Source organism: Mesoplodon mirus (genome assembly GCF_964341445.2).
Source record: "Mesoplodon mirus genome assembly, chromosome: 15".
Classification (NCBI taxonomy): domain Eukaryota; kingdom Metazoa; phylum Chordata; class Mammalia; order Artiodactyla; family Ziphiidae; genus Mesoplodon; species Mesoplodon mirus.
The window spans coordinates 61097386-61241564 of record NC_138991.1 but is presented as its reverse complement, the minus strand read 5'-3'; positions in this window follow the sequence as shown (position 1 = coordinate 61241564).

Sequence of the window (144179 nt, the reverse complement as noted above, 5' to 3'; positions counted from 1 at the left end):
AAAAGGGAAATGAGAGGTAGTGTCTGTCTTCTGCTTGCAAGCTCAGAACTATTTACAGAAGTGGCGCTCTCAGGACGGTGTGGGGGGGTGTGAACAACCGTGGCTGGTCCATTCCTTCTCTCTGTCTCTCTCTCTGTTTCTTTTGATCTCTGTGTCTCAGTCTATATTTTGATCTCTTTCATGCATGAACACACATGCACACACACACGCACACCCACAGATACACACGCTCCTCTCTCTGCCCAGGAGGTTTAAGGCATGACTTGAGGTAAAACCCCGATGACTTAAATGAAAATTTGGAGCTTCAGGCACTGCTGGCATCTTCTGGGCGGCCCGCTCCCCAGACTTGGATGGTGACTGGCTATGGCAGGCTCCCATTTGGTGAGCATCATGGAGAAGTGGATAAAGGCATCAGGGGGAGAATGTGACCACAGTGATTAAATCAACACCCAACCATTAACACCCTGGTTCAAGCCCTGGCTCCGCGGCATCCCTACTGAGTTACTTTGGATGAGTTCTCAGCTTCTCTGTGCTTCTCCACCTGTAAAATGGGGCTGAGATCAAAACCTCCTTCTTATATCCTTGTGAGGCTTAAAGAAGAAAATGCTTGAAAATCACTAAGCACACAGCATCCCAGGTTCTCCATAAACATGAGCTGTCACCGGCATGAAAGAGTGGGAAGGAACAGAGCAACTGGGTGTGGGTCTCGCAGAACCACCTGTATCCTCAGGCTAGGATGGAGTGTCCACACTCAGAAAAATCTAGACCAGCACTGCCTAATAGAGATGTCATGAGAGCCACGTATGCAATTTAAATGTTTCTGGTAGCCACATTAAAAAGTAAAAAGAAACAGATGAAATTAATTGTAACAATATATTTTATTTTAAATATTCATAATATATTTATATATTTAAATATACTAATGTGCTTTATTTTATGTATTATTAAATATTATCATTCTAACATGTAATTGATATAAAAATATTAATGAGATATTAATATTAATAGGATATTTTACATTTCTTTTTTTTTCTCATTGGTGTCTCAAAATCCAGTGTGTAATTTGTACTTCCAGCACATTTCAGTTCAGAATAATCATATGTGGCTAGTGGCTGCTGTATGGGGCAGTTTGGGTCTAGACCCCCTCCAGGAGAGGGGGGACAGAGGGGGCGGGGCAAGTGCACTCACTGGCTCAGTGTGGTGAGAGACTCAGGTGTCATGCTAAACTGGGTTACTCCAAATCAGAATTCTGTTCCTCAGCCTGGCCCCCCAACCTGTTTTTGTCTCTGTTTTTGACAGGACTACACATCTGAAAATTCAGCCCACCTCTCCAGTGCCAAGGACAGTCCACAAGACTCAGTAAGTAGAAACACTTTGCTGAACAGATTAGAGTTTGAAACTGCTTTTGCATCCTTTTCAGCCTCCTTGGCCACCGTCATCAATCACCGGGAGTGGTTTTTACCTGAAACTGATCTTGCTGGAGAAGTAACTGGGTTTGAGGGAATAAAGGTTCCCAGGCACTCGCAGAATTTCTATTAGGAAACACCTGGGGCCAGAGTCTCAGCTGTGGTTCATGATGTGAAAGATGAGGACCTCCCTCTGAGGAGGGCCACGTCCACTGGGGAGCATCTAGAGGAGCAGCGACTGGGGGAGGGGCCACAGGCTAATCTCTTTACTTCTTGATGTGAGGATGGACCCCCACGGTGCTGGGAAAGTAGGAAGGAAGTTTAACGTCATTTGATTGTCCCCACGGTAAAGATAGGGATGCTAACTGAGTGCTTTGGGGCCCCACATGGTGACGGTGGACTTGGGTCTTTGGGGCATGTGACTGTGGATGGTGCCAGATGTGGATCCTGCGCACCCCCCAGCTGACATCCAGGTGTACAGTGGCAGAGATGCGCCCTGTGCTTGCAGTTCCAAAATCACTCCTGCCCAGACTCTCCAGGATGTTTAACTGTGTGGTGCATTCCCCAGGTGCGGTCTGCTTGTGTACTGGTGGGGACCCTGAGATTATTTCAAGGGTCACACGGACTTTTGTTGTTGTTGTTTTGTATTGATCATTATTATTTGGTTTTATGATGATCTTCTCTTTATAGCAAGTGATACTGGCTTTCTATTTATGGTAGTGATCTGAAATATCTTTTGAAAATATTTAAGTGAAAAAAAGGTGAGTTGACTTAAAGAAAAAAATAGTATGGGAAATAAGAGTATGGAAGGAATAACAATGCAGATTATGGCAAGACATTATGGTAGTGTTAAGTGAATGGCTGAGAATAGATTCTTTTATCAGAGATGTTCGCATGGCCCTGGGCAGTGTCCGTGTGTGTGCTCTGATTTGGAATGCTTCCCTCTTATGCCCCAATCATGCTGATGCTTTGTGCAAAGCTGGACTCTCCAAGGTCCCACCTTTTGGCCTTTGTCTATTCCCCCTAAAAGACTTTTGAGGTTGGTTTTTTTATAATAAACCTCATTGCTGGATCACCTGAAAGAAGAATTTATCTGAGATGCTGAGAGGAAGAGGAAGAGGAGGAAAGATGATGAGAAATGACAACCACACAACCGACTTTCTTGTCCCATATTGCAGTTGACCAGACATTTCTTCTTTGTTCTCACTAAGTCCCCTCAACAACCCCGTAAGGTAAGTGCTGTCTCTGTCTTCATTGTACAGATGAGGAAACCAAAACTCAAGTGCAGTAAATGTACCCCAGAGCACAGAGCCTGGATCCACCCTCTGACCCACTCCATCACTGGGGCACAGTCTTCTGGCTTCACCCCAAGTCTGTGAAATTGTCTCCCCATCTTGTGGATGCGAAGATGGTTAATGGAGCAGGAAAGTGTGTTAGTTACCTCTTGCCACATAAAAAATAACCCTGGGCCTCAGTCCAGGTACAAGGACAAACATTTATGATCTCACAGTACCTGTGGGTCAGGAATCTGGCTTTGATGGGTGGTTCTGGCTCATGGTTTCTCATGAGCTGGGGCTGCCATCATCCGAAGGCCTGACTGAGGCTAGAGGATCCACTTCCAAGATGGCTTAGATCATTATTGTCAGCTGGCCTCAGTTCCCCCGTGTGGACATCTCCATAACGCTGCTTGGGTGTCCTTATCATGTGGCTGGTGGATTCCCCCAGGGTGAGAAATCTGAGAGAGAGCAAGGCAGAAGCCACGATGCCTTTTGTGACCTGTCCTTTGGAGTCACATGCTGTCACCTCTGCTGTATTAATGGGGGCCACTTTGGAGGTTGGCTACCACACTTTTCATAATATTAAAATAACCACGTCTTATGGTTCCACACAGGATTCTTGTAACCTCACACCAAGTCTATGAAAAGAAAACATAAAGATCCTAAACACATTTAGCAGATGGGAAAATGAAGCCTGAAGCAGGAAGGTGACTCACCAAAGAGTCTTGCAGTTGGGGGTGCAGTGCAGGAGCTTTTAAGGAGAAAGTAGTTGGAAAAGAGTGGAGAAAACTCTCCACCTCCTATGCTCACTGTTCACAGTAAGACCAGTGGTGGCTGAGATCTCCATTTTCCATGAGCTTAGAAGAGCACCTCCTGGATTTTCTGCTTTCTTGGGTTGGGTTAGGGATTGTCCAACCACCAACCTCACCTCATGAAGTCTGACGGGTTCTTTTTACTGGAAGCAAAGATACTATTCTGCTTGTTTCCCCCTGGAGGCTGCAGACTTTTAGAGGTTTCCTGAGATTCAAGCTGTGAAGATCAGAAGACCCTAACCCTCCCGTCCTTCCCCACATTTGACCTTCACAGTACCCTGGTCTGGGTCCTTCTGGCTGGAATCCACAGGTCAGCCTCCCAACCCAACATGTCATAGGTAGCAGCAGTCATTTGTGCGACCTCCATTGGTGGCAGCATATGGTGAACCAACCATTCTGGGTGGCAGTTTATCTCACATGTCTCAGTGTTCAAAATGTGTTCACTCTTTGATCCAAGTAATCACATTTCTAGGAATTTACACCTTGGGGATGATTATACGAGTGTGAGAAGCTGTGTTTGTGTATTTGTTGAGGGATGATTGTATTAGCAAAAATAACAATAAAAAGATACACCTTCAATATCCACCAATAAGGAATTACTTAAGTAAATTATGTGCATCCATAAAGTCTAATTCTCAGCTGCTGCTAGGATTTCATGGTGAGGATTTATATTTATTGACTTGGAAAGATGCTCATGACATATTGTGGAGTGAGAAATACAGCATATATCATATGATTCCAATTATGTGCAATTATATTCACATATTAATTTTCTCTGAAAAGCAGAGAGAGATGTCAGAAAGGCAGACGGGAAATTCAACTAAACGGTGGTTTTTGCACTTTTTTTGACTCTTCAGATTTTATGTCTTTTTTTTTACATTAAGCAATTGTTTTCCTTGATAGTAGAAATAATAATATAATATTGATAATGACTATTTTTGAAATTAAGCAGTGAGTTCTGGGCTGTTAAGGGAGATTTCCAGGACAGCTGATGGCATTTTAGTAAAGTTTCATTCTCAGTTGTCATAGAAATGCTGCAATCCCCTTGGAGGGGTGAAAATGAGGTTTACCAGACTGAACCAGGGCCCAAAAACAGACTTTTTGGTCCTTGGCTGCCCCAGGAGGCAGGATGCCTCCAGCCCTGGCACCTTTCCACTCACTGCCCTGTGGTGCTAGCCAGCTCTGCAATTTCTGACCCCAGCTTTCCACTTTAGTGCTGTCTTCCAGAAAGGGCCTTTCCTGGACACATTAGATGCCACTCACTTGCACCCAGAATAAGTAAGGAAATAATAATGATTGCTAGCATTATTAGGCACCTAGGAAGTATCTGGCATTGTGCTCAGTATTTCAAATGTATTATCTCATCTATCCCTGGAGCAGCCCAGTGAGGGAGGAACTATCCCTAACCCCATTTCACAGGTGAGGAAACTGAAGCTCAGCAGAGAGTGACTTACTGAGTCTTACAGCTAATGGGTATTGGATCTGGAATTTGAACCTAGATTGGGCTGTTTCCTGAACTGAGGATAAGGCCACCCGGTTTTGTTTGGTGGTTCAGGGAGCATTTCTGGGAACATCTTAGATGTGGGGTTGAGTCCAGAGTCAGCAAGTAAGGCAAAAATCACACCTGGTCAAAGTTACCTGCTAAAGATCCCATAGGAGGATGCCAGGCTGAGACCAGCCTTTCTGCCCCTCCACACGTCTGAGACAGCCATGCTTTCCTCGAACAGTAGAAGAGACCGGAGTCTTTGCTTAGGCACTAGGTGAAGTGCCTGTGTTGAGGTCGTCACACTGGATGCCTGGCATATGCCTGTCTTTAAACATTGGGGTCACTGCAGTCAAATGGTCATGTGGTGAGAGTCGCTTAGGAAATGAGACAGATCCACACTCAATTTGGGGGTTCGCTCTGGAGTGAATGCCTCCTAAAGCAGATGGAGGTGACACTGCTGAGCACAAATAAAATTCTGCTTGCGTTTTTCTCTCTTTCTTAATTATCCTGGAGACATAATGCAGTTAACTAGCAGAATCCAAATTTCTACTTTGTTTTGCCTCATTCCAGAGCCATATTTCACAACCCCTATACATTTCTGTAACAGATATATACTGTATTCACTTTCTTTTGTTACATAAAAAATCACCAGAAACTTAACAGCTTAAAATACTTGTTTATTATCTCACAATTAACATGTGTCCAAGGCCCAGGCCTGGCGTGGCTGGGTCCTCTGCTTAGGGTCTCATGAGGCTGCAATCAAGGTGTCAGCCAGGGCTGGGGTCTCACCTGGAGCTCACTGTTGTTGGGAGAATTCTGTCCCTTGTGGATGGAGGGCGGTGGACCTCTGCTCCTAGAGGCAGCCCTCAGTTCCCTGCCACCTCTCATGGGCAGCTCCCTGCTCATGGCAAGTGGGAGAGTCTCTGTAGGGCACACTAGCAAATCGGAGCCTTAGATCTATAAATCCTAACGGAATCATGCGAGTGGTATCCCATCACCTTTGCTGTTGATTAGAAGCAAGTCACAGGTCCTGCCCACACTCTAGTGGAGGGGATTATAAGTGGTGTGAACAGGGGGCAACCCTGGCATCTGACCACCACTGGTTCTGTGCTGTGAGAGTCCTAAGATGAGTCTAAAGTTCTCCTTGTCTTGGGGTGCAGGGTCTTTCCATCCAGTGTCCTCCCTTCCTCCCCCAGGAGAGGGCACAGAGCCCCCCCATCGGTGCTGGACCCTCCAGTCATCCTGACCTCTGCCGTCTAGCCATCTGGGTGTCTTAACTTCCTCCCCATGTTACTTATGTGGGAGGCTCCCTGCTGCAGCCTCAGCAGCAAATGAATATTTAATGGAATGCTGCCACCTTTTGGAATTTAGCGAAAGTGATCTGTGTGGTTTAGAGGGATGGATGTAAAGCTCTGGGAAGAAAACGTGACCCCATTCCCTTTTACACCCATACCCGCTTGCCCAGCCTTTATTCTGCTGGGAGTTGACCAAGCTTTGACGCCAGATTCTAGAAGAAAGAAAGAAAAGGAGCCAGTTTCTTCGTGAGGCAGGTTAGTTGGTCATTTCTCCTCTGGTTCATACTTGCTGTGAGTGCTAACAGGCCTGTGCCCTGTTTTACATTCCAAGAGGCAGCAGGACATACGAGAAAGAGCTTTGGTGGTGGATTGCATCCCCGCTTCTGCCACCAGCTCATCTGTCAAGTGTGGCTCCACAAGGCTCTTTCAGCTCTCCACCCCCTGATCCCCCGTTGTGGTGCCTGTGACCAGGTATGGGAGACATGTAACACCCCATTTATAGATGCCCGTCAGTGGGCGTGGAGCTAAGGCCACTCCTGTCCTCAGCAGGAAGGAGTGGCACCTTCGATTATAATGATTGGTAATTAGGGGGCAGTGGCAGCACAGGCGCCATGCCAATGCCAGGTGGCTCCTGGAGACTCCCAGCAGCCGACTCGGAGCTGCCTGGCTGCCCGCCTCCCCTGTTCGTTCTCTTCCTGTACATTCAAGGCATTGCCACCCTCCTGTCCCCTGGCATCCTTGGCGTTTCCCTCTCTTACTCCCCATCTGAAGTCAGCAAAGCTTATCCACTCTCCCCTCGGTACACCCCTAGTGGACCCACTGCTCTGGACCATGTCTTCCTTACGTTGCGTCTGGATTTTATAACCAGCTATACCCAGTCCTCCACTTCCAGCTCTTCCCTCTCCAACTGGTCAGCCTCACTCGTTTGACCAGGATTCTCTCCTTTTCATCATGTTTCAGTAGCTCCATGGGATGTGTGAATACAGTACAAACTCCTCCGATTCCAAGCTGGGCTTGGGCCCCATCCTGCCACTCCTCCAGCCTGGGTCCTCCCGTCTCCATGCGCCGTCTTCCCTGACTATGGACCCTGGCTCAGTTTATCCCCTCTGCTCGAGGTCACCCCCACCGCCAAATATAACTGTCCGGATTCCTCACCGTCCATCAAGATCCATCAGAAAAACCTTGCCCCCAAATTCTTCCTAAGTCTCTCTGGCTGCGTTGAGTTTCTCCACCCACTAGATGCCCTCCACCCTCCACTCCCCCTTCCTTCCTCACCTGCTCTCTTGCTTACCTCCCCTTCTCATCACCTATCCCTTCCTCCACTCCCCTCCCCTTAAACAAACTCTGTTGCAGTCAGTGCTAAGAGTCCGAAGGTACAAAGGTGAAAGAGGCCCAGACCCTGCCCTCCAAGGGCTTGCAGTCTATGAGGGAAGGCAACAAGGGATACAAAGAAACCCATAATCGAGGCACGATCTGATTGCTCCTCAGTGGAGGCAGTACAAAATTCGGTAGTGGCACAAATAGACAGTCAGATAAGGCTTCCTGGCAGAGGTGACACAGAGGGGCAGCATGGGCATGGGCTTCAGTCTGGCTTAGGTTCTGGAGGAGGGGCTGTTGGAGATGAACAGGAGGGGCGAGCACACCCCCGTGCTCCACGGCAGGCAAGGAGCTGGGTTTTTGATGTGGTCGTTGTGGGGTCACTGGAGAGTTTTAAGCTCATGATTGTCTTGAGTCGATTTGCATCTTAGAAAGAGCTCCCTGGGACCTGGCTTGGGAGCCGCGGACCTGGAGGAAGCCTTGGTCTTCCTCAGGCATTCTTCGCTCCTGCACCCACCGGAGCTGGCCTCCAGAGCAGAGGTGTCACCGGCTTGACACCCAGGCTTCCAGGCACGCTCTGCTTCTCATAGCTTATATGCCTTTCCATAGCGTCTGCTCGGCAGAACACCAAGTGTGAGGACGAGATAACAGCATTAAGAGCGGAAGGACAAAGCTGATGCTCGGGGCAGTGAGACATGGAGGCTTAAATTCTTTCCCTTCAGAATGTCGCACATGATTTTGGCCACGTGATTCTGATGAAAGCAAGCCAGGCTTGCCAGGATGAAATGCTAAGTGGTGCTCACGACCTCGGGCACAGCAAGTGCAGAGGTCTGCTGCTCTGATGAGCAGCCATGCCATTTCTCCCCACCGCTTGCTGCCAGATAAAAGGGGGGAATCTCTTTGGCGATGTTCCCAAATCCCTGAGGATGGCTGTGCCCCCTGGAGACACAGGGATCCTGATAGGTTTCCAATGGGAGCATCGCACTTCTGGTTGGGAAGGAGCTTTCTCCCCGCCTCCTGAGGGAGTGTCTAAAATACAGTGGGCGCTCAATAAATGCTTGCTGCTGAAATGAATGAGTGAGTGGCAGAGTCAGTTTTACTGATTCGGGACACCCCCAAAGGCTCCCTCGTGCCTCGTCCAAGTCAGGACTACCTCTCACCAACTATCCTCCTGATTTTTATCACCAAAGGTTGATTTTGCTCATTTGTGAACTTTGTATAAATGGACCCCTGCAGTATATATGCATATACCTTCTTTCCTTCAGCATCATCCCTGGGAGATTCAGCGACGTTATTGCATGTATCAGTAGTTGTTCTCTGTAAAATTGTTGAGTAGTATTTCATCATTTGCTTATACCATAATTATTTCATTCATTCTCCCACTGGTGAGCAGTTGTTCTCAGTTTGGGGCTATGCACACTCGTGCACCTGCTGTTTGATGGACATATACACCCATTTCTCTTGGGAATCCACCACGGGGTATATTTGGTCACAGAATAGATACATGTTTAGTTTTAGTGGATACTACCCCAAACTTTCCCGAAGCAGTTGTACAAATTACCATTTCCACTATCAATGAATATGAATCCACTTGCCTGCTAAGCCCTTTGAAAGAGTATGTTGTGATTCGTCATAATGCCCCAGAGTGGCAGATGTGGTTATTATCACCCTCGATTCACAGAAGGACACACTGAGTCTCTGCTAACTTGATGAAGGCCATTCAGGGGGTCAGTTATGGTGGGGGGCTTAAAGCAAGGACTCTGCTTCCAGAACAGCAGGAGCTCTTAAACTAGCATCGTCTACTATGGATTCTGGGCAACTGGGCTCTGCCATGGAGATGCTGGGGTCCAGGAATGGCTGCGAGACAGAGGGCAGGGTGGTGGAATGGTTACATGCACAGACTCGGGAGCCAGGCTGCAGGCACTGACTTCCAGCTCTGCCACTAACTCCAGATGTAAGACTGGGCAAGCGGCTGGACCTCTCTGCACCACACTCCTTGTCTGGAGTTGATAAATCAGGTTGTTGTGAGGATTAAGTGAATTAATATAGGTAAAGCCTTAGGGGTGGACACCAGGGGAGGGTTAACTCATATTATTATTGTTGTTGCTGTTGCTGTCATTTTCAGCTCTGCCCACTTTAATTGCTGGACTTAGCTTTTGGGGAAGAGGGCTGCAATCTCAGCCAGCTCTAATAGTTGTCAGGCAGGCTGCATAATTCTCAACCCCTTCCCCTACCCTCTGAAGGTAGCTGACCTTCTGGATGCAATCTGGAATCTAATTTTGAGCCCTGATCATTGGTGTCACGAAGCCTGCTGGGGTGTAGTCCGGCTGGTCGCTTCTAAAATGAGTCTCTCCTCTTTAGTGCCCCTGATAAGAAATGCAGTCTGTTTGCTCAAGGTTTTCCCCTTTATAGAAATGGTCAGATTCCTTTCTTTCCACCATCTCCATCCAGCAAATCCATGCCAAATATTGATGTTTGGTAACTACAAATATCACACATAGCTTTTAATCAAGAGAGACAGAGGGAAGATAAGGGAAGTAAATATGTCTCTGTAAGGTAGTTCAATATTCTCAGTAATGATTTTGCTAAGAAATAAAATGACTGGAGGGAAGGGAGAGGCTCTGTGATGTGCATTGTAAAATGGGCTGGACCACCTGGAACAGGCTGGACCATGTCTGGGCCCTTGCTTCCAGCCCCAGGCTTGGATTTCAGTTAGATGGTTCATTACCCAAATCGGTAGATATGATCTCATTTACAGAAGGGACAGCTGTATTTTAAATGTGAATTTCCAATATGCCAGCAGTCTCTCCCATTCCCAGCAAAACACATCGAGCCAACTTCTGTCCTCTGTTGTCACTTGTCTGAGACGGGAGTGGAATGGGAATGTCGGGTGCCCCACTCTGGAGAGAAGTCAGCCTGCTGGAGGCTGAGGGGAGGTCAGCCTCCAGGCTTTTGCCCACCAGGGTTATACTTCCTTCATGTGGGGACAAAGGGCAGTACCTCCTGGAAGGTTGGCAGGTGTCACACATCAGGAGATGTTTGGTCAAGGTTGACCCAGGGCTACCCCAGGCCAGTGGGTGACCAAACCAGGTGAGACCCCATGACTTGGAACCAAACCCTGGTCCACAAGGTGGGCCCCAGTAGCTCACTGCAACCCAGCATCATCCCAGTGCCTGCATGTTGGAGGAGCCTAGCACATTCTGAGTGAGTGAATGAGTGAATGAATGAATGAATGAATTGGTGGGCTTGCCTCCCCACCGGCATTATTGCTGTTGTCTTCTTTGGCTCCTACTTTGGCTTTTCTCACCTTTCAGTAGCCTTTGCTTTGGATTTTGATGTCTTCAACTTCTTTTAGCTGATAAAAACGACAAATCTCAGAAACCACTGTCAACAAAAACCAGTGATCCATCCATCCACCCATTCATCCATCCATTCACCCACCCAGTTTTGGGCACCACCATGTGTCAGGCCCTGTGTAGCTGCTCAGGCTATAGTCATCAGCCAAGACATGCCAAGGCCTACGCTCCTGGAGCATACAGTCTAGTTGGAGAGACAGAGTAAGCAGATAAACAGTAAAGGATGTCTACAGATGGAGGATGTTGCCCTGGGAGGGCCTGTTACAATGAAACCCGGCCCAGACAGTGGGCATATCTGGGGTCCCCCCAGGAGGTAACTCATGAGTTGAACTCTCATGGAGGAGAACAGGATCAGGGCAAAGGCAGGGAGTAGAGCCTTTCAGACAGAGGGGGCAGTATGTGCAAAGGCCCTGTGGCCAGAGGGGCATGGTTATTTCCAGGAACTGTCAGAGGTCTGCCAGGGTGGCTGTCTCCCAGATGAGGCCAAAGGGATGGACAGGACAGGGGTCAGCCCACACAGGGCTCCCCAGCCATGTGGAGACACTGGTCTTTATCCCAAAGCAATGGAAGGCCTTGAAAGGTTTTGTGGGAGGTGATCCAATTTGCATTTTGTGATGATCCCTCTGGCTCCTTTGAGGGGCCTCACTTGGAGTAGGGGGCAGAACTGCAGAGGCTACAGAAGGAAAAACAGCTGTTGGCATGGCAGTGGTCATCTCCTCAGGCCCCAGGAGGACGGCTACCTGCCATCCAGGTGGACTTCCTTCAAAAGTCTTGACGCATATGCCCGCACTACACTTGCAGTCGCACAGTTGAAGATGGATTTTCCCCAACATAACCTTCTGGATTTTTGGCAGAGGAGGAGTAAGTAGATATTTCTGTACTTGGGCTGCAGCATTACCCCCACCCCACCCAATGCATACAGGATCTTCTGCTTGCTTTTATGCTTTTATGTCTGCCCAGCTGCTGATGGAGCCTGGTGACAGCCCAGAATAGGACTCCCAGAAGCTGAGGTTAAGTTGTCTAAAAATAGGGGGCAGGGAGAGAAGGAGGGAGGCATGTCCCAATCAGGAATTTTCATTCCTAGATGTCTGTGAGCTGATAGTGACCCAAGAATATCAGGTCCAGCTCACGGGACTGGTTCAGACTATCATTTTGTGGGAGGAAGCCTTCCAGTGCTGGGGCCAGGCTGGGGTCGTGTTAGTGGGGCCGGGGCCCGTCACTGAGTGGAGGGGTTGTAAGAGTACTTGATACGCACGTGCTTCTATGCCTTATCCTTATTTTATTACTCGAATCAAAGAGGGTGGCATTTTTTTTTCCCGGCTGTCATATGATGGGTAGATTCACTGGTGGGCCTCAGAAGTCCCTCTCTCTGATCTTTCTCATCTCCCATTCTCCTCATCTGGGGTCCCCTTGGACTTTTTATCTCGCCGCCACCCTCTAGGGTCCCAGTCACTGATCAGTTTTCCCCTCGTGGGGATGTGGGAGGGAGTGTCACATCCCTTGGGAGCCCTGAGAAGAAAGTCCAGCCTTTTCCTTGCTAAGACTGGCCACCTCTCTTGAAACACTCTTGTGTATTCTCACACTCCCCAGGTGTCTTTTCTATCTTATCAAACACCCCTCTTGGTTGGGAAGTGGGGTCAGGTGGGGACCCTGTTCTGTAACACACAGCCTGGGACTTGCATTTTTCTTTCAACAACTGGGACTGCAGACATTTTTAAACTAGAAGGAAAAAGCCAGTTTGGGCACAGATTAGAAACAAGCTCCATCACCCTCCAGGTCCCCCGGGGACTGTTCAGGAGGGCTCCAGACAGGTGGGGGTATTTTCAATGCAACTTTCATCTTTCTGGTTTTCCTCCCTGAGACCACGGGGATTTCATAAACATTATGTTGCTCAATTTCAGTTCAATGGCACGGAGTCATTCCAATGTGTTCTAATTACTCAGACATAAATGATTTCTGGTGCACTTTAAATGATTTTGGATGCACTTTTGTCTCTCAGGCTGCTGATTTATACCTCCCTGGGACTTTGATGTTGTGCTTCATTGATTTCTTTTAAGGCTCTTCAGAGGTATATTGATTATAGATGAGACATTTCCCTGTTCATTTGCTCTGTAATTCTGAAACACTCTCATTTTCCAGTCATCAACACTCCACCCTTACCCCCTGCACTTATGCTGTACCAACAGCAAGAAGACACATTTATTGAGTGCTTACTGAATGCAGATCCGGGTACTAGAGGCTATGGGTGACTGGAAATACACAAATTACATTAAACACACATTCCTTCCAAGGCATCCTTATCATTTAGACAAAGGGAGAACACACACATGGACTCATGGGACACGACAGGGAGGCCATGGGGGTTTGGTCCACAAGCTGCAAAGGATGCTTGGCAGAGAAGGGGAATGAGAGATGGGTGGGGCCAGATCTCTGTAGTGATGGTCTGTTGGCGTGGTGCTTTAACAAGGCAGCTGGGTGTGGTCCTGAGGACGTGGTAGGAGTCCCAGCTCATTCCCATGCTCATGGTCTTGAGCTTACCACTCGATGTTCTTGAGCCTTAGTTTTTTCATCTGTAAAATGGAACACATCCATCTTGTCAGTTAGCCACTGTGGGTTGAGCACTTAGTATGTGCCGGGCAGGGGCAGAGCCATGTTTTGTGGGACCTGAAGCTAAATTTTGGGGGGCCCTTTAAGAAAAGAACCCCTAGTTATGAATGTCTGACTGGGTTTCTGCCCTATGGTGGAGCCCACTAGGGTTAGCACCAGGGTCTTCAATGCTTTTTAAGCCCTGGACTTGTTTTCCTCCCAAATTATTTGTTGCATGGATGTCCGGTGTGTAAAACAAATAATAGCGGAGCTTCTGTGTTTGGGAACCCTTCCCTTCCTCGAGACTGGGCTCTGAGGTGCCTCCAGGAAACGTGTTCTGTGACTGCTCTGGGGGTGGAGTCAGGATCAGGACTCAGCCCTCCTCCCCCCTCCCCACTCAGGATGTTTCTTGGGGAGCATCTGTAAGGCAAGCCCCGTCTTGAGAGGGACAGCATGGACCCACTTAATGGGCAGAAGGGGAGACGATCTGGCCACCACAGGCTGCTCTGCCATCCCCCCGGGGCTGCCTGCAGGCGTCCATCAGTGGCCCTTTCCTGAGGTGCCAGCCTCAGGATCCCACAGCTGAGACCTGCAGAAGGGAAGATGCTGAGCACCCGCCACCTAGTGACCGTTTGCAGAGCTGCCACTCCCAGCACCACCTGGGAGGAATCTTCTCTCTGGGCAAGAATGAGGCGGCAGAGGTTGGTCAGCAAGGTCCCCAGGCTGCTCTTTGAGAGGACATGGCTCAGATTAGCATCTTGCTTCTGCCTTAGAGCAGGAGTGACTCATGTCAGATTGCCCCGATTCTCCCATGGAGCCTCTGCCGCTGTGAACATGGGCTCCCAGTAGTGACACCTCCCTGCCTCTTCTCCACTCCATCATCACTGTCCCCCCTGTCCTCCCTCGCTTCTCCTGCCCTCCCCTCCACCCCTTCCTCCCTTCCTCCCCCCTCCTCTTCCTTCCCAGCCCCTCCTGGCCCTCCTCCTCCCTCACTCCCCGTCCTGTCCTCTTGCTCCCAACCCTTCCCATCCTCTGCCTCCTTCCTCCCCTCCCATCTCCTTCCTCCCTCTTCCCGTGGCTCAGCCAGCCTTCCTTTAACGAAATAGATATTTTTGGTAGTTCTGTTATTTGGTCTAGGTGGAACGCAGGTCAGTTGTTGAGTTAGAGGCTAAGCTATGAGCCCTAGCTGTGGATGCTGAGGGGTTAAGATTTCCCTCATTCATTCATTCATTCGTGCAGGTGTGCACACATGCACTCACTCACTCATTCACGGAGGCATGCACAGATTCAATAAGGACATTTTTGAGGCTAACTGTATGTCAAGTATCATGCTGGGCACAGACCCCATTTCTGGCTTTGACCCTGGACATACAGCACAAGGTTTTTCCTCTCTCTTCTCTGCCTGGAAAGCTCCTACTCACCTTCAAGTTCAGGTACAGACTAGGCTGTGAGAACTCACTCCTCCCACCCATTAGCCCTGGGGTTTTTTGAAGAGTTTACTGCTTCTGTCTCCTCCAAACCCAGTCAGTCCAAGGTTGCCTAGCAGTCAAAGCCAGCCTTACACTGAGTCACCTCACCGCCAGCCCCGCTCCCGAAGCTGGTTTTTGTCTGCCTGGCACTCTGCGCTCTGCAGTGGTTACTCTTGTTTCTCTCCCTAAGGGCACTCTGTACACAATAGCACCCCTAGAAATCCAGAAATTGGAGCACCAACAACGTGGGAAGGGCAGATGAAAAGTTTTCTGCATCCTTGGGTTTTACCAATCCCATTCGAATAGAGTTCTGTTTATTCCTAGGGATTTCATGGAAAGGCGTGCTTTCTGAGGACTGACTCCTGGATGTCTTGTGTTCTATTTAGGTTTTGCTCTCTTCCCCTGTTTTCCCAGGTTAGTGGTGGGAACAGGTAAAGTAGGCTTGCAGTTACGTTTGTCATTACAGAGTGCAGCCAATTATAAGTTGAGAAGGAAGGACGGTGAAGGTGTCTACACTTGGCAGCATCTCCCAGCGTTCTCTGTGGAAGACACCACTCTCATCTGAGGATAATGTCCAAATGCCGGTGTCTAAGTTCTGGTACAGTAGGTGCTAAATAAATGATTGGCAATTTAAACAATCAGGGTATAACTTATAGGTCATAAAGTACATATCTTAAGTGGCAGCTCCATGAATTTTCACATGTGTGTACCCCTGGGATACCACCATCCAGCTCAAGATCTAAAACATTTTCATGCTTGGAAGGTTCCCTGGTGTCCCTCGGAGTCAGAGCCACCCCGCGCAGAGCCTCCACTACTGGCTCACTCCCTCTTTAGATCAATTTTGTCTGCTTTTGAACTTCACATAGATGGAATCCTGACTTCTTTCACTCTACATTATCTGGGAGCGTTATCCGTATAGCAGATGGTTGATGAATCTGAACTTGCTTGTTGAATTTATTGTCCATGCTTTGGACTTCTCATCCTGGGTTGAGTGGAAGCCATCTCAGGAGGGTGAGTCAGGTTACTTTCAGCTCAAGTTTGCTTCTCCTTATCTTTAACATGGACTTTACTGAGCCCGGCACCAGCGAGTGTTGGATCTGTCACCCAGCCTCCCATTGCTGCTGGGTGGGATCATGGGATCCTAAGAACCCGGTGTGGGCAGGGGACATTGGGTCACTGATGGGCTCTAATTCCTCCCAGATACTCACTCCCTGTGGTTTCAGGGAGTCTGGGCTCTTTAGGTGTCCTGGACCGGACACGACGCCTCATGTATCTATCGTCGCTGTAGCTCATGCCCGATTTGCGGCAGTGCAGGAGCCTCAGGAGGACATTGACTGGTTTACAAGCCACCCCGAGGGGTCACCTGTGAGGCCATAGCTCTGAGGCTGTGTTTATTCTTGGAAAATAGCATAGGCCCCATTCTCTCCCCACTGAGAAGTCTGTAGGATGCCCAGTGACTGGCCTTTCAGGCTCCCGCTGGACACCAGGGCGGACAGACAGCCTGGGATGGATGGCCTGAGTCCCTGGACAGGAAGTGCCACGGAGGGACATTTGAACATGAGATTAACGGGCTCTGGAGGGAGGCTTGGGGACCTGGGGCTCAGACTAGATTGCTTTGCGAAGTAAGCTCTTGATGTCATGACCTCGTCTCTCGCCCCAACCTCGAGACTTCACTCACAATCCAGGTTGTTAACACGGAGAGATCTTATCCTGTTAGCCTTTTGCTCAAGAGAAATTGGATTGAAAATCTTGCCAGACTGCCTCTGGACAGAGCTTTTCCATCAGCTGTGAATGACCCTCTGGCATGGAGAGTTGTTTTCCTTTATACACCATTAGCAGGCGACAGAGGGGAGGGCGTCCCTCTGTCCTGCTGCCGTCAGAAACTCTTGGAGACAAGTTCCTGCAGGGAGCTGCTGCATGACCCATGGCAAGATGTGGGGAAATCACCTCCCCCCTCTGTGCTGGAATCACCCCACTACATGTGTTCATCCCTCAACAGTCTCAAATGAAGACAGTGACACCTGGGTAAGTCACCTGGGGACATGGGAGTCAAACCCTTCTCCAGGTGCCCCAGGGGCCTCCCAGGGGCCTTAGGGAGGGGCACATCTGCTCTGCTACACCCACTACTTTTACTGTGCCCATCCTGCTTTGTATTAAATCTCTGTGTGGTATGGTAGATTCCTGGGCTACATTAAAAAATTCTTAAAGTTCCCCAGGATATGAACTCATGATGCCCCCTGTGTTGGTGCCCCCTGTCTCATTGGCTTGGAATACGCTCCTGGTCCAGGAAAAAGTAGCAGTGGCTCAAGCTGGAAAATGATGCTCCAGCTCTGCCTCTCTGGATATCCCAGACTTGGAAAAATCAAGTCAGATTTTATCCAGCCAGGTGGCCTGACAATGGCTTGGGTTGGCCGCCATGCTTCCAGAATCCTGCAGAGCAGCTGCATTTTCTGAGCAGTTACTGTAGCTCAGGCGCTGGACTGGGTGCTTTGTGCTCATTTTTGTGCGATGCTCACATTATCCTTGCATTATCAGCATTTTGTGGATGAGGAAACTGAGCCCCAGAGGGATCTGACACACCCAGTCTGAGCTCAGGTCTGTCTGATTTCTAAACGTGTTCCCTTACCTACTTCACTGCATTGCCTCTCTGCAGGGTGGCAACAGCTAACATCTACTGAGGCTTTTTCTTCCAAGTGCTATATTAGCTTGCTCAGGTTGCTGTAACGAAGTTCCACAGACCGAGTGGCTTAAACAACAGAAATACATTTTCTTACAGTTCTGGAGGATTGCAGTCTGAGATGAAGATGTCGGTAGGGCTGCTTTCTTCCGAGGCCTCTCTCCTTGTTGTGCAGATGGCTGTCTTCTCCCTGTATCTTCATAAGGTCGTCCCCCTGTGCGTGCCTGTGGCCTAATCTCCTCTCTCTTTTTTTTTTTTTTGGCCGTGACCCATGGCTTGTGGGATCTCAGTTCCCTGACCAGGGATCAAGCCTGCGCCCCCTGCAATGGAAGCGTGGAGTCCTAATCCCTGGACCACCAGGGAAGTCCGAATCTCCTCTTCTTATAAGAACATCAATCGTGTTGGATTAGGGCCCACCCTAAAGACTCATTTTAACTTAATTACCTCTTTAAAGAGCATACCTCCAGATAACAGTCACATTCTGAGGTCCTGGAGGTTAGAATCACCTAAGCAGTTGCTTAAAATGCATCTTTCTAGGCCCTTCTGGTGATTATGGGACAGGCCCAGGAATTCATTCAGTCATTAATTCAGCAGATATATACTGAGCACCTACTATATGCCAGGAGCTATTCTAGGGGCCGGGTATACCCAGTGAACACAACAGGCAAGGTCCCTGCTTGTACGGGCTTACACCCTAGTGAGAGAGCACTAGGAATCATCACATACACGTACATTCCTGTGCAGGGGGAGTGGTGATAAGGTCTCTGAAGAAGGGAGAGCAAGGCTGGGATTACAGACAATGACAAGGGGTGGCAGAGAAGGCCCTGCTGCTGTGGCAGCATCTGAGTGGAGACCTGAGGGAGGCAAGGCAGAGAGACTGCATGGAAAGAAAGTCAGGGAATGGAACCTGCATCCTTACACACTCCCTGGATGATGCCGTGCAGGTGGCCATGGAGGACCACACTGTGACGGCTGCTTTCTTATATTTTCTGAGAAGTTATTCTCAGGGGCTTCTTCCTGTGTCCCTGTCAGTAAGCTGGCAACTGCCCACGCCCCCCAGCTACTTGTAGTGTCTTTCTCTATCCCGCCACCTCTCCCTCTCCCCCAGCTCCCCACTGAATCCGGTTAAGAGCTGACTTGAAGTCCTAGGATGGCAATACTCCTTTATAGTTTATAAAGGCTTTTCTTTTATTTTTAATAACAGCTTTATTGTGATATAATTCACATACTGTACAATTCACCCATTTAGACTGTACAATTCAATGGTTTTTAGTATATTTATGGAGTTGTGTAACTATCACCACAGCCGACTCTAGAATATTTTCATTACCCCAAGAAGAAATCCCATACACAGTCTTTTGCAGACTATTTTATTTTATCCTTGCAGAACCCCATAGAAAGAGCAGGACAGTGCCACCCCCATTTTACAGAAGGGCAAACAAAAGTCTTGGGGAGTTTAATGATTGGCAGAAGAAGCTTAGGGGAAAATTTTAGGTCCTTTTTAATACTAGAAGGTGTCAGGGAGTCCCTAAAAACAAGCATGTGGAATCTCTGAGCTCCCAGGGTTTCTTAAGCTCAGGCTCCGGTCCCTCACCCCCCACCTGATAGGCACAAGGACAGTGGTGGTGATGGGCTGAGTAATGGATCCAGGCTGCCAGCCACTCTCTGAAGGGCTGGCTCTGCCCCATCTTGCATATGCATCAGGCCGGCTGGCCTGAACACAGCCACCAATGAGGGGTGACAGGGCCCCAGGGCTCGCCTCAGGGACCCTTCAGGGATCTCATACGTTGAGTGCTGGGTGGCACCATAGAGCTCTTATTGTGGGACAGGGAGACAGAGGGGGTCGCTTGCTGAGTGGCTCTGGGAGAGGAGACAGGCCTTTTGAGACCATCAGGTAGGTTTATCTGGAGCCAAATGGCAAAATGCACAGACATGTGCAAGGCCTTTGCCCTGATTTGGAGAACTGTGATTGAGGGTGACTGTGGTGCCAGAGAGCCTGGCAGGAGAGAATATTAATGTCACCCGTCTTGGGCTATTCCAGATTATATTTATAATGGGTTTCAGGATCACTCCATATAGTGCACTGAAATGGACCAAGCATTAGAATTTTGCATTTAAGCCGTCCTTCCCTTTCTTACTCAAGGGCCCTTATTATAATTATTAGCTAACCTCCACCAGAAGATCAGCACTGTAAGGTAGGATGTTTTGTCAGTATCCTCATATCTAGAGCAGTTACTGGACACCGTGTGGGCTCAGGATGTATTTGTGGAATGAATGAAGCAGTGCATTTGCTGAGTGGTCCCCCTGGGTCAGGTGTCACTCTACTTGGATCCTGATTGCAGCTCTCAGAGAGGTCAAGGAACTGGCCACGGGTCACACAGCTCCTCAGTGGTCTGGTTGGGATTTGAACTTGGGCATTCCCTCCCAGGCTGGTATGCCTAACCATTGTGAGGTCCTTCCTAAGCAGCCAAGTCATAAGGACTAGTTTGGGTTTACTTTGTAATTTCTCAAGTCTTCCAATTTATCGTCTGAGGGAAGAATGATTCAGTTAATAAATCTGCTTAATTCACCACTGGTACAGCGATGCTGAACTAAACACAGACTCTGCTCTCAGTGGAGTCGCAGTGTAACTGGAAGAGAAGAGACAGATTTTGTAGGCTAGCCAGGATACCCAAGACCCTGTATTAGTCAGCTAGGGCTGACATAGCAAAGAACCACAGACTGGGTGGGTTAAACAACAGAAATTTTGTTTCTCACAATTCTGGAGGCTGGAAGTCCGAGATCAAGGTGTCAGCAGGGTCACTTTTTTTCTGAGGCCTCTCTCCTTGGCTTGTAGATGGCCATCTTCTCCCTGTGTCTCCATTTGGTCTTCCCTCTGTTTGTGTCTGTGTCCTTGACTCTTCTTATAAGGACACCAGTCACACTGAGTGAGAGCCCACCCTAATGACCTCATTTTACCTTAATCACCTCTTTAAAGCCTTATCTCCAAATACAGTTAACATTCTGAGGTAATGGAGGCTAGGACTTCAACATATGAACTTTAGGGGGTTACTGCTCAGCCCATAATAGACCCTAATCACAAAGGGTCAGGAATCCTACTTCTAAATTCCTGCAATAGCATTTCTACCCTCAGCCCCCCTGCCTCTCCCATGGGAATCAGATGTCAAATGTTAACATGATGCCCATATTTGCCAATTCTAAATGGCTGGTTATACTCAAATGTTTAGGTGGAAATGAGTTCCCTTATTTTCTTGTGATGGATCTTACTTGTGACTTGAGTGGAGGTTTCAACCAGAGGTTAAAAAAACCCTTCAACTCTCCTACTTTCTTCAGCTCCCTTCTGAGTACATTTAAGCAATCTTTTTTTTTTTTTTTGCGGTACACGGGCCTCTCACTGTTGTGGCCTCTCCCGCTGCGGAGCACAGGCTCCGGACGCGCAGGCTCAGAGGCCATGGCTCACGAGCGCAGCCGCTCCGCGGCATGTGGGATCCTCCCGGACTGGAGCACGAACCCGTGTCCCCTGCATAGGCAAGTGGACTCCCAACCACTGCGCCACCAGGGAAGCCCTAAGCAATCATTTTATCTGTCATTTTTTTTCCGTAAGAAAGAATTTTGCTTAATTGGGTCTCATTTCTGTTCTCCCCATAACAACCAAGTGTCTACATTTCTGTTAGGATTGAAAGCCTCAATCAGTTCAGATAAATCAGCTTCCTTTTAAATTATGATCTTGGAGGAAATAATGATCTAACTTACTTTTTGTTAATTACTTTTAGGTGAATTAGACATCCCGACTTTGCAGTACCTTATTTCCTCAGAAGTATTTAAGCCCTCAAATCTATTTAAACCTTTCTTTTACTCAAATTAAGATGCTGAAAAATTCTGCCATTAGAAATAATTTAGTTTTTTTTTTTAACGTTCAGCTTCATGGCTCTGTAGTTTTAAATAATTTGAACTGAAAATGCTTCTATTACATCCCATGTAGTGGCACCAAATTACTATTTTTCCCTTCAAAATTGTCTCATGTTATTGATGTGTCAGACTCAGGAAAAAAATATCAATAAATAGAACAGAGAGGTAATGAATAATGCAATTCATCAGGTAGAATTGCAAAACATAAACCAAATTGTGTACCCCACAGATAAGAACTATGACTTTAACCATAGTAATCATGGGGTGTGTGTTTCTGTGTATTCCCAAGAAAATAATCAATAGTAAAGGACAGAAAATGCAGTAGGTTTAAGCACAAAACAATAGATCTAAAAATGAATGATTCCGCTTTATTATACAAAAAATTCTAAACCTTTGGAAGTAAAGCAGTAAGCTCATTAATAACAAAGATGTTAAGAAGGGAATTAATATTTCACAAGAGAAGAAGCAGATAATTAAAACATAGTGAGAAGTGGCCAAAGAAGTACTTAGAGTCATTCTCATAGCCTTAGGTTTTACCATCTCTTCTGTCATCCAAGAGAGGAATTTCTTATATTTTGAGTACTAAGTTAATTAGTGTAAACATGGTGGTCTTTCTGCCTCTGCCACCTCCTTCCCAATCAGTATGAACTTTGTACAGAGTTTCAGTCCTTGGAACAGTTTAGTGTTTGGCACTGGGTAGCTGCCTTCATATCAGATAGTTTATTGATAAGTATAATGCAGTCTAGTGTCTGAATTAAGGATTTGGGGATGAAGGAACCCAAGAATTGAAGTCTCCCTCTACCATGCAAAATGGTGGTCTTATCTGTGATGCCAATTTTCATAAGCAGCATTCTTCTTTCTCTCTTTTATTTCTGCTCTTTATTGCCCTCTCTGGATCCTGGGAACATTCCCCATTGGGAACCAAATCAGAAGGAACTCCTGAGTTCTGGGGACAAGGAGCCATTGATATAGTTTAGGTTCCCAGGACCTGGGCTGAAAAAGGAATGCTTTAAGCCAGTTTTCTAGTATTTAACTCTAGAAAAGATCCCAGATCCGAGGACTGAAGTCTCCTGGTATTACTGCTCTGTCTTTATCCCCAGTGAGAGGGGAGACACTCCAAGAACTTTCAACTGACTGGGATAAATGATGGAGGAAACCTTGCTATTATGGTCCTTGATAGCCAGCCAGGGCCTGCAGAGCTGTCTCCCATTTCTCACCTGCCAAGTTCCGACTAGAGCATTTCACATCCCCATGAAATGCCAAATCTGAGCAGTTTCATGGCTGAAGTGAGATTCCATGGGGCCTATGTTCATCCTTTGTCAGAATGCCTCTTCTCTATGTGCTGTAATGAGTCCTACCGCATCTGACCAGTTAGTCCTCACCTTCGTCAGATCAGGCACAAAGGAATCTTGTACCTTTGTGTGGCTAGCATGATGTGCTGATGCCAGATGTCATCAGAGTAAACTGTGAGTGTGATCAAATGCCTTCCCAATGATGCTGTCCAGGCCCTAAGCACCCATCATAGAGCAAGCAAATGCTCTGGAGCTGCAGTAGACACTAAAGAGAAAAGACAAGCTCATGATCCAAAGGGAACAAGCTACTGTACTCTACATTCTTCGAGAATGCAAGGCTAGAAGACGCCGTGGTGACAGGGGTGCCACCAGGACCTGAATTCAATCCAAAATGATCCTGGAAGGCCTTCCTTCTATCCCCACTCTTCGATATTTTAAGGAGATACCAAGGTAATATTCAATGTTTAACAACCCACAGGGCTCAGATACCAATCAATACGGATAGATGCAGTAACTAAACAGAGAAGATTCAGCTATAAAGCCTGTACAGTCGTGCCAGGTGAACCAGCTGACTAACAGTGGTGTACCATGCCCTCTGTTGTATCTTTAGGACTTTGTCTACAAATTCTCAGACACTCCCCAGAGACTCAAAGCCACTACCCAAAGAGGAATGCATAGGCTGCATAAGCACTGGAAAACTCAGTAACAAGAGAAGAGAGTGGATAGTGTCTGAATAAAGACTAAGAAGCCAGTCCAGCTGAGGGCCGATGCCACAGCTGCCTCCTTTTTCACACAAACGATCTCAGCCTTGGCACCTGCTTAGGTCCTGGAATGACAGTGGTTCCCTGAGCCTTAGTTTTTCTGTCCTCACCTGCCTTCCTTCTGGCTTAAGGTTATATTTAGCCAGCTGTCCATTTCAACAGGAGCACCTGGGCTCAGTGGTTAGTGCTGTGCATTCGGTTGGAGGCAATAGAGCAGATAGGTTGAGAGGGCAGGTTTTGGAGTCTATTAGAACTAGGGTCAAATCCTGACTTCTTACAAACTTAGTTTCAAGTCTCATTTTCTAAATCTTAGTGATCATGAAAGTACCCATCTTATGGCATGGTATGATTCAGTGAGCAAATGCTTATGAAGCACTTAACTCTTAGCAGCACTCAGCACCTGGTAACTCTTCTTATTTGGTTGGGGATAGGATCTCTCTCTGTCCTGGGGCTGTTCCTTGCAAGAGGTCAATGCAGATGCATCCCAGGACCCTCTGTTTTCCCTTCTCTATCTTCGTCCATCCCTCAGAGGTCATTTGAGGCTCAGAGCTCAGGGATATCGTGCCTTCTGCAGGAGGAGCAGGCATCCGGACTAGACATTGCTCCCCATCATCTGATTAATAATCAACGTGTCTACAAAACTTTTTCAGGCTCTGTTTATGGATTCCCCTTAAGACCTTTAGAGCATTATTGGGCAACTTGCATGGCACTCTCCATGGACAGGACTTGGGTCTCTCATTATTGGTACCAGTGCCCTCATCAGCCAGCAGTTCCCAGAGACGAACCCACTCCTTACTGCCTTTTCCATCCTGATGAGGGACAAGGGCTTGTCATTCAAACCTAGGCAGGATCTAGGGGGCTGACCTTTAACTCTCATGTTGTTAAAGCAAGTTGTCAATTGTTGGAGGAAAGCCTGTGTGGATGAGGAAGTCATTCCAAAGAGGAGCAACCTGAGCTTTACATTTTTTGGTTGCTGATGTTTAACGAACAAATATGGTTTTTAGATGGATTCTGATGTTATTTTCTCCATTTATTGCAAAACAGCTGTAGAATGGCAACAGTTGACATTTAAGAGGGGGAAAGTAGGGCAGTGAAGTTATTTCCCTTGGAAAGGTCACACTTGCATCTGGAGGTTGTCCACAATAAATGGCCAAACCAGTTTCCCAAACTGTGAGTGTAGACACTTGGAGGTGCTGAACCTGTGCTTAAAAAACAAAGGAAAGAGAACAAAACTCTTCTGATTGTTAACTGTGTGTCAGAATTTTCTCTGATGAAGTTGATGATTGTGATGACGTTGATGACCCATGTTACTGGTTAGGCTCTCTGAAGCTCTTCCTAATTCCCCTATATGCGTTTTAAAGTGTCTCTTCTATGTACCCATTTGCAGCTTTTGCTTTACTTCTATTACATATAATTTATCACATGAGCTTTTCTCTTGAGGAGCCAGAGTTTTGCCAAAGGCATCTCCCAGTGTGGAATCATTTCCTGGAGTGGATACTGGGGTGACAGACAGGTGAAATGGCATCCCTGCATTGCAAAGAAGGGCTAAGCCTCCACCTGTTTGCTCTCTGTAAGCTTGTATCCAGAGATCTCAAGAGAAGATTGGGCACCTGAGATTTCTTTTCCAAGGCTACTTATGTTAGGGAGCCAGGGAGGGCATGGAGTCGCCAGAGGTCTCTTCGCAAAGGACACAGAATGCAGATCAGCCACCTATCATGACACCTGTCACATGTACACAGTCAATACATTATTATTATTACATTATAATTAATATTATTTCATAGCACAGAAGATGTGAGATAACTCAACTAGCCATGATCTAATGTTTGAGAACAGGATGGATTTCTGATGGGTTCAAATTCCACATCACTAACTGTGTTCCTTGGGCAAGTCATTGTACCTGAGTTGTCCTGGCCAATGTTTCTCCCCTGTGAGATGGAGACAATTATACCTACCCTGTATTTTGTGGTGAAGATCAAAGTAAGTAGACGAAACGTGCCTAACATAGTAACGACTCGGTGAGTGAGAGCCATCATTTTTGTTATTGTTGTTATTTTATTGTTCAGAGAGGCAAGGGCTTTGGTGTCTTTTAGGAATAGTTGAATTTTGACATTACACATATCAGTGGTGATTCATCCAGAAATAACATCCAGAAATAACAATCACCTCCAGTCTCTGCCCACAAGGTACCTAACCCCACCTGTGTTTATTTTGTCTTCTGCTTTCAGAGCCTCTGAGGGGACAGTGGGAGGGGTGACTATAGTAAGCACTATAACTGTGCTTTAGTGGGCACTTACTCTATGGCAGATACTGTGCTAACACTCGACAAAGATGGTCTTGACTTAGTCCTTTCTTCATTCCTGTGAGGTAGGTACTATTACCATTCTTCTTTAACCAGGGAGAAAATTGAAGCACATAGAAGTTAAGTAACTTTCTCAAATATATCCAGGAAAATGCAGAGCTGGGAAACTACTCACTTATGGTTGCTTTTCTCAACCCAAAGCATAGATAGATGAACATTTTACAGCCAGTTCCTTACCATTAGCAAACCCGCCATGAATATAATGGTGTATAAAGAATTCCCTCTGCTGCCACCTTTGCGCTTGAACTTAAGTGATAAGTGGTGTGTTGTTGCACAGTTTCTGATGTTGTCCAACTTTCAAATGACCCTCATTCTTTATCTGTTAATGAATTAACATTTTGGGTTATTGCATGCTGGTGCTGCCTGCTAGCTACTGGTTCAGGTTTGGCAAAGTCTGCAATTTCGTCCTTAATGCAGTGTTAGTGCAACCATTTGACTATTTCCTTCCGCTTTCATCCTTAATATTTTACAAAGAGTGGAAAACAGGCAAATTAAAATGCTCATACGAGTGATAAAAAGCAGGGACCTCAAGGACAATTGAGACAAAAATAGAGACTATTTAGCTCTAATTGGATACTTACTAGATTTAAACTAATTAATCATTTTAAATTGCAAAGGAGGAAAAACAAAATCAAAGCACTTGCACAAAATGCTAAGTATTCATTATCAGATACCTAAGTGTGATTAAAGATACATATCCATCCTTTCTGTAATTGAGTACAAGTCAGGATGTTTTCAGTGGCAAACACTACTTCAAATTGTTTAAGCCAAAGGAAATTTATTGACTTACATAGTTGGGAAGGATCCTAGGTCCAGAGAGTTAAGGAAGAATTGTAGGACACAGGGAGTTGGGATGGAGACCCAGGAGTCAGGGCCACCATGCTCTTTCCATCTATCTTTCATTTCTGCTCATTTCTGATGGGTTTCATTCTGCAGACAGACTCTGTCCAGATAGCATAGATGGCGGGGAATGTATCCACAGCTCCTTGGCTTTGTAACCTCATATTTAGCAACACCAGAGGAAAAAGAATCTTCTACTCAAAGCATTTATATATCAATCCCAGGACAGATTCTGATTGGCTCTCCTTGGAGGCTGCATCCACCCCTACACCAATCATGTGTCCAGGAGAAAAGAGTTACTATGATTGGTCGGGAGTGGGTCACATGATCATTCATGTGATATGGAAAGCCCAGAGTCTGTTACTGGAAGAAGGAAAATGGAGGAAAAATATGCCAAACAGCTACCATTACAGTCCATCACTGAACCACACTCTCTCCCTATCTTTCTTTAATATTTCACTTTTGACTTTTGTGCAGTTTCATCACATTTAAAAGAAAGGGACTGATTGTATTGGTGGTCAGCCATCTGACAGAGTCCCAAGCTATTCAGCTGTATCAACCTCACTGCATAAATTGAATAAATAATTTACATTCTGTACAAAGATCATACAAATAGTTTTGGCATAGTGGGAATTTGCATCTTCTCCACCCATCCCTCTCTCTGAATGTGGTTCCCTAGGCAGCAAAGTAGCGACATCTGTTTTGAACACCTGGTGGCCTCCATCCTTCAAGGAGGTAAGCTGAAAGTTAAAGAGAATGGAAATGGGGCCAGGGACTGGAGGGATTTTGTTGAGTAGAGCCTTCTGGCTTTGAGTGACAAATGTGTTGAGATGTGAAGGAGAGAAATACATATCCCATACAGATGCATTTTTCATGTAAATAAGTGTTTTAGCCTCAAACTTTCTGGCATTTCATTATGCAGGTGACTTAGTCATTGACATGCATGCAATTTGCATTTCCCCACTTCTTTGCCAAAAGGGCAGGGACTGTAACTTGGCCAAATTACACATACTGGGTGCACAAACAGACCGCCATCTTGGCTGCATTTGTAAATACGGAGGGATAGACCCAGCCAGAACAGGACTCAGATCCTGTTGATTTGTAGTAATAGGCTTTTCTAGAGGATTTTATCCTATTTGATTGCTAACATGTAGCCCTTTCTCGTGTTAAGGATGTTGCTACCAGACATGTCTGGGGCTGGGTATGGAGGGATGATATTAAAAATATTTAACAACCAATCAGGTGTGGATACCAGCAGATCAGAATGGATTCTGGCCAGAGTGCTGGAATGGGATCTGAGGACCTTCAAGATGCCAGACATTAACCCTCTAGTTGCTGGGTCATAGAGAGGTCAGGAGGGTGATCCTGGGCCATTTTGCAATGTCAGGGCAACCATTATTTACAAACTGGTATGGCAAGATGACAGTGATTTACCAACTGGTATGGCCACTCTGGTGCATACGGGCTGACAACCTACTCTTGTAAGTGTGCAGGCTTATGGACTGGTAGACTTGAGATCAAACCCTGGGAGAGCTGCCTGAGGAGACCTGGGCAGCAGACCAGGCAGGATCGCGGGGCTGCCTTCTAGACCTGTTCCTGCTTGTTCTCATTTTCAATGGGAATTTGATTTAGGACCGGCCTTTGGTTTCTCCCAGACCTAGGAAGTAAACATTTCTCATTCTCAAAACCCACAAATTAATCATTTTTGCAAATCAGAGCTGAGCTCTGAGCCTCTGACCAGGAGGCCTGAGCCTGCTGGCCTCAGGAGCCTGGATTTGCCAGCGTGTGCTGCTAATACATATGCATTTGTTCTTCTTGTGGGAGCTCGGGCCCGCAGGCTTCAAGGGGTGAAGCTCTGCTCACTAATCATAATGCAATATCAGTGTTTTCTGCAAATCCCCTTATTATCTCTGCATCATTAGCAGTTTCTGAGCTTGTCTACAACTAATTTCACAGTGAATCTTATTTCTACCCGGTATTTTAAATAAGCTATCATGCCGGGCAGCAGCTGACACACCACTGAGAAAGAAGCAAATCAACCTAAAGTGAGCTTTCAAACTGCCTCGAACAATTGAGCATTGGGTCATCATCCAGGGTGGGAGAGGGTAGCAAGTTTCTTAGAACCCCTGTCTCTGACTGCAATATATTTAGTCATACCTTACTCATTAGAGAGGTGATCTCCAGAGCCTGGTTTCCAGGGGTCTCATTTCTGCTCTGCTGCTTCCTTCAGGTGACTCTTAATATGGAATTTAATGTCTCTGAGCCTCAGATGATAAAATAATATCTACTCATAGGTCGTGTGGGCTTAATGAGCAAATGTTTATAACATGTTTAATGTAATGTACCTGGTATATTGAGCACCTTGTGTGATCCATAAATGTGGCTTTTATTATTTTTCATTCCTTTATGAACTATTTAATGAGGGATCACTTTGCGCCTTGCGCTGTACAAGGTGCTGACACCACTTGTCCACTCTCCACTTCTGGTCAATCCAATAGGTCACTGAGGAAGCTGATGGGGGAGAATCCCCTGAGGGTCGAGACAGGTTTGTACATCCAGGCTGCAGTAAGAGAGAACTTGTGTTCCGTGTTGAAGACCTTCTGTCCCTGGGTGAATGGTGAGGAAGGAGGGCAGCTAGGTTTATACCCACTCTGGGTTCCAGGGACCTCTCCCACCTGCTAAGCTATGGACGGCTGCTGTGCCCTGGAGGAAACACCACCTTTTCCTTGGCTGAGCACCAAGACTCTGTAGGAAAGTACCAAGAAATCCAGTTTTCTGAGATGTTTCCTCTCTGAAGGTATAGGAAGTCCATGGCTATTCTGTCCTTTAGGTAAAATGGGCTACGCTCCCCCATCCCTCTGCCACCCATATTGGAGCTCCTTTTCTAAATAACTGAAAACAACGAGGAATTAATCATAGCAAATGTTACAGAGAATTCACTGTTCCTGTATACAGTGCTGAGCATGGTACATACGATTATTTAATACCCTCTATAGCCCCATGGAGAGGGTACAATTATTACTGCCACCTTATAGCTGAGGAGAGGGGGCTTGGTAGGGTAGTGTAATATGCCTCCAACCACCCAGATAGTAGATGGAATAGCCTAGAGCCCAACCCAGACATTCTGATTCTGTCACCACCATCCTACCCAACCTGTGGCATGGCTTTAACTGAAGATGCTAAAGGCTGTTTGGTCAAGGTGGTTTGTGAGCAAACAGCCTGGGCACAGGCTCGGCTGCTGATTTTGGAGGCTGGAGTTTACAGGGGCTTCCATTCTATCTACCTTCACCTCTGCCTATTGCTGCCTGGAATAATCCCCCTGCCACACCCCTGCTCCTCTCAATAAACATACTGCTCCCCTGCAAATGATCTAGTCTGATGTCTTTGGGGTCTGAAGGAGATATGAGAAAGTGGGATTGTAGGACTGGGATTGTGTCTTCACCTCCCCCTCTTCTCACCATTAACATCTGCGACTAATACTTTTTTTACTCCCTGTAGTTTCTAGATGGGGAAGATTAGAATGGAAGAAGGAAGGGAATAAATTTTCCATTCACTCTCCCCATGGATACTATGTCATAAAGCTTCAGTAGGACACTGTGCTGGTTTCAGAGGCATCCAAGGAGGGGAAAAAAACAGAGTTAGATTCTGGGCTGAGTGGGCTCAGAGAAGGCAGGAAGAGAAGATGCTTTGGCACTTGTGGTTCCTCTGCACCATATCCTTCCTCTGAGTAAACTCCTACACATCCTGTAAAACCCAACCCAAATAGCTCCTCCATTATAGCCTCCTTGATTCTTACAGAAAATGCCATTCCCTTCTACAGCAGGTTGGAGGAAGGAATAGCACACTTGCTCAGGAGAACTGGGCCTCCTAAGAATGCTGAGACCCATTCTGATTGCCTACACTCACCTCCCTCTACCCCATCCTCTACTCATCTCTATCTGTGAGATCCCTACATTCCTCTAGGCTAGAGACTGAGCTCTGTTTGTATCTAATCCTGAGGCAGAACAGGCTTTCACTACCCGCTTGGTCCTTTCCTTGGCTTCCTATCACAGAAGATGTTCTAGAATTGTGTGTGCACATTCATGCATGTGTATACAGGAAGTGCCCTCATTAAATGCTCAATTGTGCTGATGAAGAACTACATAAAGGCTGGAACTTCAAATATCTAAGCTCTTATTCTCACGAGTATGACCTATGGGTATGTCTCATCCACAGATGTACTTTATTTGCTTGCAGAGTTGTCAAAATTTTGGATTTACGTGTCAGTGTTTCAAAACGAGGAGGTTTAATAAGAGTCTTGATAAATCAGAGGATCTGGTAACGTTGGGTCCATATCCCAAAATGATGCTAGTCAACCAATCAACAGCTGCCCCCTTTAGGAGGAGCATGAACTGTTTGCCACAGTCTCCACCACTCTCTATTTCCCCCCAACACCAAGGATCTGGGTGAGTTTCCATCATCATCACTCTGATGCTGCCACCTTTATCTGTCCTGCTTCACTCATGTATATGTCCTGTCAGGCTGTAGGTCCTGAGGCAGGGGCTTGATTGACGTGTGAGTGGAACCAGATGACTGTGTTTACTTGGGTGTTTGGCAGACTGTAGGCATGGTCTCTAGTCCCCTGGGTTGGTGGCACTTTGGTCTCCTTGTTATGATTGTTGATTCATTCACCTTGTGCCTTTGAAGCCACACAATGTTTGATTATGAGCTGTTTTCTGCTAAAGCAAGAACCGTTATGTTAACCAGACATACTAAGCGTCTCTTTGACCCCTCCCTGCAGAGAGCCTTGCTTTCCAATCAGTGGGGTTCACCGCGCATTTGACTGTTTCTTGCCATGGTGCTGGGTGCTGCATTTGATGGCAACTAAGTGGGTCACCTTTGCTTTATGCACAGCTGAGGGAAATTTGAAGAATATAAAGGGGCTTCTGTAGCAGCTGAGGAACAGAAGTGGCCTCTTGCCTAGGTGTGGGGACCCTTTCCTTGGCATTGAGCTGGACTACATCACTCTCTGAAAACTGCAGAAATGAAAGAGGTTGATTTGCATGGAAGTGCAGTTTATCCATCAGTCCCAAGTTATTGTGAATCAGGGGAGAGAGAATCTTTAACCTTATACATGCACACACGTGTGCACATACATTGTCACGCATGCACACATGCAAGCACACATTGTGTACTAGTTATTAGATAGGCTCTGTTCTAGGTGCTGAAATTTCAGTGTGTACGTGTATGTGAGGGGGTGTGGTGGCAGATACAAAGTCCCTGATTTCATGGAGAATGAATTCTACTAGAGAAAGACAGGCAATAAACTACCTAAGGAAACAGATATATGATGTGATGTCAGGTAGTGATGAGTGCTATGAAGACCAATAAAGTGGGGTGGGGAGGAAAGAGTCACAGAGGTTTTTTTAGCTAATGGTGAGCAGGGAGTCTTCTCTGAAGGGAGGGCACTTACCCAGATCCTTGCACAGGGCAGCCATGCCACCCAACACCTGGGGACACTGCTCATATTGTAGACTGGAGTTGGGCCACAGGCGGTGCCATTTATGTCCACGGCCACGTGAATGGAACCCCCTGGAGGTGTTCCCAGTTGTGGCTTGAGGAAGCACACCTGGGCAGAGAGCACAGTCAGAGCGAATGTTTTGAGACTGGAGAATGTATGCTGAGTTTGACAACAGCAAGGAGGCCAGTGAAATAGGGTGAGGAGATGGGTCCCATGTCCAAGAGGTGGTCAGGGGTCAGTTCATGAAGGGCTTTAAAGACCAGAGCATCTCAAATTTTAACGTGCACACAGATAATGTGGAGATTTGGCTAAAATGCAGATTCTGGCCCAGTAGTTCTGAGGTGGGGCTCCCAATTCTGCGTTTCTAATGAGCTCCCAGTGATGCTGCCTAGTCCACACTTTGATGTGCAAAGCTGGGGGTTGTGGCCTGGACTTAAGAAAGCCACTGAAGGGTCTCAGGCTGGTAGTTTATTCTGCTTGGCTGAAGAATCATTCACTTTAGAGTCCGAGCATTCATCGACGGACGGCAAGGGAGCGTTTTTGATCCCTTCACTGCCCAAGCGGGCACAGAGAGGCTGCCGGGAGAGATAAGGAAAGGTTTATTTATGTAGCTACTTGAACTTGGGGCTGTTTATAGTCGATGAATATCTGTCTTTAAGCAGCTGTGTGAATTATCCAAAATACATGAAAGCAATCCATTCGAGATCAAAATCCTTAATTCCAGACTTTTCCAGGTTGATACGTCTTAAAAGAGGGAGGTTTGGTAACATTGTTGAACATTAATTAGGTAACACTTGTGCGGGACTTGGAGGATGAAAAGCCTTCTGTGTGTAAGTGCTTGGGAGCATTGCTGTGAAATGGTGCAATCTAAGGCTGGGATTGAAAAGAAAATTTCACATAAGCAAGTGCTCATCCCTGTCAGGTGCGGTGATTGGAGATTGTGCGAGTTTGAATGTGCCTGGCCGCCCCCGCCCCCCCAGCAGCACAGCCTTAAGTCCTCCCTGAATAGAAACCCGCATGCAGATGAATGTGAAATTTACTAGAGGTAATTACAGATGGAGGGAGGGAGGCCCCATGTGCTCCGGGGAGGGGAGGGGTCTTTCTTTTTCTTTGTCACAAAGGACTGTTTCCTGAGATCGTGTTCTTGTAGCCTGTGTTCTACCCATGACTTGGTTAAGAGAAGGTATCAGAGGGAAGGAGCTCTTTGGTGCCACCTGTGGCCCCCTGGAAGGGGTCTGTATTCAAAAGCACACACTCCATGCCCATTTCGCCGTCCCTGCCTGTGTGGCCAGCTGGTCTTCCTTTTCAGTTCCACCCGGGGCTTCCAATCCCAAGGGCAACATGAATGGAACTCCAGGGATGCGGTTCCTCTGCTGCCCTATGTACCCACTCCTTATCCAGCAAAGCCCACTTCAGTGCCATCCCCCGACCTGAACTCTCCATTGATGCCCAAGGCAGGGCGCCCACTGCCTCCTCAAGGAAGGACTTCTCGGAGCCCTGGAGGGAAGCAAAAGGATTATGTTCTCATGTTGGTGCCTGATCTGTTCCCTCTCCTGCAGGTCATGTGACACGGGGAGTTGCTCTGTGTTACTTCTGAAAAGGCCTCAGCAACAACCCCACCCTGTGGGAGATCACCATCTCCACTGTAGATATGAAAACAAAACAAAATGACATCCGGATAGGGATAGTGAGGAAACTTGATTCACCTTCTTTGGCACTGAGTGGCGTGCCTCGCCGTTAGCCCAAGACTGCCTCTCATTAAGATGTCTGTGCCTTCTTGGCCACCCTTGGTCCTCCTTTTGCTGGGGCATGTTGGCCTCTGCTCATTTCCTTGGGCACTTGGGAAGGTAGCTGAGCCTCTGGCAACAACATTTCCTTCTCAGTTCTTCTGTGCATGTGGACTTGGCCCCGTGCCCCCCCCGCAAAAAAAAGCACCAGAAGGCTTCCTAAAAGCACCATGTAGTGTTGCTCTGCCCCGAGGTATAGAGATGCTGTGTACCTGATGTCACAAACCCAACCTAGGGATATCCAGAAATACACCCCTCATCAACTGGGGTGGTGAATAATTCTCGATTTATTGTTGTCAGACACTGTTGAATCACAGCAAGATAATTTTAAATACAGGATCCCCTGGCAACACTTAAATAATAATTTGATGTCCCCATGCCTGCTTTACCCGAATCCTGAGTCTACTCAGATGTGGATGATGGCATCCTCTGTTTTATTTATTCTTTTGTTGATTCGAGACTCCCCATTCCACCAATGCTTGTGGCAGAACCTTTCCAGTCACTGGTGTCCCAGAATCATAAGTTCAGCCTATAATGTGTCAGATGCAAGAAGGGATTCATATGGAACCGAGCTCACCCTGCACGCATGTAAACAATATGAATAAAAATTAACTTAAAAATCTTTTCTCCCTCCTTCACAATGACATTATACCAATGGGGCCACTTAATTTCTTACATTTGTACCTTTTCAAAAGGGCCCGCTGTTTTACGATGTCAAATGTGACCTTTACAACAAAACGTGCAAACTGCGTTGTACACAGAGGACTCTTCAAAGCTAGTAATTTTCATGATGCAAATTTCAGAGCAGAATGAGCCCATTAACCAAATTAGCAATTCATAAAAGCAAAAGTTCATGGTCAGGGAACAATCACGTCTTTTTGTAAGGTATAATTTTAGCCCATTGTAGAGTTAAAGTGGATTTTCCCCCCCTTAAAAAAAGTTAATTAGGACTCTAATTAAATAGGTTAAAGCTATATATGAAAGAGAATGCAATTTATTTTTCTTTGTTCTTTTTAACATCTTTATTGGAGAATAATTGCTTTACAATGGTGTGTTAGTTTCTGCTTTATAACAAAGTGAATCAGCTATACATATACATATATCCCCATATATCCTACCTCTTGTGTCACCCTCCCACCCTCCATATCCCACCACTCTAGGTGGTCACAAAACACTGAGCTAATCTCCCTGTGCTATGTGGCTGCTTCCCACTAGCTATCTATTTTACATTTGGTAGCATATATATGTCCATGCCACTCTCTCACTTTGTCCCAGCTTACCCTCCCCCCTCTCCCTGTCCTCAAGTCAATTCTCCACATCTGCATCCTTATTCCTGTCCTGCCCCTAGGTTTTTCAGAGCCTTTTTTTTTTTTTTAGATTCCATATATATGTGTTAGCATACAGTATTTGTTTTTTTCTTTCTGACTTACTTCACTCTGTATGACAGACTCTAGGTCCATCCACCTCACTACAAATAACTAAATTTTGTTCTTTTTAAGGCTGAGTAATATTCCATTTTGTATATGTGCCACATCTTCTTTATCCATTCATCTGCAGATGGACACTTAGGTTGCTTCCATGTCCTGGCTGTTGTAAATAGAGCTGCAATGAACATTGTGGTACATGACTCTTTTTGAATGATGGTTTTCTCAGGGTAGATGCCCAGTAGTGAGATTGCTGGGTCATATGGTAGTTCTATTTTTAGTTTTTTAAAGAACCTCCATACTGTTCTCCATAGTGGCTGTATCAGTTTACATTCCCACCAACAGTGTATGAGGGTTCCCTTTTCTCCACACCCTCTCCAGCATTTATTGTTTCTAGATTTTTTTGCTGATGGCCATTCTGACCGGTGTGAGATTATATCTTATTGTAGTTTTGATTTGCATTTCTCTAATGATTAATGATGTTGAGCATTCTTTCATGTGTTTGTTGGTAATCTGTATATCTTCTTTGAAGAAATGTCTATTTAGATTTTCTGCCCATTTTTGGATTGGGTTTTTTGTTTTTTTGATATTGAGCTGCATGAACTGCTTGTATATATGGGAGATGAATCCTTTGTCATTTGCTTTGTTAGCAAATATTTTCTCGCATTCTGAGGGTTGTCTTTTCATCTTGTTTATAGTTTCCTTTGCTGTGCAAAAGCTTTGAAGTTTCATTAGGTCCCATGTGTTTATTTTTGTTTTTATTTCCATTTCTCTAGGAGGTGGGTCAAAAAGGATCTTGCTGTGATTTATGTCATAGAGTGTTCTGCTTTGGTTTCCTCTAAGAGTTTGATAGTGTCTGGCCTTACATTTAGGTCTTTAATCCATTTTGAGTTTATTTTTGTGTATGGTGTTAAGGAGTGTTCTAATTTCATACTTTTACATGTAGCTGTCCAGTTTGCCCAGCACCACTTATTGAAGAGGCTGTCTTTTCTCCATTATATATTCTTGACTCCTTTACCAAAGATAACCTGACCATAGGTGCATGGGTTTATTTTTGGGCTTTCTATCCTGTTCCATTGATCTATATTTCTGTTTTTGTGCCAGTACCATACTGTCTTGATTACTGTAGCTTTGTAGTATAGTCTGAAATCAGGGAGCCTGATTCATCCAGTTCCATTTTTCTTTCTCAAGATTGCTTTGGCTATTCAGGGTCTTTTGTGTTTCCATACAAATTGTGAAATTTTTTGTTCTAGTTCTGTGAAAAATGTCATCAGTAGTGTGATAGGGAATGCACTGAATCTGTAGATTGCTTTGAATAGTATAGTCATTTTCACAATGTTGATTCTTCCTGTACAAGAACATGGTATATCTCTCCATCTGTTTGTATCATGTTTAATTTCTTTCATCAGTGTCATAGTTTGCTGCATACAGGTCTTTTGTCTCCTTAGGTAGGTTTATTCCTAGGTGTTTTATTCTTTTTCTTGCAATGGTAAATGGGAGTGTTTCCTTAATTTCTCTCTCAGATTTTTCATCATTAGTGTATACGAATGCAAGAGATTTCTGTGCATTAATTTTGTATCCTGCTACTTTACCAAATTCCTTGATTAGCTCTAGGAGTTTTCTGGTAGCATCTTTAGGATTCTCTATGTATAGCATCATGTCATCTGCAAACAGTGACAGCTTTATTTCTTGTTTTCTGATTTGGATTCCTTTTATTTCTTTTTCTTCTCTGATTGCTGTGGCTAAAACTTCCAAAAGTATGTTGAATAATAGTGGTGAGAGTGGACAACCTTGTCTTGTTCCTGATCTTAGAGGAAATGGTTTCAGTTTTTCACCATGGAGAATGATGTTGGCTGGGAGTTTGTCATATATGGCCTTTATTATGTTGAGGTAAGTTCCCTCTGTGCTTACTTTCTGGAAGGTTTTTATCCTAAATCGGTGTTGAATTTTGTCAAAAGCTTTTCCTGCATGTATTGAGATGATCATATGGTTTATCACATTGATTGATTTGCATGTACTGAAGAATCCTTGCATTCCTGGGATAACCCCACTTGATCATGGTGTGTGATCCTTTTAATAGGCTGTTGGATTCTGTTTGCTAGTATTTTGTTGAGGATTTTTGCATCTATGTTCATCAGTGATATTGGCCTGTAGTTTTCTTTCTTTGTGACACCTTTGTCTGGTTTTGGTATCAGGGTGATGGTGGTCTCGTGGAATGAGTTTGGGAGTGTTCCTCCCTCTGCTATATTTTGGAAGAGTTTGAGAATGGATGGGTGTTAGCTCTTCTCTAAAGGTTTGATAGGATTTCCTTGGGAAGCCATCTGGTCCGGGGCTTTTGTTTGTTGGAAGACTTTTAATCAGAGTTTCAATTTCAGTGCTTGTGATTGATCTGTTTATATTTTCTATTTCTTCCTGGTTGTGCTTTTCTAAGAATTTGTCCATTTCTTCCAAGTTGTCCATTTTATTGGCATATAGTTGCTTGTAGTAATCTCTCGTGATCCTTTGTATTTTTGCAGTGTCAGTTGTTACTTCTCCTTTTTCATTTCTGATTCTATTGATTTGAGTGTTCTCCCTTTTTTTCTTGATGAGTGTGGCTAATGGTTTATCAATTTTTTTATCTTCTCAAAGAACCAATTTTTAGTTTTATTGATCTTTGCTATTGTTTCCTTCATTTCTTTTTCAATTATTTCTGATCTGATCTTTATGATTTCTTTCCTTCTAACTTTGGGTTTTTTTTTTTTTTTTTTTTTTTTAAGATTTAAATCAGGTATTTGCTCAGATTTTGGAACTATTTTAGGCTAAGCTTTTTTTTTTTTTTTAAGATGTTGGGGGTAGGAGTTTTAGTAATTTATTTATTATTTATTTTTGCTGTGTTGGGTCTTCGTTTCTGTACGAGGGCTTTCTCTAGTTGTGGCAAGCGGGGGCCACTCTTCATCGCGGTGCGCGGGCCTCCCACCATCGCGGCCCCTCTTGTTGTGGAGCACAGGCTCCAGATGCACAGGCTCAGCAGCTGTGGCCCACGGGTCCAGTTGCTCCACGGCATGTGGGATCCTCCCAGAGCAGGGCTCGAACCCGTGTCCCCTGCATTCGCAGGCAGACTCTCAACCACTGCGCCACCAGGGAAGCCCCTTTGGGTTTTTTTTAATTCTTCTTTCTCTAATTGCTTTAGGTGTAAGGTTAGGTTGTTTATTTGAGATGTTTCTTGAGGTAGGATTGTATTGCTATAAACTTCCCTCTTAGAACTGCTTTTGCTGCATCCCATAGGTTCTGTGTCATTGTGTTTTCATTGTCATTTGTTTCTTGTTATTTTTTTTTATTTCTTCAGTGATCTCTTGGTTATTTAGTAGTGTATTGTTTAGCCTCCATGTGTCTGTATTTTTTTTTTACCGATTTTTCTCCTGTAAATGATTTCTAGTCTCATAGCGTTGTGGTCGGAAAAGATACTTGATATGATTTCAATTTTCTTAAGTTTACCAAGGCTTGATTTGTGACCCAAGGTATGATCTATCTTGGAGAATGTTCCTTGAGCACTTGAGAAGAAAGTGTATTCTGTTGTTTTTGGATCAAATGTCCTATAAATATCAATTAAGTGCATCTTGTTTAATGTATCATTTAGATCTGTGTTTCCTTATTTATTTGCATTTTGGACAGTCGGTTGATTGGTGAAAGTGGGGTGTTAAGTTCACTACTATGATTGTGTTACTGTTGATTTCCCCTTTTATGGCTGTTAGCATTTGCCTTATGCATTGAGGTGCTTCTATGTTGGGTGCATAAATATTTACAATTGTTATATCTTCTTCTTGGATTGATTCCTTGATCATTATGTAGTGTCCTTCTTTGTCTCTTTGTCTCTTTTCCATCCCCTCACTTTCAGTCTGTATGTGTCCCTAGGTCTGAAGTGGGTCTCTTGTAGACATCATATATATGGGTCTTGTTTTTGTATCCTTTCAGCCATTCGATGTCTTTTGTTTGGAGCATTTAATCCATTTACATTTAAGGTAGTTATCAATATGTATGTTCTTATTACCATTTTTGTAATTGTTTGGCGTTTGTTATTGTAGGTGTTTTCCTTGTCTTGTGTTTCCTGCCTAGAGAAGTTCATTTAGCATTTCTTGTAAAGCTGGTTTGGTGGTGCTGAATTCTCTTAGCCTTTGCTTGTCTGTAAAGGTTTTAATTTCTCTGTCGAATCTGAATGAGATCCTTGCTCGGTAGAGTAATCTTGGTTGTAGGTTTTTCCCTTTCATTCCTTTAACTATGTCCTGCCACTCCCTTCTGGATTGCAGAGTTTCTGCTGAAAGATCAGCTGTTAACCTTATGGGGATTCCCCTGTATGTTATTTGTTGTTTTTCCCTTGCTGCTTTTCATATTTTTTCTTTGTATTTAATTTTTGATAGTTTGATTAGTATGTGTCTTGGCATGTTTCTCCTTGGATTTATGCTGTATGGGACTCTCTGTGCTTCCTGGACTTGATTGTCTCTTTCCTTTCCCTTATTAGGAAATTTTCAACTATAATCTCTTCAAATATTTTCTCAGTCCCTTTCTTTTTCTCTTCTTCTTCTGGGACCCCTATAATTCGAATGTTGGTGCATTTAATGTTGTCCCAGAGATCTCTGAGAGTGTCCTCAATTCTTTTCATTCTTTTTTCTTTATTCTGCTCTGTCATAGTTATTTCCACTATTTTATCTTTCAGGTCACTTATCCATTCTTCTGCCTCAGTTTTTCTATTGATTCTTTCTAGAGAATTTTTAATTTCATTTATTGTGTTGTTCATCATTGTTTGTTTGCTCATTATTTCTTCTAGGTCCTTGTTAAACGTTTCTTGTATTTTCTCCATTCTATTTCTAAGATTTTGGACCAACTTTACTATCATTACTCTGAATTCTTTTTCAGGTAGACTACCTATTTCCTCTTCATTTGTTTCATGTGGTGGGTTTTTACCTTGCTCCTTCATCTGCTGTGTGTTTCTCTGTCTTCTTATTTTGCTTAACTTACTGTGTTTGGGGTCTCCTTTTCACAGGCTGCAGGTTTGTAGCTCCCATTGTTTTTGTGTCAGCCCCTAGTGGCTAAGGTTGGTTCAGTGGGTTGTGTAGACTTCCTGGTGGAGGGGACTGGTGCCTGTTTTCTGGTGGATGAGGCTGGATCTTATCTTTCTGGTGGGTAGGACTGCATCCGGTTGTGTGTTTTGGGGTGTCTGTGACCTTATTATGACTTTAGGCAGCCTGTCTGCTAATGGGTGTGGTTGTGTTCCTGTCTTGCTAGTTGTTTTACATAGGGTGTCCAGCACTGTAGCTTGCTGGTTGTTGAGTGGAGCTGGGTGGTATCATTGAGATGGAGGACTCTGGGAGAGCTTTTGCCATTTGATATTATGTGGAGCTGAGAGGTCTCTGGTGGACCAATGTCCTGAACTTGCCTCTGCCACCTCAGAGGCATAGGCCTGACATCCGGCCAGAGCACCAAGACTCTGTCAGGCACTCGGCTCCAAAGAAAAGGGAGGAAAAAAAGAAAGAAAGAAAGAAGGAAAAAATAATAATAAAATAAAGTTATTAAAATAAAAAAATCATTAAAAATAAAAAAATTATGGGCTTCCCTGGTGGTGCAGTGGTTGAGAATCTGCCTGCTAATGCAGAGGACACGGGTTTGAGCCCTGGTCTGGGAGGATCCCACATGCCGCGGAGCAACTAGGCCCGTGAGCCACAACTACTGAGGCTGTGCGTCTGGAGCCTGTGCTCCGCAACAAGAGAGGCCACGATAGTGAGAGGCCCGTGCACCGCGATGAAGAGTGGCCCCCGCTTGCCACAACTAGAGAAAGCCCTCACACAGAAACGAAGACCCAACACAGCAGAAATAAATAAATTAATTAATAAACTCCTACCCCCAACTTAAAAAAAAAAAAAAAGGCTCTTGGGTTAGGTGCAGGTTGAGGTTGGACTGTATGGAGTGGAGGCAAAGTTCCATCCTATACTCCGTAAGTACCTGCGCAGGCCCACTCGGGGATGAGCGCCTGGGAGTAGGCCCAAGATACTCATGTTTTCAGGGACTCAGCTGACTTTGAAGCAGGTAGGGCTGGGCGACCTGAGACTGGCAATGTTGCTGATAGTCTATATTTTCCTCCAACAACTGGGGCGATAAAACCTGATGCATCCTACAGTCTCTTTCTGATGATTCACTGAAATCATATACATGAAAAGCCTCATGTATGGATGAATAATATTCTGTTGTTTGTTTATGCCATCTTTTGATTATCTGTTCATCAGTTGGTAGACATTTGGGTTGTTTCTACCTTTTGACTATTGTGAATAGTGCTGCTGTGAACAAGTTTTTGTTTGAATCCTTGTTTTCAACTGTTTTGGGTATATACCTGGGAAGCATGAGGTACCGATACATGTCACAGCGTGAATGAACCTTGGACACGTGATGCTCAGTGAAAGAGCCCGGACACAGAAGGCCGCATAGTGTATGATTCCATTTCTATGAAATGTCCAGAATAGGCAAATCCATAGAGACAGAAGTTAAATTAGTGGTTTCCAGGCACTGGGCGGTTGGAGCTGTGGGGAGTGAGTGCTTAATGGGTTCAGGATTTCTTTTCAGGATAGTGACTGTTTTGGAATAAGAGGTAATGTTTGTATAACACTGATTGTACTAAATTCCACTGAACTGTTCACTTTAAAATGGTTAATTTTATGTGTAGGTAGATTTTTATGTTGTGTGATTTTTGTCTCATTTTTTAAAAAAAGCCCCATGTAAATTGGAACAGGCTGTACAAGTTGGCCTGTTTGTGTATTGTGAGCTTCCCTGGGACGGAAGCCATGTTTGCTTTATTTTGAAATCCTGGTCTCCAGCAATGTTTGGCAACTCATAGGCTCTTGGTGAGTGACACCAACTACGGCAATAGTTACCTTGCATTAAGAACATGTGACATGCTGGATACTGGACCAGGCCCTTTAGAAGAGTGAGGAGATGAAGAGTTCGTTCTCCTAGTTTCTGGAGGTTTTATTCAGGAAGAGAGAAACGTGCAGAGGGGGGCCTGCTCTGCTGGTAGGTGGCATGGCATGGGGGAGGGGAGGGGCATGCCAGGGGGCTGGGCGGACAGGGGGATACCAGGGTGACAGCAGAAAGACAGCATGGAGAAAGAGAGGGCAATTGTGAGGGGCTGCTCTAGAGGCTGCGAGGGAGGATACAGAGGCAGATGTTTTTCTGATGTGATACACTGTATAACTGTGCTCCCCTTCCGAGACTCCCTTCATTGTTCTTAAATGCTTATGTTGCCAAAAGTGGGGTCTGGCTGCACCCGCTCTGAAGCCAATACTAGAGAGGCAAGTTTGGTGGAAAGGAAAGTTTGCTTTATTTTGGAGGCCGGCAGTGGGGGGTGGGGTGGAGGTGGAGGAAGGCGGACTCATGTCCAAAGGCCACCCCCATACCGACAGTCAGTGGACAAGAGCTTTTAAAGGGGAGTTTCAGGGGTGTATAGGCAGAGGGAGGGGGCTATAGGCAGAAACAGCACAGTCAGCTCTGACAGTCATCTTGAAGTTGGTTCTGCAGTGGTCTGATCAGCATCATCCTGATTGTTTTAAGTACAGTTAGTCTTCATTTCCAAGGGTGGTTTGTTTCCGTGTCTTTGAGACCTGTTCTCGGAATTGTGGCAGCTTATGTCATGGCTGCAGTCTTGTCATCATGCAGTTAACGTCTTCCACCTGGTGGGGGTTTCAGTGTCTACAAAACAGCTCAAAGGATACGGCTCACAATATTATCTACAGCCCTTGAGGAGGAACTAAATGTTTTTGACTTTGTTTAATGACTAATCTATTATTATTTTGTCCTGTTTGACTGCTTTCCTTTGCTTATGCATTTTTTAACTTCTCTGATTAAATTTATTCTTTGTCTAAAGTTTTTCCACAGACAAAAGGCAGGCGGAGGACATGGTGGGGGAGGACCATAGAGTCCTGCTCCATTTCACTTATGAGGTGTGTGTGTGTGTGTGTGTGTGTGTGTGTGTGTTTAATGCATCAGTGGACAGAATCAGACCTCAAGGCAGCCCAGTTATATTTGGGTTACACATGTACCATTTCATTGACTATGATCCTCTCTGGGTTTATAGATATAAAGAGTGGGGCATAGGGCTTCCCTGGTGGTGCAGTGGTTGGGAGTCCGCCTGCCAATGCAGAGGACACGGGTTCGTGCCCCGGTCCGGGAAGATCCCACGTGCCGCGGAGCGGCTGAGCCCGTGAGCCATGGCCGTTGAGCCTGCGCGTCCGGAGCCTGTGCTCCGTCCACAACGGGAAAGGCCACAACAGTGAGAGGCCCGTGTACCGCAAAAAAAAAAAAAAAAAAAGAGTAGGGCATAGGGAGGTGAGCTCATTCACCCAGGTTCACGCAGCTTGTAAATGGCACAGCTGGGATTTAATAATATTATACTGCCTCAGGGGAAACTGGATTTTAGAAATACCAGAGGCCCCTTTTACTCTTCAATGTTCCTGCTGTTGCCACAATTAAATATGATTTTTTGGTTTTATGTTGTTTCTTCGGAATGTGAAACATGAATACTATTGTCTAGTTTGTAGGACTATTGTGTAGTCAATAGAGATAGATTATTGAAAGCTCAGGGCAAACAGTAGGTGCTCAGCAAGTGTTAGTACCATTCCCCAAACACCCCTCTCTCCTCTCTTCCCCCCACCTCCACTTCTCCTGTATTGGGGGAAGGGGGAAAGAAGAGTGAAAGTTAGTAAGAGTTGATTCTCTGATTGTTAGGGTAGGAAAGATGACACTTGGCTTAGCATCAAGAACCTGAAGGCCCAGGTTCAAGACAACATCCTGCCCCTACTCAGCTACAGGGCCTGGCACAAGTTGCCTGGCTTCTCTGAGCCTCAGTTTCCACATCTAGGCAATGGGATAATAACCCCACCTCCTTGAGTGATACAACTCAAAACCAACCTAAGAAAATGAATGCAGATATCCTCAGAAAACACTAAAGTCTATGTGTGTGTGGCACACTGTACCAGAAGAGTGAAATAGAGAGTTTCATTTAGCCAGTTCTCGGTTCTCATCTGAGAGTGATTTCACTCCAAGAGGACACTTGTCAATGTCTGGAGACAGTTTGGTCATCACAGCTGGGGGTGATCTGCTACTGATGTCTAGCAGGCAGAGGCCAGGGATGCTGCTAAACATCTCACAGTGCATAGGACAGCCCGCCTCCCCCCACCACCCAGTAAAGAATTATCCTGCCCAAAATGTCAGCAGTGCCAAGAAACTGACCTAGAAGGAAGAAGGCAACACATGGAGATTTGGACAGGAAACCATTAAGGGTATAGAGATAGTTTTTCTTTTGTCCATGCTCTGTTTTTGCATATTAAAAAAATCAGATGTAGTTTAAAGGTACATAAATGTACAGATAATGTTATAAAATGGAAAATAAATAAACCATGTTCTCACCACTCAAAATTGGCTCTTATGTGTCTCTTCAAATATTTTAGATAAAATTTAAAAAAATCCAGGCAAGCTACCCCTTTCTCATTTCCCTTTCCTCCTCCAGAGATACAGCCTCTATCATGACTTTATCTTTTGCATCCATTTTTTTTGTATTTTACAAATATCAATAGCCATGAACAAAGTATTGTGTGCATTTACATTTTTTTTTCAATGAACACAGATGGAAAGGTATCACCTGCAACTTGCTTTTTTTTTACTCAACAGTGACTCATGTTGACAACATGTAGGTGGGTTGGATTTGTTCTGGGTCCCTACAGTCTAGTTGATTGCCTTTGCGTGGAGCTTGTTAGTCCTTGATAATGTAGATCAAAGTGAACTGTTTCATCAGAGTGGGGTGGCACTCATGTTCCCGAGAATCCTCCTGGTCTGGTACCTCCCATGGTGGGAGATGAGCCCATGAGAGTAGATGAGAGTAGGTGCCATGCACTTGCCACGTCTCTCTGTGTCCACTTTCGCCCAGGGGGCTGTGTAAGCAAACACAGGCTTTGAAGGCAAATTGGGGTCCTTGTGAATGAGCTGCCACATTATTTTTGCTCTCAACAACCCCTATGGTTTGGGCAGGAACTCCACAGCCTCCAGCCCTGTACTCCTGGTGAAATGGCCTCAAGACGAGACTCTTGATCTTACATGTACAAACAGACTGATGCTTGTGCTGGAGAGGTTGACGCTGATGGCATCGCAAGATGTGAAGTGCCCCTCCTGGGCTTTCTGGCCACTCTTATTATGCTCTTCAGAGGCAGCTGTGGCCGCAGTGATTTAGGGGAGAGTCAGGCTGCCCTGCTGAGGGGCCCCTTCATCATCCTGGCATCCTGCTCTCAATGGGGGAGAGGCGAGGTGAATGCCCAGTCTGCATTTTTAGAGACAGAGATGGAAAATAAAGCAGTGGCTTCCTGCTATTAAATGGGAGTGTGATTAGTTATAGGAAAATCAATTCATTCTTTGGCTTTGGGGAAGGCTTTTAAGTGTGAAAGGGGATGCTAATCCCCTAGGAAATGTTTTATAAGCAAAACTGCCTTTCTGCCAGCCGCTTAGGTAAACACCAGAAGGGAGGGGACAGCTTGGCTTTTCACCCCAGATAACAGGGGTTCCAGAGGAGCCTACCTTCCTCCTTCTCTCTACTTCTTTCTTTCCTCCCTCCCTCCTTCCTTCCATCCCTCCCTACCTCAAACCTTTATCGAGTGCTCACTATGTGCCTCGACCACAGATAGGAACTGTCTTTGCTCTCATGGAGGCTGGGGCAGCAGGCAGTGGAGACAGAAACCTGGCGAATCCATGGTGTATAGAGAACGCCTCAGGGCAGTGTTGACTGCCATCACTGCCCTCACCTCCAACTTCTTCTTTCTTATCTTTCATTCCTTCCTTTCCCTCTGGTTCATTTCTCTCCCTTTCCTTTCCCCAACTGACTTCCTTTGCTGTCACTTCTCCCTTTCTCTTCCCTCCCTTTCTCCCTCTGTTCTCTGGGGGAATCCTAGTGTCTTCACAACCATCTTTGAAGCAATCTGCAGAGTGTTGGTTGGAGGACATAGTGAGGGCCTCTGCAGATCACCCCATGCAGAGACACACAAAATCCCGCCCCCGGCCGCTCCCAGAGCTGCAGGATCCTTTGGGATCTGCATCATTTTCTGCCCTCCCAGGGCTGTCAGGAGCCAGCATTCCTTTGGGGAAGGAGCACCCTTTGTTCTGTTCTGTGCATGGCCTTGTTCACCACCACTCAGCTGTGGTCCTCCATCTACTGCACGGTGCTCCTAGTGTCCCCCCATGAACCATTTCATCCTGCTTGTGTCTATACTGGCTCCCATCCCTTCCTCCATCTTTTGTGCTTTCCTCTGGATAAACTTGGGGAGTGCTGGTTACATAATTTCTTCTAATCAGTCTTGCACAAACATTAGCTTCATTTGCATATCAGTGAAAGTGTATAATGATAACAAAATATTTTTAATAATGATGATGATGATATTTACAGAGCTAACATAGCCTGAGAGATTACTAGTCATCAGACACTATGTAGCACTTCATATATTCGATCTCATTTAAGTTTTACAACAGCCTCATAAGGTGGCTGCTATCATCAACCTTTATTTTTCAAATGGGAAAACTGAGTCTCAGTGAGATTAACTAACTCACCCAGAGGACCAGATCTGGGAGGTGAATGCAGGGTTGTCTGACCCCAGAGCCTGTGCTCGTAATCACTGGCTTTCCTATCTCTGTGGCGTGGTAGGCACGAGGGGAGGAGCCACATGTTGTAGGAGGCTAAGAATAAATTATTATTTTTTAGCAGAGTCCTCCCTCAGCAGGAGTGGTGACAAGGCCATATTTGTGTAACCTTTTCATTCTTTGCCAAGACCCTACGAGCTTGACCTCCATTCCACAGGTCTCTGCACACCCTGCTCCAGGCCCTGGCCAGCCACCCAGCACTCAGAAACTTAGCCAGGACCAGTGGGTGTGGAAGGTGGAAGATGTCCTGTGTCCCTTTCATGGAGGTACAGAGGCAAGAAGATAGGATTTAGAATCAGACAGACTGGAACCCAAATTCCTGTCCTGCCACTTCCTAGCTGCAGGACCTTGGATGGATTACAGATCTCCTTTTCCTGCTCAGCTATTACATCTGCAAAAGATTTCTGAGTCACAGGTTAACTGCAAGGACGGGTGGGTCACTGAATGTAATGTACCCAGCACATGGGTGGTTGGCATCACCCCTATCTTTTCTCAAGTCAGGGTAGGAGGGAACCCTTCCTCCCAGGCCTCTCTCTGCTCCATCCTGCATATGGACATGAGCTCGCCTGTGTGGCGAAGTTGGGGTACTGAGTTCTGTGACAGGCTTGGGGTGACTGGCTCTTGCCTGTGTCCTTAGTGAATCCCTCCCCTAACAGAATAACTTTTGTCCCTCGTAAATAGCTGCCCTACTCTCTTTGGAATGCTTGACTTCAGGGACAGGTGTCGACTATGGGAGAGATTATTCATTTTCCAAAAGTGCTTAGAATTGCTCATTTCCACAGGCTAGGGCTGGGGCGGCTCAAGCCCAGATGGGTTACCTGCAGCCACTGAGTCCAGGCCATATGTGCCCTCTCAGAAAGGATGCTGAATTCAGGGGGCTGTGCAGAGTCCAGCCAAAGCTGGTAGGCAGGGGGGCTTCTCTCAGCTCCTGAAAGGTGAGGGGATAAATCCGGTGTCTGCTCGTGTATCTTGCTTCTCACTTTGTGGATGTTCTGGGATCCCATCTGGTCGGTCACTCACCCAGCAGGGTGGGCAGGTGGGGGCCCAGCTGGTGTGAGCTTTTGGTTGATGAGTTTGATGTTAAGAGTTTGATGCCTGCGGTGGAAAGTGCATAGACTTTGCAGTGGGATAAGTTTCAGTTCCTACCTCTACCATTCTTTTGCTGTGTCGCTCTAAACAAGTCAATTTATTCTCTGAGCCTCAGTCCTCTCATCTGTAAAATGGATTCACAATTATAACTCCCTAGCATTGTGACTATTCGTTGAGATAAAGCATGTAAAGTGCTTCAAGCCATTCTTTGTCCCATAATCAGTGATGTGCTAGTGAGCCTGCCCATATTAGCTTCTAAGAGCCAATTATTAAATTTTTAGGAATCTTGCAAGCCAGTGGTTAAGCTGCTGTAGCTTGAAACTGGCCATGCCATAGTGGGAGTATTTACACCATGGGAATCAGCAAACACTACAAATCAAGCCTCCCCTGCCCTCCCTGGAGCCCACAGGACTGTGCATGGAGGTTACTAAGGATTGTTTGTTCCCTTCCTTTTCCCCCCTAGCTATGATCTCTTCTCCAATCAGAACCATCCCCCAAGACTCAAAGTACAGGTATCTCTGGGCCAGCCTGGCCTGTACTGGACGTGAAAACACACTACTCCTTTCCTGCCCAGCCCCTCTGAGCCTCTCAAAGCCCGAGGTTCTCTCACATCTCCCTCACAGGCATGGGGGGAGGTGCAGTCTAGGCCCCCAAGGATCCTACTGCCTGGAATGTGCCCCTCCTTCCTACAGCTCCTGTAGTTTTCATTCTCCCTCCCTCCCTCTCTTTCATCATTCTTTTGGCTTCTACTGTGTTCTGCCTTTATTTATAGGCTCCCGGAGGGTAGAACCTCTTCCACCTCTTGGCACCTCTTTCCAGTCAGCTGAGGCTCTCTTGCTGTGGGTTATATTTTACACTGTATTGCATCGCACTCTGTGTCCAGCCTGTACCTCCTACCCCAGACCAACCTTTTCAGATCCAAGTGAGGATGCACTCACTGGGCCTTATCTTAATGCCAGATCCAGCACATTGCCTAGGACATTGGCTAGAACAATGGTTAGTTCTCATAAATATTTGAATTAATGAATCATCTGCAACTCCTTTGTCTTCTTTTAATAAACCTTTAGAAATAAAGCAAGAATCAGATTAGTATCTCTTAATTTGATTTTGTTGGAGTGGAGAAGTGCCATTGTATGGCTGGAACATTCAGTAGATTATAGCACTTTCCTTTCTATTATGTAAGCATCATGCTCTTCCACAAAGAACTAGAGACCCAGGGACTTCGCTGGTGGTCCAGTGGTAAAGAATCCACCTTCCACTTCAGGGGAAGCGGGTTCGATCCCTGGTGGGGGACTAAGATCCCACATGCTGCAGGATAACTAAGGCCGCATGCCAAAACTACTGAGCCCATGTTCCTCAACGAGAGAGCCTACATGCTGCAAACTACAGAGTCACAGCTAGAGAGAGAAAAATCTGCACACCACAACTGGAGAAAAGCCTGCACACCGCAACTAGAGAGAAGCCCACACGCCCAATGAAAGATCCCGCATGCCTCGATGAAGATTCTGCACGCTACAATTAAGACCCGACACAGCCAAAAAAAAAAAAGAAAAAAAGAAAAAAGAAAAAAAAAGAACTAGAGACCCAGACTTTGATAGAAGTTTTCAGGAAAAATTAAAAGATCCTAATAATTCCTTTCTCAGGAGCTCAGAGATCTTCGTACCACCACCCTAAATAGTAGTCTCTACTCTATCCCAAACTTCGGGCTAAAAAAATAGGAAGAAAAAACCAAATGTCAGTTACTTTGAGTCATTTACTACCAAACCCTATTCATTTTGGAACCATCCTGATAACTAATATATGGCTAATAGGGCTAAATTTTCATTGAGTGATTAGTTTGTGCCAGGCTCAGTGTTCTACGTGAATAATTTTTACATCACTGTGTAGTGAGCATGATTATTCCCTCTTTACACAGTGGGATGCTGAGGTCCAAAGAAGTGAACTAGCCAAGGTCGTTTGGTTAAGGAGAAGCACAGCCTATGTCTGTGCACACGTAATCTTATGCCAGAGCCTGGCTGTTTAACTGTTATGCTAACTTGCCTTTTTATTATTTTTTTCCTGACATCTAGAAGATATTATTAATCAACCATAGACAGTCTGGTTAACCAGCATTTGGGACCTATAGGTTCTTGTCCAGTCCAAATGACTTGCTCCTGTATCTCGTGTTAGGGAGAAGTACATTCATTGGGTACCCACCATGTGCCAGACACAAACCTGGACATTTGGATACTCTGTTGCCTCATTTAATTATCCCTACAGTATTAAATATTAAAGACTACTTAACTCTGTCCATTGTCCAGGTGGGGAAATTGAAGCTCCTGGCGTTTAAGTAACTTGTCCAAGGTTGTACAGTTATGTCCAAAAGTCTGAGCCAGGGTGTTTATCCATGCGTTGATTGACTCTCCATATTTTTTGTGCCTTGTTTTGTAATCTAAGAATATTCTTAAACTGCCTGCTCTTGGGAAGGGAGAAAATGTGTGATAGGTATAAAAGAAACAGCAATATGGTAAATAATGTGTGAAATGGGTATTAAATCAATTGAACCAGGTATAATAGATTGAATATGTATTTAATTGCTGCCATGTGCTAGGCATTAAAGTGGGTTAATAAACACTACTGTGGGGATAAGAAGGGCAGAGAATTTAAATGAACTTCAGAAAATGAACTCTGGGCTCCTGTTTCTCAAAGGACTGTGAGGTTGGAAAGGATTTCAGAATTTCAACCCTCGGCCTCATGCAGAATGCCTACTACAATGTCCAAAGACTCCAAATGAATACCTCATGTATTCCAAACTCACTGTATTCCATTCCTTTCCCAGATAGCTTTAATTATTAGAAAGGTCACCCACACAATGCATCTCAGGGGTCTCTTGTGACTCCATCCATTGCTTCCCAGAGTTTGAATTCCATGGTGGCCCACACCATGTGTGTCTTGCTCTCTACTGTTCCTCCAGCACCTGACACAGGCCTGGCTCATATTAGGTGCTCAACAAATGTTTGTTGAGCACATGAGTAGAGGGATGAGGAATGATCCTAGTTCTGCCCTGAAAACCCAGAATAAATTTGATCTCTCTGCCTATGCCATTTCTTTCAGTATTTTTGAGTTAGAAATCATATCTTCAATGGGAGACTCTTCTATCATCTGTTATTTTATGTATGGAGGGGTATGGGGAAAAGATATGGATGAAGTACTTTCTTTGTGCCAGATGTGTTAACTACTTTTCACGTATTATTTTATTCCATCCTCTCGACATCTCAGTGAGGTTGGTAGTGGGACAATTTCTACTTTATAGGTGAAAAAGCTGGTGCATTGATAATTTGTGTGGGTTACCCAAGACTGCACAATGGCTGAATCTCCTGATAAACTCAGGTATCTCATGAACCCTTTTAGTGCTCCTCGAGTAATAGTGCTTGAGTTCACTTGAAACTTGGGGTTTTCCCAACATTTGATAACAGTGAGGAGGAATTCAGGCCTTGAATTTTCCACCCTCAGAATCAGAAAAGAAATCATGATTAACAGGAGATCTGCATTTCCTGTAATGACATGGCTTCTGTAATTATGAAAAGTACTGTTTGTGATAAAATTGTGGGGTCAAGGACTATGGATGGGAAAACGTGTTCCATGAATCTTTTCAGTATAGACTTCGTGATAGTATTTTGTACTCATTTCATGGGGTGAGATCGGTGTGGAAAAGATGGTCAAGAGTCTTGCTGTCTGAGAGCAGAAAGACCTCGAAAGTTGCAAACGTTGTCCTGCTGGTTGGGATTGGAGGTTGATTGAGGCTTTTTATGAACACATCTGGCAGGAAGTGACATCTGTAGCAACAGCTGGCTGCAAAAAGACTGAAGATGGGGTGGGTCCAGGTTCAGTGATGAATAGTGCTTTAAAGTCCTTCCCAGAATTTCCCAAAGCAAGTCCTGTTACAGCTACAGAGGGAATAATTGGGTGAGGAGCTGTCACAATTGTCTTCTGCACAGCAAAGTGTCTTCTATGTCCTTGTTCAAGCTTTTCAGGCAAATGAAATGAGTGTGCATTTTGTGCTTTATCCACATCTCACAGGCACAGCACAATCCTTGAGGGGGTTGGGGGTGGGAGTGGGATTCAACAGCTTCTAGGAACTTGAGAATATACCTAAGCCTTAGCTTCTAAGCCGTATAAATTAGTAGGAGGTGCCATCGAAGCTCTCATATTATTTTGATTTCTCCTTGGAGTTACATTTTACACTGAAAACTATTTTAAAAGTATGTGTAGGGGCTTCGCTGGTGGCGCAGTGGTTGAGAGTCTGCCTGCCGATGCAGGGGACACGGGTTCGTGCCCTGGTCCAGGAAGATCCCACATGCCGCGGAGCGGCTGGGCCTGTGAGCCATGGCCGTTGAGCCTGCGTGTCCGGAGCCTGTGCTCCGCAACGGGAGAGGCCACAACAGTGAGAGGCCCGCGTACCACAAAAAAAAAAAAAAAAAAAAAAGTATGTGTAATTATTGATTAGGTATTGCTGGAATCTAGTATCTCCAGATTTTGAGCTCCAGGAAAGGGGAGGGATGGTGTCCATGCTGTCTGTCTTGTCCATCACTCTGCCATCAGCCATTTTCAGTGTCCAGCTTGTGGTAGGTGCTCCATAAATGCTTACTGAGTGATTAACTGGGAATCACTGTTCTAGAGTAAAGAATAGTAATATCAATTATTATCAATAATAGCAAAAATATTAATAACATGAATGATTTGGGACTCAGGAAAAACTGGATTCTAATCTTTGCTTCACTATTTGTGAAGTGGGTGTGCTCAGGCAAATCATTTTGACTCTGAAGTCTTGAGTATCTTAGTTATTTTATAAATTGTGAACAATAATACCTGCCTTAAGGGGTTGTTGTGAAAGCTGAAAGAAATAATGCATCTCAAGCCCTTGGTAGAATGGCTAACGTACAGTTAAAATTGTTCTTTGTTGTTAATATAATTTCATTATTTGCGTGTCTTGCAACTCTCTCACATTCATTTAAAAGTGCTGGTTGGGAGAATATTGCATTATTATTATTTTTTAAATTAATTTATTTTATTTTATTTATTTTATTTTTGGCTGCTTTGGGTCTTCGTTGCTGCGTGCAGGCTTTTCTCTGGTTGCGGCAAGCGGGGGCTACTCTTCGTTGTGGTGCATGGGCTTCTCGTTGTGGTGGCTTCTCTTGTGGAGCACGGGCTCTAGGTGCACGGGCTTCAGTAGTTGTGGCTCATGGGTTTAGCTGCTCCACGGCATGTGGGATCTTCCTGGACCAGGCCTCGAACCCGTGTCCCCTGCACTGGCAGGCGGATTCTTAACCACTGCACCACCAGGGAAGCCCACATTATTATTTTTTAAATCACTTTATTGATGTATGCTTGACATAAAAAAGCTATATATGTTAAATATATATAACTTGATGAGTTTGGAGATAAGTACATACCCCAGAAACCATCACTGCAATCTGTACCAAAAATCTATCCATCACCTCCAAAAGTTTCCCTCTGTGCTCTTATTAATGATGATGATGATAAGAACACTTAACATAAGATCTACATCTCCTATAGACACCACCTGGTATGTGTGGTTTATATTTCTAACTGAGGACCTATTTACTAATTTTTCTTTGGGAATGGCCTGTTTGAGTTATAAACCTCTGGTTTCACCAACATAAGAGCAAGCTCTAATGGTCTTAAGAACCATAATTTTGTAACAGCAACAACACTAATATAACAGCTAACATATAAACACTGTATGACAAATGCTTTGCAGTCTTTCTCATACTTAATCCATTAACAAGACCGTGTGGTGGATCCTTCTGTCTCCATTTTACAGAGGAGGAAATTGAAGCTGGAGTGAATAAAATACCCACAATCATGGAGCCAGTCAGTGGTGGTGGGATAAGAATGTTAACCCAGACAGTCTGACTCCAGAGTCTGAAATATTGACCAGTGCACTCCAGTTCATCTCTCACATAGAGATACTCCCAGCATTCATTTGTTGAATAAAGGAGGAGATAGACTGAGACTTGCAGATTCTTGATCCTATTTCACTATCTGGACTTTAAGACAGAGCTGGAGAGGAAACCTGCTCTGGGCTACAAGTCGGTTATGCACAGAAGCAATGCCAGGATTAACCCAACAAGTTGGGTGGAGAGAGGAGATGAAGAAATGCCAGCAGACCTGGGGTGTCTTTAACTGTTTGAGAACTTAGGCAGACAACCTGCTAGGAAGCTTAGACCCCAAGACTAAGACATCATTTAGGGTTGGAAAGGTATCCTGATACAGCAGAGCAAAACTCTCATTGCAATCCAAGTTCGGGGCTGAAATGAGCCGACAGTAACCAGGCTGTACTCCTGAACATGAACCTTAAATGACTTTCTTGTAGGGTCACCATCTAATTATGATCATCACATCAGGACACTTGATTTACTTGATGAAACTTGGACTGGTGCTTCTTGATTCTGGACAAATTGCAGTGAGTTTCCTGTTCAATCACTCTGTTGATGGGTCATCCATTCTCTGCTGTTCCTTCACTAGGACAGAGTTTGACCATGGGTATTACATGGAGGGGAATTCTGGGCCTCAGTATCAGACTGGAAAAGCCAACTGGACATTTTCGCAGAGGGTAAAAGTACACCTGCAATCGTGAATATCAAAAAATATAAAGATTAGTATGCCCATCCATCCACCCACACACCCATCCATCCATTCACCCCCCCACACACATACTTATCATTCCAGACAAATGTCCATCCATCCAACAAATATTTATTGAGTGTTTCTGTATATTGAGCATTGGGAGTATGGAATGAACATCAAAGACATGGTGCCCTGACTTCAGAAAGTTTACAGTCTTAGGGAATGAGGATCTGTAGCCTCTAGTGGTTGGGAACTGTGACTTTTATCTTTGTTTATTTCAGGCCTGAAACCCTCCCTGTTACCCAAGAAACGTATGTTGGATGAATGAATGAACAAACCACATAGACAGTGTTAAAAGAATGAAAGGTCAGGGAAAGAGGAAGCCCATCCCAGTTAGGGAGACAGGACATGAGGCTAGGAAAGAAGGGAAGCATCCGTTTCGAGCCATAGGATGGTAGGGCTAGAAAGGCAGAGACAGTTTCAGCGGGTGAGCCCTGGGACCAGAAATAAATCTTCCTCCAACTGGCTATGGTTTGCAGTAACCATGGCCTACATTCCTGAAGGTTCTGGAGCAGACATTTTAAACCTGGGATCTGTGGATAGAATTCAAGGAGTCTGTGAACTTGGATGTAAAAAAAAAATGACATCTTTATTTACATTCCCTCTAACTGCAAAGCTAGCATTTCCTTCAATTATGAATGTAGACAGCAAACTACAGTGGTTCTTAGCAGAATCTGTGAGTGTCATCAATCGAAACATGGATCTTTTCGTATCACATTACACCTGTTCCTGATATCCCCAAATATTATTTATGCACATCATTCACTACTTGGAAATTATGGTAGTTATTAGGTCTACTGCTAGATCTTGTTATTTTTTTTAACATCTTTATTGGAGTATAATTACTTTACAATGGTGTGTTAGTTTCTGCTTTATAACAAAGTGAATCAGCTATACATATACATATATCCCCATATCTCTTCCCTCTTTCATCTCCCTCCCACCCTCCCTATCCCACCCCTCTAGGTGGACACAAAGCACGGAGCTGATCTCCCTGTGCTATGCGGCTGCTTCCCACTAGCTATCGATTTTACATTTGGTAGTGTATAATGTCCATGCCACTCTCTCACTTCGTCCCAGCTTACCCTTCCCCCTCCCTGTGTCCTCAAGACCATTCTCTCCGTCTACGTCTTTATTCCTGTCCTGCCCCTAGGTTCTTCAGAACGTTTTTTTTTTTTTTTTTTTTTTTTTAGATTCCATACATATGTGTTAGCATACAGTATTTGTTTTTCTCTTTCTCACTTACTTCACTCTGTAAGACAGACTCTAGGTCCATCCACCTCACTACAACTAACTCAATTTCATTTCTTTTTATGGCTGAGTAACATTCCATTGTGTATATGTGTCACATCTTCTTTATCCATTCATCTGTAGATGGACACTTAGGTTGCTTCCATGTCCTGGCTATCGTAAACGGAGCTGCAATGAACATTACGGTACATGACTCTTTGAATTATGGTTTTCTCAGGGTATATGCCCAGTAGTGAGATTGCTGGGTCGTGTGGTAGTTCTATTTTTAGTTTTTTAAGGAACCTCCATACTGTTCTCCATAGTGGCTGTATCAATTTACATTCCCACCAACAGTGCAAGAGGGTTCCCTTTTCTCCACACCCTCTCCAGCATTTATTGTTTCTAGATTTTTTGATGATGGCCATTCTGACTGGTGTGAGATGATACCTCATTGTAGTTTTGATTTGCATTTCTCTAATGATTAGTGATGTTGAGCATTCTTTCATGTGTTTGTTGGCAATCTGTATATCTTCTTTGGAGAAATGTCTATTTAGGTCTTCTGCCCATTTTTGGATTGCATTGTTTGTGTTTTTGATATTGAGCTGCATGAACTGCTTGTATATATTGGAGATTAATCCTTTGTCATTTGCTTCGTTAGCAAATATTTTCTCGCATTCTGAGGGTTGTCTTTTCATCTTGTTTATAGTTTCCTTTGCTGTGCAAAAGCTTTGAAGTTTCATTAGGTCCCATTTGTTTCTTTTTGTTTTTATTTCCATTTCTCTGGGAGGTGGATCAAAAAGGTTCTAGCTGTGATTTATGTCATAGAGTGTTCTGCCTATGTTTACCTCTAAGAGTTTTATAGTGTCTGCCCTTACATTTACGTCTTTAATCCATTTTGAGGTTATTTTTGTGTGTGGTGTTAAGGAGTGTTCTAATTTCATTCTTTTACATGTAGCTGTCCAGTTTTCTCAGCACCACTTATTGAAGAGGCTGTCTTTCTCCATTATATATTCTTGACTCCTTTACCAAAGATAAGGTGACCATAGATGCATGGGTTTATTTCTGGGCTTTCTATCCTTTTCCATTGATCTATATTTCTGTTTTTGTGCCAGTACCGTACTGTCTTGATTACTGTAGCTTTGTAGTGTAGTCTGAAGTCTGGGAGCCTGATTCTTCCAGCTCTGTTTTTCTTTCTCAAGATTGCTTTGGCTATTCAGGGTCTTTTGTGTTTCCTTACAAATTGTGAAATTTTTTGTTCTAGTTCTGTGAAAAATGCCATCAGTAGTTTGATAGGGATTGCATTGAATCTGTAGATTGCTTTGGATAGTATAGTCATTTTCACAATGTTGATTCTTCCTGTACAAGAACATGGTATATCTCTCCATCTGTTTGTATCATGTTTAATTTCTTTCATCAGTGTCTTATAGTTTTCTGCATACAGGTTTTTGTCTCCATAGGTAGGTTTATTCCTAGGTATTTTATTCTTTTTCTTGCATTGGTAAATGGGAGTGTTTCCTTAATTTCTCTTTCAGATCTTTTATCTTTAGTGTATAGGAATGCAAGAGATTTCTGTGCATTACTTTTGTATCCTGCTACTTTACCAAATTCATTGATTAGCTCTGGTAGTTTTCTGGTAGCATCTGTAGGATTCTCTGTGTATAGTATCATGTCATCTGCAAACAGTGACAGCTTTATTTCTTCTTTTCTGATTTGGATTCCTTTTATTTCTTTTTCTTCTCTGATTGCTGTGGCTAAAAATTCTGAAACTATGTAGAATAATAGCGGTGACAGTGGGCAACCTTGTGTTTTTCCTGATCTTAGAGGAAATGGTTTCAGTTTTCACCATGGAGAATGATCTTGGCAGGGAGTTTGTCATATATGGCCTTTATTATGTTGAGGGAAGTTCCCTCTGTGCCTACTTTCTGGAGGGGTTTTATCATAAATGGGTGTTGAATTTTGTCAGAAGCTTTTTCTGCATCTATTGAGATGATCTTATGGTTTTTCTCCTTAATTTTTTATATATGGTTTTTCACATTGATTGATTTGCATATATTGAAGAATCCTTGCATTCCTGGGATAACCCCACTTGATCATGATGTGTGACCTTTTAATGTGCTGTTGGATTCTGTTTGCTAGTATTTTGTTGAGGATTTATTTTTTTTTTTTATTTTTTTGCTTTATAACAAATTAAATCAGTTATACATATACATATGTTCCCATTTCCCCTCCCTTTTGCGTCTCCCTCCCACCCTCCCTATCCCACCCCTCCAGGCGGTCACAAAGCACCGAGCTGATCTCCCTGTGCTGTGCGGCTGCTTCCCACTAGCTATCTACGTTTGGTAGTGTATATATGTCCATGCCGCTCTTTCACTTTGTCACAGCTTACCCTTCCCCCTCCCCATATCCTCAACTCCATTCTCTAGTAGGTCTGTGTCTTTATTCCTGTCTTACCCCTATGTTCTTCATGACATTTTTTTTCCTTAAACACCATATATATGTGTCAGCATACAGTATTTGTCTTTCTCTTTCTGACTTACTTCACTCTGTATGACAGACTCTAGGTCCATCCACCTCATTACAAATAGCTCAATTTCATTTCTTTTTATGGCTGAGTAATATTCCATTGTATATATGTGCCACATCTTCTTTACCCATTCATCCGATGATGGACACTTAGGTTGTTTCCATCTCTGGGCTATTGTAAATAGGGCTGCTATGAACATTTTGGTACATGTCTCTGTTTGAATTATGGTTTTCTCAGGGTATATGCCCAATAGTGGGATTGCTGGGTCATATGGTAGTTCTATTTGTAGTTTTTTAAGGAACCTCCATACTGTTCTCCATAGTGGTTGTACCAATTCACATTCCCACCAGCAGTGCAAGAGTGTTCCCTTTTTTCCACACCCTCTCCAGCATTTATTGTTTCTAGATTTTTTGATGATGGCCATTCTGACTGGTGTGAGATGATATTTCATTGTAGTTTTGATTTGCATTTCTCTAATGAGTAAAGATGTTGAGCATCCTTTCATGTGTTTGTTGGCACTCTGTATATCTTCTGTGGAGAAATGTCTATTTAGGTCTTCTGCCCATTTTTGGAGTGGGTTGTTTGTTTTTTTGTTATTGAGCTGCCTGAGCTGCTTATAAATTTTGGAGATTAATCCTTTGTCAGTTGCTTCATTTGCAAATATTTTCTCCCATTCTGAGGGTTGTCTTTTGGTCTTGTTCATGGTCTCCTTTGCTGTGCAAAAGCTTTTAAGTTTCATTAGGTCCCATGTGTTTATTTTTGTCTTTATTTCCATTTCTCTAGGAGGTGGGTCAAAAAGGATCTTGCTGTGATTTATGTCATAGAGTGTTCTGCCTATGTTTTCCTCTAAGAGTTTGATAGTGTCTGGCCTTACATTTAGGTCTTTAATCCATTTTGAGCTTATTTTTGTGTATGGTGTTAGGGAGTGATCTAATCTCATACTTTTACATGTCCCTATCCAGTTTTCCCAGCACCACTTATTGAAGAGACTGTCCTTTCTCCACTGTACATTCCTGCCTCCTTTATCAAAGATAAGGTGACCATATGTGCGTGGGTTTATCTCTGGGCTTTCTATCCTGTTCCATTGATCTATCTTTCTGTTTTTGTGCCAGTACCATACTGTCTTGATTACTGTAGCTTTGTAGTATAGTCTGAATTCAGGGAGCCTGATTCCTCCAGCTCCATTTTTCATTCTCAAGATTGCTTTGGCTATTCGGGGTCTTTTGTGTTTCCATACAAATTGTGAAATTTTTTGCTCTAGTTCTGTGAAAAATCCCAGTGGTAGTTTGATAGGGATTGCATTGAATCTGTAGATTGCTTTGGGTAGTAGAGTCATTTTCACAATGTTGATTCTTCCAATCCAAGAACATGGTACATCTCTCCATCTATTTGTATCATCTTGAATTTCTTTCATCAGTGTCTTATAATTTTCTGCATACAGGAGTTTTGTCTCCTTAGCTAGGTTTATTCCTAGATATTTTATTCTTTTTGTTGCAGTGGTAAATGGGAGTGTTTCCTTGATTTCACTTTCAGATTTTGCATCATTAGTATATAGGAATGCCAGAGATTTCTGTGCATTAATTTTGTATCCTGCAACTTTACCAAATTCATTGATTAGCTCTATTAGTTTTCTGGTAGCATCTTTAGGATTCTCTATGTATAGTATCATGTCATCTGCAAACAGTGACAGCTTTATTTCTTCTTTTCCGATTTGGATTCCTTTTATTTCCTTTTCTTCTCTGATTGCTGTGGCTAAAACTTCCAAAACTATGTTGAATAAGAGTGGTGAGAGTGGGCAACCTTGTCTTGTTCCTGATCTTAGTGGAAATGGTTTCAGTTTTTCACCATTGAGGACGATGCTGGCTGTGGGTTTGTCATATATGGCCTTTATTATGTTGAGGAAAGTTCCCTCTATGCCTACTTTCTGCAGGGTTTTTATCATAAATGGGTGTTGAATTTTGTCGAAAGCTTTCTCTGCATCTATTGAGATGATCATATGGTTTTTCTCCTTCAATTTGTTAATATGGTGTATCACGTTGATTGATTTGCGTATATTGAAGAATCCTTGCATTCCTGGAATAAACCCCACTTGATCATGGTGTATGATCCTTTTAATGTGCTGTTGGATTCTGTTTGCTAGTATTTTTTTTTTTTTTTTTTTTTTTTTTGCGGTACACAGGCCTCTCACTGTTGTGGCCTCTCCCGTTGCGGAGCACAGGCTCCGGACGCGCAGGCTCAGCGGCCATGGCTCACGGGCCCAGCCGCTCCGCGGCACGTGGGATCCTCCCGGACCGGGGCACGAACCCGCGTCCCCTGCATCAGCAGACGGACTGTCAACCACTACGCCACCAGGGAAGCCCTGTTTGCTAGTATTTTGTTGAGGATTTTTGCATCTATGTTCATCAGTGATATTGGCCTGTAGTTTTCTTTCTTTGTGACATCCTTGTCTGGTTTTGGTATCAAGGTGATGGTGGTCTCGTAGAATGAGTTTGGGAGTGTTCCCCCCTCTGCTATATTTTGGAAGAGTTTGAGAAGGATAGGTGTTAGCCCTTCTCTAAATGCTTGATAGAATTCACCTGTGAAGCCCTCTGGTCCTGGGCTTTTGTTTGTTGGAAGATTTTTTATCACAGTTTCAATTTCAGTGCTTGTGATTGGTCTGTTCATATTTTCTATTTCTTCCTGGTTCAGTCTCGGCAGGTTGTGCATTTCTAAGAATTTGTCCATTTCTTCCAGGTTGTCCATTTTATTGGCATAGAGTTGCTTGTATTAATCTCTCATGATCTTTTGTATTTCTGCAGTGTCAGTTGTTACTTCTCCTTTTTCATTTCTAATTCTATTGATTTGGGTCTTCTCCCTTTTTTTCTTGATGAGTCTGGCTAATGGTTTATCAATTTTGTTTATCTTCTCAAAGAACCAGCTTTTAGTTTTATTGATCTTTGCTATCGTTTCCTTCATTTCTTTTTCATTTATTTCTGATCTGATTTTTATGATTTCTTTCCTTCTGCTAACTTTGGGATGTTTTTGTTCTTCTTTCTCTAATTGCTTTAGGTGCAAGGTTAGGTTGTTTATTCGAGATGTTTCCTGTTTCTTAAGGTGGGATTGTATTGCTATAAACTTCCCTCTTAGAACTGCTTTTGCTGCATCCCATAGGTTTTGGGTCGTCGTGTCTCCATTGTCATTTGTTTCTAGGTATTTTTTAATTTCCTCTTTGATTTCTTCAGTGATCACTTCGTTATTAAGTAGTGTATTGTTTAGCCTCCATGTGTTTGTATTTTTTACAGATCTTTTCCTGTAACTGATATCTAGTCTCATAGCATTGTGGTCGGAAAAGATACTTGATACAATTTCAATTTTCTTAAATTCACCAAGGCTTGATTTGTGACCCAAGATATGATCTATCCTGGAGAATGTTCCATGAGCACTTGAGAAAAATGTGTATTCTGTTGTTTTTGGATGGAATGTCCTATAAATATCAATTAAGTCCATCTTGTTTAATGTATCATTTAAAGCTTGTGTTTCCTTATTTATTTTCATTTTGGATGATCTGTCCATTGGTGAAAGTGGGGTGTTAAAGTCCCCTACTATGATTGTGTTACTGTCGATTTCTCCTTTTATGGCTGTTAGTATTTGCCTTATGTATTGAGGTGCTCCTATGTTGGGTGCATAAATATTTATAATTGTTATATCTTCTTCTTGGATCGATCCCTTGATCATTAGGTAGTGTCCTTCTTTGTCTCTTCTAGTAGTCTTTATTTTAAAGTCTATTTTGTCTGATATGAGAATTGCTACTCCAGCTTTCTTTTGGTTTCCATTTGCATGGAATATCTTTTTCCATCCCCTTACTTTCAGTCTGTATGTGTCTCTAGGTCTGAAGTGGGTCTCTTGTAGACAGCATATATATGGGTCTTGTTTTTGTATCCATTCAGCCAATCTGTGTCTTTTGGTGGGAGCATTTAGTCTATTTACATTTAAGGTAATTATCGATATGTATGTTCCTATTCTCATTTTCTTAATTGATTTCGGTTCGTTATTGTAGGTCTTTTCCTTCTGTTGTGTTTCTTGCCTAGAGAAGTTCCTTTAGCATTTGTTGTAAAGCTGGTTTGGTGGTGCTGAACTCTCTCAGCTTTTGCTTGTCTGTAAACGTTTTAATTTCTCCATCAAACCTGAATGAGATCCTTGCTGGGTAGAGTAGTCTTGGTTGCAGGTTTTTCTCCTTCATCACTTTAATTATGTCCTGCCACTCCCTTCTGGCTTGTAGAGTTTCTGCTGAGAGATCAGCTGTTATCCTGATGGGGATTCCCTTGTGTGTTATTTGTTGTTTTTCCCTTGCTGCTTTTAATATGATTTCTTTGTGTTTAATTTTTGACAGTTTGATTAATATGTGTCTTGGCGTATTTCTCCTTGGATTTATCCTGTATGGGACTCTCTGTGCCTCCTGGACTTGATTAACTATTTCCTTTCCCATATTAGGGAAGTTTTCAACTATAATCTCTTCAAATATTTTCTCAGTCCCTTTCTTTTTCTCTTCTTCTTCTAGGACCCCTATAATTCGAATGTTGGTGCGTTTAATGTTGTCCCAGAGGTCTCTGAGACTGTCCTCTGTTCTTTTCATTCTTTTTTCTTTATTTTGCTCTGCAGCAGTTATTTCCACTATTTTATCTTCCACCTCACTTATCCGTTCTTCTGCCTCAGTTATTCTGCTATTGATCCCATCTAGAGTATTTTTTATTTCATGTATTGTGTTTTTAATCGATGCTTGATTCATCTTTAGTTCTTCTAGGTCCTGGTTAACTGTTTCTTGCATTTTGTCTATTCTATTTCCAAGATTTTGGATCTTGGAAATAGAATCTTGGATCATCTTTACCATCATTATTCTGAATTCTTTTTCAGGTAGACTGCCTATTACCTCTTCATTTGTTAGGTCTGGTGGGGTTTTATCTTGCTCCTTCTCCTGCTGTGTGTTTTTCTGTCTTCTCATTTTGCTTATGTTACTGTGTGTGGGGTCTCCTTTTTGCAGGCTGCAGGTTCGTAGTTCCCGTTGTTTTTGGTGTCTGTCCACAATGACTAAGGTTGGTTTAGTGGGTTGTGTAGGCTTCCTGGTGGAGGGGACTAGTGCCTGTGTTCTGGTGGATGAGGCTGGATCTTGTCTTTCTGGTGGGCAGGTCCACGTCTGGTGGTGTGTTTTGGGGTGTCTGCGGACTTTTTATGATTTTAGGCCACCTCTCTGCTAATGGGTGGCGTTGTGTTCCTGTCTTGCTAGTTGTTTGGCATAGGGTGTCCAGCACTGTAGCTTGCTGGTCGTTGAGTGAAGCTGGGTGCTGGTGTTGAGATGGAGATCTCTGGAAGATTTTTGCCGTTTGATATTATGTGGAGCTGGGAGGTCTCTTGTGGACCAGTGTCCTGAAGTTGGCTCTCCCACCTCAGAGGCACAGCATTGACTCCTGGCTCCTCAATTTGGGATGATGTGTTGTCTATTCATGTATTCCACAGATGCAGGGTACATCAAGTTGATTGTGGAGCTTTAATCCGCTGCTTCTGAGGCTGCTGGGAGAGGTTTTCCTTTCTCTTCTTTGTTCTCACAGCTCCTGGGTCTCATCTTTGGATTTGGCCCCGCCTCTGCGTGTAGGTCGCCGGAGGGCGTCTGTTCTTCGCTCAGACAGGACAGGGTTAAAGGAGCAGCCTCTTCGGGGACTCTGGCCCACTCAGGCCGGGCGGGAGGGAGGGGCACGGAGTGCGGGGCGAGCCTGCAGCGGCAGAGTTCTGCGTGACGTTGCACCAGCCCGAGGCGCGCCGTGCGTTCTCCCAGGGAAGCCGCCCCTGGATCCCGGCTGCACAGGCTCCCGGAAGGGCGGTGTGGGCAGTGACCTGCGCTCGCACACAGGCTTCTTGGCGGCGGCAGCAGCAGCCCCAGCGTCCCACGCCCGTCACTGGGCTCCGCGCTTTCAGTCGCGACTCGCGCCCGTCTGTGGAGCCCCTTTAAGCAGCGCTCTTAATCCCCTCTCCTCGCGCACCAGGAAACCAAGAGGGAAGAAAAACTCTCTTGCCTCTTCGGCAGCTCCAGAGTTTTCCCGGACTCCCTGCCGGCTAGCTGTGGCACATTAGCCCCCTTCAGGCTGAGTTCTCGCCGCCAGCCCCAGTCCTCTCCCTGCGCTCTGACCGAAGCCCGAGCCTCAGCTTCCAGCGCCTCCCGCCACGGCGGGCGAGCAGAGAAGCCTCTCGGGCTGGTGAGTGCCGCTCGGCACCGATCCTCTGTGCGGGAATCTCTCCGCTTTGCCCTACCCAGGTATGTGGGGAGTTTCTTGCCTTTTGGGATGTCTGGGGTCTTCTGCCAGCATTCAGTAGGTGTTCTGTAGGAGTTGTTCCACGTGTAGCTGTATTTCTGGTGTATCCGTGGGGAGGAAGGTGATCTCCGCGTCTTACTCTTCCGCCATCTTACCCGGAAGTCCTTGTTGAGGATTTTTGTATCTATGTTCATCAGTGATATTGGCTTGTAGTTTTCTTTCTTTGTGACACCTTTGTCTGGTTTTGGTATCAGGGTGATGGTGGCCTCGTGGAATGAGTTTGGGAGTGTTCCTCCCTCTGCTATATTTTGGAAGAGTTTGAGAAGGATGGGTGTTAGCTCTTCTCTGAAGGTTTGATAGGATTTGTCTAGGAAGCCATCTGGTCCGGGGCTTTTGTTTGTTGGAAGACTTTTAATCACAGTTTCAATTTCAGTGCTTGTGATTGGTCTGTTCATATTTTCTATTTCTTCCTGGTTCAGTCTTAGAGCGTGTGCTTTTCTAAGAATTTGTCCATTTCTTCCAAGTTGTCCATTTTATTGGCATATAGTTGCTTGTAGTAATCTCTCTTGATCCTTTGTATTTTTGCAGTGTCAGTTGTTACTTCTCCTTTTTCATTTCTGATTCTATTGATTTGATTGTTCTCCCTTTTTTTCTTGATGAGTGTGGCTAATGGTTTATCAGTTTTGTTTATCTTCTCAAAGAACCAATTTTTAGTTTTATTGATCTTTGCTATTGTTTCCTTCATTTCTTTTTCAATTATTTCTGATATGATCTTTATGATTTCTTTCCTTCTATGTTTTCTTTTTTTATTCTTCTTTCTCTAATTGTTTTAGGTGTAAGGTTAGGTTGTTTATTTGAGATGTTTCTTGTTTCCTGAGGTAGGATTGTATTGCTATAAACTTCTGTCTTAGACTGCTTTTGCTGCATCCCATAGGTTCTGGGTCATGGTGTTTTCATTGTCATTTGTTTCTTGGCATTTTTTTTATTTCTTCAGTGATCTCTTGGTTATTTAGTAGTGTATTGTTTAGCCTCCATGTGTTTGTATTTTTTACAGATTTTTTTCCTGTAAATGATATCTAGTCTCATAGTGTTGTGGTCGGAAAAGATACTTGATACGATTTCAATTTTCTTAAGTTTACCAAGGCTTGATTTGTGACCCAGGATATGATCTATCTTGGAGAATGTTCCATGAGCGCTTGAGAAGAAAGTGTATTCTGTTGTTTTTGCTTGGAATGTCCTATAAATATCAATTAAGTCCATCTTGTTTAATGTATCATTTAGAGCTGTGTTTCCTTATTTATTTTCATTTTGGATGATGTGTCCATTGGTGAAAGTGGGGTGTTAAAGTCCCCTACTATGATTGTGTTACTGTCAATTTCCCTTTTATGGCTGTTAGCATTTGCCCTATGTATTGAGGTGCTCCTATCTTGGGTGCATAAATATTTACACTTGTTATATCTTCTTCTTGGATTGATCCATTGATCATTATATAGTGTCCTTCTTTGTCTCTTGTAATAGTCTTTATTTTAAAGTCTTCTTTGTCTGACATGAAAATTGCTACTCCAGCTTTCTTTTGATTTCCATTTGCATGGAATATCTTTTTCCATCCCCTCATTCCAGTCTGTATGTGTCCCTAGGTCTGAAGTGGATCTCTTGTAGACAGAATATATACAGATCTTGTTTTTGTATCCATTCAGCCAGTCTGTGTCTTTTGTTTGGAGCATTTAATCCATTTACATTTAAGGTAGTTATCAATATGTATGTTCCTATTACCATTTTCATAATTGTTTGGGGTTTGTTATTGTAGGTCTTTTCCTTCTCTTGTGTTTCCTGCCTAGAGAAGTTCGTTTAGCATTTGTTGTAAAGCTGGTTTGGTGGTGCTGAATTCTCTTAGCCTTTGCTTGTCTGTAAAGGTTTTAATTTCCCTGTCAAATCTGAATGAGATCCTTGCTGGCTAGAGTTTTTCGTTGTAGGTTTTTTTTTTTTTTTTTTTTTGCTGTACGCGGGCCTCTCACTGCTGTGGCCTCTCCCGTTGCGGAGCACAGGCTCCGGACACACAGGCTCCGCGGCCATGGCTCGCGGGCCCAGCTGCTCCGCGGCATGTGGGATCTTCTGGGATCGGGGCACGAACCCGTGTCCCCTGCATCGGCAGGCGGACTCTCAACCACTGCGCCACCAGGGAAGCCCTCGTTGTAGGTTTTTGTCTTTCATCCCTTTAACTATGTCCTGCCAGTCTCTTCTTGCTTGCAGAGTTTCTGCTGAAAGATCAGCTGTTAACCTTATGGGGATTCCCCTGTATGTTATTTGCTGCTTTTCCCTTGCTGCTTTTAATATTTTTTCTTTGCATTTAATTTTTGATAGTTTGATTAATATGTGTCTTGGCATGTTTCTCTTTGGATTTATGGGACTCTCTGTGCTTCCTGGACTTGATTGCCTCCTTTCCCTTATTAGAGAAGTTTTCAACTATAATCTCTTCAAATATTTTCTCAGTCCCTTTCTTTTTCTCTTCTTCTTCTGGGACCCCTATAATTCGAATGTTGGTGCATTTAATGTTGTCCCAGAGGTCTCTGAGACTGTCCTCAATTCTTTTCATTCTTTTTTCTTTATTCTGCTCTGTGGTAGTTATTTCCACTATTTTATCTTCCAGGTCACTTATCCGTTCTTCTGCCTCAGTTTTTCTGCTATTGTTTCCTTCTAGAGAATTTTTAATTTCATTTATTGTGTTGTTCATCATTGTTTGTTTGCTCTTTAGTTCTTCTAGGTCCTTGTTAAATGTTTTTTTAATTTTCTCCATTCTATTTCCAAGATTTTGAATCATCTTTACTATCATTACTCTTAATTGTTTTTCAAGTAGACTACCTATTTCCTCTTCATTTGTTTCATGTGGTGGGTTTTTACCTTGCTTCTTCATCTGCTATGTGTTTCTCTGTCTTCTTATTTTGCTTAACTTACTGTGTTTGGGGTCTCCTTTTCACAGGCTGCAGGTTTGTAGCTCCCGTTGTTTTTGGTGTCTGCCCCTAGTGGCTAAGGTTGGTTCAGTGGGTTGTGTAGACTTCCTGGTGGAGGGGACTGGTGCCTGTGTTCTGGTGGATGAGGCTGGATCCTTTCTGGTGGGCAGAACCACGTCCAGTGATGTTTTCTGGGGTGTCTGTGATCTTATTTTGATTTTAGGCAGCCTCTCTGCTAATGGGTGTGGTTGTGTTCCTGTCTTGCTAGGTGTTTTGCATAGGGTGTCCAGCACTGTTGCTTGCTGGCGTTGAGTGGAGCTGGGTCTTAGAGTGAGATGGAGATCTCTGGAGAGCTTTTGCCATTTGATATTACGTGGAGCTGAGAGGTGTGTAGTGGACTACTGTCCTCAACTTGGCTCTCCTACCTCAGAGTCTCAGGCTTGACACCCGGCTGGAGCACCAAGACCCTGTCAGCCACACGGCTCAGAAGAAAAGAGAGGGAAAAAAAGAAAGAAAGAAAAATAAATAAAATAAAATAAAGTTATTAAAATAAAAAATTTAAAATTATTTTAAAAATGAACAAGTAATAAAAAAGTAAAATTAAATAAAGAAAAGAAATAAAGAAGAGAGCAACCAAACCAAAAAACAAGTCCACCAATGATAACAAGTGCTAAAAACTGTACTAAAAAAAATCCCCAAAAACAGACAGACAGAATCCTTGGACAAATGGTAAAAGCAAAGCTACAGAGAGAAAATCACACAAAGAAGCATACACATACATGCTCACAAAAGGAGAAAAAGAAAAAATAATATATATCTATATATAAACAAAAAAAGGAAGAGAGCTACCAAATAAATAAACAAATCTAATGATAATAAACTCTAAATACTAAGATAAACATAAAACCAGAAACAACTTAGATGAAGAAAGCGAACTCCAAGTCTACAGTTGCTCCCGAAGTCCACCACCTCAATTTTGGGATGATTTGTTGTCTATTCAGGTATTCCACAGATGCAGGGTATATCAAGTTGATTGTGGAGATTTTATCTGCTCCTCCTGAGGCTGCTGGGGGAGATTTCCTTTTCTCTTCTTTGTTCACACAGCTCCTGGGGTTCAGCTTTGGATTTGGCCCCGCCGCTGCGTGTAAGTCACCTGAGGGCGTCTGTTCTTCCCTCAGGATGGGGTTAAAGTAGCAGCTGGTTAGGGGGCTCTGGCTCCCTCAGGGTGGGGGGAGGGAGGAGTATGGTATGCAGGGCAAGCCTGCTGCGGCAGAGACTGGCATGACGTTGCAACAGCCTGAGATGTGCTGTGTGTTCTCCAGGGTAAGTTGTCCCTGGATCACGGGACCCTGGCAGTGGCAGGCTGCACAGGCTCCCAGGAAAGGAGGTGTGGATAGTGACCTGCGCTTGCACACAGGCTTCTTGGTGGCTGCATTAGCCTTAGCGTCTCATGCCAGTCTCTGGTGTCTGTGCTGATAGCCTCGGCTAGCACCCATCTCTGGAGCTTGTTTAGGTGGTGCTCTGAATCCCCTCTCCTTGTGCATCCCAAAACAATGGTCTCTTGCCTCTTAGGCAGGTCCAAACTCTTTCCCGGACTCCCTCCGGCTAGCTGTAGTGCACTAGCCCCCTTCAGGCTGTGTTCACGCCGCCAACCCCAGTCCTCTCCCTGGGATCCGACCTCAGAGGCCTGAGCCTCAGCTCCCAGCCCCCGCCCACCCTGGCGGGTGAGCAGACAAGCCTCTCAGGCTGGTGAGTGCTGGTCGGCACCGATCCTCTGTGCAGGAATCTCTACTCTGTGCTCTCTGCACCCTTGTTGCTGCGCTCTCCTCCGTGGCTCCGAAGCTTCCCCCCAAAACCCCCCGACACCCCCCATCTCCACAAGTGAAGGGGCTTCCTAGTGTGTGGAAACTTCTCCTCCTTCACAGCTCCCTCCCAGAGGTGCAGGTCCTGTCCCTATTCTTTTGTCTCTGTTTTTCCCTTTGTCTTTTGCCCTACCCAGGTACGTGGGGAGTTTCTTGCCTTTTGGGAAGTCTGAGGTCTTCTGCCAGCGTTCAGTAGGTGTTCTGTAGGAGTTGTTCCACATGTAGATGTATTTCTGATGTATTTGTGGGGAGGAGGATGATCTCCACATCTTACTCCTCTGCCATCTTGAAGGTCTCCCTATATCTTGTTATTTAATGCATTAAAAAAGAAACTGATCTCTTGCCAAATTACAAGTTTGTTTAAAAAATACTTTGATAACTCTATTGCAGTAGTATTGCAAAACATTCTGAGAAGAGATTCATGGTCTTCATTAGACCAAAAGCATTGAAGGCACACACACAAGGTAAGAACATCTGGTTTAAGATACAAATGCCTTTTTCTGCATTTGGGGAGCATGAGACTCAGGCTGATTGCGGGTGTGGGAGGATTGAGGTCAGGGAAATGATGTTTACAGCCAAGATCTTTTGGTTGACTGGCTGGTATTAAATGGTATTCCCGAGTGCCCCATTGAGAGAGGGTAATCTCATGCAAACTCTTGACTCGCTACTGAGTTTTTATGACCAAATTTCCTCAGGACCAGGAAAACCTCACAGAGCTTCCTTCACTGCCCCCTAGTGGGCATCAGTGGCAAAGCCCATTGACTAGAAAGAAAACCTCAGCCAAACACGTTACACCTAGAACCCAGAGGGAGGCAGGCACTACCCTCCAGATGCTTGTACCAGACTTTCGAATTTGTTTTCATTTCAGTGTGAGTAATGTATGCCATGTGTTGTGCAATGTGTTCCTGTAGGTTTATTAAACCACCCGGGTGCCATTCCAATTGGGTGTTTTCATCATCTCTCTAAGAGATATGCAATTTACGGTTGCAGTTTGCTCTGTTTAGATAATTTTGACATTTTTTCCTTCTGCACAGTTCGTTATTTTTTGGTATTTGCCATAGATGTAAAGCACTTAAAGTAACTAGTTTAGAGCTAAGCTGATAAAGCTAACAGATCCATAAATGGGGCCATGAATGATCCTTCAAGATGCCTGCTGTGCCTGAGAGGTGAGCCTAAATGGGCTGGTGGTGGATGAGCCAGTGTGTCCCGAGACAGAGCAGTAGATAGGGATGAGAGTCTAACATAGAGCAGCGAGGGCTCTGAGCTGGTTTCAGTTGCTGCCGCAGCTGCTGTGTATACAGATTGAAACTGAATTGTCAATGCATCCAGGAGGGAGTCCTGTCCCTCCAGGAATGGCTTGAATTAGGGTTGAGGAGGTGAGCACCATGTTGAATTAGCCCCAAGTTTTGTCCTGATGTGCCCAAGAGCCATGGCTCAATGGTGTGTCCATCCAGTCATGGGCTCACTTTACCCCTGCCATTTTCCTTGTGAGATTTAGTTTTGAGAAATGGAAAGGCCTCCTGTCTTTCTTCACCATACTTCTTCATGACTCAAAGTTGAGTCTGTTTTTCCAACTTATTTATTATTAAACACACATAGAATTTAAGAGAATTATATAATAAATGAACCATATAATGTAGGCTCATACCCACCACCCAGATCCAATGAACATTTGCAACTTTTGCTATGCATATATGTGTATTAAATGGTGTGTGTGTGCATGGTTGTGTGTGTGTATGTGCACACCACTGTAAGCTGCAGGTATCAGCCCTAAAACCTTCAGCCTGCACCTCCTAAGAATAAGAACATTCTCCTTCATAACAACGATTTTCACACACCCAAGAAAAATGAACAATAATTCCCTCATGGTATATAAAATACAATAAATATTCAGATTTTCCCAGTTGCTCCCCTAAATATTCATTTAAGTCCTCTTTTAAAAACCCAGGATCCCGTCAAGGTTTACACATTCCATTTGAGCATAATACCTTTGAGTTTCTTTAAATCTAGAGCAAAGTTTCCCAATCTTTTTGGTTTCAAGGTCCCTTGGCACTCTTAAAAATATTGAAGAGATTTTTGTTTAGGTGGGTGCTATCTGTTGATACTTACTGTGTCAGAATTTGAAGCTGAGAGCTCTTAAAACACAGGAATACATGACCACAAATTCCATTATCTGTTACAGCAGTGATATCATCACATACTCTGTGATATCTGGGAAACTCCACTGTGTGTTCATGAGAGAGGACAGTGAGGGAGGCAGATAACATCATAGTCTTACCATGAAACAGCTTTGACCCGGAAGATCCCCTTGGGGATCTTAAGAGTCTTGGGGGCCTAACCACCCTTTGAGAACAAATGACCTGGAGTATTCCCTTATAAGTTTTATTTGCTGACAGTTTTTTTTCTTTCTTTAAAAATTTGTTAATGGAAATTTAAACACATGAATAGTAGAGAATTGCATGGAATTCTTTTGCATCTTTGCAATACACTAGTCCCTAGTGACACAGGAAGTGGGTGGAGTGGTGAGAACTAGTACTGGTTAGAGCTGGACAGTTAGGTTCCATGTCCAGCTCCACCACTTCTGAGCCTCTGTTTTCTCATCTGTAAAATGAGCATAGTTGCACCTATCTCACCGTTCTGTTGCAAAGATTAAATAAAAAGTGTATGTCATATGACAAAGATAGTGTCTGGCATATAATAACTGCTGGATAAATGTTACTTATTATTATCTATAGCAGTGGTTTTCACTGGGGAGTGATTTTGCCCCACCCCAACCCTGGGAGGGTATTTAACAATGTCTGGAGATACTTTTGTTGGTTGTAAGTGGAGGGAGGGGATGTGTTATTGGAATGCAGTGAGTAGAGGCCAGATGTCCTAGTCTGTTCAGGCTGCTGTAACAGAACATCATATTTCTCACAGTTCTGGAGGCTGGGAAGTCCAGGATCAAAGTACTGACAGATTCGTTGTCTGATGAGGGCCTGCTTCCTGGTTCATAGATGGCTGTCTTCTAACTGTGTCCTCATGGCAGAAGGGGTGAGGAAGCTCTCTGGGGTCTCTTTTATAAGGGCACTGATCTCATTAATGAGGGCTCCACCCTCATGACTTAATCCTCTCCCCAAAGCCCCACTTCCTAATACTAACACATTGGGGGTTTGGTTTCAACCTGTGAATTTTGGGGGGATGCAAACATTCCATAACACCAGGGACACTGCTAAACATTTGACAATACACAGGACAGCCCCCAACAACAGAGAATTATGCAGCCCCAAAATACTAGTAGTGCTGAGGATGAGAAATCCCTGTCTATAGCCAACTAAAATGGGTTTAGTCAAGTTGATCTCAGTTGAGAGCTTAGGAGGTGTAATCTGATTTTTGATGCTAGCCTCTTCCAAAGTCAGTTATGTATTGATTGTAGTCAGTAATTACAAAGCCCCTACTCAGTGCAAGGCACTATGCTTGGTGCTGTAGGGGATGCAGCCGTGTAGAATGCTGTGTGGCCAGCCAGCATGAAAGCAGCTAGAAAGCTGGAGGAACTACACCATATTCTGGGTCACCATTTGCCTGCACTTATCCTAGCCATTTGTGCTTTCCATGTCACAGACGATCAAGAGGCAGCTGTGGGTCTTAAATCTCTTCAAGTTGGTAGCTAAAACTTGTGGAGGAGCCTGCCTTGGATTCTTCTATTTTTCTGCTCCAAGTGAAGCAGGTGTTCATCAATGGGGTGGTGGTAGCCTTCTCTTTAGGGACCAGCCAGCACTCAAGATGTTCCAGAGGCTGTGAAATTTCTCGGCATGTGGGCATCAGAGATGCTCCCTGGGACCCCTTACATTGAGGAGACAGGTGTTTTTGGCACGCCGTTTTCTCCCACGGATCCCACCCTTCTTGCGTTCACCTTTTCGCCCTGTCTGCCTGCTTTGTGCTTCGTTTCTTTCAGTGGCTGACTTTTCAGTCGTAACACCTTGAAGGAACTGCATCTTCACTCAGGGGTTCCCAAGCCAAGCTGTCCACAAGAATCAGTCGTTATCTAGTTAAAAACACAGATTCTGGTGCCTCGTCCCAGACAGTCCACGACAGGACTCAGTAATCTTGATGTTAACAAGTTCCTCTAAGGGTTCTTGTAGTCGAGGTGGAGAATATGTGACTTTGTCCCAGAAAATGTGCTTTACATGTCAGAAAATGAGAATTCCACTCCTGGGAAATGCTGCTACTGGGTGCTTGTGGTCCAAGTTCCTTTTCCTTTTTTCCCTAACTCCTGGGACCCATAGAAGGATAATGCTGCTCTTAGTTTAAAATCCTCCTTTGGCATCTCAGTGTCTTCAGAGTAAAATACCCTCTGTCTTCTCCTGATGTACAAGCCCTGCACACTCTGCTCCTTGTCCACCCCTCTCATCATCCCGGGCTGCTCTCTCCCTGTTCACTCTGCTCCAGCTGCAGTGGCCTTCTTTCAGTTTCCTGGACAAGCTGTTTCCTATCTCAGAACTCGTGCACCTGTGAGCCATCCCCTCTGCCTTAACTATCCTGACTCTTGCTTTCCAGGCAGCTGGCTGCTTCTCCTTCAGGCTCAACTTTAAGGCCATCCCATCAGGCAGGTTGTTTCTGAGCACTTCATTGCTAAAAAAGCATACTTTCTTATCTCGTGTACCATTCTCTTCCTTCCATTTCTAGCAATAGTACCAGTGACATAATATATGGGATTGTGTGTTTGCTGTCTCCCCAACCAGTGAGGGCCACAGCGGGAGGGAGCTTTGGATCAACATTGTGGGCCCAGCGTTTGGTTCAGTGTTTAGCATATAGTTGGCACTTAGTCAATATTTAGCAGATGAATGCATGAATGAATGAATGGGTGGATGGCTAGACTTTCTTTAGCTGTTTTCCTGTGTTTGCCAGGTGCCACTAATCTTAGAGCAGATCCCAGAAAACTCAGGCTGGGTAGAAGGAGAGGTTCTGCTCCAGCCCCTCGGGCCTTCACATGGGGTCCTGGACCTGCGTTCAGAGACCTCCCGTCCACATGCCTGCAGAGGCCAGACAGGGCCACATCATGCCCCCAGAGCCCACAAAAATGGGGGCTGGTGTCAGCAGGCCCCCACCTCTCAGAGGCGTCTGCTGAAAGCAGTTGTTGGTGTGAGTGTCGAGAGAGAAGCAGAGCTGAGGAAATGTCAGAGGGTGAATGGGATAATCAGGCCCCAGCCGTCAAAACTGCCACCCACTCAAGCCTGTCAGACTCTACAAGAGAAATCTTCCAAACGTGTCAGCTTCTTCCTGTGTCTAATGGCTGAGAAAAGGGCGCACCCAAGCAAGGCTCACGGGGCCAGTGCCGATTGACTGCAGCCTTCTCAAGCCCCGGCCGGGCAAATCCAACGTGGGTATGAAGGTCATTCAGAGGGGGCAGCAGCTGGAGAGGAAGGGAATGGGGGTTCTATCTGGAGTGGGGTGTCTGATTAAGTTCCCAATGTGTGAAATAAATGCTTCAATGAGCCTCATTATCTCATTTCCATTTCTCTTCTCATATCTTCCATGTGGGTGCCCATGAAACAGAACAGAGGCCCAGCAGTCCCTTGGCACAAAAAACAGAGCTAAGGGGAGTCTTCAGTAATATTGCATATTATTCCCATGACTCCATTTAATTAATTATCATTTAATAATTAATTAAATGCATTACTCCATTTAATTATTATTTCATGGCTCTCTCAGGTATTATAGAGAGTCTGGGGGAGAGAGCAGCAAACAAGACAGACCAGATCCATCCCCTTAGAGCCGGAATTCCAGGAGGGACAGACACAAGCAATTAAGATACTTATAGACTGTGATAAATTTCACAGAAGGAAGTGGGTGATGTGACAGGGAGTGGCCTGGGGGGTGGGGTGGAGGTGTCTACTTTAGATGGAAGAAGAAGCTGGAAACCTGAAGGATGAGTTATAAACCCATGTTTTCCCACTTTAAATTTTTTTCTGATAAAGAATAGATCTCTATTTCTCCTGTTTAAAGAATCAAAGAGAAATCATGATTTGAAAACGTCAGGCTGACAGAGATGTTATGTTTGTGAGCTATGCCAGGATTTTTCACTGAGCCCCAGGAGGACCAGTCTTGATTTCACCATGGCTCACTTTGTGTGGATTAAACATCTCTCAGCTTGTGGCCATAAGTGTTTCATTCTACCCCTAATAAAACATATGGATGAAATGGGGAAATGTTTAAAGATGTGTGGCTCTGGGGTTTTGGCTTGTTCTTCTAAGGGCTGTTCAGGGTCCACCCCAGAGTTAAGTTGGGGTCAGTAAAGATGCCTGTGCCTCCATCTACGTTCCGGAAAAATTGTTACCTATTCTGCTGATACTTACAAAGTAAAAGCATTTGGCTTTATTGATATATCCCAGTGTTTTTATGGTGCTTGTTGCTTGTTTTGTTTTCTGGTTACATTATCAGTTGCTTTTAACTTTAGTAATTATTTACTTATATTTTCTTTGGGTTTATTTCATCCCCTCCCCACCCCTTTCTATTTTTTTTTGAGTTGAAATCCTGGTTTAGTTAATTACTTTCTTGTTTTTAATACATATATTTAAGGCTATACATTTTCCTCTGAGAACTACTTTGGCTGTATCCTGTCATTTTTGCTTTGCAAAACCTTGTCATTCAGTTCTACATAGTTTGTAATTTCCATTTTGATTTTCTCTTTAAAAGTATTATTTTAAATTACCAAGTGTATACACACATGTAGATAGATAGTTGGGGGGCCAATTTTGGGTTATTTATTTCTAATTTTATAGAATTGATGGAGTGAATGTGCTTCATTAACTGTCAACTTAAACAAAATCTTGAGATTTTTTTCTGCAGTCTGGTTCATAGTCAATTATAAAAATATGTACTTGGGGCTTCCCTGGTGGCGCAGTGGTTGAGAGTCCGCCTGCTGATGCAGGGGACACGGGTTCGTGCCCCGGTCCGGGAAGATCCCACATGCCATGGAGCGGCTGGGCCTGTGAGGCATGGCCGCTGAGCCTGTGCATCCGGATCCTGTGCTCCACAGCGGGAGAGGCCACAACAGTGAGATGCCTGCGTACTGCAAAAAAAAAAAAAAAAATGTACTTGAAGATCATAAGTATCCAGTTTGTATTACTTGGGTTGATAAAATATTCTGTAGCTTTTCTTATTTTCCTGCTAGATCTTTTAATTTATCCTTTTTAGTTGACGTTTCTGTGAGGAAGCTCTTTTAGGATTAGTTTTTCTTCTTGCCTAGCTCTAGCACAAAGGCAGAAATTACAAAGTAACAATAATTAAAAGAAATAACCTCTTCATCACCTCTCCAGATTGGTCAAGGGAATGGGTCTGACAATGAGACTTTATAATGAGCTTATTAATGCAATAAAATTGCCCATGGCAAGGATATTTCTGCAGAGACAGAGGGATCTGCCTCTGGACTACTTTCAGGGGGTGGCAGTGGTTGTATTGGTTGGCTTCTTAATGAAGCATTTCTAGAAATGCAGCACTTTGTCCACTGGGAGGGAAAAACATTCCAGCAACCACATCATCAATCAGCACACTTTTAAAAAAGGACTTTTGAAAAGGACAGGAAAAAGTATAAAATTAAGGTCATCTCTGAGGTTTTTGGCTGAGCTGAATAAACCTTGAAGCAAAAATCATATCTTTTTCTGAAGCTTAACACAGAGCTTTAGAGATCTGTGAGAAAGAACAGCACTTTGAACATAAGGCTTGATTGGTAGCATAAAGCACTAGAGATGGCTCTAATAACTGCAGGGGCTGCTGGAAAGTACTTCTAGAGTGATCAGTGACACAGTTGTACATTCCCAGGCATCTCCACAATCCCTTATCTGGGAGCATAAACAGACTGGATCTAGGCTGGATCGTTTTTTCCTCTTCAGATTAAACTGTAGCCTGTGAAGGCTTTGGGGAAATGACAGGTAGGTGGGTGTGCATAACTCTTCATTTAACCAAACCAGCAGCCTCTCCCTCCCCTTTCCACTGTTATAAAGATGTCACTGTTCTTCCTTTGTGTGTGGCAAAGCTTTTGACAGCAGGCTCCACCTCTCCTCCCTCACACTTCTGTTTTATATGCCTCTTTTAACACATGAGGTCATTCACCATTATCTTGGAAATATGTCTGTCTGGTCTGAAGACACTGGACTGGTAGCAGATGGAGCACACTTTTGATTCTTCCAGTGTGTTAGATACTCCCTGGCTTATTTATCTCATTCAGTTGCTCTGGGGCTGGTTGTCCATGTTTTGAGTAGGGGAAGCATTACTGCAACAGTTAGTCAGGGTTCTCCAGAGAAACAGAACCAAAAGGATAGATTATATAGGTATATAGATACACACACACACACATACAGTTATTATAATGGGTTGGTTTATGCAATTATGGAGGCTGAGAAGTCCCATGATCTGCACTTGACAAGCTGGAGACCCAGAGAGTCAATGTCAGAGTTCTAGTCCAAATCTAAATGCCTGAGAACCAGGAGAACTGATGGTTTAAGTTCAGTCTGAGTCTGTGTCTGAAGCAGAAGAAGACCACTGTCCCAATTTGAAGACAGCCAGGCAGAGAGACAACAAAATCTCCCTCACTCAGCCTTTTTGTTCTATTAGGTCTTCAAGGAATTGTGTGGCGCCCACCCACTTTTGGGCAGTCTGCTTTACTCAGTCCACTGATTCAAATATTAATCTCATCTAGAAACACTCACATAGACACACCCAGAATAGTGTTTAATCAGATATCAGGGCACTCTCTCGCCCAGTCATGTTGATGCATAAAATTAACCATCACAGCTACACGGGTAGTATTCATGGTATGTTACAAAATTTAAGTTCAAACAGTCCTTGCCCACTCGATTCATCAGTATTGTCTGAGCACCCATATAAAGAGTTGGACAACAACACCAAAAATTCTCAACTCAAAACTAGGTTCTACAAAACAAAATGTTACGTTACAAAACTGAACATTCTAGAGGATAGGGTTTTCCTGTTGCCCTGATGGAATCTGGGTCCTCTAATGATGCCTTGAGGGATCTGTCTCATTCCACCCCTATCCTCTGTTTTGGCTTCTTCTCCAACGGGCTCTCTCTTCTCAGTGGGCTGATGGCCACTAGCAGCTCCAGACTTGAGTTTTACCACCTTCGCCCACCCAGCCCCAATTGAAAGCTGAGTTTCTGCAAAAACCCCAGGGTTTTTGTTCCTTGGATTATCCTGGGTCAATTATCCATCCCTAAACCAGTCCTGTCAAAGAGGATGAGAGTAAGCCAACTGCCTGAGGTCAAACCACAGGAAGGATCATGAGGAAAGAGTGATTCTTGTATAGAAATGTAGGGTATCAAAACTAGAAGTTAAACTACCATATGACCCAGCAGTTCCATTCCTAAGTTCATAGACCCACACAAAGACTTATACTCAAATGTTCATAGCAGCACTACTCACAATAGCCAAAAGGTGGAAATTATGTCCATCAATGGATGAATGGATAAATAAATGTGGTATATCCATACAGTGGAATATTATTCAGCCATATAAAGGAATGAAGTACTGATACGTGCTACAAGGTAGATGAACCTTGAAAGCATTCTACTTGGATGAAAGAAGCCATACACAAAAGGTCAAATATTGTATAAGTCTATGTCTATTAAATATCTACAGTAAGCAAGTTCACAAAGCAGATATGTGGTTGCTGGAGGCTGGAGGAGGGGAGATTGGGGAGTGACTGCTTAATGGGTGTGGGGTTTCATTTTGGGGTGATGAATACATTCTGGAATTAGATAGTGGTGATGGTTGCACAAAATTGTGAATGTACTAAATGTTACTAATGGTAAATTTTATGCATATTTTGCCACAATAAGAAATATTAATCCATCTTGAATTAGAAAAACTAGAGGAAGCAAAATAGAAATGCTGAGTGGGTGAAATCATTCTACAGCCCATGTCCATAGGAGACTCATCAAGAGCAAAACCAACCCCAATAAAACTAGTGATTATGGGGTGAGATGTGGAAGATAGGGAAACATCTGTGTATACACCTCTAAAACTGCAAGGTCTAATTTTCATTTGCAAGTTTCTGCCTTTTGATATTGTCTGAGGTCCTGAACATCTGCAGAAGAGGCAGCTGTCACTCCTTACAATGTGAGCCCTAGACTCACACATGCTCCTTTCTTTTTTATTTTTATTTATTTATTTATTTATTTTTTTGCAGTATGCGGGCCTCTCACTGTTGTGGCCTCTCCCGTTGCGGAGCACAGGCTCCAGATGTGCAGGCCCAGCGGCCATGGCTCACGGGCCCAGCCGCTCCGCGGCATGTGGGATCCTCCCGGACCGGGGCACAAACCCATGTCCCCTGCATTGGCAGGTGGACTCTCAACCACTGCGCCACCAGGGAAGCCCTCCTTTCTTTTTTATTTAAATACAATTTAAAGTCCTGGGCACCTCACAGAGATGTCTTTCTTATATATATATATTTTTTTACATCTTTATTGGAGTATAATTGCTTTACAATGGTGTGTTAGTTTCTGCTTTATAACAAAGTGAATCAGTTATACATATACACATGTTCCCATATCTCTTCCCTCTTGCATCTCGGTTCAACCATATGAGTTTATTGAGTTCTTGTTAGGTGCCTGGTACTTTTCTTAGACATATCAACCACACTTGGGTGTGTGTTAATGGAAAATCTAATAACTAAGTTTAATTAGTACTATGTGTCAGAGTCTCTGCTAAAGACATTATTTACTTTCTCATCGGATTCTCAGAACAGCTCTCTGAGATAGGTACTGTCATAATCTGCACTTTACAGATAAGAAAATTGAGGCTCGGAGAACTTAAGGAAATGGCACAGCTGCTAGATGGCAGAGGCAGGATTCGAAACACGGAGCCTCCTAATGCGGAAATCCCAGCTCTGAACCATCTCACATAGTAAATGTGTACATCAGCAAATGCTGGGTACTCTTAGCCCCACACAAACCAGAAAAAGATCCATTAGAAAGCACAAATTAGACCATCTTGCTCTCTTCTCTGGATTCCCTATTTATAGAGTGCCCAGTGGATGCTATTTCTAACTTAAGCTAGAAGGTTTTCTTTGAAAGTTTCAATCTGCAACTTAAAAGCAAAGCAAGAGAAGAAAGAGCTGGGAGTGCACTTCTCCAAAAGCTGTTCTGAAATCTAAGAGCAAGGACACAGGAGGAGAAAGATTACCATCTTATTAGAGTAGGAGGATAAAGATGATCAGGCAGGGATGCTCCATTATTTATAGGAATCCAGCTCTTTTCTATACACTTCACTGAGGCATTTGATATATTTGTGCTGGAGATTAACACTGATGTTATTTTCATTAATGTCTGTTTTTAGTGTATGCGATGCATGTTGGCATTCAGGAAATTCAGCCAGAGGAGAAAAACAATAGTATTAATTAGGAATGTCAGTCATGGGTGTTATGAAATTCAAAACTGCCAAGTTTCTGGAGTATTTAGTGGTAATTATAATAGACTGTGGAGACAAGCTGTTCTTCATTTCCTATACAGAAATGCACAGTTTGATGGGCAAGTGATCAAAGTGCTAATGCAAACCTTTGTGAAAGGGTGCCTCTTTCACCCTGTTATTTTTAGGACTCAATGCTTTTGCTAATTCAGAGCTGCCCAGAGAGAGGAGACCATCTAGTGAATATAGGACTCCTTATCTTTTTATAATTTAAAATTACTACTTAATTTTTTCCAATATCTCCACACAAGTTGGAGTGTGTGTGTATGGGGGGGTATAAATGATACCACCCACCAACTTGGCAGAATATTCAAATTTAAATCACAGCCATAGCATTTTTCCAGGTAAAGTCACACATATAATCAGTTTTCTCTCAAAGTGATGAATAATAATAACCCATGCTGTGTTCTTTGGATAACCCAGTTAAATAGGTAGAGAGATTTGCATTTTTGAGAACTGAAATAAAAGAGGTGCTACTTCTCTGGGTTGTCTCAGGTTTCTAGTTAAAAGTTTATGGTTTTTTATTTGTTTTGGAGTATTCACATCAACCTAGGGGCAGGGAATGGACGAGGTGGACCCATGGGGATGTAAGGATTCCACTGTTGGTACCCTAATTCCTTGTATTACCTTGTATGAGCCGGAGAGTGGCCCTTTGAGGCTATCTGGGCAGATCCCACCCCACCTGATGAGGAAGCTCGGTTTCAGAGACCAAGAAACTTGCCCAAGGTTATTTGGATGCAAAGTATCAGGAGGGCTCCTGACTCCATGCCTGGTGCTGTCTGCACTTCGCTCTACTACTTCCTGCCATTTCTGGACATGCCACAGGGCCTTTGCACATGCTGTTAGCTATAACTGTTATGCTGAACCTCTTGAGTCTGGCTTTGGGCACATGTTTTTCTTAAAGAACATGTACTACTCTCTAGACTCTAGAAAGGACCCAACGTATAGGAAAGTGCACGTGTGCTATATTACCTATAAACTGATATTTTACCAGATTAAAAAAAAACAGTCAAACAGGGCTCAAAGAGTAAGTCATATTGTCCTAGGAAATAGCACAGCAGTGGAAGAACCAGAAACATGCATCTCTGAATTCTTTTTTTCATAATCACTAACTCCATTAGCTGGAGATAATGATGTCAAGAGGAGAAAACTCTGGCTGTTGTTAGTTTGCCTGTAATTTGTGTGAATTACAAGAAGCCTGGCTAAATTCAGTGGTATCTGATGGTCCTGGCCAGATGTTTAAAATAAAGGAGGTATGTTAAGAGGTCCTTTGCCATATGCGTATGTCTCTGGGATTTTGTTTTTAATAATTAATGGTAGGTCCTTCTCCATCCTGAACTTTTTCAGAAATAATTGGGGAACTTGGGGTTGGGCCAGTAATTGCAGGGCGATGTGGTGGCCGTGGACAAGCCTCCACTCTAGGGCTGGTACTTTAGTGGGAAGGCCCCTGCCCCCTCCCAGCAGTTTGGAAGAATGTCTAGCAGCATCTCTGCATCCCTTGGAAAAGCAGGGCACGTTTTCCTGCTGACACACACAAGCCTTATAATTTAGCATTAGAAAAGAAAAATGGTTTAGAACAAGAAAATATATTTAGAGCTCATTATTCAAGTAGGAGTCACAGAGAAGGGGCAAGGACGGAGCCAGTCAACGAGAAACAGCTCACATTACAGGGTCAGAAGGAAGCATGTGCCTGGCAATCAGAAGCCAGGCAGCAAGGGTGACAGGATCACTATCAAGGTCGAGAATCAGTAAGGGAAGGTGCATGAGGTTGCCATCTCCCTAAGTAAACCCATCCTGAAGACTCGGTCCAGAACTGCTCCCTTGCATGTCCCTTCCTCTCCCTGGCTCCCAGAAAAGGTCAGTTCACAGTGAATTTCCATGTTCCAGCCCCAGGGAGGCCTCTGCATGGCATCCAAATATTGGCATCACCATTACCAAGGCCAGAACTAGTTGTTCCATCAAACAGAAGGGGTCTGTGACTCAGCTGTTCTGACTTGGTGAAGTCAGGCCTACCTTTGGGTGGGAGACCATAGCTGCAATTTCCCCCTACCTTTGACTTGCGTTTCTTCACTCCCCCTCTCGCTACCTGCTGTGCCAGCCTGCCAACCCTCTGTCTCTACCCACTCTTCTACCTTATATATAAGGGTAGGGGGATAAGTCTCAATACAACCAGAAGAAGAGGAAAAAGAACTCATGCTTTTTGAAGACCTACCGTGTGCCAGGGACTGTGCTGGTTGCTTATAAACATCCATTGTAATACCATAATTATTTCTTGCTTATTCATTATATGTTTAGTACTGTTTGAGGAGGTGGTTATACAGAGGAAGACAGAGCAGTTTTATATCCCATTATCAAGGCTCTTAGAGTCTAGGACAGGGGACAAGTAGTTAAGAAGGAATTATAAGCATAATAAGTGTTATATGAGTAGAAGCACAGGGTATTGTGAAAATCTTTAAAAGCAACCGGATTTAACTTGATTTAGGGGCCAGAAAAGGTGTTTCTGAGTACCTGATACTTATGCTAAGACTTGGACGATGAATATGATTTTTTTTCTTTCATGTAATCTCCACTTTCCTCTAAAGTGGACATAATACTCATATCTATTTTTCAAGTGGGGGAACAGAAGTTTAGTGAGATGTGGTGCCATAGCCAGGTACAAGTCAACAGAGATAGGTCCAGGTTTGTTTGACTCTAGAATCCACCTCTCTTCTGCCAGATTCTGGTTCTTCCTGGGGCTTTTCCATCACATGTGGTAAAGTCTTGACAAAGAGATTTAGAAAGCAAAGGTAGAAGGAGGCTTTCTGGCAGTGCTCAGGTTCTGTTCTGCTTAGAACTAGAAGCACCTTATAGTATGCACGGAGCATGATATAGTGGCAAAACATCAACTTTGGAGAAATGTTTGGATGCAGCTCCTGTTTGGAGACGTGTATAAATCTAATTTTGGGTCTGCCACATCTCCATCCCTACGGTGGAAACTGGTTATACAGGTTCAAAGACAGATGGGCCGGGCCGTGGCTCTTGGTAGATATTTGAAAACAGTGCGTCTTTGGGTCCTAAGGAAGGAGGAGAGGGATGAACAGCCCAGGAGATTCTCCTCTTTGTAAGAGGTCTTTTACTACAGAATCATTTCTGGGCTTTGGACTAAATATGTTTGTGCTGGAAAAGAGACAAGCATCTCTTTGGGTTTTCAGCCAGGCGGCCACAGATGTGGACAATAGAGAACTCAGCTCACGTGCCCAATGGGAAGAAGACAATAGCTCCCCAAACACAGCTGCCTCCTTCTCAGTTGGACCCAACTTTGCCAGATAATGGAAACACAGAAAACAAGACACGGGAAAAGCAAGCTGTTTATGTTTAAACATGGCAATCGAACCTCAACACTGAGCCTTCTTGGATGGCATCCGGGTGTCATCTCACAGCCCGTGTGACTGCTGGGCCCAGCCTATGGATTTCCAAGACTGTGCTGTGGCCCATCTGTCAGGGAGAGATGGGTGATTAATAGCATCTGTTCCCTCATCCTCTCTTGTTGGGGATGGTGTGTGTGGGAACACTCTGCTCCCCTCATCTCCTCTAGCAGCCCCTGAAAGCTATAGACAGTTCTTGGAAGTAAGCAAGTGAGTACAGAGCTCCTCTTGGATGCAGTTTTAGAAGACTAACTCCTGTTTCTGGGATCATCATCTGTGCATGAAGCCTCCATGGGCTAGTCCTTGTCTACAAAGCAGGCCATGATAGGGATCATTTAAAGGAAAAAGGTGTCACATCTTTCTGCCCAACTACCCATCTTTCCACTCATCCACACATCCATCTGTTCATCCATCTGTCCATCCATCTCTTATTTATTAAAATTACATTTATTAAACAATTATTGTGTACCTGTCGCCATACATTATATAGATTGCACATAAAATTTAGGGAGATGTTAAGAGTTAAGGGGACTCTGGGACTAGGCAGCCTGCTTTGAATTCCAAATCTCCCTATTACTAGTTGTTTGACCTTGAGCAAGCTCTGAGATTTTGTTTCCTAATGTTTAAAATGCAGATAACAGTATTACCAACCCACTGGGTGGTTGTGATGTTAGAATGAGATTGTGCATGAAAGTGCCTAGAAGAGCACTGGTTACACATTAATATTCAATGCATGACTGTTTTTATTCCTAAAAAATTAAAGTTGAGGTATAATTGACATATAGCATGATATTAATTTCAGGTATACAACATAATGATTTGATAGTTGTATATATTGCAAAATCACCACAATAAGTCTAAAGTGTCCATTGATGGATAAATGGATAAAACACACACACACAGAGGAATATTATTCAGCCATAAAAAGAATGAAATCTTGCCATTTGTGACAACATGGTTGGACCTTGAGTGCACTATGCTATGTGAAATAAATCAGACAGAGGAAGACAAATAACTTGTATGAGTTCCCTTATATGTAGAATCTATTATTTTTAAACTTATACATTGATAAGTAACACTGAGGTAGCAGGATTGGATCTCAGTCCACAAACAGGTATAAAAGAAATATCTCAACGTTTTCTTTCAAAAAATTGTCTTAACCCTAACTCCAGTTCCCCATCCTGCCAGCTTGGTGGGAAATATTAGCTCTGTCATTACTGAGAGCAAGGTCAAATGGCTAACAGGGGAAGAGTCAGAAGTTGAACCCAAGTCTCTCATTTTGCTCACTACAGTGGCTTCTCTTGGATAAATAACAGCCAGCTGTTTGGTGCTTCCCTGTCCTTCTGAAAAGACAGTGGTGCTAACTCTCTCTGGGCATCACCAGAGAGAAGATAGTTGCATACAGAATATTCTCACCAAGAAAGCAAAGGTTCCAGTGTGAAATTCACCTGCACACTCATGTATTTGTAAAACTGTTTCATTTTTTGAGCAGTAAGGGCTAGTAAGAGGCAGCCAGAGAAATACTGGAGAAAATTGACATCCCAAAGGTCCATGTTTACAAGGCACACTGCAGCCCACTGAATCCAGGGAAAAGATGGCATAAATAGGCCAAATGGATAAATGAGCAAAGGGATGAAGCACAGACTTTACCTACTCTTCCTCTGCTTCCTGCATGTTATTTTTATTTGATGTCAGGGTTGAAAGAAATTCATCAAACACATACATATTGAACATTGACCATGAGCCAGAAACTCTATTAGCTGTTTGGATACAGCAGAGAACCACGAAGACATATTTCTGCATTCATGGAATGAACACACAGTGCAAAGAGAACTTGTAAGAGGGGCTCTCAGTGGAGCCTGGAGCAGGTTTCTCTGAGTTCAGAGGTTGAGTAGCACGTATCTAGGGGAAGAATGTTCTCGGCAGAGGAAACCACGCGTGCAAAGGCCTCGTGATGAAGAAAGCACTGTGTTCTGGAGGAATGTGTAAAGGGCTTGTGAACATGCATTATAGATGCGAGGGGGATGAAGTGAGAGGCACGGCAAGGGAGATAGGAGGTCTTTAAGACCAAGGTCTTCAAGGAGCTTTGTCTTTATCCTAAGAACCATTTGCTGAAATGAGCAATAGGAGGGTCATGGGTGGTGGTGGTGTATATGTGTGTACATTTTAGCTGCTCAGCATCTGAACTCCTTTCCTGTGTTTAGGGAATCATTGTTGTGTGGGTGTAATGGGAGTCAGGAAGCTAAAAACACCAGATACTCACTCTTCCCCTCTGCTGGCAGCTTGGTGTGGGCATGTGAGTGTGGACCAATCCAATACTTTCTCTTGGCTCTGGAGGGAGGGCTTAGAGCCTGTTCTTGTGACAGTACCAGCCAGTCAGCAACCTCTGAAGAGGGCGGTGTGGTCCGAACCTGACTCTTCTGTGGTCATCCTGGTTATGGTGGCTGGTTTTATTCTTCAGCCTCCATGGCAAGTTGGTGAGCAATCCAGTATCCTTCGGAAGAACTCCTTTTCTGATTAAACACATCCCTGCCAGTTTCTTTTGTTTGTAACCAAGAACCCCGATCAATACAGGAAGTGAACAGGTCTAAGTGTGTGCTGGGGGTGGGTGGGTGGGGATGGGGATGAGGGAGTCACAATTATCTTTGTGACATTTGAAGTCAGACAGTGCTCAGAGGCTTCCCTGGTGGCTCAGTGGTTAAGAATCTGCCTGCCAATGCAGGGGACACGGGTTCGATCCCTGGTCTGGGAAGAGCCCACATGCTGCAGAGCAACTAAGTCCGTGCACCACAACTATTGAGCCTGGGCTCTAGAGCCCGCAAGCCACTACTGAGCCCACACACCACAGCTACTGAAGACTGCACGCCTAGAGCCCATGCTCCGCAACAAGAGAAGCCATGACAATGAGAAGCCCGCACACTGCAATGAAGAGTAGCTCCCACTTGCCCAACGTAGGAAAAAAAACAAACAAAAACCCCCACCAGCGCGCAGTAGTCAAATAAGCGCAAAGAGGGAGTCCTGTCCATGGTGCTGAATGGTTACCTGGTTAATCAGTGCTTTCTTCTGGGTGTTTGAATCCCTCCTCAGGAACCTATTAGCCACCAAAGGCAGGTAGGTATAAACCTCAGCTGAGGTCTCTACTCTTCCTCTGGTACTTCCTACTGCTCATTTTCTTTGGATGTATACAGCATGGAGTTTGTCTACATTTGTGTTCTCAGAGGAAGGTGGTGACAATATGTGCAGGATGATGGTCATTAAAATCTATTTTGGGTCAGCCCCCTGTTCCAGTACAATTATATATGCTTCTCAAACCTCTCTCTTCCCTTTCTTATTTGCTAACCCAGCTCACGAATAAGGGTGGACAGATTCCTGGGAAAGAGAGATGGCCTAATTAATGGTAATGTGAAGGATGTAGGTGCCTCAGTGATTGGGGCTCCGTGAATGCAGAATTGGATGGAAGGCTGAGATGCAAAACGGGATAATTGAACTGTTAGCTGAACTGGAATTTAGCAGTTAATCACTTTTATGAAACCTGCATCTCAATTCATTACTCCATTTATGCCTTGTTGCAATACAGAGCTGTTCAGCTAATTGGTAAACAGGAGCCAGGCAGTGTACCCCAGAAAGGGCAAAGCTATCAAATGTACTGTGATATTTTCTATGAGTGCACATCTCCATTCCATCCAGCCAGGAGTTACCTATCAGCTTGGGCTCCATGCTGTTTCTCAGGTAAGCACTAAACATCATAGTGAAGTTGTACTCTTGCGTCCCAAGCAGAACTGCTGACAGTCAATTCTGTTTCATGAAGTCCCCTACCCAGTTAATACCTGATAATCAACTTTTTAGTATGGTGATTAAAGTAATGGGTTTTGGCAGCAGAGCTTTCCAAATTGGAGATGGGACTCTACATAGATTCCCTGTGTGACACTGGACAAGCTAATGCCCCTTCTGAACCTCTGTTCCAGTTGCGCCTACCTCAAGAGTGTTGTAGTGAGGATTATATGGGACACATTTCATAATGAGAACAAAGTGTCTACTACAGTGCCTGATACACGGTGTGCATGTTCAATCAGTGCTAGGTCTTACTATTATCTTTCACCTAGAAATTCTTTTTTTGTTGTTGTTTATTTGTTTTAAGAATAGGAGGAGGGCTTCCGTGGTGGCACAGTGGTTGGGAATTCTCTTGCCAATGCAGGGGACACAGGTTCGAGCCCTGGTCTGGGAAGACCCCACATGCCACGGAGCAACTAAGCCCATGTGCCAAAACTACTGAGCCTGCACTCTAGAGCCCGTGATCCATAACTACTGAAACCCATGCCCCTAGAGACTGTGCTCTGAAACAAGAGACGCCACCACACTGAGGTGCCCACGCACCACAAGGAAGACCCAACGCAGCCAAAAATAAATAAATAAAATAAATTAATATATTAAAAACAACAACAGGGCTTCCCTGGTGGCGTAGTGGTTGAGAGTCCGCCTGCCGATGCGGGGGACACGGGTTCGTGCCCTGGTCCGGGAGGATACCACGTGCCGTGGAGCGGCTGGGCCCGTGGGCCATGGCCTCTGAGCCTGTGCGTCCAGAGCCTGTGCTCCGCAACGGGAGAGGCCACAACAGTGAGAGGCCCGTGTACCACAAAAACAAAAAATAAAAAAATAGGGGCTTCCCTGGTGGCGCAGTGGTTGAGAGTCCGCCTGCCGATGCAGGGGACATGGGTTCGTGCCCCGATCCCGGAAGATCCCACATGCCGCGGAGCGGCTGGGCCCGCGGGCCATGGCCGCGGAGCCTGTGTGTCCGGAGCCTGTGCTCCGCAACGGGAGAGGCCACAGCAGTGAGAGGCCCGCGTACAGCAAAAAAAAAAAATAATAAATAAAAACAACAACAAAGAAAAGGAGGAGTAAGAAAATCATCTCTCCCGTTTGTTTATTAAATCAGAGACAGAAACTGAAGGGGGAAATTAGAGTAAGTAGCTGATTGATTTCATAGAGGGAAGTTTATCAACAAAGACTTCAAAAAAAGGGGGACTTTTATGAGACTGACTAGGAACAAAGGAAAGTGTAAGGGGCATAAATTTGGATTGGAGGTATGGATATAGGACATCATCAATAAACCTTTCATTATTTTTGGAGGGGGTCTTAATGAAAATAGGGCCTTAGTCTCCTGAAGATCTACTTGTTTTGTTTGATGGAGGCATAAAGAGGCCCCATCTGAAAAAAAAAATCTTCATTTTGAAGCCAAGACTGTTATACCCCAATATTCTAGTGAACCTTCCTTTCCTATTTAATTTCAGAGCTCTCTCTCTCTTTCCTAGAACGCAGACATGAAACCATGGTGTGGGGGGGTGGCTAAGTTAGACACAAATCTAAGTGAAGGACTCCACTGTATACTTGGAATTGCCTTTAATGACTAAAACTTTCGTACTGAGTCAAGCTATAGGTTTTGGATTGCCTTGTAAATACATTTCTATTCCATCCCAGCAGACAGGCCTGCTGGGGGCATGGAACTGGCAATCATGAGTGTAGGTGGTAGGAGTCACAACAGTGAATGAGGGAGAAAGTGTGGAGAAGGAAGAAAAAAACCTGAGGATACAACCTTGAAGAATGCCAAACTTTAAGGACCATCAAAAGCATTGGGCTCTTTTGAAACATTTTTGGACTTTGAGAGAAGATGCTTATGTGAAGATGGTTCACCATTTATTCTCACATTCAACAAGTATTTACTGAGAACCTGCTGTGTTCCAGGCATAGTTCTAAATGCTAGAGATACACTAAAAAGCAAAATCTACATAGTCCCTTCCCTGTAGGGCTTGCATTTGTGGGGGTAATCGGACTATAAAATTAACAACTATAAACAAGATAAACTTGAAGTGTCATAAGTGCCGTGAAGGAAAGAAATAAAGTCCTGATGGGTTTCTAGGGAGGACCTCTTAGATAAGGTGGTCAGGAAAGAAAGACCATTCTGAAAAAAATAAGATTTGATCTGAGACCTGTAGGGTTAAAAATATCCAGTCATGCAAAGAGCAGTGAGGAGGGGAGATGTTTCAGGCAGTGCTATCGGTATGTGCAAAGGCCCTGAGGTGGAAATAAGCCTGAAGTGTGTGAGGAATATATAGCAGGACTAATCCAGCTGAAGAAGAGTGAGTCTGAGTGTTCTGAGATGAGTCTGGAAGAGACAGAACTTTGAAGGTCACGGTAAGGAATTTGAATATTTTCCTGTGTGCACTGGGATGCATTAACACATCTTCCCCTTGTTGAAATGCCTGAGCACTGGGTCTAGAGGCCTGTGGTACATTAACTCATGTAGGACACAGTCATAGTTTGGTTTCAGATTACTGTTTCATGTCAGGCACTGGTGTATACGACACTGAAAGCTATTAATGTAAATTAATGATTGCTCCTGCTGGCTTTGTTACAGTTTACTCCAATGAGGGATTAATAAATGTGTCATGCCTTGCAAATTTGCATCCACTAAAAACCTTACTGTCATGGGGGCACCATTGATCCCCTTTGGGGGGGTCTAAGAATAAAAAAGGAACACCATGCAGCTGCTGCACCTAGTATTCAATATAAACTGGTTAAAATAATATCATCGATGGGAAAGTACTTTGAAAAGAGAAACTCTATAATTATCAGGTGGTGCTAGAGATAAGAATGAAAGTCACAGTCTAGGTACCTCTGACACATGCTTGCCGTGGAAGAGATTACCATGTGTTAATCCCTGACTCATGCTAGGAGCTTTCATAAATGTAATTACTTTTCATCCTGATAACCCTGGGAGGTAGGTATTATCCCCATTTTACAGATCATGCAACTGAGTTTCATAATAGATAAATAATTGGCCCCAAATCTCACAGCTGGGAACAGGAAGAGCTCAAGTTTTTATCCAAGATTATCAGACTTGAATAACACTGCATCGAAAGAGAGGTGTCTAAATCCTCGGCAGCCACACACTGAGTTGATGGAAGAGTTTGAGAGGTCCTTGAATTTTCCTCACCATAATTGACAACCAGATATGTGAACTATATTACTGCTCTTTCTTTAAAAGTGAGAACTTCACATTTCAAAGACTGGCTGCAGTAAAATGTCGGGTGAAACGAGGAGCTTCGTAACTCATGGGGATAGGTATGAATCCTGGCTCTGCTTCTTGCTTAAACTGTGTCTGTGGACAAATTATCTAACCTCTTTGGGACTCTGCTCATTCATTATGAAATGGGAATAATAACAGTGCCTACCTCTTAGGGATGTTGTAAGGATGTACAGAGATAAGGCATGGAAATTGCTTAGCACCATGCATGGTGTATAATAAGCTCTTACTAAAAGCTACCTATTATTTTTCTCTTCCCAGAGAGATTTGAACAATATAATATAGAGAAAGTAAAATTTATAGTTGCAACTGCCATATTAACAGCCACCATTTTGTTGGAAGAGCAGACAAGGCAATGATTGTTTCAATTTTGCTGAAGTCTAGAAAATATTACTGACGTCTCAGATTCTTTGAACTTGAGTTTCTCAACCTTGGATGCAAAATTGAATCACTTGGGGAAATTTTGATAAATACTAGGGGCGCTTCCGCAGAGATGCTTAGTTGCTCTGGGGTGGAGCCTGGGTGTTGACATCTTTTAAAGCATCCTGGGTTGAGAACCACTGCTTTCTATTGGCTGTGGAGTTCAGAGGTCATGGGGTGCATTCCCTATGCTTCACCAGACTTGACCTAGTTGGGATAGATGGATGACACCATAATAATGTATATCTCCTTCATGGCAGCAGTTCTCCTCTCTTTTAAGCCACTGACTGGTGTGTGTGTGTGTGTGTGTGTGTGTGTGTGTGCACGTGCCTGCCTGTCTGTCTTCCAGGACTAGCCTCATGCAAACGTCAATTTCTCTTGGTTCTCTCAAGCCTTCCAAGGAAGGACACCTGTTTATAAAAATGACCCCACTACTTAGTGACTTCTGGATGTGTTTTTAATGGGACACAAAGTAGGCAGTGAGTCAGTCTTTTCAATCAGCTTCTTCCTCAGCAGGGAGCCATTGAAGCTATCAAATTATATTTCAGATATATCACCTCACACTATAATGAAGTGTATCAGAATGAATGCTTGGCTGGTGTATCTGGGTCCTGTCCTGGGTTGTTTATTTATATTTTAACCTTGCTCAGGAGTATTTGGTTCCCTGGGTTGTGATTCAAATGAGTCTTTAAAATATTTTTATGTGATGCTGCATTTGAGTTCCAGGCATCAGGGAGCCCTAAGCATGGGGCAGTGACAATTTATGTGGTTTAGATATGGATAGACCAAGTCATTAAAGAATGGGGGTGGGCAGCCAGCCTGTGCCTGGTTTTATTAGGATCCAGTATAAAGTGCATGTGATAGTGATTCTCCTCTTAGCTGAGATGAATTGGTCTCATAAGCAGACACGGAGAGAGGAGGAAAGAAGTATGTGTGGGGGTGCTGTGCTCTCAGCAAGATCAGCAGCAGTTGGAACTATGTAAGTTGGACAACTACATGTTGCAGCTCCAAGAGGAAGGTATCACCAACCTATTAAAGACGTCACTGGCTTTTTGATTAGACATCCAGAAATTGATGCACTGCCTTTGGTTCTATTACGTTTTCAAAGTTTAATTAAGTTTATACCTCTCCCACCTGGACCTCATAAATAGCCTTCAAGTAAGTCATTTGTCATGGAAGGGCTCTTATGAGTAGCTTCATCTTACAGACAACATTATTATTGCCTAAAGTCTTGCCTTAAATCCATCAATTCAATACAGGCTTCAGTGCCTTACTCAATTTTGACATATTATCCCAAGGGGTTATTTTCTGATTGGCAAGTGGCTAATTCATTAACTTATCACAACGTGGGAGAATGAAGATACATTATTAGCTTTTTAAATGACGCAACTGGTGATTAAAGAGAATTAAATTGAACTTCAGGGGGTCTTTTTTTCCATGTAAGTCAATCCATTCTCTTTTGTGAAAGGTCAAGCTCTTGGTCCAAGTTGAGGTCATCTGAGCCTATATCTAAAGATATCCCTGTTTGCGGTTGGGGGAGATGCTATCCTCCTTAAGGGCTCATGGGACTGTATATTGGCATGTCCTCTTTGAGAAACAAATTGACAGAATCTACAAGTTTGAAAATGCTTATTCCTAGGACATAGAAATTCCACCTTTAATCTTGTGCCTTGGACAAACTTTTACATGTGTGCAAAGAGATGTGTACAAGAATGTTCACTGCAGCCGTGTTTGCAATGGCAAACATTAGGAAATAACATAAGTGCCCATCAGTGGAGGCATGGATAAGGAACGTGTGTGTATTTATGTGATAAACTACATTGCATCAGTTAGGAATACAGGCAGTTCTTCTTTTAATGTAGTGCTGCACCTTGATCCCTTGCATCAATACGGACAGGCTCAAACAGCATACAGAGCAACACTGGGTAGGGAAACACATCAACAGAAGGACACACACGGAGCTTTTGTCAGTGGCTATCTGGGAGGGGGCGTTGGGTGGGGGGAATGGGACTGAGCACCATGGTGTCAGCATTATCTGTAATGCTCTGTTTGTTTTAAAGAGTGGAAATAATTATGACAAAATATAATATTTATATCTTAAGGTAGTATGAATATGAGTGTTTTCTCCACGACTTTTGTTCCTCTTATCACTTTTTAAAGTTCTCAAAGGATGTTGAGCCGAAGCAGGAAGGGGGAGTTCCGTCAGAGGCAAACCTGGGGTCTGCCATGGTGAGCTGTCTTCCATACCTCCAGGGAAGGATTCCAGCTTAACCTATTCAGGAGGCTATTGAGGGATTTCTACTCAACAATTGGGTCTCCTTTCTTGACTTCTGATTATTCACTGAGGAATTTGGTCTTAGTATTTGACCTACTGCTTCCCCTAGGGGGCATATAAGTCAACTTTTCTCTGTATTTGGGTTTGCCAAACCACCCCATTCCAACTACTTGACACTTACATTGCTACATAAGAAGATTCATTGCTTTTAATGAGAATAATATCTGTGACGATAGGGGGGAAATTATGTGTCAATTGAAGGTAAGATCCCAGTTGCTGTTCGATAAACTCCCTGGACTTCTCTGCCTGCTTCTTCTCCTGCCACAGTCATCCTGGGATGAACATCAGATTCCCAAAATTTGGTCAAGAAAGGGAAAGAAGAGGCTTGTTCCTTCTGAGATGACATAAAGATTTTAGTCCCTAGTATCAGAAATTCCAGCCAGTATTTTTTTTGGCACCTGGACACTTACTCAGCATTAATTTAGGCATGGTGTGATTGTGACTTCAACGACAAGCATGAAAATGAGGGGGTAGTGAAGCCAGTATTGGACTTCAGACTGCAGGGCAGGGTGGGGCTGGCTACTGCCTTTGCAGTTTTCACTGGTGTCATGAGTGGGATGGGAACCAGGGAGGTAGACTGACTGAGAATGCATGAGGCTTCCAAGAGAGCAATCCAACCTCCCAATGCTCTTTGGTTTTGTCTTTGCCTTGGAACCCGTGACTTACCTATCGATACCTTATTTGACACTTGGAGCGGTATTTTGAAGTCATTTTCTAGAATGTCATCTAAATTAGGAGTTAGATATTCATTAATATATTAATTCAACTGATACTTATTGACCCACTAACCATTTGGTAGACCTTGGGCTTGTTACTTGGGAAAAAAAATGGCGCAAAGAAAGACTTGTACCCTCAAGGTGCTCCCAATATAGTAGGACAAAGAGACAATTAAGGTTGAGTGTAATGTATGTTTAATAGGCATTGAACATGTACGAAAGTCCAAGACTGGAGACTGTGGTGCCTTTGTGAAACTCAAGGCACTTCAGTATCGTGGAGTGTGGACTGAGAGAGCGAGGGATGTAAAATAGACTGCCTGTAACTTCCTCCTCACTAATTACTGGCTGTATAACTTTGGGCCAGCCATTTAACTTCTTAGCTCTCTCATCTGTAAAATGTGATACTGATGATAACCTCTTAAGGCTAGTATGAATATTAAATGAGGCAGCAAAGATAAAGAGCCATTTTGAAAGCTATGTTCAGATGCTTTGGTACTATTACACAGATTAGGTAAATGGAACCAACATAAAAGTTATCCTAAAGTTTATGTCTAGGACATTGGCTTCCCTGAAAGACATGTTAGAGAAAGTCATTGTAATGTCACTCTCAAATCAGCATCCCCCTAGGGTGACCAACTACTCCAGTTTGTCTGGTACTGTTTCAGTTTTAGCACTGAGAATTCCATATCTGGGAACCTCCCCCACTGCCCCCACCCCCAGTCCCAGGCAAACTGGGACAGTTGATCACCCTGATCTCCACTCCTGGCTCCACTGTGAGAGTCTAAAGTATCTGGTACCTATGGTCTCAATGTTGAGTACACATTTTACATTTTAAAAAATTACTTCAGATTGTGGTTGCCATCTCCATTTACCAGCTTCAGAGAGAAAGCTCTCTCTACTCTGTACAGTTAAGTAAATAGGCAGAGGATGTATTGGTTTTGGTTTTTTTACCTAAACTCATAGTTGAAGCATTTCTTCTCTTTCTCTGCAAGAGTCCAGGTTTTAGTAAAAAATGTACTTTGAGAAATCAATACAAGGTTTGATCCAACCAGGTCAAGGTCTCCAGCTGACCTAATCTTAATTCATTGTGAAAGTATTTCTATTTATTAAACTCTTTTAAGTCTACGCAAAAGCTGCAAGAAATGGTGTTTAGGTATGAAAGAAAGGGAGCTCAGAAGGCTAAATTTAGATAACACCTGAGTCACTTTGCTGCTAAGTAGAATTTAATAGAGGTGCATCTCTGCAATCTTTATATGTGTTTGGCATGACAATTTATTTTGTTTGCCAGGAACGAATACTTAAGGGAAAAAAAAAACCTTTTTGAATTGCAACATGAATTTCGTATCAACAGGGGCCACTTTGATTTAAAGGCCCATTTTCCATAGCAAGGGATAATTTATGTTTGGTGCAAAGCTGCTGCCCTTGTTTTGCCGGGCAGAATTCTTGAATACATTTTAGCCTCTTAAAACATGTATTTCCTGTATGTGAGAATAGAGAGAGGTGGTTTCTTCATATCCAAAGTGCCCCAGGATACCCTTTTCTCTCCAGCTCTGAGATATTGTGATTGGACTGGTCCAAACTTGAACTGAGTTGTTAGTGGCCTGAACTGGTCTCCATGGGTTATATTAGAGAGAAGTTCATTACCTACACAGTGCCTCACATGCAATTAGTGAGACAGGTTGGGCTACAAAATGGCAAAGATTAAATTAAAAATCACTCAGACAAAATGGAGAGTTTATTGCAGATATATTAGTACATCCCAGGTAATCTGAGGACGTGGCATGGAACATCTGGGCCTCAAAAAGACTAGAACTGGGGCTTCCCTGGTGGCGCAGTGGTTGAGAATCCGCCTGCCAATGCAGGACACACGGGTTTGAGCCCTGGTCTGGGAAGATCCCACATGCCAGGGAGCAGCTGGCCCCGTGAGCCACAATTACTGAGCCTGTGCGTCTGGAGCCTGTGCTCCGCAACAAGGGAGGCCGCGATAGTGAGAGGCCCGCGCACCGCGATGAGGAGTGGCCCCCACTTGCCACAACTGGAGAAAGCCCTCGCACAGAAACGAAGACCCAACACAGCCATAAATAAATAAATAAAAATTAAAAAAAAAAAAAAAAAAAAAGACTAGAACTAGAGACTCAGAAGTTGCCGGGATCCTCTTTTTCTGTCTCTCATCGCTGCTTATATGAGTTTCGACATCTCTTCCCACAGACCAGCTATGAGAATGTGAGTGGCAACTCTAGAGGCTCAAACCTTATGATTCCACCTACCAAAGAGGGACCCCATTCCTTCCTTTGATAACTACTCAAAAAACTCAAAGGCAAGATTTTATTTGGACCATCTTGGGTCAAGTACCCAACTTCGAATCAATAATCTCAGATCTGCAAGCCTTGGTTATGTAACACAAACGTGGCACTTGGGAGTCCCACTCTGGGTATCAGGGTCATGTCCAGAGACCTGGACTTGTGGGGGTAGGGGAGGACAGCCATTCCAGGTAATGGTAACTATGGTGCCCACTAGTGGTGTTGGTCTCAGCTCCATCACTTACAGTTGTAAGGCTTGGAGCAAATCATTTACCAGTTACCTGGCAATGTGGTTATCACAATATCTACCTTATAGTGTTGTTAGAAATAGTTAAATCACATATATTCAGGACATAGTATGGTGCCTGGTATATAGGAGGCAGCTGATAAATGGTAATAGTGACTATAACAGTGTGAATTTGGTAATGGTGATAAGGAAAGGGGAAGATAGTATTAGTTGCCTGCTCAAATTTCTGTGGAATCTTAAAGATTGTTCATCATATAGGAAATGTTGCACTAAGTTGAATAGGAGGTCTTATTTTGCGTATCAGCAAAGTTTTCTTTGGGTCTTAGAGCATTTCTCTTTGTCCTCTGCAAATACCAGAGACTTATCAAGACAAAGATTTCTTTTTTTTTCTTTCTTTATTTTTTATTGAAGTATAGTTGAATCACAGTGTTGTGTTAATTACTGCTATGCAGCAAAGTGACTCAGTTATACATATATATACATTCTTTTTCATATTCTTTTCCACTATAGTTTCTCACAGGATATTGAATATAGTTCCCTGTACTATACAGTAGGACCTTGTTGTTTATCCACTCTATATATACCAGTTTGCATCTGCTAATCCCAAACTCCTAATCCAACCCTCTCCCACTCCCTCCCCCTTGGCAACCACCAGTCTATTCTCTATGTCCTTGATTTTGTTTCTGTTTCATAGATAGGTTCATTTGTGTCATATTTTAGATTCCACATATAAGTGATATCATATGGTATTTAAGACAAAGATTTCTTATAGAATTTCTGTGTTATGGTCACATTCATTCATTCATTCATTTATTCTTACATAAAATATATATTTGAACTATTATGTCCCAGGAACTTTTCAGAACAGGTTTTACAGTAGAGAGCAACACAGATAAGGTCTGTTTCATCTTGCAGCAATCACTTTAGTTGGGGTGGGGGGTGGACACAGACGAACAAAAACTGGAGGAACAAATCAATCAATAAGTTAATTGTATATTGTGGTAACCACGAGGAAGGAAATACGCTGGGTGATGTGGGAACAATGGAATGGGATGGTCAAGAGAGGTCTTTCTGAAGAAGTGATACTGCCACTTAGAACATGAGAAGCAGCAGCCCTGCAGAGGGCCAGTGGGAGATTGTTCCTGGCTGAGGCCACAGCAGTAGCAAAAGCTTTGAAAAGGAAAAGACCTTGGTGTGCTTGGTGAAGCTAAAAGAGAGCTGGGGGCTTCCCTGGTGGCACAGTGGTTGAGAGTCCGCCTGCTGATGCAGGGTTCGTGCCCCGGTCCGGGACGATCCCACATGCTGCGGAGCGGCTGGGCCCGTGAGCCATGGCCGCTGAGCCTGCCCGTCCGGAGCCTGTGCTCCGCAACGGGAGAGGCCACAACAGTGAGAGGCCCGCGTACTGTAAAAAAAAAAAAAAAAAAAAAAAGAGAGCTGGACAGTAGTAAATGGGGAGGAGCATGGCCTGAAAGGTCAGTGAGGTCAGCCCAGTTAAGAAACCCTGATTGGATTGTTTTTCCCAGAAAAGGAGTCTTAGTTTTCACTTAATGGTCTCATCTCTTTAACCAATTATAAGGCATATATCGAGGACAGTCGTTCATTAACTCCACCCAAATGCATTTTTTTGGTATCACAGCATCATCAGTGCAAGTGAAATCCTTCTACTATATTACAGAGGGAATCCTCTCCCCAAAGGAACACTCCACCAGCCGGTGATGTCCTTAAGAAGGGCTTGGGGTCCTGTCTGCCTATCTCTTGGGGTTCAGGCAAATCTGTGTACAGATGAACACTATAAACACTATTGTCAGTAGGTAATTACCTACCACAAAATGTTGTGAGAATTGGATAATATAATGGATAATATAATAAATGTAGCCCCCTTGGCACAGTGCCTGACATGAGGAAGGCACTTAGTAAATAACACCTATCATCACTACCATTACTAATTTGCTTTTGTTTAACCTCTCCCATTAGACTTTGAAGGAGTTGAGGGCAGTTTCTTGAATTTACTTCCCTGTGCATCTCAGAAGCTTAGCAGAAGATCTAGTACATAATTAGCATTAAATAATTGTATTTTGAATGAGTAGATGGATAAAGAAAACTGATTTTTTAGGAAGTCACCTCTTTCTCTGAGAAGTCGTGTTCTCTTGAATTGGCAGCAGACCATGACAATGTACACTTCTGATTTTGCATGCCTAGGATTCATTTACCTTTATTGCAACAGCACCTGGATTTTGCTTCGGGGAACTACTTGTTCCCAGTAGATAGCAGTTTTACAGGAGACTGTAAAGGAGCCCCATACTTCCAAAGAAGGGAGGCAAGTGACTCAACACAGGTCAATCTTACTCTTTCTCCCAGAATCAAATCTTGAGTGGGGAGACACAAAGATGGAAAATAGTATGGGCTTACTCACCCTGTCTGTAACTCTCAGAGGAGGCTAGCCCATAGTCTACTGCCTGGATGCCCAGAGGTGGCTTTTAAGCTTTCCTTTATTTCTCTGAGCTTCCCAATATCCCTATAATCAAATATCTGTTTTGCATGCTCTCCATAGTTAGTTTCTGTTGCCTGCAACCAAAGAACCCTGAGTGATAAAAGAAGATTGGGATGTAGGTGATGAAGCAGAAACCCCACCTGCAACACATAGGCTCTGGGAGGCCGGTGGTCCCCTTCATGGTCTGTGTTGGTGGGAGATGCATCAGGGGTACTGGGCTGGTCCGGGCAGTTTGGTAGATCAGTTCTCTCCTATGGGACATGCACAGTTGGAATAGTTCTGCCAAAGTCAGAGGCCAGCCAAGTAGACTGTGATCGTAGGAACATTAATTTGCCTCTACAAAGAAGAAAACACGCTTTAGTAAATTTGAAAGGTAAACAGTAGATGGCAGAATGTTATATAATACTCTCCAATGGCTGTGTTAGGTCAGGTTCTTTGTAACCGGTGAAATGTAATAACAATTGTTTCGTCAGAAATTTTCTTCAAGAGTGCTACATGTTTGTGTGTGTGTTAAAACACACTGGCCTCACAGGCTTATATGTGGCTGGGTTCACTTGGGAATGCACTTAGAGTAGGTGCTCTGACCTGCTTGGGTCTCCTGGGACTGAAGTTTCTAGGCTGGGATTGGGGTATTCCTTGTTGGATACACATTGGACAGAATTCTGTATCAGTACAACCGCCATTTATGGTGTGCTCTCCATGCTAGGCACTGTGCAGATGTGGAAAGACTTTGGGTGATTAGGAGGTGTGATGGAAAAATTGTAACCTAACCTCAGTAATTCATGCCTCTGTATAACCCCCTCTCTTGAGTTTGGGCAGACCCGTGACTTAATTCTAACTGATAGATTAAACAAAGGTAATGCGGTGAGATGCCACTCCCTTGATTACATTTATATATATACACACTATATGTGTGTGTGTGTGTATATATATATAAATATATATACACACACACATATATAGTATATATATACTTCCGCTATTATTGTATATATCTATTATATATGCATGCATACTTATAAGTATATATACTTATAATACGGTTATTATATAACACTTATATCTAATATATTTGTATATAACACATAATATATATGTGTGCATATATACATATATATGTATGTGTATGCATATACATTTGATTGTCATTAGTTACAGTAGTTACATTCTATAAAGTTGCCATACTTTATAGATATATATGTACATGCATACATATATACACATATATGCATAATATATACATATATATGTATATATACATATTTCCCCAAGAGTAATGGAACAGTTGTTTGGGATTTACTACTTCACTGTTCTCAGTGAATGTATGTATATTATGTATTTGTCTCACATAAATTATAATCTTAAATCCTGAAAACAACTTATCTTGGTAGATTCTGTTTTCTCTATTTTGCAAAAGAGAAAATGGGGTTTAGAAGTGAAAAGGGACTTGCCTGAGGCCACCCCAACCAGGGCCAAAGTTGGGATTTAAACCCCATCCACCTGGCCTCAAAGCCAGAACTTTTTGCACTGCTCTTAACTGCCTTCTCACATCTCCATCCTCCCGTCATCTCTGTAGGAGAGCTGAAACAAGAAGTCAGAGCATTGCCTTGTTCTGCCTCAGCTGGGAATGTGTATTGGGCAGCTCAGATTTTTCCTGCTATGTGCATTATTGCACAAATGTCACCAAAAGCACTTCAAGTATTGATTTGGAGGTTACAAATAAATTTTAGCAAGTAGACTAATTCACAAATACAGAACTCGCAAAGAGTGAGGATTGACTCTGTGTGTGTGTGTGCGTGCGCGTGCACATGTGTGTGTATTAACACTCATAGATACATAGAGAAACTCCCCTTCTGGCTTTGAAGAAAGAAGCTGCCATATTGTGAGAGGGGCCTTTGGAAATGGCCGTGGTAAGAAACTGCATGCAGCCTCTAGGAGCTGAAAGCAGCTCTGACCAGCAGCCAGCAAGAAAAAGGGACCCCAGTCCTATAGCTGCAAGGAAATGAATTTTATTGATAGTTATGACCTGAAGGAGCCTGGAGTGGATCTTTCCTCAGTTGAGCCTCTGCTGAGACACAGCCCCAACCAGCACCTGGATTTCCATCTGGTGAAGACCCTGATCATAGGACCCCACTAAGCTTTGCCTGCACTCCTCATCCAGAGGTACGATACGATAATAAATGGGTTTGTTTTAAGGTTCTGAGCTTGTGATGGGTTGTTATTGCAGCGATAGAAAAGCCATGCAGGGAGTGAGTGCTCACACATTCCTACATGGGGACCAGAATCCCTGGTGGAGGAGCTCATCTTCTTCCTGTAATCCTAGTGTGATACCTGGTTGTTGAGGATCCGAGCCAGCAGGTATGGTGGGGTCACAGGACATGGCCCACCAAATGCAATAGGGTCCTGAGGCCAGGCCAGAGGGAAGTGGCCATCTGGCAGCTGAGAAATAAAGAAGTGAGGCCACACCTGGAAGACAAGGTAAACAATGGAGATGCCAAGGCTAAAGCTATGGCACAGGCAATCTGTCAGCCAAGAGGACAGAGTACATAGGTTCTGAGATTAAAGCATTTATGCAGCTTTGCAAATGTCTAGACTCACTACGTAATTCACTGTTTTCCCAGCCACCCCTGACCTTGGGATGTCACGTTAGGGTGTTTTAAGTGTCAGGAAGTTTTCAGATCTCTGCGAAGGCAGTATTCTGGTTGCCATGGAAGAGAGCTTAGTGGACAGATGTGGGTGTAATGCATCCTCGTGTGAATTGTTAAGCACATCAACCTTTCTGTTGCCAGCAGTCCCCTTAGATGATAAATCTCCTCCCTCCTGCCAATGGGCACTTTAACCCTTTCCTGACACTAATTTCATAAGTAGGAGATGACAGCTGTGGGTAATGAGACTTGGAAACCATCCAAACTGTAGACTTCTGTATTAAGAGAAAATGATTTTCAGTTTACAATTAGTGCATTTCTAATTTCCTTTAAAAATATGCATAAATACTCACACATGTACATACACACACAGAACCAAAAAAAAAAAATCTGAAACTGCCTCAAAACATTACAATGGATGTGCCAATGTGGAGGATATGGGGATGAATTTTATTTATTTTTTTCTTTTTCACTTATTCCTTTTTGTTCTACACACTTCCTGTGGAACAACAAAAGGTTAAAAAACTCATTATGTATTGGGGAAAAGGGAAAATTCTTTCTTAGAGGTCAGGCCCTTCTTTCAATCATGCTGCCATGGACAGTAGGTGGTGATGGATTTAAGTGTGGGTGTTTGCGAAGGATGCAGCAAGCATTCTGGTTTCAGAACTTTTGGTGCCAGTGAAATTAAATAATCTTAAATGTCACCTTCAGGGGCTCCCTCTTTCCCGCTCTATCCAAGCTGAAACTTTAGCTTTGATTCCCTTTGCCTAGAATGCCCCTCTCTCCCTTCTTATAAACCGTAACTTCTTGCTCCTCAAAGCCGGCTCCAGTGTTGCCTCTTCGGGGAAGCTCCGCTCACTCAGAGGAGGCTGGGGGTTCATTAGAGGACCCTCCTCTTTGCTGCCTCAGTCCCCCACCCATCACATGTTGTAATGGCCCCGGCAATGCCTATTTTCCCTAGTTCGGGTAGATGTCTTTTGTATCTATTGCCAGTGTCTGTCATAGAGCTTGGGGGCACAGAGTAAAGTGCTCCGTAAGTGAGAGAAATTTGAGCTTAGGTTTTGCCTCAGAGTTGAAAATGGATCCCAACTGTGCTTGGCTCAGAAGTAACCCTGGTAGGGTGAGAGCGAACATTGTGCGAAACCAAGATGGTTAGCCAGGGATTTTGCGTTCTGCATCTTTCATGCCCTAACTGGGGTGTGCATGCAAGCCTGAGGGGTAATGATTTACCAACCTCATTTTCCAAGACTGTTATCCTTCATCTTGACACACTATTAAAATCATTTAATTATCACTATTTTGCCTTGTCATTACGGAGCCACTGTGATCCATTATTTAGGGTTTTCAGGTTTTCTGCCTTCTACCTACTCAGTGGGGGCAGAAGTTGAGATTTCCTGTGTGATTTGGGTTCTGTAACTTCAGGAACACAGACTTATGAGTGAAATCAGCAGGAATTTGGGGAGTGATTTGGAGGATCAGCTGGTCTTCATTTTTACTAAGAGCTAAATGATGCTCAGTGCACTGTAGTTTTTCCTCTTCCACAAACACTCTAAGATCACCACTGCCCTGGGATTCAGGTTTTCTCTGCCTGGTGTACTCTTTCCCAAGGGCTTTGCCAAACCAGTTTCTTCAAATGATACCTCTTAGAGATGTTGGACCTGAATCCCGATTTAAATTGGGCCACTTACCTCTCCTGCCATTATTATTATGTTACTCTATGATTCTGTTTGATTTTCTAATTATAAATGTGATACTATATATTTTTTCTTAATAAATCTGGAAATACAGTATGTATAAAAGTCATGCCAAGTAATCCTACCGCCTTGGCATTAATGATGGTAATATGTTTGGGGTATTTCCTTTCAGTTTTTTTCCTATGCATTTAGTTTTTTTACCTTGTTTTTATTTTATTTTAAAACATGTATTATAGAAAATTTCAAACACTCTGAAAAGTAGAAAGTATAACAAGTTCCCATGTACCCACCACCCAACTCCAACAATCATTACCTATATGTTGGGGCAAATAGTTAAGAAAGAAAGCTCCTTTATAGAAAAACCACGGAAATAAGAGCAAGCAGGATGGTAAATCACCCAGCAATCCCTAACAATCACTAGAAAATCACCATCTTGCAGCTCCTAATGAAATAATAGAGGTAGTCAATAGTGATCAATAACTGCTAAAACCATGAGGTGACATGATGATGGTGAATTTGATGATGGATGGATCAGGATGGCACCATCTGAACCCACTGTTCAGTCAAGTGGGAAAATCAGATATTATATATATGCAGTAGGTAATGCCCGGTACCACACGTGATGTGGCCATGCTAAAAAGAAAATAAATTGTACATGAATCCAATGAAGCTTTTAGACCTAATTGACAGTTATAGGAAATATGAGGTTAGACAAAAATGTTAAACATGCTTTTAAATTTGGATAAAATCAGAGAAATCCAGAAAGCAGGAAATCCTAGAAGAAAATTAGAGAATAATATAATGAACCTCCTGTACCCCGACCTTCTAGCTTTATTACATCTCTATTTTATATCTCATTATTATATATTCACTTCAGAATTTGTAGAGGTTTTTAAAAAACTGATTGAGTTGTCACCCCAATGACTGTTCCCCCTTCCCACTGTCTTCCTTCCTGAATTATTATTCCCTAGATATTGTCTAAATAGTTATGAATCCACTGGCAAAATATGATAGCTCATGCATCTTTCCTCAACATTTTTTTTAATTTATCTACGTTTTCACAGGCAACACTAGTCTATTCCATTTATCTTCTGTGTAGTATTTCCCTGCATGACTATACTACAATTAGTTATCCTTCTCATACTGAGGGACATTCAGGTTATTTTGTACTTTTTCAAACAAGGCTCCAATTAAGTTTTGTCAATTTACATCCTTGTGCTGAGGTTGAATGTGTAGAAGTGAGATTGTATAGTCAGAGGGTATGTGCATCCTCAGGTTTACCAGATGTTTCTAAAACTATTTCCAAATGCCACAAAGGCTTCACTATTTTTAGTCTGTTGCACCTCTATATGAATTTAAAGAACAGTGTGTTAAAGTCTGCTAAAAAATGATTATAGCTTTTATATGAAGTACATTGATTTTACAGCTTTATCTGAGAAGAGTTTATATCCTTATGATATTATTTTCTTATCTATGCATATGGTATATGCCTCACCATTTTTGAGGACTTCCTTCATGTCTATAAATTATATATATATATATATGTGTGTGTGTGTGTGTGTGTGTGTGTGTGTAAGTATAAGCTATACTTAGCTTGCTAAGAGTTTTTATAAAGAATGAATATCAAATTTTGTAAAATACCTGTTCTGCATCAATTGTTATGATTATATGCTTTCTCCTTAATCTTTTAATGTAGTACATTACCTTAATAGGAGTTCTGATTCTGAACCATTATTGGATTCTTGAGATAAACCCTATTTGATTATGGTGTATTATTATTATTATTATTATTTTGCGGTACACGGGCCTCTCACCGTTGTGGCCTCTCCCGTTGTGGAGCACAGGCTCCGGATGCGCAGGCTCAGTGGCCATGGCTCACGAACCCAGCCACTCCGTGGCATGTGGGATCTTCCCGGACTGGGGCACGAACCCACGTCCCCTGCATCGGCAGGCGGACTCTCAACCACTGCGCCACCAGGGAAGCCCTGTATTATTGTTTTTAGACCTTGATGAATCCAGTTTTACAGTGCTGTATTTGAGACTTTTACATCTTTGTTGATGAGTGAGAATGGTTTATGATTTTCTCTTCTTATACTCTCCTTGTTTGATTTTGTTACTAAGGTAATACTACCCTCATTAAGTGAGTCATGGCTTTCTTTTTATATTTTCTGAAAAAAAATTATATAAGGCAGAAGATTATATGTTCCTTGAAAATTTGACAAAATTTTCCTAGTTTCCTTTTTTTTTTTTTTTTGCCTTTAGAATGAGTATATTGGACAGGAAAAGCAACTTTGATCACCAATTCTGTTTCTTTTCTAGTTATTGGCTTATTGTGATTTCTCTATTTTCTCTTGAGTCAATTTTAGTAATTTAGGTTTTTCTAGAAAATTATACATGCAGTGTACTTTTTTTGGTTTTTAGTATGTACCGACTTATAGTTTACTCTTTTGATTTTAAAAATATACCTAGCAGAAATACCATATGACCCAGAAATTCCACTCCTGGGTATAAACCCCAAATATCTGAAAATGGGTGTTAAAAATATGCATAAATATTTAAAGAATAGTTCACAATAGTCAAAAGGTGGAAACAACCCAAATATCCATCAACTGATGGATGGATACACAAAACATGATATATCCATACAATAGAAAATTATTTCTTCACAAAAAGATGCAGCTAAGTGAAAGAAGCCAGACACAAAAGGTCACATAGTGTATGATTCCATTTATATGAAATGTCCTAATTAGGCAAATCCATAGAGACAGAAAGCAAAAAATGTCATTAGGATTTTGATAGGGATTGCATTGAATCTGTAGGTCACTTTGGGTAAAATAGTCATTTTAATTACATTAAGTCTTCCAATCCATGAACCCAGCACTGTCTTTTAAAAGGTGAATTGGTCTATTTACATATATTGTGATACAGAAACATTTAGACTTTTATAAACCATCGCATTTTATTTTTATTCACCAGATTTTCACTTTACTTCTCTTTTCCTCTCTTATACCTCTTTCTCTTGGATTAATCAAGTTTGCTTTGGAGACAATAGATGGTATCATTTATTAGTGTAGTGGTCTCAACTAGAGGACAGTTTTGCCCCTTGGAAAACATTTGTCAATGTCTTGAGACATTTTTGGTTGTCAGTTAGGGGCTGGAATGTTCTACTGGCCTCTAGTGAGTAGAGGCCAAGGGTGCTGCCTATCATCTTACAGTGCACAGAACAGCCCTGCACCACCAGAATTACCCAACCCAAATATCAGTAGCGCTGAGGTTGAGAAACCCTTAGTGATTCCATGGCATGAATGTTACCAAGCATTATCTTTCCATTCTGTTTTGTTTTTGGCTGCCACATAGCTTGCGGTATCTTAGTTCCCTGACCAGGGATTGAACCTGGGCCCTCGGCAGTGAAAGCATGGAGTCCTAACCACTGGACCACCAGGGAATTCCCCATTCTGGGTTTGTTTGTTTTTTTTCCAGTACGTGGGCCTCTCACTGTTGTGGCCTCTCCCGTTGCGGAGCACAGGCTCCAGACGCACAGGCTCAGTGGCCATGGCTCACGGGCCTAGCCACTCCGTGGCATGTGGGATCTTCCCGGACCTGGGCACGAACCCACGTCCCCTGCATTGGCAGGCGGACTCTCAACCACTGTGCCACCAGGGAAGCCCCCCATTCTGATTTTATTAATTGAAACTTTAGCTTAATCTCTTTCAAAATAGTTATTTGTAGTTAACATTTAAAACAGATCGTCAACATATTTTATCAATTTCTGGGTTCAACTTTGTTTCTTACGTTCTTCTGTGTTTATTATCTTTATTTTGAAGCCCGCTTTGACAGTTCTTTAGACAAGTGTTAGTAGATGGGTAAAATCTCTTAGCCTTGCTATACCTGAAAATATCATTGTGTTGCCTTCACTGCTGAATCATAGTGAGATGGATCCTAATACATTAGATTCATGGTAATTTCTCCTGGTATATCATTGACTTGTGTTCCTCATGAATGTCTTTTTTTCAATTCTAAGTGTCATTTCTTTGTAGGTTGTAATCTTTTCTCTATGTCAGCTTTTAAGATTTTTCTTTATTCCTTATGTTATGCACTGTAGGTATGACGTATCTAGGTGTATGTTTTATTTATTCTGATTAGGACTTTCAGAAGACCCACGTTGCTTCAACTTTGGAAAATTCTCCACGATGATTTCTTCAATTGCTCGTTCTTTATTATTGTCTTCATTCATTTCTGGGACTCCTATTAGATGCATGTTGGAGCTTTTCAATCATTCTTTTTTTTTTTTTTTTTTTTTGTGGTACGCGGGCCTCTCACTGCCGGGACCCCTCCCGCTGCGGAGCACAGGCTCCGGACGCGCAGGCTCAGTGGCCATGGCTCACGGGCCCAGCCGCTCCACGGCACGTGGGATCCTCCCGGACCAGGGCACGAACCCACGCCCCCTGCATCAGCAGGTGGACTCTCAACCACTTGCGCCACCAGGGAAGCCCTCAATCATTCTTATCTCTTGCTTACCCTCCCCTTTATCTCTGTCTCTCTTTAGTGCATTCTGGATGAATTCTTCAGAGTTATCTTTCCTGTGAACCTGATTTGGCTCCCATGCCCAAGTGTGAGCCAGTCATGTGCTGGCCAGTCATAGGTCACGTGTCCACTCCAGGAGTTGGGGGTGGGTTTGGTTCAGCCCATAGAGGTTGAGAGTAGGCAAGGGAAGTATGGTTATTCAAAGAAAAATAAAGGAATGCTACTAACTCCAAAAGGGAGAATGACACTGGGCAGGCAGAAATGAGATGTTCACTGCAAATACGCTGTCTCCTTGATCTGGACTTTCCTTCTTTTCACTGTCTCTCATCTCCGTTTCTCCTTGCCCTGACGAGCTTAGCAAACTCTGTTTATTGTTGAAGATCCTAATGAATCAATCTTGGCTCCGTGTGTTCTGTCTCTTGCACTGCATTATTGGCTAATTGTCTGTCTGCCCTGCCAGACCATGTACTGTCAGCATCAGACATGATGTCTTCTCCACACTTAGAGCTGAAATAGGGCATAGGCAGAACTTGGGCTCCAAAGTAATAAAAAAAAATGTGCAAAAGGAAATCATGTGAAAGTTTATTGTATTTGTAAAGTTAAGAGGCTTCACAGGGGAAAACATCGTGATACCTAAGCTTGCTTCAAAAGACTACTCTGTAGCCTGAATTGTAGAGATTACTGAAGTCCTGGCTTCCTAAATGTACAAGTGGGTGGAGAATATTTTGAGGACCATCCATCCAGAGCCACATATTATCTGTGACATCCTTGAAAAATAGGTTGTCTGGAGGATTTCCAGGTCATTTCCGCTTTCCTGGAGCTTAGGTTTGAATGCCAATTTTGAATAGCCTTAACTTCCTAATTTTTATGTACCAGAGAAGTCTGTAAGTCCCTTCAAACAACATAAACTACAGGAGAGTGGAGACCTCTGTCTTGTTTGATGCTGCTCTTTCAGTGTCTAGAACAATGCCTGGCAAAGAGCAGGAGCTCAATAGGTACATGTTGACTGAGTGAATAGAAATCTAGGTTGCCATCAAGGTCATGAATTGGTAAGAAGGATGTGGGGAATTAGCAGGAAGTCCTCTTCACTTACTTGACCAGTGAGGAAACAAAAGGGTAATTGCTGTGCAGGTGTCTGAGCATTCAAACCAGTCCGCCCTAATATCCCTGGAGGGGAACAGAGGTCAGGAGAGGGGTCTAAGTTTTCTTGCTTGCTTTTGTCCAACATTTAGATCTATTTTAACAACAAGCTTCTATGAGCTAAGTAAATGTTAACCATGAGGCTATGGGTGAGACTACGGGTGTTAGCCCATCTCTAAAATGGGGGTTGACCTCATAAGGACTTTGGGGGATAGAACGAGGTGATGCACGAACATGATGCAGGGGGCCTGGCATGCAGTGAACTGTGTACGTGTATGGTGCCACTGAGCTTAGTAAATACTCTCATTTTAAAACAACACTCCTGATGCCCATATCATTGGTCTTGGTGGTTGTGAATATGGGGAAAGGGAGGATACTTCCATTTTATTGTGTCTATTCCAGTTTGACAAACTTCAGAGTGCTTCAGTATGCCATGATGTACCTTAAAGTTGTTCCTCTATTAGGACATTCAGTAAATAGTTTTTATGTGTTTTCTCTGTGCCAGGGCCAGTGTAGGTACTAGGGCGATGATGATGAAAAATATACACCCAGCCCTTGCCCTCATGGCATTTACATTCCAGGGTGTGAGAGAGACAGGGAACAAATAATCAGACCAATAATTATTTAATTGCAATGGTTCTACATGTTATGAAAATGGAATACATGATACTATGAAGACATAACCTAGCTGAGTATGGGGCAGGGGGACCTTGGGAAAAGGCTTTCTGGAAGATGTGACATTTAAGCCAAGTCTTTTTGAAGGATGTGTAGGAGTTGGCCAAGCAGACAGGTCAGGGAAGGGCTGCCCGGGGAGAGGGTCACAGCCCCTGACCAGGATGGAGTTTGTTTCATTGGAGGGTCAGCAGGAGGACAGGACAGGAAGCCCAGAGAGCAAAGAGGAAAGTGGCAGGAGTGAAGCCAGGGGTGAAATCTCTCAGGCCACTCTCATATATCCTTGTAAGGATTTTGGTCATTATCTTCTGAGTCATGGAGATCTATTGGAAAATTTTAAGTGAAGTAACAATATAGACATTTTAATGCAGTCGTTAAGAACATAGACTCTGAAGCCAGGATGTTGGGATTTGGAGTCCAGCTTAGCTACTGAGTACGTTACTTAGTTCTCTGAGCCTCAGTCTTCTCATCCATGAAGAGGGGGTAATAAAAGTTCTTACAGGGTCATTGTATCAAATAAGTGTGTATGTGTATAAAATAAGTGCAGGAATGTGTGTGTATGTGGTTTAGAAAGATGACTGGCATACTTGATATTCTATAGAAATTTAAACTATCTCTATTTGAACTATTACTATTATTATTTTGTCTGGGTTAAACCCTCTCAAATCCTTACACAGAAGTGCAGATCTGTTCTATCTTCAGAGAGTAAAAAGGGCCAAGTTGTGCTCTTGGGTTTGCTGGGACAGACTTTTCAGGAGAGTAGAAGCCAGCCTTGCAGGTTCTTTCTCCTTAAGCAGCTCTTTGGGCCAGTAGAGAAAAGCCGGGACCCGTCTCCCAAGGTCATCTGATGGGATGTGAAGTGAGAGGAAGCTAAGAGTGTTTAGTATTCCATCCAGAGGAGGGCACGCACCACAGTTAGCCTCAGAAACTGCTGGATAAAACAGGAATAGTTTGGATCAAACTTGTGCAAAGAGATGCCCAAACCATTTCCGTGCTTGTCTGGAGGAACTCTGGAGGCTAATCCATCACTATAAGGTAGAAATGAAACACCCGCTGCTTATCTCCCAGAGAAGAGTCACACGCAGAGAGGCCCCCGGGGTCTGGGGGTCGCTGTGACACACAGAAGGGGTGGGGTGTGATTTATTAGCATGTGCCCAGCTCTCTTGCCTTTTTGTCCTTTGAGCAGTGCTGGGAGCCAACCAAGCCCAGCTACTTTGCATACTAATAAAGATTGGTGCATGTAATTATTCAGCAGTCACACCATTATTCCTCGGAGATAAATTATCCCTGGTTTATTTACCCTTCTTCCTTCAAGTTATTTTAAGTTGCCTTTAATGCACCACATCTCAAGTTGAGTGGAAGTACCAACGACGGTAGTTTTTCAGACGTTCTTAGGTGGCGAGGTTTCCACTGGCTCTGTCTACATTTATGAGGGGCTCTGCCGGCACCAGTACCCTCCCCTTGTTCCTCATCTTTGCTTGATGATCATGCGTGCCTGTGGAAGCACGTATAATAGCAGGGTGAGTTGGGTCAGGGCCAGGACCCCCTCAGCATCTAAAAGTTGTTGGGAACTTTTTTTTTTTTTTCTGCAGAATGCGGGCCTCTCACTGTTGTGGCCTCTCCCGCTGCGGAGCACAGGCTCCGGACGCGCAGGCCCAGCGGCCATGGCTCACGGGCCCAGCCGCTCCGCGGCATGTGGGATCCTCCCGGACCGGGGCATGAGCCCGTGTCCCCTGCATCGGCAGGCGGACTCTCAACCACTGCGCCACCAGGGAAGCCCTGTTGGGAACTTTTGACATCCTGGGGGAATTTGAATCGGGAGTGAGACCTATTTAGATTCCTACTCCTTGAGGGGTATATTGCCCTCCTTCAACCAAAAAGTCACAGGAATGAGTCAGTGGGACCTGCTCCTGTTGCCAAGGGGATGTACATGGACAACCTCTCCCCTCACCCAGGAACCTCTTCCCCCTGGTTCATTGTTTTGGCCCAGTTTTATCTACTTTGCACCCCAAACGAGGAGTAGGTCAAACTTCATCAGCAGAGTTAGAATAAAATGCATCATTTGGCTCCTGCAACCATTGACCTGTGTCCTGGAAGGGCATCTTCCATAATGCCTTGTTTCCTTTCTATATTCACCAAAACCAGTAAATCCATGTTTTCCTTCATATCTTAGCTCTTAAGTACCTCTGTGATGAGCAAACATTTGACATCTGTACATACATTTTTTTAAGACTAGCAACAGAGTAAAAACATTCAAAGACAAATGGAGAGAAGGCAATCAATGTGGGGTCATGAAGCGATGGAGCAAAGAGGAGAGGAGGAGAAGAGGCTTGACTTTATGGTCTCTGGCCATCCCAACAAGGGAATGGAAGAGCTGGAGCATGTGGGGGCTTTTGGGGGTAGACAGAACTGCTTTATCATTCCCCTAGAATATAATGAGTAAGGCCCCTTTGCTTTACTCACCAACAGATTCAAAGTGCTTAGAACAGTTTAGCGGGAACACAGTAGGTACCCAAAAAATGTTTGTTGAATGAAGAACTGATCTTCTTTTTTCTTCATGTTCATATCCTACTTGGAAATTTACACAAAAGAAGAAAATGTGAGAAATGTGGTCATTTCTGCATGTGAGAGATGTGGTCAGTTTAAACATGTAGTATGTCTGAGAAGATGGGGGTGGACATACAGCCCGAACCGCGGTGCCTGTTCCCCCCAGTCTTTGAGCACCGTCTTGCTTCTCCTTTAACAGAAAGCCTGCCCTCTGATTTCCCTGGTGTTCTCCCTTCATTGGTGCCCAGTGAGTCATGATGGAGAGATGATTTAAAGCATAGCCTGAGTGGGAGGGAGTCAGTCATTAAAAATGTATTTTCTCTGGGAATTTGTTTTTAAAACTTTGGGACAGAAAATATGTACAGGAATGTTTGGCTTTTAATAATTAAATCTTGCATTGTTTTAATTTTCTCCAGAGTGTCTCTCTGGAGGAAAATAAAGTTGCAAATCCAATATTTATGTCTTTCCTAAAGCATTGGTTGCCAAATGAAATGAGTTTTGCTATTTTTTTTCCGCCAATGGTTGATTTGTCTCCAGAGGTCTCCCTTTTGAATTTGCAGGAAGGGCTTAATGTTCCATGAGAGTGGGGAGGAATCATTGGAACAGGGGCAAGCCGGTGTGGGTGCTCTTGGTTTAGGAGGATGTGGATTTAGAATGCGGCCCTAGGTTGCCAGCATCTTTCCTTCACCTCATCCCACTTCACAGGCCATTTTCAGCAGGGAGCAGAGGCCTAGCATCCTGTGCAAAATCAATTATTTGTCTGAATGCTTTAGGCAGCCTCTCCTTCCTCCCTGCACCAGCCTGCCCATAAGGGGGTGTCCAGACATGTGAAATGTGAAAAACACCCGGCGCACTGAATCGGGATTTGCATTTTCTAAGACCCTTCACTTCCCAGGCAACACAAACCTCGTCACTGGGTATTTTCCTTCCAGCCCCCCACAGTGGGACCCACACCTATAACTATCTCAGAATCAACCAAGCCCTGTTTAAGCCAAGAGAGGAAGGTGGGGACCAGGCTGCTCTGCTGTGTACGCTTGGAACTTCTCAGCTCTGCTGCAGCTGTTTCAGGGGACAAATAGCGTCTGTAATTGCTGCTTCTGATGTATTTGACTCTCCAAGTCACTTGTTCTGTAAAGGCCTTCAGGCAGTGGTGGTGGTGGGGGTCTTTCTCACAAAGCTGGGGCATCTCATGCTTTGAATGGTGAACATTAGTGCCCTGCTCATAAAGGCAGTTGAACCTGCAAGTGGTTAAGTAACCACAGAAGGTGCGGGGTCCTCCGTGGATGGCTAGCACCTCTGTCTGCCATCTGCAAGGACCCTGGAGAGTAGCGGAGAAGGGCTGATATCTGCCTTCCCCCAACACGCTATCTATAATACAGTGTTTAAAAGCATAGTTGTCAAGCCCTCCAGGGAAGATACAACTGACATTCAGCACAGCTCTGTGGTTTATTAGCATTGCATCCTTGGGTGGAAACTGTAACTTCTATGAACATCAATAGCTTCTTCCGTTACATAGGAATGATGCTGGTACCTTACTGGGATCCTGTGAGGGTTGAAAAGACCCATGTAAAGGACATGGCACAACACTTGGTAATAAGAAGACGCTCAACAAAGATTTCTTAGAAAGGAAGTGTAGGAGCATTTATAATTATAGTTCAAAATTATAGTTCAAAGAATATATTCCACGCACATAAAACCAAACCAGAGTCTGCAACGGTGTCTGAAAGCAGGTCTTCTGGGTTAAAAAAAAAACAAAAAAAATATTGGGACCAAATGGACCTGGGATCAAATTCCAGCTCTATTACTTAATACTATTTGTGACCTTGGGAATGCTTTTTCTAAGCCTTCGTTTTACAGTCTTTAGGTGAGGGCACTAACACCCACCTCAGAGGAGTTTCTAAGGATTAAATTCATCCGTATATCCCAAGTGCCACCTGGCAAGTCATTGTTGTTCTTGTTGTTGTTGTTGAAAGAGGGCATGGATAAAGGAGGTTGCTGTCCAGGCCGACCAAACCTTAGGCTGCCTGTTCTCTGGGCTCCTCCTGGAATCCTCTTTCCTAAAAACCCAAAGTAGTCAGATTGGAACTGGGTGTATGGAGAGAGAAACACATTCTCTCTTGAACTTGAATTTGCCTGACTTCATGCATTCATTCATTCATTCACCTGATTTCATTTGTGTATTCATTATAACTTCATTCATTCAAAAAATATGTATGGGGGACTTCCCTGGTGGTCCAGTGGGTAAAAGACTCCGTGCTCTTAATGCAGAGGGCCTGGGGTTGATCCCTAGTCAGGGAACTAGATCCCGCATGCATGCCACAACTAAGAGTCTGCATACCGCAACTAAGAAGCCTGCATGCTGCAACTAAAGATCCCATACGCCACAACTAAGACCCCGGGTGGCCAAAATAAATAAATAAATATTTTTTTAAAAAGCAAAAATTATGTATGAGCAAAAAAATATTGCCATTTGCAGCAACATAAATGGACCTAGAGAATATCATACTAAGTGAAGTAAGTCAGACATAGAAAGACAGATACTATATGATATCAGTTACATGTGGAATCTAAAAAGTAATACAAATGAATCTGTATACAAAACAGAAACAGACTCACAGACATAGGAAACAAACTTACGGTTACCAAAGGGGAAAGGGGGAGGAGGGGTAAATTAGGAGCATGGGGTTAACAGATACACACTACCATGTATAAAATAGATAAACAACAAGGGTTTACTGTATAATGCAGGGAACTATATTCAATATCTTGTAATAACCTATAATGACAAATAATCTGAAAAAATATATGTATAACTGAATCACTTTGCTGTACACCTAAAACTAACACAATGTTGTTATTGTGTCAACTGTACTTCAATAAAAAAACACGTGTGAGCAGATGGACTGTCACGTACTGTCCTAGATATTGGAAATGAAGGACAGAAAGAGACAATACCTCCTCTCAAGTCCAGAACAATAACTCCTAAACTTCTGTATGTAGAAATTCTTTTGAGCGTCTAATAAAAGACACAGCTTTTCTCTTGAACAGTGGTGCAGGAGACAAGAATCTGCACAGACACTTAGTGTATAATTTTAAGCCATTAATAGACCCACCTGTGTCCAGCTTGATCTGCACCTTGCATCTAGTTTGATTCCTTTGTATCTGCCATTCTTACTGAAATAGTATCCCAGCACTTTCAGAAGCTGATGCTCCATCCACTCCAGCTATATGTTTTCCAGTTTCCAGGAGTTGGCACATTTCATGGCCACCCTCCATCAACATACACACAGACACATAGTCATCCATCCACCCACACACACACAGAGCACCCACCACTGCTTGGTCCAGCGGTATATATAATGCAGGCTTGGCTGCTAAGAGTCTATTTGGAATATATTCAAACTGGGCCTGAAAGATAATCATCTCTCTCTGAAAGAAGAATATGTGAGATGAGTGGCTTGAGAGCTTCCAACATTTGGGAGAAACAAGTCTGTCATTATTGAGAATGAACCTAACTTTCAAAGAGAAGCAGATATGAGAGTCAGAGAGAAAGAGAGAGTGCAATTCTGGGGGCACCATGGTAGTTGTTGAGCCCCTTATTTAATTTATTCCTGAGACTCAACTGAATTCTGCTCCTACCCAGAGTTTGGGTCTTCAACCCCATGATGAATTCCATGAGTCAACACTTCTACTTCCATTTAACCTTGTTCAAGTTGAGTTTCTGTCACTTGCAACCCAAACAACCTTGAAGAATAGAGCATCTGTGGATCAGCCTCCAGTGAGAGACAGATTAGAAAATGTGATTTCATGTCTTGGTGGGATCCGGGTCGGAACAGAAGAGGGCACAGGGTGCTGTGGCAGCACGGAGCACAGACACTGACTCGGGAGTTCTGTGCAGAGTGGTTCTGTCGTGTCCTTCGGGAAGAGGAAGGGCTGGCTCTTCCGCCCTTTGACGAGTGAGAATGTGACCTACTGGAGATGAACCAACTGGGCTTAGTCAACCGGCAGAGTAACGAGGATTTAAAACAGATTCTCATGGTGGGAGGTTTTATGTTCACTTCCTTTCACATCCCCAGGTATCCTGGGGTGAGTCTCCAGGAAGACAAATGGCAGCTCCTGGCCTGTGTATGTCCATCACAGCATCAATCCGTCTCCCGTCCTCCCAGGCCCCCCTCCTGACACTCCTGTTTAACAGCAGGCCTCATTAGCTGGTCGCATCAGGTAACTTTCCTGCTGCCTTCTCCCGAAGGGAAACGTTGTTTCCTTCATTCAGGAGGTGAAATCAACCTGACACTTTGCTATCCCACGGTACATATATAATGTGCACATAAGGCGGCCCTCAAACTAATAGCTCCACTTATGAAGCCCCCTACCATGTATCTGTTTCCTTTTATACAGCATCTCCTTTATTTTTCATAATGGCCTTGTGAAGTAGGTATTACTGCTCTTGGTTGCTGATGAGCATCTAAGAGGTTGGGGCACTTGTCCAACAGGCTTTGGGTCTCTGACTTGGGCCTGTTTGAATCCACAGCCCATGTGCTGGAGGGCAGTGATCTTTAGCCAACAGTGAATCTTCAGAACCTGGGTCAGCTCCTGGCACATTGTTGGCCTTGGGTAATTTGTGCTGACAGATGGATCATCCATGTGTCTGAAGATATGTATAAGAGATTATATAAACTCCCAGGCAATGTCTATTCTGACACGCATGAGTTTAGAGTTAAGGGTTAGGTGATATTCTCCCAATTTACAGATGAGGAAACTGAGCCCTAAACTGTGGATCAGGCAGCCCTGTGTCCCACACTGCGTAAGGGTTAGAGTGAGGTTCGGCCTCCCTGCTTTTTGCTGTTGCTTCCCCTGCCCTCTATGTTGGATGTGGGTATGGCCACCTTCTTCTGCTGCTGCCTTGGATGGATCCCCTTCATCTGTCTGCTTTCTGGCCTTCTGAGGTTGCAGGCCCCATAGATGGAGAGGAGAGACTTTGCCGGGGCTGCTACCGCTGCCGTGACAACACAGGTCACAACGCCACCCCAATTGCCTGTATTATAAGCATGGCAGTCCTGGCATGTGGGTGCTCGCGAGGCAGTTCCCAATTAATCTTTTCTTCTCTGATTAAGGCTCCCATCCTGCATTTGTTGTGGTTGGGAGGGTTGGGGCGCAGGATGTTTTCAAGAGTTCCGTGAGATGGAGTGAGTGGAGGAATTTGGGGTTAACCACGCTCACATGATCTCAGACACGATCACTTCATGGTCCGGAACATCCGAAACAATATGGAGCCCATTACCGGCTCTGTGTCCCTGGGGAGCCCCGGCGTTTGTGGGCTTGTTGGCAATGGTTGCATTAGCACATCAAGCAGGGCAGGGCTGTTGCTGCCATTTACAAGACCTGGGAAAGTCAGAAGGGGTTGGAGAGGCCTCTCTATCTTGGCAGATGCAAGGAAAATATTGATGTATGGTGTGTGTTGTTTCCCTTTATTAATCAAATACATATTTATCATGAACCCATCTTGCACCAGGTTTTGTGCCTGGAACTGGGGTACAGTGGGAAGCACAAGGAGACATGCCCCTGGATTCCTGCAGCATTTGCTCTTGAAGGGTAGACAGTGAGTAATCAAATTATCATGGTAATGAGTGCATAATTGCAGAGTAAGAGAGATTCTCTGGAGACAAGGGACAGTTTATTAATTTGATTTGGTAAACACTTACATAGCACTTACCATGCCTGACATTATTTTAAGTTCTTTAATAATAGTAACTCATTTAATCTTAATAGTAGCCCTATGGGGTAGGTATCATTATTAATGTTATTATCTACATTGTACAGATGAGGAAACTGAGGCACAGAGAGGTTAAATAAGTTGCCCAAGGTCATGCAGCTGGTAAGTAGTGAAGCTGGGATCTACACCCTTGCAGTCTTGATTCAGAGTTCATGCTCTTAACCACTCAGGATACCATCTCTCTTCTGAGAATATATTCCAAAGGAATCAGTCTCTGGGTTCGGAAAGGCTCCCTTGCAAAGTGACATTTGGGGTTAGATATGAAGGAGGAGGACCTGTTAACTAACAAATAGAGAAAGACAATTTCAGGTGGAAGGAACAGCATAGACAAAGGCCCTGCGGCTGGATGGCAAGTTAGAGAGACTGAAAGACGGCCACTGAAGCTTGGTGTGAGATAAGACTGGGGAGGTAAACTTGAACTGAACCTTGCAGGGTCTTGAAGGCCATACTAATGATTTTTTTTGTCTTTGTATTCAGGAAAATGAGAATACATCAAAAGGTGGTAAGCAATCAGATTTGCTTCTTGCAAGAGGTTGCTGTGAATCTGGGAAGTCCATGTGTATCTACAGAACCTAGAACTCGGCAGGTTGGAGACCTTTAGGGGATGATGATGATGACAGCAACAGTAGTATTATTAACAGCTATTATTTGCTGAGCGCTGATTCAGGATTGAGCACCTGCTAAATCCTTTATGAGCAGGGTCTCATTCGGTTCTCACAACCACTCTCATGAGATGAGGAACAGTGTTACACCCATCTTACAGATGGGGGCTCTAAAGTGTAGAAGAGTTTAGCAGTTGGTTGACATTATGTGGCAGGTACCCGGCAGGACCAGTTATTGGACCCAGTGCTGTCTGATTCCAGACGCTGACCTATACCCATGATGATGACTTCTTGTTCTGAGAGAAGAGGAGGAGGGCATTTGGGAACCTCTCAGCTAATGATCCTTAGTTAGATGCCAGCGCCCAAGGGGTTTTTCATCGAGTATTATCTCATAACAATCAAGTGAGTTAGACATTTTGGCCCCATTTCATAGATTGGGAAATGGAGGCTCAGATAAATGTCCAAAGTCACACAGTTCATAAATAGCAGAGTCTGAATTTTAACCAGGTTATCTAGCTTCAAGAAAGCCAATGGTTAGTTACTTAAAGAAATAGCCCTCACTCCTTCTGGTCTAAATTCCCAGACCTTCATGCTACTTCCTTTAGCAGTTGTGCTTGGCTGTCTACGCAACTGCTATACCCCCACTTTTCCAGGCTGAAGAATTCCTGTTGTTTTAAAGTAGTAAGCAGTCATGCCCTTCAGGGGAGGCAGGGTGCCCCACCCCAAAGGATGTATCCTGATTAGTCTCTAAGGCCATCCTCGTAATGAATGCTAGTGGTCCATTTAAGAATGGTGGCTGTGACTTTATTCTGGCCAGTGAGAGGTGAGGAAAAGTCTGCTGGGTGGGGAAAGTTTTTCCTGGTTTTAGGGAGGAACTCAAAGCTTCTCTGCAGTAGAATTAAACAACCGTGAACCAAATTGCCTCTGGATTTCTTGTTATATGTCATAGTAAGTTTTTTATATGCCGTGATGAGTTAATTGGAGTTAATTCTACTGTTACTGGAGGCAAAAATTATCCTTAAATGATACACTCCTTTTGGTTAGCCTTTCAGTAACCTTTGAGCAAGCGAGGAGAGCAGAGGAGATGAAGGGGCTTTCGGAGCCCTCCTCACCCTTTAAACTGTAGGGATTGGTGGAACCTACTCTTGTTTCACTCTTGCTGTTGTTTTTTTTTTAATTAATTAATTTTATTTATCTATTTTTGGCTGATTGGGTCTTTGTTGCTGCGTGTGGGCTTTCTCTTTGCAGCGGCTTCTCTTGTTGCGGAGCACAGGCTCTAGGTGCGTGAGCTTCAGTAGTTGTGGCACGCGGGCTCAGTAGTTGTGGTTTACAGGCTCTAGAGCACGGGCTCAGTAGTTGTGGTGCACAGGCTTAGTTGCTCCATGACATGTGGGATCTTCCCGGACTAGGACTCGAACCCGTGTCCCCTGCATTGGCAGGAGGGTTCTTAACCACTGCGCCACCAGGGAAGTCCCAACTCCTGCTATTTTTGAAGTAAAATGGTGCTTCCCCCACCTGAGCTAATGTGGGCTTTGGTTCCCTGAATTCCCCATCTTGCTCCCTCTGTGTTCTCAGGAAGGATGCCTGCCTTTCCAAAGGTTACCTCTTTTCAGGTTCTAAAAGCTGACAGTGGTTGATCTGGAAATTTCTAGATTTTTGATTGTTTTAAAAGGTACATTCTATAAGGAGCTGTGAGGAATTTTGTCTGCTTAGCTGTGTAAGAATTTATAGATAAACTCTCGCTCTGTTTCCTCGTGGTCTTGGAGTGCACACAGCATCACAGAGAGACTCATTGGACATCCTGGTCCTGTCACCTGGGAAAATGGCTCCATTTCACCCAAGTCATTAAGGGTTGGAACTCTGAGGGCTTGACCATTGGACAATGAACTAGGATGGTGTATCGGTTTTAGATGAGGTACTGAAAGCTCCAGATGTGCTGACCTCCTTGTTGGAAGTCGGGGGGAAGCCCAGAGTGTCCACTGTGTGGTGGATTAGCTGTGCCCTTCAGTGACCTCTCTGGAGGGGGTCTGGGAGATGCTCTGACAGAGCTGAGGTCTGCTGTCATATTCAAAGTTTCAGGAAGCTCACTCTGTCAGCTCTTTAACTATTTAGGAGATAAGAAAGACAACAGGGGCTTCCCTGGTGGCGCAGTGGTTGAGAGTCCGCCTGCCGATGCAGGGGACACGGGTTCGTGCCCCGGTCCGGGAAGATCCCACATGCCGCGGAGCGGCTGGGCCCGTGAGCCATGGCCGCTGAGCCTGCACGTCCGGAGCCTGTGCTCCGCAATGGGAGAGGCCACAACAGTGAGAGGCCCGCGTACAGCAAAAAAAAAAAAAAAAAAAAGACAACAAAGTACCAGTTAATGGCACCCGGAAATTCACTAGGGTTGCCTGGGGAGCTCTTACTCACAGGTACTCTTACCTCTCACCTGGGAGCCTTGTTGCGGCCTCTCCCGCCGCGGAGCACAGGCTCTGGACGCGCAGGCTCAGCGGCCATGGCTCACGGGCCTAGCCGCTCCGCGGCATGTGGGATCCTCCCGGACCGGGGCACAAACCCGTGTCCCCTGCATCGGCAGGCGGACTCCCAACCACTGCACCACCAGGGAAGCCCCTTGAGCCCTCTCCTGACAGTACCACTAGGGACTGTCTTTTATTTCCACAGCATCTCTGTGTAGACATATGTGGGATAAGTTGCAATGATAGCCCTAGTTAGTCACCCTTCTCTCCATCCATGCCTTTTGCTCTGTGACTCTGCAGTCCCCTTCCACCCTGAATCCGGGCACAGCCACGTGACTTGCTTGCTTTGGCTGGTAACACAGGGCAGAAATGATGGTGTCCTGATTCTGAGACTAGATTTCAAAAGGTTCTACCTGTTTTTGTTCAGCTCTCTTTGAACGGCAGCCATTACCATGAGAAGAACATGCCTGGACCAGTGCCTGGTTACAGGAAGTAGATATGAAAGTTGTGGACACACCCAGCTGAAGACAGCATTGACCAACCAAAAGTTGACCAACCCTAGGCATGTGAGCCAATCCATGTGAGAAGGCAAAGCCCTCTGGGCAACCCCTAGTGGACCTCAGATGTGTAAGCAATAAACCCTGACAGTTGAATGTCACTGAGGTTTTGGTGTTTATTGCATAGCATTGCTGTGGCAATAAATAACAGATACAAGATATGTCAGCATTTATCACATTGTTTAGTAACGGTCTTGGTTTGCCATCTCTGCAAAACTATAAACTCTTTGCAGGCAAGGAAATAATAACAAAATCCATAATGATGGTGATGTTGGTGGTGGTGATGATGATGCTGTATTATATGTATTACAGTAAGTGATTTATCACAATCATCACAGCAGCTTCACGAGATGGAAAGTATTATTGTCTCCACTTTATAGACATGGGAACTGAGGCTTAGCCCAAGGTCACATAACTAGTACTCATCTCAGCGCCTTCAGCACCAAACACAGCAATAAGCATAGAGTCAATGCTCATACGTCTGTTGGATGAATGAGTAACTATAGTTCAAATTATGTTTAGTTGAATAAGCCTGAAGCAGATTAAAGTAAGATAGAACATCTGCCTTAAGTGAACATAAATGAGAAGGATAACTTTTCCTGCTTCTCCAGTCTTTAGCTTATGCAGCCTCTTTGTGCAGTGAACCATAAATACCTTACATTTATCCATTTTGCTTCATTCCTTGGTAACACATTAACACTAACCATCGGATTATTGTTACAAACAAGAAAACATACCCTGTTGTCTGTGGTTTTTTAACAGCACTATAAATCAGGTTTGCCTTGTTTCAAAATCTAATTCAATTACAGAGAAACTATACCTTGTGGATGATTAAACTGTATATCGTGAGTATCCACTGGGTGATTAGATTACTAAATGTGTTCCCTGCCATAACGTACCTCTGTCCCTGTTGTATACTGTCCATGCCTACCCAAGGATGCGAACATTCCAGCCGACATATACCACATTGAAGGATATTTATGGTGCATCTCAAACTTGGAATGTCTTCTTCAAGGGGATACCAATGCATCATGCAAACTCTTAAGACTTATTATGCTTCTGTAAGTGGAAAAGTCCACTTGACAGATTTCTCTTTTTCTCTTGCCAGTGCTCAGGTATTGGAACACAGAATTATGAAATGTGACCTTTCTTCTTTTCCACAAAAATAATCTCTGAGCTGTCTCTTCTAGGTCAAGGCATGAAGGCTAAAGGCCTTGCCTTCTCTGTGATGAGTTTCTCAGGAAAGCAGGCAACGTGCTGAGGTTGGGAGTCTTTGAGATGCGTGCATCTGCAGTAGAAGCCCACGGCTGCAAGTAGGAAATGATGGTTACCAGGGCTTCCTTTGTTCCAAGGCAATCAGCAAAGGAAAGGGGTTTGATTTCATTCACTGACTCATCGTTCGGTTCCTTTAACAAATATTTATTGATTTCAGAGTGCCAAGGCCACTTAAGTACTGTAACAACATAGAGCTATTTGTCTAGTTCTTCACAGCTTATAAAGCATCTTCCTAATAATTCTCTCATTTGCTCCTCATAAAAACCTCATGACATGGGCAGGGCAGGAATAACCATAGTATTTTTAAATTGCTAGTGATGATGTTTGGCATTAATTTAGCAAATATTATATACCAGGGATTACGATAAGCACTTCACATGTGTTATCTCATTTAAGTTTCAAATGAGTGCCCTAATGTGGGTACTAGTACAGGGCTCCTTTTTTAATGTGAAGAAACTGAGGTCCAGTGAGGCTCAGTGACCTGTCCAAGAGCACACAACTATTAAGTGGCAGATCTTAGACTCAAACTTGGGTCTCTGTGGCTCCCCAAAGTCCATGCCCTTATTCACTGAGTAGCCTGCCTCCCAGCATGGGAGCTTGGATTTGCTCTCTTCTGATATGGCTCTTCCCTTGACACCAGAATGCTCTCAGGGATTCATCTTGGCACAAGAAGCTGTATCAGCAGCAAACTCTTACCCCCTAAGATTTCACCTCTATTTTCTTGTTCATTAGAAATTAGAAATTCTTGGAGGTACTGTTCTCTTTGAGAAGGTCTGAGAATCCAGTAAAAGAACCCAATTTTCTGGGACTTTCATGAGTCCAGCAGAAAAGCAGAAATTCAAAACAATAACAGTAATTTAAAATATCTCCATTTCTTCATGTGTTGTTTTCAAAAGGGATTTCTTGGGTGACAGGGACTTTGGTGATTCTACACATTTATCCTACATGCTTCCATTTCTGCTTGAGAGGCTCCACAAGGCGATCTTTCTAATCTTTGGAGGTCTTTGGGAAATACTAATAACAATATTCTTCATGTTTTCAGAGAAATTCACTACTCAAAGAACCTCTCACAATCAGTATTTCATTTGATCTTCCTAACCATTATGTTAGATATCAATAGACATTTTCAATCATCTGTACGGATGGAAAACTCCAAAAGGTAGAAGATCTTGAGAGTCTTTATTTGAGGCATGTATATCTCTCTCAGTGGTAGATGGAATGCTTGATCACAATGCTTTATTCCCTGTCCTGGTATTCTGCTGCCATGGACTCATGATGGGCAGAGTAGACTTCCTCACTTCTTGACTTTGGGTTTGGCCATGTGACTTGCTCTGGGTGTTAGAAAATGTGACACAGACATAGGATGGAAATTTCCTTACACAGCAGGTTTTACCCTCATGTACCTCTGTCATTGTCATGTCCCCCCTGGATAGCTGCTGTGCTTTCAGCCTGGGCCCCACAGACTCCATCTGTCTTGATGGGCAGAGACCAACTCAAGCGCCATTATTTTATTTATTTATTTATTTATTTTTGCGGTACACGGGCCTCTCACTGTTGTGGCCTCTCCCGTTGCGGAGCACAGGCTCCAGACGCGCAGGCTCAGCGGCCATGGCTCATGGGCCCAGCCGCTCCACGGAATGTGGGATCTTCCCGGACCAGGGAACGAACCCGTGTTCCCTGCATCGGCAGGCGGACTCTCAACCACTGCACCACCAGGGAAGCCCTCAAGCGCCATTATTAAGTACACATGTGGAGCACCTGTGACTCCTCACCTGCAATGAGAAGCCAGGTCCAGCCAGATCTGTGGTTTGAGGTAGAGCATCCCACTTAGTCTAGCCTAGATCAGCCACTGTCCAGCCAAGCCACATATATGAGAATAATTGAGTGCTGTTTTAAGCCACTGAGTTTTGGGGTGGTTTGTTATGTGTCATTGTGACGATAGCTAACTCTCATTAGATGGGAAGGCTGGACTGTGTATATCCCTCTTTATCTCCAGTGTGAAACACAGGACCTGGCACTGAAACCAAATCAAAAACAATTATTAAGTGCATGGAGCTTTGACTGAGACTTTCCTGGGTTTGATGCTATGTCAAAACTGTGTTAAACATTCTGGCATTGTGGCCATCACATGTGTAGTAAAGTTGGCATTCCTGTCTTCATAAGGTTTTTGTTGGGTTTGAATTAGATCATATACATAAATGACCTGTGTATGTCAAGCACTCAATAAAAGTTAGCTGTTATGAGCGTGTCCTTAAGTAATATTTGTTGAATACATTTTACCCATTTAAGTGTGCAATTCAATCATTTTTAGTATATCCATATAGTTGGACAACCATCAGCATAATTAATTTTAGAGACTTTTTAACACCCCCTAAAGAAACCCCATACCCATTAAGCAGTCACTTTGCATTTTGACTTCCTTCTAACCCTGGGCAATCACTAATCTCCTTTCTGTCTCTATAGAGTAGCCTATTCTGGATATTTCATATAAATGGAATCATATAATATGTGATTACTTATGACTGGCTTCTTTCACTCAGCATAATGTTTTCAAGATTTCTCCATGTTGTAACATGTATCTTCATTCCTTTTTATTGCTGAAGAATATTCCATTGTATGGATATACCACACTATCCATTTATGGTTGATATGCATTTAGGTTGTTTCTACTTTTTGGCTCTTATGGATTATGCTGTTATGAACATTAGTGTGCAAATATTATATTTGCATGGACACAGGTTTTTATTTCTCTTGGGTATATATTTAGGAGTGAAATTTCTAGGCCATGTGGTAACTCTGTTTTTAAAAAAACAATTTGAGGAATTGTCAAACTGTTTTCCAAAGAGACTGAATTGTTAAACATTTCCTTTCCCCCCAGCATCAAATGATGGTTCCAAATTTTCTACATCTTTGCCAACACTTGTTATGATTTAAAAAATTCTATCCATTCTAGTCACTGTGAAGTAGTATCCCATTGTGGTTTTGATTTGCATTTTCCAAATGACTAATGATGTTGAACATCTTTTTATGTTCTTGTTGGTAATTTGTATATCTTCTTTGAGAAACGTCTATTCAGATTCTTTGCCCATTTTTAAACTGGGTTGTTTATCTTTTTAATATTGAGTTGTAAGAGGTCTTTGTATGTTCTGGATACCAGTTCTTTATCAGATCATGATTTTCAAATAGTTTTTCCTATTCTGTGTGTTGTCTTTTAACTTTCATGATGATATTTCCAGCACAAAGTTTTAAATTTCTGGGAATTCCAATTTATGTTTCTTTTTTTATCAAAGTATAGTGGATTTATAATATTGTATACCTGATATTTTCTCTTTTGTAGCTTTTGCTTTTATTATTGCCTAACCCAAGGTCATGAAGATTTACTCCTGTGTCTTCTTCTAAGAGTTTTGTAATTTTAGCTATTACATTTAGGTCTATGATCTATTTTGAGTTAATTTTAAAAGTATTTTGAAAGGAGGTCCAATTTCATTCTTTTGTATTTGAATATTCAGTTGTTTCAACATAATTTATTGACAAGGCTATTCTTTCCCCATTGATTCTTGATACTTTTGTCAAAAATCAATTGATCATAAACGTAAGGGTTCATTTATGGATTCTCAATTCTATTCCTTTGATCTCTATATGTTGATCTTTATGCCAATAGCACACTGTCTTAATTACTGTAGCTTTGTAGAAAGGTTTGAAATTGGGGGTGTCAGTCCTCCAACTTTGTTCTTTATTTCCAAGATTGTTTTGGCTATTGTCCCTTGTATTTTTCTGTGAATTTTAAGATCAGTTTGTCAATTTCTGAAAAGAAGAATGCACCTGGAAATTCGATAGGGATTGTGTTGAATCTGTAGATTAATTTGGAGGGTATTTTCATCTTGACAGCACTAAGTGTTCTGATTCATGAACACGGACTGTCTTTTCATTTATTTAGGTATTTTCAAGTTTCTTTCAAGAGTGTTTTACAGTTTTCAATGTAAACATTTTGCACTTAAGTTTATTCCTAAGTATTTCATTCTTTTTGATGCTATTGTAAATGGAAGTTTTCTTAATTTCACTTTCATGTTGTTCATTGCTAGTGCAAAGAAATACAATTTTTGTTTTGCATATTGCTCTTGTATCATGCAACCTTGCTGAACTTGCTTATTCTCATAATGTGTGTGTGTCTGTGTGTGTGTGTGTGTGTGTGTGTGTGTATTCTCTAGGCTTTTCTGTATACAAGGTCTTATCATTTGCAAATAAAGATAGTTCTACTTCTTCCTTTCCAATATGGATGCACTTTATTTCTTTTTCTTGCCTAATTGCTCTGTCTAGAGCCTCCAGTATAACGTTGACTTGAAGTCACATAAAGAGACACCTTGTCCTGTTCTTGATCTTAGGGAAAATGCATTCAGTCTTTCACCATTAAGTGTGATGTTTAGCTGTGGTTTTTTCATAGATTCCCTTTATCAGTGGGAGGACTTTCCCTTCTATTCCTAGACTGTTGAGCACTTTTATCATGAAAAGTTGTTGAGTTTTGTAAAATGCTTTTTCTACATCTATTGAGAGGATCATGCCATTTTTGTTCTTTATTCTATTATCTGCCCACTTTTAATTGTTATGCCCTTGGTTGTCTGACCTGTCCCAACATTTCTCATGAGACCTTTGCAAAGGGCCTGCAGCTGGAGCATCCCAACACTGAACAAGCCCCCAAAAGAAGACCAAGTGCAAGATTCCCTGCTTTCAAATCCAGAAAAACAAATACAGATTTTATTTTATGCCCTCTTTGTTGGGAGGGGACATCTAGGTTTTGATAGTATGTGGTATGTCGACTTTTCTCTGGATGGGTTGGGTTCTAAGCAGAGGCCCAACTTGGTAGAATCACAGATTTGTGGTTTGGGGCTCTGTCAGCCAAGAGCCCTTATAGAACCAGGTTGCTCTACTGACATTCTGCCTTTTCCATAGTTACATTGGATAATATAAGCAAGTCCTATAAAATTAAAATCAAGTTTGAAATAGGGTTTGTTAATTACAGTATTTAGCTGTTGTCGTTATTGTTTCCTTGGAGATTAATGAGGTGAGTTATTGTAACATAATTAGGCTACAGTGTATCTAATCTCTTACAAACCCTTGCGATTCAATGTTGTTCCAGTATGGTCTGAAGGTTAATTTCACTTTGCTGATATAGACTTGGCAATGTGCTTTCTATTGAAATATGTTTTTAATTATATTTGAAAGTCATTAGTCAAGGGCTCTGCTGGGTTGCTCTGCACATGCTTGGCACGGAGAAATCAGATACAATTAGACTCATCGTGGCCATCCATCCCCATGCCCAGGGGTCCCCAGGGCATTGAGGGGGATTCGCCAACACATGGTATGTGCAACCTGCTCGAGCCTCAGTCTGGTACCTGGCAGGCATCTTTGTTGGTGAAATTTTTGGGTAAAGTCCCCGCCATGGACTTAGGTCTGTGCGTCAGCCTCCAAAGTGGAATGTTTGGTGGCCTCAGAGCTGTGGACTTTCTCACACACATAGCTCTTTCCCACCTTAAGGCTTCATGGATACAGTTACTGCTACATACTTAGAATATTCCTTATTTGTCTTACTTCTGGTCATCCATCAGCTTAAATGTCACTCCTTCCAAGGGGTCTCCCAGGACCTCTCCCTCCCAACCCTCATTAGCTCCTCTGTTGTCAGCTCCCATTTCACCCTGTGTTTTCCTGTGTGGAATTTATCACTGTGTGTAATTGCACATGTCTTTGATTATCTGTTTACTGTTTCCCTCCTCATAAGGCTGAGGCTCTGTTTGCTCACTGCCCTACCCACAAGTGCATAGAAAACCCTCAGGTGTGGTGGTTGAATGAAAGCACTGAGGACTAGCTTGCTAACCTCTGACAGCCTCACTGGCAGGAGACTCAGCCTCAGTTTCACACCTCTTCCTTGAACCCTAGTTCCACGCATGCTGAATGGCTGGACCACTCCTCCCCACTTCACCTTTTTTCCTGTCTCAGTTCACTCATCTGCATCCTGGGGGAAGCACACAGGATCTTCCTCAAGAGGATGTCCCAAGATGGTAGAGTGATCACCCCAAGGCAAACATTCACCAAAGGCCAATTTCTCATTTGGCTGAATTGTGAGGGGCTTTGTCTGGACAGTGTTTCAGGTCTGGCTTCTAAGAGCCTCAATCTGAGATTGAACAGATGGCCCACAGGAAGCTTTGGAGGAGATGGTGGGGTTGGCAGCCCTGCTGACAGCCTCAAGTCAGAAGTCTGGTGCTAGACTGGGTCTTGCTCCACAGCTTTCTTTACAACGAAGCAGCTCCTATATGGGAATCTCTTTAAAGAACTCAAGCCAAGTAAGGTATTTCACAATGGCTTCCATTTTTAAAAATAGATGCTCCTTAAAAAGCGTTTTGGACTGGGCAGATTCAGAGGAGACGGGTTGACTGTTCCCAATGCTAACAAAGCCATTTGTGTGTGTGTGTGTGCATGCGTGCTTGTGCGCATGGTTGTGTCCGTTCGCATGCATATAGACTGCTCCATCCTGTTGTGGAAAGACAGAAAATTGTGCTTTTTATTGTGTTCCTAGGCTTATAAAGTCATTTCCTGAAGGGCTTCATATAATTTGAATAGAAGTCATTTTTTGGATCAGTGACCTAAGCAAAGGCTTGGAGACTGGAAAAGTCTCAAAACAAGGCCTGTGTCTGGGTGCTTGTCAGAAAGGTTGACTGGAACCCTTGCCCACCCAGAAGGCCTGGTGAAATTATGATCCAGAGCTGGCTGTCACTGCTGTTTGGGGAGGTGACGCTGAGGTGCAGGTGTGAACAGCATTGCGGGGGCAAACTTTGACTCTCCCTGAGCCTCCATGTCTTCATCTTCAGGGAGGAAGAATGGTGTGGTGGTTAAAGTGGAAACTCTGGAGCCAGAGTACAGGGGTTGAAGCCTGGATCTACTGCCTCCTAGCTGTGAGGGCATGGGGAAAGCATTTGACTTCTCAGAGCTTCAGTTCCCTCCAGTGTAATCCTCATGGGGGGGTTGTGAGGATTAGAGAGACTAATGAATGTTTGGAGTAAGTGCCACACCAGTGTGAGTCATTCTTTCTTTGAAAATAGGGATGTGTTGCCCCGCCCCACCGCCACTCCTGCCGTCACACAGAGCACTGGGTGGAATGATAAAAAGTGAGAGGAGGGGCTTCCCTGGTGGTGCAGTGGTTAAGAATCCACCTGCCAATGCAGGAGGCACGGGTTTGAGCCCTGGTCCAGGAAGACCCCACATGCCACAGAGCAGCTAAGCCCATGAGCCACAACTACTGAGCCTGTGCTCTAGAGCCCACAAGGCACAGCTACTGAGCCTGCACACCACAGCTGCTGAAGCCTGCGTGCCTAGAGCCTGTGCTCCACAACAAGAGAAGCCACTGCAATGAGAAGCCCACACACCACAACGAAGAGTATCCCCCACTTGCTGCAACTAGAGAAAGACTGCATGTAGCAACAAAGACCTAACACAGCCAGAAATTAATTAATTAATTAATTTTTAAAGATTTACTTTAAAAAAAAAGTGAGAGGAAAGGAAAGGATCTGACAAGTTCTGTGCACCTACTAAGTGCATGGCTTCTCTCCCTACTGGATACTTTGTGTTTTTTACCTTGTTGAATATTCACACAAACCCACTGAGGTGGCTGAGCTCATCCCCCTCCTGGAGGAAATAAAAGTTGTCCAGTCCGTACCTTGCATGTGATTCTCTCTGGGAAAGTCAGCTCTCCCATCAGGTTCCACATGGAGTTTCTATGAACCATGCCATGTATATGGAGTGAAACCAGCATCATTAACATGGCATTGGAAGCAAAACGCATATAGGCTGGGTATGGGAGAGGCCAACGTATGCGGAGGTGTCTTTGCACAAACTCTGCTCAGTGAGGATGTTCCATATTGAACGGTGAAACCCAGTCTGATCAACACTTTCACTTGGGAGGTACCAGTGCCAATAAGGGGAGATAGCTCCAACTCTGTCCCTAATACTAATGAGATATTTGGGGCATCTTCTACGAAGCCTGATACACATTGCAGAGGGGCATAGTATGTTGGTTAATGAGCATGCCAGAACAGTCTCTTGTGTTGTTAACTCCCTTGCCTGGATTCTTAAGATAAATCCCTATCACCAAGCACCTATGTGTGTGTGGGTCTCTCCCTCCAGCCCACAGGAATGACAATATGGGGCTTCCCTGGTGGCGCAGTGGTTGGGAGTCCGCCTGCCGATGCAGGGTACGTGGGTTCGTGCCCCGGTCTGGGAGGATCCCACGTGCCGCAGAGCGGCTGGGCCCGTGAGCCGTGGCCACTGAACCTGCACGTCCGGAGCCTGTGCTCCGCAACGGGAGAGGCCACAACAGTGAGAGGCCTGTGTACTGCAAAAAAAAAAAAAAAATGACAGTATGATCCCCATTTTCCACACAAGGAGACTCAGAAAGGCAGTTTGAGGTCCACATAGAGCTGGCATGTGGCAGAACCGTTGGAGCACCTTGTGGCTTGCTCACCTGTCAGGACCAGCAATGGGGCCAGCTGCCATCAGTGCCTGGCCTAGAACCTGTGCTTCCCAAGGTGGCACCACCAGCTGCCTTCTCCCCCATCAGGGCTGGTCCAGGATGCTAGATTGCCAGGTCTCCTTGTTCTCAGCCCCTTGGCTGGCACCTGGCCAGATGAGGCTGCTGAGTTTAGCAGGTTAACTGCAGGTGGGACTTGATTCTCTGCACTGACTTCACAGCATCTAACCACATACAACACTGCATTCCTGAGGTTGGGTACCAAAGGGGAAAAGTGATAACTTCCTGTTCCATTGTCTTCTGACCGAACCTGAATCCTGCTTCTCCCCACATCTTTTTTACTTTTTGCACCTTATTTTTTAAAAGCCCTTTTCTTCAGGTGGAATAGGTTTCTCTGATTTAAACTCCTTCCGTCCCAGTTTAATTTCCCTTCCCTAACGTGCCATATTGGCCTTCGCGAATCAATCAGTTTTGTCATACTACATCAGATGCCTCCCTGAAATGCAGATAAATTGTCCATTATGGAACCATTGTCTCCCAATTCTGGGATGTATTCAGAGAATTCAAACAGATTTGTCAGGCCTGACCTTCTTTTCAGGAACCATGCTATGACTGGCTCTCTCCAAATTAAATACTGATGAGCAGCCCCCCTCTGATGGGGCCTTGGGTGTCTCCCTGCCCACCCACCCCCTGCCTTAAACAACAGCCCCTCCATTACCAAGAAAGTGGCCAGCATGCCAGGTCTTCGGCTTCTTAGACCCACACTCCTCCACTCTTCACTGGTCTGCATGCCTTGAGGTCAGCCAGGGGCAAAGCCTTATCCACAGCCTGGAGCCCAGAGGAAAGACGCCCAGAGAAAGGACTCTGCCACTTCCTGCCTCCCTGTCTGCTCTTGCCCTGAACACCGGCATTATTATATTAGTTTAAGTCTCATAACTAGTGTATATTATTAGCAATATTACTAACTATAGGTATTATGATCAATAATATATTATTGCTCATATTGTGACAGAGGATCATTACAAACATTTTAATATTATCAACAGTAGTAAGAGTAGCATATGCTGTGTGCTACAAGGCCATGCCTTTTATGCATTGAGGCTTTTTCTATCAACTTTGTGACTCAGGTACAGTCGTAACAACAGTGGCAGCTACAACAAACAATAGCAATGAGGACCAGAGATTTCTGAGCCCTGTATGTGTTCCAGGCGTCTGCCGAGTGTACAGATTTCACTTCTCCCAATAATCCGTGCATTGAGTCACTCACTTCTCCCAATAACCCAGTAAGGTAGATAATTATACTTTTAGTGTCATTTTATGGTTAAGGAAACAGAGGCTCAGAAAGGTTTTATAACTTTCCCAAGGGCACATGGGGGGAGACTCTTATACCTGGCCTTGAATTCAAACCTAGATGTGAAGACTGATTTTGCATTTTTATTTATACTGGGTAGGAGCTCTTATGTGAAAAGTTCCTAAGTAGAAACTTCCGTGAGCAAAGAAGTGATCTGATAGGAACTCTATGGGAATATTTGCATATTTCAAGAGGTTCATGGGCACCTTCACCCAAGGGAAGGCATCCATACTGGGTGATATTTACCCAGAGGAAGGGACACATGGGGGCAAGCGCCTGCTCACCCACTTAGTAGGCTTCCAGAAGGCAGCAGAGGTCCCTGTGGGTCAGGAAGGAGGAGAAAGTGGGAACACCCTTCCCTGCTGCCGCAGCGCCCCTCTGATTGCTGCTCCTGGCCTGTGAGGCAGCATGACCCTGGCTGGCCTGGTGGTTCCTCTGAGAATCTCCGTCTCTGAGCTTCTAGCTGCTGTTCCTCTCCCCATGGCCTGGAACCACCTGCAATGAGATTCCTTCCCAGCATGGAGGCAGCTCTATGTGTGGGGTCTGATGAATCCCTGCCACTGTGTGCTGTCAACCTCCTTCCCCCCTCCCACCTCTGGTGAAGCTCCAAGACCACCTCTAGTCTGTCCATCCTCACCAGCAGTATGTACCTGAAACACCCCTTCCCGTGGGCACCCAGACACAATACCATCTTTCACCTTTAAAGGATGGTGACGCTCACTGGCAGGGTGAACTTCGCCTGCACAGCCCTGGCTCATACCCAGTGCCTCCACTGACAGGTGAGAACCCTGGAATCATCCCAGGACTTTCAGGATCTAGCTGTAGGGCAGAAGGGACAGGGAGGCAACAATGTACACTGAGGACTTGCTGTTGCTGAGGAATGTAACCAGTTAAACATAGACTTCGGAAACTGGCCGACTGACCTAAATCTGTCTCTTGCAAGCTGTGTGTCCTTGGGTGAGTGACTTAAGCTTTCTGAGCTTCAGTTTGTTGGGATACCAGTACCTTCAGTGGAGATACCTGTATGATAGGGAGTAGGAAGTCTTTATTAGTTTTCTGGTGATTTCTAATACGTGTCTTTCCAACTACCACCAGGAAAATAAGGAGGCACCAACACATCTCACACGTTACACTCTCAATCAGTGGCCCATTATCTTGTCTGTTCAGGTGTTTCATGGAAGCTTCTCTCTCCTGCCGACCTGAGAGCTTAATGAATCTAGAATCACCCAGCATGCATCCGTGAGCTAGGCATTCCCTTGCAAGATAGCCTCATTGCAGCCCTGAACAGGGTAATATTTCTCCCTTTCTTCATATTCTAATGAATAAATGATATTCCCATTGTTAATTTATCTACTTTTAGAATTTGAATGGAATTCTACTGATAATTACGGCATTTCACCATTTGATAGGAAATTGGCACCTGCTGCATGGAGATAATAGCCCAATTCAGCATCTATGAAATATGGAATTTTCTGCTAATTCCTGCCTTGAAATTTGTAAATCATCAGTGGAGTTGGTTATTAAAATTCAGGAGTTTAAAGACCTGGAGCCAAGGGGGAGCGGCCCTTCTTCATTAAGATTATGGAAACTAACAGTGACTGCTGGGCCGAAGACTCTCAGCCCAGGAAGGCTCAGAGCAACTCAGAAGCAGGAAGCTTCTTGGTAACGTGATTATCCAGGAGACTCAGCCGCAGAATTGGAGCTAGCTGGCTGTGGGGCGCTTGTCAGAATTTGAAGAAATGAGAGATGGCAGCAAGGCATAGAGTAAAAGGCACAGGCTTTCGGGTCAGGCAGATAATGGCTAGAATTCTAGCTGCTTTTCCAAGCCTCCATGTCTGCACTGGCAAATTGAAAAAAAAACCATGTCCCTTTTGGTGATGCAAAGGTACTTTCTCTTTAAATTGATCTAAGATCAAATCCATACATTTCTCATCCATTTACAACAATTTACTACAGATCACCTGAGTGCCAGGTATTCCACTGGGATCTGGGGGGGTACACTGGGGAGCAAAATCAGGCTTATTCCCTGACCTTGTGGAGATTATTCACCAAAGATGGGGTTTTAAGTCTTGAACGATGTTGTCATCAATCCTGAATGAATGTAAAGGCCTAGAAAGGAAAATTTAAAAAGAATACCATTCTCCCTGATTGAGGAGAATACCTGCCTTCCGTTAGCACCTAAAAAGTTGACTTGGGGGAACTTTTTGGGATAATGGAAATATTCAAAACAAATCAAAATACATTTTGATTGTGATGGTGATTAATGCAACTGTATATGTTTGTCAAAACTCATTAAACCGAATGCTTAAAAAAGGATACACTTCCCTGGTGGCGCAGTGGTTGGGAGTCCACCTGCTGATGCAGGGGACATGGGTTCATGCCCCGGTCTGGGAGGATCCCTCATGCCATGGAGCGGCTGGGCCTGTGAGCCATGGCCGCTGAGCCTGTGCGTCCGGAGCCTGTGCTCCGCAACGGGAGAGGCCCCAACAGTGAGAGGCCTGCGTACTGCAAAAAAAAAAAAAAAAAAGGATACATTTTACTGTATGTAAGTTATAGCTCAATAAACCCGAGTTTCAAAACAAACACAAAAAACACCCTCTTTGGAAATGAAACAGGCAATGTGACATACTGTAGTAGTTGCTAGACCTAAAGATTTCACTGACTAGGAATTCAGATTTCCAGAGGACTAGGCACTGACACAGGGTTCCTAACCTATAGCACTTGGATGTATAAGAATATACAGGCTCCTCCAACTGCCACTGACTCACCGAGAGCTCATGACTCTGGGCTTTGGGTGGGCCCACCTGCCCACCCTTGTCGTGGTGGCCACTGGGAAAGCAAATTGTCTTAATTACTTAATCTCAAGCTAATTTAAAGATAAACCCCAATGTGCCAGTGGGCTCTCTCATCCCCAGCCCTAAAATGTCCTTCCAAGCAGCAATGTTGCCAATGGAAGAACTGCAGCAAGATGGTGGTGGTCATGCCTAGTTGATTTACCTGGCCTTGTCCAGGTCAATGAACTCAGGCTTCAGTGCCCAGAAAACCTTTGAGCTCAGCATTGTCGCTTGATGCCCAAGGTCACCCCTCATGATGACTACCTGCACAGACTTCTCCCAAATGTTCTCCCTCCCTCTTTCCTTGCTGCTTCTTTCTTCCTCCTCTCCTTCCTCCCCTTCTGTCTCTTCTCTCCTCTCTTACCCTCTTTCCCATTCTCACCCTTCTCAAATCTACCTGCACTAATCTTTCCCATGGCACTTCCTTGGGGAGGCTGTTTGTAGCTGAAAGAAATTCCTGCTTCCTCACCCCCTGCCTGGTTTAATGTACTTCTCCTTGCTTGCTGGGGCACGCTGGTAGGGGACTTCTCAAGTCAAAGAGCATATGCTTTAATCCCCACTGAAACATGATTTCCACGGAGCCCCAGGGAATCTTGCTGTTGCAAAAGAAACCCTTGGTGAGGAAATGAGGTAGCATCAGCTTTTGACCTTCAGCTAAACTGATAATCTTGCTTAAGTCTGCTGAGCTCAGAGCCAGGTTACTGAGACACAGGGTGATCTTGGCTGACGTTCTCCTCTTTGGTGCCAAGTGTCCAAACTTGTATGTGGGCAACCCTGGGATGGCTTTATATCCTAACTTCCACCCTGGACAGTGAGCTCACCCAAGGCAAGGACAATGTACTGTTCTCTGCAACCCCGGGACTTAGTGCAGGATTTGACATGTAGTAAGATGTCCAATTGAACCTGGTTGAACCAAACTGACCATAAAGAATGATGAAAGAGACGAGAAGATGTCTCCAAGGGTTACATCACGAGAGAAGCATGTACAGTCCACAGTGGCAGGAATGGTAAGGGTCTTTCCTCACAAGGATGGACTTTGTTCAGTTTTTCTTAGTTCTTTGGTGTCCACACTGGATGCTTCTCTGGTCACAGAGATATTGGTTTTGCCTAGAAAATATTAGGGGATCATTTTTAATAGCATCCTTATCTCAGTTTAACTAAAGGGAAGTGTCAGGTCCCCTGACACATTTGAAGGAGATGCCTTCAAATCTCTCTACACTTCATGGTTCCCATAGCTTTATTCAAACCCAGACAACATCAGTCCTGAAACTGTACGGAACAGAGCAGGACTGTCCCAGCTCCATTCTTCTCAGTCACATCTAAACTCCCTCCTATGTAGCAGGATATGTATAGGTAGCAACAGGTAGCAAAGGTGCCCCGTGACCTTGGCATTACAAATGCATTTCCTTCTCCGTAGGCAGCTTCCCCTCTCCAAGGCCACCTGAGGACATCTCTCCTGCCCTGTCCTTCTACAATTTCCTTCTTGCTTCCCCACCTCAACCCTTCTCCCGTTCTGACTAGTAAGCACGTCAGTGTTTGCTACCCGAGTAGAGGAGAACTTAGGAACATACCTGAATCTTGTTCAGGGAACTGTGTCCACATTCATGTCATACATGCGCACTAGATGGATGAAGCCATGGGCATGCATGTGCTCTTTAAAGCTGGGATGTTTCCCCATTTGCAGAGGGAACCATGACAAAGACTTGTTGCCCACAGAGGGATTCTGGCATCCTCGATCTCATTGCACTTAATTTCCAGCTCTGATGAGGTGTCCCATGGAGCAGCTTTCACCCCTTTGCTGCAAGCCTGGACATCTGGCACCTTGCTACCTGTCTTGTGCAGGGAGGAAGTGAACTCAGCATCTGGAGAGATGCTGGAACCTGTGTTTTGGGAAGTTTGGGGTACAGGGCTTTGAAATTCTGAGCTGCCTCCTTTGTTTCAGAATCAGACGCATCACTATCTATAGCAACACTCTCTGTGATCCTTTTCACTTTCCTAAAAGTGCACCAGAGTAGCACTGGGGGGAGGTGTGATTCAGCCACCCACGGCCATCTGGGGCCGCTTCTTCCCCAGCATCTGCTCCTGCCTCCCCTCCCCCTTTCCTGCTTCCAGTGAGAGAGAAGGACTCTGCCCCCCAGTTTCCTAGGTGACCTGGAGGGAGCAAAAGGCGTCTGAACCCCCTGTGAAGAGTTCACGATGAAGGCAGGGGAAGTTTAAAATTTTCTTAATTTATTTTTTAAACACACTCACTGTGTCTCTCTGCATTTTCCTGGGCCAGTGTCTCCCTGACCGTCTGTCTCTGTCTCTTTCTGCCCCCTCCCCTCTCTCCATCTGCATGTGTCTGTCTCTTTGTATCTCTGCCTTTCTCTCCATCTGTTTGTGTGTCTGTAAATCTGTCTTTCTGTCTCTTTTCAATCTCTCTCTCTCCTTCCTCCCTCCCTCCTCAATTTCCTTCTCCCCCCATCTTTCTCTCTGATTCTGTCTTAGTCACCCTCTCTCCGTTTTCCCCAGCACCTCCCTGGTAAAACAGGGCTGACGATCATCGGTATCTTGCATTTCCCATAATTTACTCGGGGTCCAACATGGGCCCCCTTTTCATTGGATGCCTTACTTCAGCAAGCAGTGTTATCACGCGAATTCTGTATCATTAAAATAAAATGACTCTGGAAAAGTAATTGGGGCTTAATATTGCTCAGTCCCACACATGCCCTATAATTTCCCGTATTATCCTGGTGCCCCTATGTGGTTAACTCTATCCTATTTTCGTAAGTCAGTAAATCTACGTTTTTCTCACTAAGCAAAGGGTACTGAGGGTTTTCCTTCCTACCCCAGTTTTCCCCTATATAGAGCTCAAGCTTGGCTGTAGAGCTGTGTGAATTAACTAAAAACCATTGACTTGTATACTTTGTGGATAACAGGTATGGTATGTTAATTATTTCTCAATAAGGCTGTTTTTTAAAGTAAATCTAAAGGAGGTATAAAGCACATTCCAGTGATTTTAGTGCAGCTTCAAAATTTCCACTGGGTCATTTAAATTTGGGGGGCCCACAGCATGCGAACCAGAATTTATTTATGACTCAGTATAAATGCATCACAGTGAAATACCAGACATATCTGCTGCTGAAATCAGCTGGCTAATCTAAACCTTGGCTAGAGGGGTCTCTTGAATGTCAGCATTGAAGCAGAAAACAAGGGAAGATGGATGAACTCATAGTCGGATATGCTCTCCGTGGGTTTTCTTCTTTCTGACGAAGACAAGCCAACTCCTACTTATCCTTAGCACAAAACCCTTCCTCCAGAAGGCCTTGCTTGCCAACCTAGGTTTAGAGAAAGCTTCTTTATTGCTGTGTTCCCCAAATACCCTGAAATCCTTCTGACGGTTATCATGCCTTTTTAGCCTTCTTGGGTTAAGTAGTAGACGTCTTCTCCGTTGGACTTATAAGTGCCTTGAATGTGGGAATTTTGTCTCTTTTGCACTTAGTAGATATGAAGTAATTGGGCAAGGGCAGATGAAAAAGAAGGAAGGGGGAGATGAATAAACAAATGAATAAAGAGAACTTGGTGTCTAATATGGACGTTATGCTGGTCCCAATCAAGTATTCAATGGCCAGCACATACCTGTTGATCACGTATACAGGCAGACTTTTGTTTTATTGTACTTCACTTTATTGTGCTTTGCAGATGTTATGTTTTTTACAAATTGAGGGTTTGTGGCAACCTTACATCAAGCAACTCCATCAGCACCCTTTTCCAACTTATTTGCTCACTTTGTGTCTTTCTGTCATATTTGGTAATTCTCATGATATTGCAAATTTTTTCATTATTATTATATTTGTTATGGTGATCTGTGGTCAGGCATCTTTGCTGTTGCAAAAAGATTGCCACTCACTGAAGGCTCAGATGATGGTTAGCAATTTTTTGTTTTGAATTTTATTTTATTTATTTTTTATACAGCAGGACCTTATTAGTTATCCATTTTATACATATTAGTGTCTATATGTCAATCCCAATCTCCCAATTCATCACACCACCATCACCACCACCCCTGATGCTTTACCCCTTTGGTGTCCATACGTTTGTTCTCTACATCTGTGATTTATTTCTGCCCTGCAAACCAGTTCATCTGTACCATTTTTCTAGGTTCCACATATATGCGTTAATATACATATTTGTTTTTCTCTTTCTGACTTACTTCGCTCTGTATGTCAGTCTCTAGATTCATCCACGTCTCTATAAATGACCCAATTTCATTCCTTTTTATGGCTGAGTAATATTCCATTATATATATGTACCACATCTTCTTTATCCATTCGTCTGTTGATGGGCATTTAGGTTGCTTCCATGACCTGGCTATTGTAAATAGTGCTGCAATGAACATTGGGGTGCATGTGTCTTTTTGAATTATGTTTTTCTCAGAGTATATGCCCAGTAGTGGGATTGCTGGGTCATATGGCAATTCTATTTTTAGTTTTTTAAGGAACCTCCATACTGTTCTCCATAGTGGCTGTATCAATTTACATTCCCACCAACAGTGCAAGAGCGTTCCCTTTTCTCCACACCCTCTCCAGCATTTGTTGTTTGCTGTTTCTGATGATGCCCATTCTAACTAGTGTGAGGTGATACCTCACTGTAGTTTTGATTTGCACTTCTCTAATGATTAGTGGTGTTGAGCAGCTTTTCACATGCTTCTTGCCCATCTGTATGTCTTCTTTGGAGAAATGTCTATTTAGGTCTTCTGCCCAGTTATTGATTGGGTTGTTTGTTTTTTTAATATTGAGCTGCATGAGCTGTTTATATATATTGGAGATGAATCCTTTGTCCATCGATTCATTTGCAAATATTTTCTCCCATTCTGAGGGTTGTCTTTTCATCTTGTTTGTAGTTTCCTTTGCTGTGCAAAAGCTTTGAAGTTTCATTAGGTCCCATTTGTTTCTTTTTGTTTTTATTTCCATTACTCTAGGACGTGGATCAAAAAAGATCTTGCTGTGATTTATGTCAAAGAGTGTTCTTCCTATATTTTCCTCTAAGAGTTTTATAGTGTCTGGTCTTACATTTAGGTCTCTAATCCATTTTGAGTTTATTTTTGTGTATGGTGTAAGGGAGTGTTCTAATTTCATTCTTTTACATGTAGCTGTCCAGTTTTCCCAGCACCACTTATTGAAGAGACTGTCTTTTCTCCATTGTATATCCTTGCCTCCTTTGTCATAGATTAGTTGACCATAGGTGCATGGGTTTACCTCTGGGCTTTCTATCCTGTTCCATTGATCTATATTTCTGTTTTTCTTCCAGTACCATATTGTCTTGATTACTGTAGCTTAGTAGTATAGACTGAAATCAAGGAGTCTGATTCCTCCAGCTCCATATTTTTCCCTCAAGACCAATTTGGCTATTCAGGGTATTTTGTGTCTCCATACAAATTTTAAGATTTTTTGTTCTAGTTCTGTAAAAAATGCCATTGGTAATTTGATAGGGATTGCATTGAATCTGTAGATTGCTTTGAGAAGTATAGTCATTTTCACAATATTGATTCTTCCAGTCCAAGAACATGGTATATCTCTCAATCTGTTTGTATCATGTTTAATTACTTTCATCAGTGTCTTATAGTTTTCTGCATCAGGTCTTTTGTCTCCCTAGGTAGATTTATTCCTAGGTTTTTTATTCTTTTTGTTGCAATGGTAAATGGGAGTGTTTCCTTAATTTCTCTTTCAGATTTTTCATCATTAGTGTATAGGAATGCAAAAGATTTCTGTGTATTAGTTTTGTATCCTGTAACTTTACCAAATTCATTGATTAGCTCTAGTAGTTTTCTGGTGGCATCTTTAGGATTCTCTATGTATAGTATCAAGTCATCTGCAAACAGTGACAGTTTTACTTCTTCTTTTCCAATTTGTATTCCTTTTATTTCTTTTTCTTCTCTGATTGCTGTGGCTAGGACTTCCAAAACTATGTTGAATAACAGTGGTGAGAGTGGACATCCTTGTCTTGTTCCTGATCTTAGAGGAAATGCTTTCACTTTTTCACCATTAAGAATGATGTTTGCTGTGGGTTTGTCATATATGGCCTCTATTATGTTGAGGTAGCTTCCCTTTGTGCCCAAATTCTGGAGAGTTTTTATCATAATTGGGTGTTGAATTTTGTCAAAAGCTTTTTCTGCATCTATTGATATGATCATATGGTTTTTATTCTTCAATTTGTTAATATGGTGTATCACACTGATTGATTTGCGTATACTGAAGAATCTTTGCATCCCTGGGATAAATCCCACTTGATCATGGTATATGATCCTTTTAATATGTTGTTGGATTCTGTTTGCTAGTATTTTGTTGAGGATTTTTGCATCTATGTTCATCAGTGATATTGGTCTTTAATTTTCTTTTTTTTGTAGTATTTTTGTCTGGTGTTGGTATCAGGGTGATGGTAGCCTCATAGAATGAGTTTGGGAGTGTTCCTTCCTCTGAAATTTTTTGGAAGAGTTTGAGAAGGATGGGTGTTAGCTCTTCTCTAAATGTTTGATAGAATTCACCTGTGAAGCCATCTGGTCCTGGACTTTTGTTTGTTGGAAGATTTTTAATCACAGTTTCAATTTTATTACTTGTGATCGGTCTGTTCATATTTTCTATTGCTTCCTGGTTCAGTCTTCGAAGGTTATACCTTTCTAAGAATTTGTCCATTTCTTCCAGGTTGTCCATTTTATTGGCATAGAGTTGCTTGTAGTAGTCTCTTAGGATGCTTTGTATTTCTGCAGTGTCTGTTGTAACTTCTCCTTTTTCATTTCTAATTTTATTGATTTGAGTCCTCTCCCTCTTTTTCTTAATGAATCTGGCTAATGGTTTATCAATTTTGTTTGTCTTCTCAAAGAAGCAGCTTTTAGTTTTATTGATCTTTGCTCTTGTTTTCTTTGTTTCTATTTCATTTATTTCTACTCTGATCTTTATGATTTCTTTCCTTTTACTAACTTTGGGGTTTTTTTGTTCTTCTTTCTCTACGTCCATTAGGTGTAAGTTTAGGTTGTTTATTTGAGATTTTTCTTTTTTCTTGAGGTAGGCTTGTATTGCTATAAGCTTCCCTCATGGAACTGCTTTTGCTGCATCCCATACGTTTTGGATTGTCATGTTTTCATTTTCATTTGTCTCTAGGTATTTTTTGATTTCCTCTTTGATTTCTTCAGTGATCTCTTGGTTATTTAGTAACATATTGTTTAGCCTCCATGTGTTTGTGTTTTTTACGGTTTTTTCCCTGTAATTGATTTCTAATCTCATAGCA